This window comes from Corvus hawaiiensis, chromosome 23 (assembly GCF_020740725.1).
Source record: "Corvus hawaiiensis isolate bCorHaw1 chromosome 23, bCorHaw1.pri.cur, whole genome shotgun sequence".
Lineage (NCBI taxonomy): Eukaryota > Metazoa > Chordata > Aves > Passeriformes > Corvidae > Corvus > Corvus hawaiiensis.
In genome coordinates, this window is record NC_063235.1 from 7,249,617 (window position 1) to 7,361,428 (window position 111,812).

At 52.8% G+C, this 111,812-nt stretch overlaps 4 protein-coding genes and 1 long non-coding RNA gene across 10 annotated transcripts; all 5 read left to right on the forward strand.

Annotated features, from left to right (window-relative positions):
* Nucleotides 1-9,473: 9,473 nt before the first annotated feature.
* On the forward strand, nucleotides 9,474-22,779 carry LOC125337313. Its single transcript, XR_007208011.1, has 3 exons — nucleotides 9,474-21,279; nucleotides 22,249-22,399; nucleotides 22,489-22,779. It is a non-coding gene; the product is annotated as an uncharacterized LOC125337313 (long non-coding RNA).
* Nucleotides 22,780-28,409: 5,630 nt separating this feature from the next.
* ARID1A (AT-rich interaction domain 1A) lies at nucleotides 28,410-83,551 on the forward strand. Of its 2 annotated transcripts, none has more exons than XM_048326875.1 (20): nucleotides 28,410-29,779; nucleotides 50,043-50,255; nucleotides 50,914-51,372; nucleotides 52,397-52,510; nucleotides 66,610-66,850; nucleotides 67,182-67,271; nucleotides 67,936-68,103; nucleotides 68,797-69,112; nucleotides 70,419-70,564; nucleotides 70,646-70,755; nucleotides 71,369-71,575; nucleotides 72,051-72,258; nucleotides 75,796-75,928; nucleotides 76,249-76,421; nucleotides 76,578-76,728; nucleotides 76,855-76,986; nucleotides 77,066-77,162; nucleotides 78,863-79,727; nucleotides 80,030-80,160; nucleotides 80,595-83,551. In XM_048326875.1, the coding sequence occupies exons 1-20, from the start codon at nucleotides 28,685-28,687 to the stop codon at nucleotides 82,317-82,319; spliced, it is 6,774 nt and encodes a 2,257-aa protein (XP_048182832.1). In that variant the 5' UTR covers nucleotides 28,410-28,684; the 3' UTR covers nucleotides 82,320-83,551. The 2 variants fall into 2 exon arrangements, with proteins under 2 accessions (XP_048182832.1, XP_048182831.1); XM_048326874.1 differs by having other exon boundaries at nucleotides 28,411-29,779; nucleotides 71,366-71,575.
* A 2,094-nt stretch (nucleotides 83,552-85,645) lies between these two features.
* Nucleotides 85,646-91,447, forward strand: PIGV (phosphatidylinositol glycan anchor biosynthesis class V). 3 transcript variants are annotated; one of them, XM_048327356.1, is made up of 5 exons: nucleotides 85,646-85,804; nucleotides 88,622-88,775; nucleotides 89,398-90,299; nucleotides 90,387-90,543; nucleotides 90,631-91,447. In XM_048327356.1, the coding sequence occupies exons 2-5, from the start codon at nucleotides 88,689-88,691 to the stop codon at nucleotides 90,925-90,927; spliced, it is 1,443 nt and encodes a 480-aa protein (XP_048183313.1). In that variant the 5' UTR covers nucleotides 85,646-85,804; nucleotides 88,622-88,688; the 3' UTR covers nucleotides 90,928-91,447. The 3 variants fall into 3 exon arrangements, with proteins under 3 accessions (XP_048183313.1, XP_048183311.1, XP_048183312.1); XM_048327354.1 differs by having other exon boundaries at nucleotides 85,653-85,804; nucleotides 89,398-90,543; XM_048327355.1 differs by lacking the exon at nucleotides 85,646-85,804 and adding an exon at nucleotides 85,878-86,359 and having other exon boundaries at nucleotides 89,398-90,543.
* Nucleotides 91,448-91,627: 180 nt separating this feature from the next.
* ZDHHC18 (zinc finger DHHC-type palmitoyltransferase 18) lies at nucleotides 91,628-103,887 on the forward strand. Of its 3 annotated transcripts, XR_007208049.1 has the most exons (10): nucleotides 91,628-91,919; nucleotides 94,483-94,643; nucleotides 96,026-96,175; nucleotides 96,896-97,033; nucleotides 97,471-97,519; nucleotides 97,851-97,953; nucleotides 99,106-99,215; nucleotides 100,438-100,537; nucleotides 102,297-102,388; nucleotides 103,194-103,887. XR_007208049.1 is itself a non-coding variant. In XM_048327163.1 (9 exons), the coding sequence occupies exons 1-9, from the start codon at nucleotides 91,660-91,662 to the stop codon at nucleotides 102,336-102,338; spliced, it is 1,113 nt and encodes a 370-aa protein (XP_048183120.1). In that variant the 5' UTR covers nucleotides 91,628-91,659; the 3' UTR covers nucleotides 102,339-103,887. The 3 variants fall into 3 exon arrangements, 2 of the variants coding, with proteins under 2 accessions (XP_048183120.1, XP_048183121.1); XM_048327163.1 differs by having other exon boundaries at nucleotides 102,297-103,887; XM_048327164.1 differs by lacking the exons at nucleotides 102,297-102,388; nucleotides 103,194-103,887 and having other exon boundaries at nucleotides 100,438-101,951.
* Nucleotides 103,888-106,503: 2,616 nt separating this feature from the next.
* On the forward strand, nucleotides 106,504-107,903 carry SFN (stratifin). The gene has a single exon (XM_048327165.1). It carries the CDS (start codon nucleotides 106,677-106,679, stop codon nucleotides 107,415-107,417), a length of 741 nt encoding a protein of 246 aa, XP_048183122.1. The 5' UTR covers nucleotides 106,504-106,676; the 3' UTR covers nucleotides 107,418-107,903.
* The last annotated feature ends 3,909 nt before the right edge of the window (nucleotides 107,904-111,812 follow it).

The following is a 111,812-nucleotide window of genomic DNA, read 5'->3' on the forward strand; positions in this document are numbered from 1 at the left end:
TTCTATCCGACCATCTGCCTCTGTCACCAGCTCCCTTTCCTGAAGAGCACATTGTACCTGCAGAACCAGGTGTGCAGGAATAGAAATAATTTACTTTCCATGAATATCGTCCAGGGAAGCTGTGGCTGCCCCATGCCTGGAGGTGTCCAAGGCCAGGTTGGACAGGGCTTGGAGCAGCTGGGTTTAGCGGAAGGTGTCCTTGCCCATGGCGGAGCGTGGGACTGAGTGGGCTTTAAGAGCCTTCCAACCCGAACCCTTCTGGGATTCAATTAAAAAAAGAGCTGTTGGCTGGCTCTGTGTGTGTTTTGGTGGATCCACACAATCACTGCTGGGCAGGGCAGGAAACCCAGGGAAGCTGTTCCGCTACAAACTGACCTTGATCTCACTGGCTTGAGGAGAAACTATCAAGGAGAAAACCTCCATCTGCACCTGCTGACCCCTCCAATCTTTACTGCTGTTCTGAAGGCAGATTGTGAGCCCCTTTAATAAGCTGCTGGCAATCAGCCCCTTTTTAATGAGGCAGATCCCCAGTTTCAAGGCCCTGGATCACTCAGTGCTCGCTTCCTGCTCCATGAATTGTGAGCACACCACGAGCAGCCACTATCAAAGTAATCCCGGAGTCCCTTTTCCTGCCCTGTTTAAAGACGGGGTAGGGAGTCCTGTGATGTTTCATTAAAGCTGGCTTTTCTCCTCGTGGCAGAGCAGATTTAATCAGACCTGCCTCCTAGTTCCAGCTGCTGGGTTGGAGCGCTCTGATCTGTGCACTGGGTGCACGTCTAATTATGGAGGCAATTCCCATGGATACCGAGAAGAATTGCCTGTGCTGGCAAAAAATTATCCCAGCTGGGAAAATGGGGAAGGAGAATGTGTTGAAATATTCAGGAAGAGATTTCAAAAGTTTGTGGAAATGTAAATGAAAAACATTTCTGGTTCTTACACCACAATGTGCAAATCTTGATTATTTTAAAACTAAGATATGGTTTGGTTTGTAAGAGATTATCCCAAATTGCTCTTCTGTCATGCTACTGGAGGATTCACCAGCACCACAAAACTGTATTTTCCCCCTCCTTGTTACCTGCATCCACTCGGGAATACTTTGCAACCTTTGCTTCTCACCTGTACAGCAGCAGAGGTGTGTTTGGAGAAAAAGTCCAACAGTTTGTTTCCATCAGGGCACACCCTGGGCGAGGCAGAGCGAGGGCTGGTAATTCTGGTTCCTTCTGCAGTGCCGGGTGGGACCTGGGTGAGTTCCTCCCCTTTATGCCTCATCCTTCTGAAATGCATGAATTTAAATAACTTATTTCTGTATAAATTAGTGTTTGAAAGGTCTGCTAAAGACAAAAGAGCACTCCCTGGTAAAAGGAGAGGGGGAAATACCTGGGCAAGCACTGCTCAGATGTAGAAAATTAAACAAATATGATTTTAAATGATTTTGTAATTGTTCAGCTGCAAGGCCTGGTGTTCAAACTGAATGGGAAAAACCAGATTTCCTAATTTAACTACGCAAATTCAAAAGTCTTTTTGAGGGTGATTTTTTTTCTTTGGGTTTGTTTGGAGATTTTTAGGAACATTCTAATCAACTCCACAATGGTTGTAACTTGTATTTATTTCACTAATTTCTCTCCAGCAGGGCCTCAGACACTTTCCATGATGTTGCTGGCTAATGTAAACACATAGAATAAGGAAAGCTGTGGTACTATTAGGGTGGATTTCCATCTCTTTCCCATCCAGGGCACCTGCTCCCCTTTCCCTCCCCTCCTCCCAGTCTTCCCAGCTGTCTGTCTGTCTCATTTATGTCAATTAGAGATTCAATGCTGCCTGATTTAATTGGCCTGACTTTCTCCTCTAACAGAAACCCGAGTGCAGGCCAGGCAGGCAGCAGCTCCTCCACTCTCCGCTGGGGCTGGAGTCAGGAGGGCTGGGGCTTGTTTGCAGCACAGAGCACAATAACCTGTTTGTTACCCTCGACAGGGAGAGGTTGGTGACCTCCTAACAGGGATGGGACTCGGGCAATGATGTCATTGGAAAGCCTGGGGGGATTTCAGAGCGCTCCAGGAATCTGTGTGACCAGTCCCTCACTTCGGGTCGGCTTTTAGTGGAGAGGTGGAGATCCCTGGAAGTGTCCAAGGCCAGGCTGGATGGGGCTTGGAGCAACCTGGGATAGTGGAAGGTGTCCCTGCCCACGGCAAGGGGTGGAATGAGATGAGCTTTAAATTCCTTCCAACCCAAACCAGCCTTTCTATGATTCTATGATTTGCTGCGTTGCCTCCTGCCAGGAGGTGACTCTGTGTGCCCTGAGGTCAGAGACTGACAAAACTTCCCCAGGCTTTGGCCACAGAGGGCTCATCTTTCTGCTTGGGCTTAACCACGAGTGAGGCTGACCACAACCCAGCTTTCACAGAGTTTATGTGAGGGCCTGACCCTGTGCCCCCTCTGGGCAGCAAACCTGGAAGCAAACCAGCCCTGACAAAATCTTTGCCAACCCTCTGCTCCCCCTCCCACAGCCCAATCCCAGGAACCAGCTCTGACCTACTTCTTCTCCCCGACTCCTCGCTCACGTCTCCCTCACAAATTACACAGCCGTCCTTCCCTCCCGGCAGAAATGTGAGTTTCCCAAGGAGCTGGCCCGCGGAGGCGTCAATATTGAACAGCAACAGTACCATCTAGTGACTTGGGCTTCCCAGGAGCATCACTTAGCCGGGAAGAGGGAATCTGTGAATTAGGGAGGCCAAGAAGGTCCCAGATTTGCAAACGAGATCCCATCTCTCGGTTCATTTGGATTAAGGAAACAAATCGTGCTGATATTCCAACAGTCTCGGGATTTTTTTATCAGAGCGCTGTGCGACGCTTCCTCGGGAGCCGGTCCCGTTTCCAGCCTCCTGACTGACTCCCCGCTGAACCCGGCCCTGCCCCACGCTCCCTCTGCTGGCAACCAGCTCCTTGATTTCACACGTTCCCAGCTCCTCGCCCGCACAGCACCAAATCCCGGCAAAGCTATCAGAGCAAATTGAGGGCTGTGGTGAGTTCTCACTCCCGATAAATGTGCACGTTCTCGCTCTGATGAGCCACTAGTGAAATCCTGAATTGGATGCGTGAAATAAATAGATACAATTCAATTTAATCAATCAAAAATAGGCCCAAAGCTGAGCGTAAAGGGCCTGCTCTGCACAGATCTGAAATTACACACTCGGCAGCTGAAGGGAGGAAATCAAATTAGAGCATTTCTTTCCCCATCAAAGGACATTAGTCCCGATCCAGGTCCGTTACGCTCATGGTGTGCAGAGTTATCCCTGCCAGAATTCCAGCTGACCGAGGCATCGTGTGGCAGCACCGGGTTAGTGATGGGCTATGGTGTGTTCTGTGTTTGAGGTGACAACTTCTCCCAGCTGTTCTGCAGCACACGTCCATGTCACCTCTTTCCCAGTGAAAAAAGACCATTGTCAGATGTACAAAATGCACCGAACTGGGGAGAGGTGACACGAAAGCCACACTGCAGAACCTCAGAGCTCAAACGTTGTGAAATGCCACCGGTACCACAGGAGAAATTGCTTTGCTGGCTAATCAAACACATCCCCTCCTTGCTGCCAATAGTGCAGCACTGCCCTGAGTCCACTCAGCCTTGCTCATGGGCTGATGAGTGCCTGACAATTTTCTGGTCTCAAATTAAACAGAAAACTAAATTAGCAAATTAATTGTTTGCCGTGTTTTTCCTTAGTCCCCATCAGCTGCCTCAGGTCCTGCAGCCAATCCAGAGCCCCTCTCTGCAGTTCCCAGTAGAAGGTGGAGCCCTGCACTGGGTCCTGCTATCTACCAAGTGTCAGTCATGTTAATTTTAAATTACTTTTGTACAGCTTGGTGTCAAAACGATTAAAGCATGAAAAGAAAAACTGAACTAGAGAGAGGAAAGAGGGGGGAGAGAGAGAGAGAATGAATAATTTGCCTTGCATTTACAGCAAGGACACTTGGATTTCCTTAATTCTTCAACTCTGAGAAGCCTGAAACTTCTATTTCTTCAGCTGTCACCTGCTTGGGACTATACCCAAGGGGGTGCTCTGGATCACAGAACCCCAGAGCCACAGAGTGGTCTGAGTGTGAAGGGACCTTAAAGCCCATCCCATCCCACCCCTGCCATGGGCAGGGACACCTTCCAGGCTGCTCCAGCCCCAGTGTCCAACCTGGCCTTGGGCACTGCCAGGGATTCAGGGGCAGCCCCAGCTGCTCTGGGCACCCTGTGCCAGGGCCTCCCTGCCCTCTGAGCAAAGAATTTCTTCCTAATGAGGATCCTACAAGGATCTGGGATCTAGTTATCACCTCCTTCGTGGTCTACAGGGAGGTGATAACTGCTCACAGCACAATGCCAGGATTTCATCTCAGTTTCCTTCCAGGAAAGGCTTTTTTCCATGCTGCACTCCCCAAATGCTGCAATCACCAATACAGACAAACCCACCCACCCACGTACAGACCTTTTCTCCCCTTCCCAGTGCTCCACTCCCAACTGGGTTTACTCCATGACTCGCACGTACTGTGCTAGATAATTACACACTCAGAAAATACAGAAATGCCTAATCAGATACAGCCTTAAATGCACAAGAATTAGGGTTGTAGGACTGCAGCGTAGCATCCCTGGAGCTCTCTGCATCTGGCTCACACAACCAGCCCACGTGCACTGTGAAAATGTTGGGTTTGGGGCACAGACTGCTTTTATCTCCCTTATTAACTCCATCCATGAATTCTTTGTCGTGCCAGCTACTGAATGGTGTCATCAGTGGTCTTTGAAATACCATTCTAAATCTGTTGAGGCCAGGAGAACAGCAAAAAGATTTGTAAGAGGGCAACTCAACAGCACCAGAAAACGTAAATCAAGCTTGGCCACTTCTGTTGATATTTATGCTGTATCTGGCTTATCCACCAATGCATCTTCCATTCATTAAAAAGGGTATAAATATGGGAATTATTGTGGCATGAGGGATGTGCAATGAGGCGCTTTGGTAGATGATCACTAACAGGGTGACAAGAGCTGTTTGGGAAATGAAAGAGGCGCAAGCCCCCAGTGTAAAGTATCCTACAGGGTGTGTCTGAGCTTGAACTGATTTGTCAAAAGCAAAGAAAACAATTTAACTAATGGGTCTTTGCTGAAAAACAAGCCTGATGCCTTGGAAATTTCTGTGCCGTCCTGTGCTCTCTCCGTGGCAGCCATGGAGAGGAGACACCTCTGTCTTCCATCTGCATTTTACTCCTTTGGCCTTAGGACTAACTCAGCCTTGCAGGATCCCGAACAGGTCATGTGGAGGGCTGAGGAGTGTGTTTGAAACATCCACCTCCTCCAAAAGCACCTGCCTAACTCCTCCAGCGTGTTTGCTTTGGCTGGATAATCTCTGAGGAATCTCCACCCCGCTACGTGGGAGCTGTGACTGGGCAGCAGCATTGCCGGGGCTTCCACCTGAGCACAGAGGCAAAGGAAGGTTTCTGTCCTTAACACTGGGATTCCCTTCTCATGACAACGTTTCCTCAGCCTCTGATTCACAAATACATCCTTTAAACTACTTTTTTTTCCTTTCCTAATTGGGAAGGTCCTGTAAACTTCCCTCATCCTCTGCCAGACACCTGGCAGGAGGCTGGGAAGCTGAAAAGCAGAGTCTCCTGCAGTGCCTTTCAGTGTTATTTCAGTGATATCACTTCAGATGCAGTGAGTTCCAAGTACTCCGGCCCCATAACCTCAGCTTTCCCTGGTTAAAATGTGCTCAGCTTTATAAAACTAACACCTTTTTTACTGGAGTCTGCTAGTCTGGATTCAGCAGAATGTCTGCTTGGGATTGAGTTACTTGAAGAATTTTAAAAATAAGAAACTTTGTCAGCCAGAACGTTAAAAACACAGGTGTAAATAGTACCCTGGATGTGGTAATTACTTAAAGCCCAACTGCAAACCAAGCAGGACTGCCCTTCCACCTGGCACTGGGGAGCCAACAAAACTGGGAAGCCGGACAGGGATTTGTATTGGATCTCTTATCAACGAATCACTCCCAACTGCAAAATCTTTATGTACCAGCCATTAAATGGTTTCAAATTCTAAATAGTCTGCCAGGCAGGCAATTAACACCATTAATTGAACAAAATTCATCCAGAATAATTGATTTGGACTTAATTGCAAGACCCAAGATTTCTCAAGGTGTATCTTTACCTTTCGCAGCCGCTCTGAGGATCCCAGTGTTGGGCACATTGTCTCTCACAGTTCTTAGGAATCACTACAAACACTTGAGCAGGGAGTATTAAAGTGGTCAGTCTTGGGAGTGGCTGCCATAAAAACTAGAGGATGAACAACTTGCTCAGACAAGAGCACACTGAAAGAACATGTAGGAATACACCAATTTTTTTTTCCTCAATTCCTGAAATCAGGGAGCTGTGGGCTTTTTTTCTCTCCAACACTCGAATTTCCTGCAGTCCAAGAATTTCAGTTGGTTTAATGTGTTGGGGTTTTTTCAGGCTTTTGATAATTCTCCCACGATAGTCTAAAGTATCCACCAGGCAACATCAAGCTTTTCAATTCAGGCTGTGGAATCAGCTCTTTGTTGGGGGACACTTTATCCCCTTGAAGTATCCAGGATGATTTATTCTTATGGGACATGTAAACAAAATGACATTTTCCCATCCCCTGTTCTCTAAACACAGGATTTCAGTTACTCCAAGCCCACCAGCATCACAGTGTGGTGAGCGATCAGGTTTTCCATAGCAGCCGTTTATTGAGACCTGCCTTTTTTATTGATGGATCTGGAAACAATCCAACTCAGCCCAAATTTTTTGAAGGAGTTGTTTTAATTTATTCCAGAGAAAGCTGTCTGTGTGTAAAGCCACCGATCTGCTGATGAGTAATCGAAGAGCTTTTGTGTTTTAATATTTTGATGTTTAAGGGAAGCAGCGCGAAGCTGACAGAATAAATCCATGTATTTGCAAGCTGTTCTGCACTGACTGGGGTACAAAGAGCAAATGAATAAAAGTACAACAAAGAGCAAGTAACTAAAAGATATTTGCACAGCTCATCCTTAACTGAGCGGTGCTGGAGGAGTCTAAAGCCAAGGGATGATTCCTGGTCCAAGAGCTGGAGGCTGCCCTTTCCAGTAGACCCTGAACTACAGAATTTAGAGCTAAAACCCAAGGAGACGGGACTTCAAAGAGATCCTCCCCCCTCAATTTACATTTGGGGTTTAGGTTTGTAAATGAAGCCACGTAGGGATTTAGGAACGGTGTTAAGGAAATGGAAGCATAGGAAAGGTGCTGGGCATCTAGAATCAGGAAATTTCTATGGAAATGTTTGGCTGCTAACAGGATTTACGGGTATCTCCTTGCTCTAATGGATCTTTCTCTTCCACATAATTTCATTACATGTTGCCTGCCTTTCCTGAGTAGTCCCAGCATCCCTGAAACTTGTGGATTCAGCGGAGGAATGGGCTTTTGGCATCAAAGAGTTGCATTGTAACACCAGAGAGGATCAACAGCTCCACATTTAAAGGGTGGCAAACTGGGAACCGGCCGAGCTGGAGAGAGGAGCTGGTACAAGGCACCAATCTGGAGAAGGCAGAGGAAGTGAGAGGCCTTTAACTGCAGGGCAGGATTGCCCCAGCCCATATCTAATGAACCACACGGTATTTACTGCCCGTGTTTGTGTATCACACGCGTTTATCAGCACACTCGCTTCACCCTCCTGTTTTTTCCATCTTTTATTTTTTTTTCTGTGGCTTGTATACGTTAGGCATTTGTACTGTTGTGCTGTTAAATAATTCAAGTATTAAAGTGCAGACCCCAAAGCCCTCTTGGCTTGGAGACATTCTCCAGCTGAGTCTAATGGGAAGGAGTTTTACCCTCTACTGAAGTTGTTTGGAAGTGAGGTGAACAGGAGCACGTCCACATGTGGGGAAAAGGATAACTTAGTGCATCCAGAGCCAGGAAAGGTTGGACTCGATGATCTCCGAGGTCTTTTCCAACCTAACTGATTCTGTAGAAGCACCACAGGTGTGCGAGCTGGCCTGGATGCCTCAGTTTTTTCACCCAGGCAATGTGAGCCCTTCCCCAGCCTTGGAGGCGGCCGGGCTCCCCCGCAGCCTCGGCAGGCAGAGGGCAGCAAAGGAGCCTTTTCACGTTTTTTCTTTCTTTTTTTTTTTTTTCCCTCTCTCTCTTTCTTTTTTTTCTTTTTTTTTCTTTTTTTTTTTTTTTTTTTTTTTTTTTTTTTTGTTCTCAGCCCGTTGCAGTCGGAGCTTTCCAGCCCGATTGTGCTAAAACGCTTCTGTTACCAGCGTTTTGCATTTACCAGCCCGGCCTCCCCCCCCCCGCGCCGCCTCAGCCCGCTCCCAGCCCCCCGGATCCAGGGATCGCCCCCATCCCAAGGAACTCGGGGAGAAAGGGGCTCTTTCGGGGGGGGGTCTCTTCCCTCTGGCCCCCCGGCCATGCAGGGCTCTTTCCCCCCACCCCACCCCTCACTTTTGGGGATAGAGGGGCGCTCCCAGCTTGTGAGGGAAAAAGGGGAGTCTGCCCTTCCACACCCCGGGTTGTAAGGGGAAAAGGGGAGTCTGCTCTTCCACACCCCAGGATGTGAGGGGAAAAGGGGAGTCTGCTCTTCCACACTCCAGGATGTGAGGGGAAAATGAGGTTCAGCACTTCCAGACCTCAGGTTGTGAGGGGAAAAGGGGAATCTGCTCTTCCAGACCCCGTGTTCTGAGGGGGAAAAGAGGAATCTGCCCTTTCACCCTCCGGATTGTGAAGGGGAAAGGGGTTCAGCCCCCACTCACCCTCCACCCCGCACGGCGGTTACGAGTGAGTTTATGCCTTACTTCTCCCTGCTCCATCTGCACAGGAAGAAGGGGTGGGGGTCGGTCTGAGGGGTGTCAGCGGGCTCGGGGGGTGTCCGGGCACAGGGAGGGGGCTGTGCCCTGCCCCCCTCTCCCCTCCACCCCCCATTCCCGGCCTGGGACTCTTTCGCTCCCGCCCCCCCTCGCTCCTAAGCGGGAGTTTCCAGGAAGCGCTGAGGAGAGCCGCAGGACCGCACAGCCTCTCGCTCAGCGCGCTCCTTCCGCCGAGGCCGTGGCAGGAACGCCAAGTAGTCCCAACCGCCTCCTCTCCCTCACTCGGCAAAAGGCTCCGTCCCGCGGTTCCTTAGCCGGGACATTGTTATAGGAACAGGGCGAGAGAAGCGTTTCCCTTCCCGCATTCCCCCCGCGGCTTCGGGCGGGATAATCGGGATGAAGCGATGGGGGTGGGGGAGGTGAAAAAGCCCCAGCGCCGGCTGCAGCGGAGGGATCCGGAGGCGCGGAGGAGTGAGGAGGCGCGGGGAGCGGGGGGTGAGCGGGAAAACGCGGCGCGGAGCCGGGAACAGCGCCCCCCTCCCCCTGCGGCGGGGGCGGGAACAGCTGCTGGGGGGGGGGGGGGCGCCGTGAGGGGGTCGCTGAGGGGGGACGGGACCCCCGCGCCAAAGTTTGGGGAAACTTTCCTCTGGTTTAGGGCCGGGGTCGCGCCTCAGCCCCGCGCTCCTGCTGCGGGCACGGAGCGCCCTCAGAGCGGCCGCGGGGCCGCCTGTGCCCCCCTTCCCTCTGTGAGCGCACCTGGGCTCTCCCTCCCTCGCTCGCTCCCTCCCCGCGGCCGCCGAGCCGCGCTCCCTGCGCCCCACAGATAAGGCCGGGGCTCGCCCCACCCCGCGGGGCACCCGGGGCTCGCCGTGCTGGATAAGCGGAGCCGCCACGTTGGAAGAAGTTTGCCCCGTGTCCCCCCCCTCCACACCTCGCCCGCGGGTGTTGTGACTTCGCACAGGACCCCACAAATCCCAGCACATGCTGCCGGTAGCCCCGCGGGGAGCTGCGAGCCCGGCCGTGCCCCCCCGGCCCTGTCCTTCTGCCAGTGACACTCGTGTCCTGCTGTTAACCCTGTGGAGAGGGGACAAAAGCTAAACTAGGATCCTGCGCTGCTTCCCCCCCCCCATCCCGCTGCCGGCTCCATGAGCTTCACATCCTCCTGCTAAGGCTGGAACGAACAAGAACAAGAGCTGCTGATGGTTGTAAGGCCTCGCTCGGTTCTCCCCACCCCCTCCGCCAGCACCATCCCCCACTGCAGCTCCCATGGACTCGTATCCCTCCCATTAACGCTGGAAGGGGAGGACAGGAGCTCTGATGGGTTTTTCTCAGGCTTTACTCTGTTTTCTCCCCCCACACACCGACCAGCACGAGCTCCACAGCCCTGCAGAAGTGCAGAGCTGGCTCTGCTACCATATCCATGAATGCCCCTTCCCTCTGAGCTCCAAGGAAAAAGGAAAAAAACCACCCTGATTCCCCTCGTTTTGCTTATTCATTATAAGCGGTTGGCAGTGTGCTGCTAAAAACGTGCGATCTCTTGTTTCAGAAGCATCTGTGCTTTAAGAATAAGGTTTTGTCTTCTTGAATGTGGCTTTTCGTAATAATCTCTTGAAGTGCTCCATTTTTGTCCTTAAAGTTCTATTTTATTACCTCTTCTGGATCAGCGAAGGTCGGTTTAACCCTTTAGAGATGAACATCAGCAGCCACTTTAGGAAAATGTTGCCCTTCTATTTGTTAATTCATGGTTACAATAATATTTTATGGAGGATTTTTTTCCCCAGCCCAGTCCTTCTGCATGCTGAAGGAAGTGTGTGCTTCAGCACTGATTAAAGTCATGTATGAGTTAATGAGAAGCTTGCAGAGTATGTGAAGCAAGAGAAAATCTTTAACCAGCTCTGCTGTTCCTTCTACATACCACAAACTTGCACGCTGTAACCAGAAGGTGGATTGAATATGTGTGAAATGCTGCAGTAGGAGACTCATAAATCGCATCACAGGTGGATGCTCACTCAATTAATATGTTATCATTTCAAAATACCTTGAAGTTAGGTGGGTTTGTTGATTTTTCTTTTTTTTTAAGTGTTTTGAGACTTCCCATTTCCACATACATAGAAATGGATGAAAGATGCTATAAGCTTACAAAGTATCATTTTGTGGATGGATTTTTAAATTTTGAACAGTCTGTGTTCCCCTGTTCTCACTGCTTCCCGGGTTAATGGATTGGTAACACAGGAGGGACTCTGAGGTGCTGGAGGAACCAGCAGTGGTGTCAGCATTCCAGTTGTGGGACTTCTAATTTAAGAAATGTATTGTCATAAGGAGTAAGATCACGGCTGAATCCTGCTTGCATTTAGGTCCAAATACAAAATACGCTTTGGAAGGAGTCCCCAGGGAGCACTGAGAGTAATTAAGTAAAAATAAAACCTTTCACTTCAGCCCCCCCCCCCGCCCTTCCCCTTGTAACACAGACAAGTCAGTGCAATTCTGGTTTCATTCCACCATTTTCATTATGTGTCCTGATATTTCTTAATTTTGTATTGCAGCTGAAATACTCGGGTGACTTATAATTTCAGTGATTTGGGGGTATTTCTAGACCATACTTTTAAAGAAGTCATCTCGCTGTGTCCCAGAAGGAGCCATTGAGCAGCCGTTCTCATAAACAGCACTGAACTTCTTGCAGCCTTGCCTTTCCAAACACCTTTTTTTCCCCCTGTAATTTTCATCCTTAACTGTTGAATTTCCTTTTCTTTACATTAAGTAAATATTTATTAGTACCACTTGGATTTTTTTCATCTTTTTAGAAGAACAGAGCCTTGTCACTGAGACAATCCTTTCGTGTTGAGGAGGTGACATAAAAAAGGAGTGAAGGAGAGTTGTCTTGTGCTGGGAAATGCCATTTTTGGAAAACAATACTATAGGAAATGGAAATGAAAAATACATTTTGTGCTGGTGGGAACTTGTAATGAGGCTAAGAGAGGATTTGATGTCTCAGAAAAGCAATGATTACAAGGGGAAAAGCGGGACTTTATCATCCATTCGTAGAAGTTCTCCAGCTGAATATCCTTCTGGGGAGCTGAAATTTGGCTCAAGTCTGTTTATGAACATCTGTTGAATGGAATTTTAAAAAGGCACAGATTATAATCTTAGTTTCTCCTCTCTGTTTAAAATGATAAAGCAAAATCAATGTATCTGCAAGTCCATTTTGGGTTTTGTTTTGTTAATAACGAGCTGCATGAATGTTCAGTAGTCTCTACTGCTGATTATTGGGCTCTCTATGTGTTCCCATACATTTTTCTCTAGCATATAAAATACTGCCTCTACCCCTTTCTGTAGCTGTCTAATTCCACTTGAACACTCGTAGAAAGCATTCAAGTTTTTGTCGGGGTTTTTTTTGTGACAGGAGGCTCTTGGATGTTGGCATCTGTGACATTTTTCGCACCGGGAGCACAGCGCTGTGTTTGAAGGGAGATGCTGAGAGCTGTTGGGTATTCCCAGAACTGCAGCCGTTTGCTTCGATTCACATCCTGCCCACCTGTACTCTGCCAGGGCTGTAAATGCAACCACTTTGTGTCCCCTGGCTCAGGATAGCCCCACTTCAGCTTCTATTTCTGCAGCATTTGTGACCTCCTCTTATTCAGGGAGGACTTCACTGTAATTTTCCCTCCTATTATTTTGCCTCTTTTCACAGCCTGATGTTTTTTTGCTGTTGTTTTCTATTCCAAGCGAGGATGCTGTGAGTGCTTCAGCTCAAAATTTAGGTCATCTCCAATGGAAGAAGGGAGACCTAAAAAGTAAAAATAAGATTTCAATGTGCCTTTAAAAGTGACAACTCTTTGGGAAAAAATGTACAAGCTCACCTGTATTTTGTGGCAGGACAGGAATGGAGGGAGCCTTTCCCAATTCCAGAATGAAAGCTGAGTCTCTCTTTGTGAGTGTGATTTCTTTTCCATGTGCTTTCCTGGTCTTTCATTTTCACACCTGATTTGAGCTTTAATCACTCAAATTATTCATAGACTTGCCCTGGAAAAAGAAGAGAGTGACCTCTTCCCATCTGGAGTAGATGGATTCACCACCAACAATTGTAAATGGATGACTTAATAATGGGGTTTGCACTCAAAATTTTTAATTCTGTGATTTCATTGTGTTTCAGGAGTTCTGCATGTGGTCTTTTCTGAACTGATAAATTGGAGTTGTACCACAGAGATTTATTTCTTGCAGTTTATCTCTTAGCATTGGGCTCCTGTCTACAAAGAGCTGATGATCCCCTGAGCTGCTGAAGTGCCAAAGCACCTTGCCCAGGACCAGGCCTGTGAGTTGTTTTTTTTTTTTTGTCTGTAATTATATCCAATGTCTTCCATGACAAGGAACCTCAAGACAGTTTATGAAATCGACAGCCACAAAAGCACTGCCCATTGGGGGTTATGTGATTACAATTTAGTTGTCCCTCAGCCTGAGGGTGCCTGAGGGGACAGAGCCAACTGCTCCTCAGTTCCTGTGAGTGGCTGGAATTAGCCACTGGAATTGATAGATATCTGTTGCTCTTGCTTTCCTGTTAAAGGTGGCTTAATTTAAATTATGAAGGAACTTTTGAATCCATTTTGTTTGGTTTCTGCTCTTCCTAGCAGCTCTCTGCAGTTTTATATGTATTAAAAGTGCTAAGCTTCCTCTGGCCTAGATGTACAATAAATACCTTAGTCAATGCAGTTAAGTCCAGTTTCCTCTATTCACTCAGAAGAGATTTGTTCCTTATCTGAATTGTTCCTCCATTCAGAAGGAGAGAAGCCTCGCGCAGCCAGAGCTCACTTCATAAATCACCCAGACAAATGGAGCTTGGGGCAGAAGAAGATACAAAATGGGAATAGTTGTGATTTAGGCTCCATGAGGTTTTTGGATTTCTGCTATGGGAATGTGCTTACCAACTATTTGAAATACAAATGTTTAGAATAGTCACCATTTTCCAGTTATTCCTTCAACTGGACTTGCAGTTATCAGCTGGGCCCTGCACCTCAAGGGTGCCTCCCTTCACCCTTAAACATCCTCTGGTATTTGGTGGCTTCTTTTTAACAGTATTGGTCTGGAATTGATAACTTTTTTTTATCAGAAGGTTAGAAAGAGCTCCTTGGTCTTCACCCAGGCTCTGCTCTGATCCACAGATACGGCACAGTCCACTCACTAATTTCTTTGGCTCTGTCATGGCAGAGGTGGCTCCCAGCCAGGAATCAGTGCCATCACAGCAGCTCGGAGGACCTGGAGTGCAGGTTCTGGACCAAACGATGGTAACATCTCCCAATCCCAGAGTCACCCTGTTTCTGCTGCTCCCAACTCTTCTGATGACACCAAGCTTCTCTTTGCTTGGTCTTCTGCCTAACTTAAACAATTCATCTCATTTGTGTTCAATACAAGGTTATTTTCTACTATTAGCTCCTTTATAATGTTTTCATTGCTTACAGTTCTGAAAGTTGGTATCTTTTCAATTCCAAGAGTGTTTGATAAATACATTTGTTGGCACCTGTCCTTGTTTCCCTCTGCTCCTCCCATATTCATTCTAAGGACCCTTCACAACAATCTCACCTCCCTGAGTTATGAGTGGTCGCTCCCTCTACCAGATTAGAGCTTCCTGTTGGTGTTGTGTCATTTCTGAGCAAGGAAAGGCTGATACCTTTGAGCTCAGTGGTTGCTTCTTCTCCTCAGCTCTCCCAGGGGTCTTGCAGGCGCTTTCAGTTCTGCCTCACATCTTTGATTTGGTGAGGTTCCCTGCTATTTACATTTCTTCACATATATCCTCTTCATACCATCTGCTACCTTATGTTTTGCTCGTCTCTGAAATGTAGTGACCATATTTCACGCAACGTTGTTCTACATGATTTTCTTAAAATTTAATTAAAAGGTTCTGAAAGAACAAAGCAAATTAGAATCCACCCATTTTGTGCAGACACTTTAAGTGAATGGGAAACAACTCAATAAAGACCTTCAAATGCCTTGAATGAATTTGTGACTGAAATTCTGTGCACTGTTTATCCAAAGGGTCTATTATTAAATTAATTAGGAGAGTTTTATTTCTGACAAAAGTTAAGGCTGTTATTAAAGAACAGCATCTTCTCTAGAAACTCTCTTTGGAATTCAGCAGTTCTCCTGAGTACTGTTTACTCTGGAGTGAGTGTGTGGCTGTGCCTTGTTAGATAAAAGCTGCAGCACTAAAACTGTTTTACTGAACTTAGCTCCTGACCTGCCTTCTGAGGCCACAGCTACAAAGGGATGATACATCAATCTAGTTTGTTTGATCTAATTACAGCTGTTTAACCATCCTGAGCACAAGTGCACTCACCCCACTTTGTTATGCTGATTTCAGGTATTTTCACTCTTAATCGGGTGCACGGTTCTTGGTTCTTTCTTGTATTAATTTACCTCTCAAGATATTCTGGGCAGTTATCCCACAGAGAGGTGTTCTGCTACTCCGCTGTATGTTATTTTTCACAATGTGTTGACAGGGAATTCTCAGTAATTTAGGGATTCTGTGGGTCGACCTGACAAATGGCTACTCCTTTTCTCCTGACATCCATTGGTTTTTTGCCTGTGCAACTTCTTTTCTGAAAGGCTGCAAGGTTGCATGAAGAAGAAAGTGGTAAATCCATGAAAACATGCCTTAACATGGAGAAGCCCATTGCCACCTGTGGGAGAGCGGATTTCTGATTACTTCTAACTGAAAACTCTGGGGTTTGTGTCAAGAATATTGTCATGGGATCTGCTTTTAATGTATATATATGATCTTTTATGCTTAGCTCAAGAAATTACCTGGAGTTTCCCCCATACACAGTCTGTGAATCAAACAAGGGTTATGGAGCTTCAAAGAATAAACATGGTCTATCTCCTCTTCTGCTTCCAGTGCCCGTGAACTTTGGATTGCTGACCTGTCCTCTAACAAAATGGACTATTGGTATCTTATGCCCTCTATTCTACCATGAGCTCTCTCCTTTTTATTTTCCCTCTCTTTTTTTTTTTTTTTCTTTTCTAATTGATTAAGCAAATCCAGCATTTCAGTTTGTTCTTGAGGGTTAGATTTCCTCAGCCTCCCAGCATTCTTGTTGCTCTCTCCATGCTCTTCCAGTTGCTTTGCATCTGGTTTTATTTTCTTATGTGGAACCTGAAAGAGGACAGAATATTCCAGCTGAGATCACACTGAGTTCAGCAGGAGAATTGTCAGGGGTGTCCTACGTAAAGCAGCCTTATTAAATATTTCTGTGATGTATTGTCTTTACTGTGCTGACTCAAATTCAGTTTGTGATCTGTTACAACCACTGCTTGCCCAGATCCTCCCCTCCTCATCCATGCTCCTGTCTTGGTCCTTGGCTGCGAAAAAACTCCTCTGAAAATGCCATGCCTGGAAACAAGGGGATGACAAAGATCTGAGGAGGCTTTCCAAGTGCACTGTTCTCGTGAACTCCAAGTGTGTCAGCTTGCTGATGGAAGAGGAATTGTGAAATAATGTGTGTTCACAATATTGGATGGAAATGATAACATGTTTTGTCTTATTATCACTCTGAAAGTCTCAATGTCCTAGAAGTTCTGAGTTGGAATAGGAACGGTTGTTTGCAAATGGGAGAGAACATAGTTATAGTGCCTGAGTCTTAGATTATCATTTTCTTACTAAATGTTTCACTCTCCCAGTAACAAGGCAAGCAGAATAATTAGCTAATGCACCTTTAAAGAATTAATAGAGTTGCTAGAGGTGAGATGAGCCAAAAATTAAATCTGGAAGGCATTTGAAGAAAACAACAACAGATAAGTTCTGGGGCTCTCATTTGGTCCAAAACATTGATGACATGAAGATACAATTCATGGCTGTGAGGTGTCCTCTGGTGAGAACACTGAGAAAAAGAAAAAGGTAAAGAAAAAAAGGAGGAAAACACCCAAACTGAAGATGCTTTTTGGCTCCATGCTTGTGTGTGTCATTGTTTATAGGAAGAGGTGGCAGACCCAAGGAAGCTCGCAGCAGTGGGATGGAAAAATCTCCAGTGGGCAGGCGAGTAAGACAGAAGATCCCCAGAAGGGCAGCCCTGGTTTGCTGCTATTTTGCTAAAGCAGATATGTTTTGTTTGGAGCGGGGAAGAGATGTGAGATGAAAGAAATGGGTGATACATGTTCCTGGTGGTTCCTTGTGATGGAAACAGAACGACTTTAGGACAAACAGACCTATGATGTGGTCTTCTGGGGGGTGCAGTCCTCTGGGATTTTGGAAAGCTGCTCCCTTGGAAATCTCTCTCTTTGAAGAGTTCCCTGCAGAGCAGAGGAGCCCTCCCTGCTGAGGGGACAGTGACAGTGACAGTGACAGTGTGTGCAGGCTCGGCCACACAAGGATCAGTGCTGAGTCCTCCAAGCACTGGCTGACACAGGGAATGTGCTGAGCTGGTGTGTGCTCCAGGCCCACATTAATTCACTCTCTGTTCCGTGGTTCTTCACGCTCCTGTGACCCGGATGAATTTACCAGGGAGCTGAGCAGGGTGTTCAGTTTTCCTGTCTGCCGTTCTTACACTTTTGCCCACCCAAATCCAGTTCTTTGCACCATGATGCAAGCTCTAATTATAAATCGAGTCATACAACCTGCCTTCTCAAACTCTTGTCTCATTCAGAGTTTTCTTTTATCCTTGTTATTTGATGTTTGCTTCCATATTTTATTTATTGCATATAATTCAAGTGCTGCAGTAAATACAGAATTACTAGTTGTAATGGATTTTTTGTTACACTTATCACTACGGTGTCTGAATACTTTTTAACCACCATAAATGTATCTTCACAATATTACAGAGATGTTCTTCTCATTTCACAGATTAAAAGTGGGGAAAATAATGACAAAACTGTCAAAGTTGTCCACTGGGTCTGTGTTCCCCAGAGGAAAGAAGGATTCTAGTTTTAATAATGATAATAATAATAATAATTTTCTAATAATAATAATATTTATAATAATAATAATCCTATTCTAGCAACCATTTAAATTGTACTCAGGCCTTTAGATATGTATTTGTTGCCAGCATAACCCTCGAGTTCAAATACTGTCTTCAAGCCACAGTCTGTGTATACAAACTCACCCTATCACCCCTCTCTTTGTTGGAATTTGCTGAAAGGAAGCTTCACTCTTCTCTCCTGGCAGATTCCTTGCTCTTGTAACCAGCTCAGGGAGCTTTTTCTATGATTATTCCAGTTTTCACATGTCATTCTTGAATAGAAACGGTATCCAAAATTCTGTAAGAGAGCCGTTGCCATAACATCTGGATATGCCTTACCTGGTCTTCAGATGCCATTTGTCATCTTCATTTCTGTGACTAAATAACACTTGTGAGTCTTCATCCGGCCCTGCTAACTGTGGTGAATTCCCAGTTTACAAGAGTTTTGGCTGTCAGTCCCTGTGTGAACAGCCTTGTGATTTGCATTAATCTTATTACTGCATTCCACCAGCCCATTCCTCAGGATTCCTGTGCTGTTCCAGAACCTCATCCAGTTCTTCATTTAGGATATTCCAGTCTTCTGCACTGATGCCTTTGGATGTTGTCAGTAACTACCTGTATTAACACTCCTTTTCCAGTTCCTTGCACTTGTGTCACTTGAAACCCATCAATGGCACCCGTTCTGAGACCAAAGCTGCAGGAGCTTTCAAAGCACTTGCTCTCTAGCCCAAAACTTCCCATTTCAGCACAATCCAGCACTGGATTTTTAGTCATATTTTACCCACAAACTTCTCTTGCACTGACCTTCGTATTTTCCAATTTAACTGGTATTTTTGCATGATGCACCAGACCAAACACTTCACTGATTTTGGGATGGGTGAGATCTACTGTGTCTTCTTTTACTCAGAAAAATTTGCTGCCTTGTCAAAGAAAGACGTCAGCTTTGTCTGGCATGAGTGCAACTTTTGTTGCATTTCATCTCTTTACTTTCCTCTACTTTTTTTCCCCCTCCTGAGAAAAAATAATTTAAGTTTTGCATCTCACTGAGGTCGGGCTAATTAGTCTTTCATTGTCTGGACATTACTTTCACAGTCTTTGGCTTGATTTTGGGGTGGGTTTTTCCCTTTCTCCCCATAATTGGATGTGAAATTTAGATTATTTTTGTACCTCTAGAAGTGGTGGAAATAAATTTACTCATTTGCATCACAGCTCAGCTGTAGTGCTTCATGTTTTGGTTGGATTTTGTTTGTTGGTGGCTGTTTTGATTTGGTATTTTTTTTTTATTTTTAAAGAAACTTGCTGCATTGTGGCTATTAAACTGGGAAAAGTAATGAATTTTGAAGTATTTGCAAAGTTCTTTAAATCATAATGATAATGAGAAGTTTCTTGAGCAATGACAGCTGAATCCTGGGCTCCGTTATCCTGTGGGATGTTGATAAGTGCCAGGGGCTCGTTGCAGCCCGTGGCTCATCACTGCCCTGCAGAAGTTCTGCTCCTCGTGCTGCCTCAGCATTATTTACTGCTCTCAGCCCTGTGTTTAAACAGAAAATGAAGCGTGTTGGGCACTCTGCACACATGTATGAGGCAGTCCTGAACAAAATACACTCTAAAAATAGACAGGGTAAGTGAAACAATAGGAAGACAGTGATTCTAGAGGGTCAGGATTGTGTGGGGAGGGCTGCAGTGCCCTCAGCAAACCCAGGGCACAGGAAAACCCGAGGTCAGTAACTATGTTTCCTGAAGCTGGGAAAAGTAATATTTTTAAATGCTTTGTTTCATAATACAGTTAATTGCACGTTTCTCTGACAGCTCTAATGACTGTGACTCTTTCTGATCACGTTTCACTCAGGATCTAATTCTAAAGATCGGGATGCAAGCAACAACCGTTATATGTTTGGATTTGGAGTGGGGGTTTTTGTTGTTTTGCCAGATACACTCAATATTTTTATAAATAATTGAAAAATATGTCTTTTTTACGATTCTTCAGTATGTCTGGAGCTCCGTTTTACAGAAGCAGCTCTGGCCAATGCCTTTGTTTTAGTGAACATGTGTGTGATATCCCAGCCTCTACCAGCAGTGCTGTTGCTGAGGTGTGATCACGGGCCTCTCTCAAGACAGAGATAACTGATAGATAAAAATGACCTCATTTCACAGTCCCACAGCTGAACTCTAAAAGTTCCAGCAAAGCTGATCAGAATGTGTTTGAATTTTTGTTTCTGAGTAAATGTCACCGAGGTCCCTACTTGTGACATTCAGAAGGTGACTTTTAGGCCATTTGAGCTCAACTGGGTGGAGGCCTGGAGCAGAAAATCAGTCCCATCCCCACACATGGACCCTGTGTGTGTAGGAAGTCCCAACACTCCCTGGGGGGGCTCATTACAGAATTCAGATTGGGAAATACACATCTATGGGAGACTGATGAAAGGTAGATAGGGACAATTTCTGTTCGACCCTTTCTTGGCCAGTGTTTGCAAGCTGCTCAACACCTTGTTTTTGTGGAATATTGAGATTGTTTTGGATTATTCATTTTTTCACCAGTTATTTGTGCCTGCCTTTGTACAGCTGGAGTGAAGGGACGTTACTAAGTGTTCTCCCCATAGCATGAATATTTAATAGTTTGTGTGTTCCTTCTCTGTGTCGTGTGTGTGCCTATATAATACCAACAAAATCTCTTAAAGTCAGTTTTTGCAAGAGATTTTCAAAGCACATCATGTAACTGAGTCACAGTGCTGAGTAAACCACGCTATTGTAGAATTTCACCTAAAATCTGAATTTGCCAAATGGTGGTATTTTGCAAATAAGCACAGATTCTGCTAACTTCCCCTGGAGATTTTATTCCAGTCTCATCCAATTTCCCAGTGTGGACAAACTGGTGTGTCTTAGAAAAAAAGAGAAAATGTTTAGCCTATTGAAAAGAGGATTTTCTTTGTTTCTCAGATGTGCAGATACTCATGTTCTGGAGCTCAGAGCTGCTCTGAGTGTGCTGGGCGGATCCTGCAAAGTGCTGAGTGCATGGCTAACTTTAAGGGAGTAGATCCTTAGAATCACCAGGGCTGCTGATGTTTAAAATTACGAAGAGACTTAAGTACTCTGATGGCCCCCGGCCAGTGGCTTTCACATCTCCTAGCACTGAGCCCTAAGGAGACGCAGTGATCAGCTGCAGCTCAATTTCCTTCTCCCGTTTTAAATATAAGGTTTAAAGCCCAAATTCTGGCAGCTGTTTAATTAAAGATACTCGTTTTAACTGTGAGGAATGTGATATGCAGCGGCGCTACGCCTGCTTCCTTTCTTTCTTCCTCTCCTGGCATCCCAGCTCACTCCTCTACAGCGTTTAGTGCAGGGCTTGCAGTTTTCACTGCTGCTCCGTTCCTGCTTTATCCTCTTCCATCTTTTCCATCTGCTTTATTCTGTTTGGAAAATGGCAATGTAGAATGTGTTTGGTGTAACCTTAATCCTGACCAGCATCTGGGCTCCGTTTGAAAAAAAAAAAAGCATCTACTGCAAGCAAGGTTTCTGTATATGTTTCCCCACTTCACTAAAACAAAGTTGGGGGGCGGGGGGGCATAACCAAAACTAACCATTGCAAAATTATATTTATTTTAATTGACCTGTTAATTAATACGTGGGGTTTAATGTGCTTTCCTGCCTACACGAACAAACCGTGGGGTTTGTGCTCTCACCTCTGTGCCGGTGGGGGTCGAGTCAGAGGTAAACCGGATTTGGACCATTTTGGGAAAGGAGAGAGAGGGGGGAGGGGGGCGGTTATTTACATCTGATTTTAGCAGCCTAGCTGCTCCTTACTCCCAATATGTAAAAGTTAACGCCACTATAAAACATGGGATGCGCTGAAATTCCTGCCTGATGCTTCCTGACGTTTCCCTGTTAAACTTTCCCAGGCCCGCAAAGGTCTCGGTGCGGGGCGGCTCCCTGGGACACGCCGGGGAGGGGCAGGACGGGCCCCGGGCAGGACGGGGACCGCCGGTGCCCCCCGCTGACCCCCGACCCCCGGCCCGGGCAGGGCAGGGCCGAGCCGCCCGTCAGGTCGGTGGGGCTGGGGCCGCTCCCGGGGGCTCCTCCGGGCCGGCCGTGGGGCTCGGGCAGCGCTGCCCGCGGAACTGCGGCGGGGCCGGGGGGCACCGGCACCGGGCACGGCTCGGGGACCGCGTCCCCCGCGGAGCTCAGGGCGCTGCCAACACGGAGCCAGCTCCGATGCGGGGGTGGCACCGCTCCCACCAGGCCAGGACGGCGCTTCCCGGCCCCGCTGCGCTTCCCGGGGGGCCCGGCCCCGAGCCCCGAGCCCCCTTTTCCATTCCTGCTGCTGTTGGATTTTCCCGAGCCGCATCAGCCCCGCGCTCCCAGCCCGGGGCTCTTGAACTTCAGTCCCCGGCAGCCACAGAGGTCGCTTCTGAGCTCCACGCGAAGCCCTTTTTTTTCATTATTTATTTATTTATTTATTTATTTATTTTCCCCCAACTCAGGCTCTCCCTCCCTCACGGCCGGAGTGGAAAAGCACGTTTAAATCCCGAACTCGGCTTTCCCACGTGGTGTCTCGCTGAGCTGCTGTCACAGCCACGCCGCGCTCTCACAGGACACCAGAGCTTCTCCCCTGCCCTGCCAGGAAGGTACAAGGTGATGAACATTTTTAATCAAACCATATTTTCGGGACACCTCACTAAACTCCAAACTTGTGCTGAAAAATTCGCTCTCCTTGTGATCAGGCTCTTGTGTTTTGATTCCACCTGGACCGCGTGTACAAATAATGAGGGGATTAAAGTTCTGCTCCCCCTTCCTGGGTGCCCTCTAAAGGGATGGATGTTTGTCAGCGATTTGGGGGTTAATTCAGGCAAGTTTATTTCACATTCTGGGTCTGCACACACGCAAAGAGCACGAGTGGTTTGGGGTGAAGGGTTAGCAGCGTGTACAGGGGGACAAAACCAATTGTGGATATTAATATGGGATGTACTGGATGTGTGTCTAAGCATTAAATCGAGGGGGGGGGACTGGGTTTTAGGTGACTTTTCACCCCATTCAGAGACCACGGTCACAATGCACCCTGTTTCAACACTCACTGGGGAGAAAGGGAGACAGAGGGGAGGCAGGGCAGTACCCCGAGTTGCATCTGGTCTTCAGACCTCGCTGTAATCTCTAAGGGAGGCTGTCCCCAACCTTTAATTATTCAGTTTAAACAGGCCTAGAGCACGCCACATCTTTAAGGCCTTTTCCCTGATGTCTCTAGGAGGCAGCCTTCATCGAGCGAGGAAAGCAAATCTTGGCAAAAAGAGCACCGAAGGATGTGAACCCCTTGGAAAATTCCACTTCCTGCCCAGCACTGCGTGTCCTTGGGTCTCTCACTCATTCCCATGCACTTAACGAGGGATTTCTGCCTCAGGCTACCACACCAACTTTCTAAATAAATGCCGCGCACACCCGAGCTCGGTGCTCTGCAGTTAATCTCAGCCCAGCACCAGCTCCCTCTCCTCTCTTCCTACTTCCCTCCATTTTATTTCTCCGCTGGTTTTTCTCTTCAGCAGACTCCAACTCTCTCTCCTGCTGAACTTGCCGGGAACAAAAGGCTCCGTTCCCGATCCAGCCCGCAGTTGCCGTGAGAAACTTCCTCGCCAGCGCTGTCTGTCGCTCCGCTCTCCCTCCCTCGCTCCCTCCCTGCCTCGGGAAAATGGCAGTGCAAGAGCTTGATGAAAAGGGGGAAAAAACCTTCTTTCTCAGCGCCTGCCTCTCCCGCAGCAACCCCCCTCCCCAGTCGTGACGCCTGAACTCAAACTTCTCTAGAAATACACTTTAGGAGGGTAGATATTCACGAGAGGGGACCAGTGGGGTATTTTTTACACCCCACTGAAAAGAGGCGCCGAGGTGGGGGAAAGGCTTTTTCCAGGCAGGAGAACCTGCTGCTGACCCCTCCCGCACGGCATCGCCGGGTCCCAAGGATTTTGAACACAATAAGTTTTCCTTCAGTGGGAAAATCCGGGCCCAGAGTTCAGATCTTTCTCTTTTTGCAGCTTTAAAAGCCTTTTTTTTCCCCCTTTTTTTTAACTCTTCACAGTGGGGTTCGCAGCAGAACGCGGTCTCTCTGCCAGCCCACCCGAGAGCTCCCAAATCTGGTGGGATTCAGGGAAAACAGACGGTTGGCTCCGGATCCAGTGCAGGGGTTTTTGCAAACTCCGGTCCGCGTTTTGATTTTCTTTTTTACCCTTTTTTTTTTTTTTTTTAAGTAGATTTACTCTTCCTTCCCCGAGCGCACCGGAGCGCCGCTGTCCGAGGGCAGCCGGGGTGCACCCCCGGATATAGAATAAACGGGGGTTCGTCTTTCCCTGCACTTCATTATTGTTTTCCTCCCCTTCCCGATATCCCCCAGTTTTCCCTGGAATTACTAAATTCCATCTCCAGCCTTATTTTCACTGCAGGGTGAGAGCTGCTCTTCTCGCTCAGGCCCGAATCCGCACACATGTGCCCCCAAAACTTGCGCTGTCCCACTTTTCCCCCCGCTCGGGTGGCTCGGGGGCGGGCCGGGGGCGTGGGGCGTGGGACACGCGTGGCACCAGCCCCGGCTGCCCCCGGCCCGCGGGGGTCGCGCAGGATGCGCGGGGGCTGCGCTCCCGCGTCCCTTCCCCTCCGCAAACTCCGCTTCGCTTTTTCCTCCTCCTCGCCAGTGCTGCTAAAATAATGCATTTCCTCGAGTCAGGCCGAGTCCACTTTCCTGCCTTAAAATGCACCCAAAGTTTCGCAGCTCGCTGTCAGATGTCACCAGCGGGCTCTCGCGGGGCGGCCGAGCCGGGGGCTCGCTCCCTGCCCGGGGGAAACCTGGCGTGGGAAGCAGCAAAACCCCTGGAAAATCCACGCCTGCCTTTGAGCTGCTGCATTCAGTGAAGGGACAGAGTTACCTTCGGCTGGCACTCACAGCGCAGAGCCATTGTGTCTCCCCAGAAAGGGAGATTATACAATATTTTAGCATTATTTTGAAGTGGGTAAATGAGCGTTGTCTCACATGATGCCCAGCAAACAAATATTTCAAATAATATCAATCTTAGTGGTGATGGAGCCACGAGGAGAGCGCTTAACCCAGATACAACAGCAGCTAAAACACTGCAAGGAATAGGCTGGGCAAATATAAACATATTGACAGGAAATGTGATTTTCTTTAGCAAGAACCCTGTAAGAGAAGCTGAGGTACAGCCAATAACCCTCCTGACTCCATTCCATCTTTTGCAGGGCACCCCATGAGTTATAATAGATGGGTCTCTTGTTCTCGGGTCCGGCGTGCACATCTCAGCACTCTCGGTGCAATGGAAGAGCATCCTTCCCCACACAGCCACATCCATTCCTCCCCAGCTCCCTTCGCTCTGCCTTGGTTGCGCTTGTTCAGACTTTATCACGGGAGCTGCAGCCGATTCCGGCAGCCGGGATCCAGTCCGTGTTTGTAGCCAGGGAAAGGCTGGGATAATGATAACTTGTGTGTGTGCGAGCTGAGCCGAGGCAGCGCTGACTTTAGTCCGGTTTCCATGTCAACGATTCAGTCCATATTTGCCATCACACAGTTGGCAGAGCCCGATTTTTTTTTTTTTTCGTGGAGGGGGGAGACACTACTCCTGTTTCTAGTACTCTAATCTAGACCAGGTTTCCTAAACTGCCTTAGTGCTGGGTTAAATGGCACGGCCACCTTCATGAAGGAGACTTCCAGTCAGGAGGAGCCGGCGCGGTGGCGGTGGCCTGCAGTGCCATGTGAGCGCTGGTTTCCCAGCCTATCTGAGAGCCAGGAGCCGGGCCGGGCTGAGGGAAGCGTGCCCAGCACTCGGGGACATGGAGAAGGGAGCACGGCCGCCGCTGCCGAGCAGGGATGGCTCCGGCCGAGAAAAGTGTGGATGTGCCGCAGGGAAAAGTCGCTGCCGGTCCCGATGGATGGCCGCTACATCCCGGGACGGCGGGACTGGCGGGAGGATTTTCAGCTCTTAGGTGGCAATGTTGTTAAGAACTGTGCTGTCATCTGCTTCCCAGTCCTCATGGCTGGGAATTCACTGAATGCCTCAGTATTGAGTAAAGTGCCAGGGCCTCATTGATGAGGCGTATTCCAAAATCTGCTGCAGCTTTCACAAACATTTGGTAAAGTGAGTGTCTCCTCATTGTGTGGGTGGCTGGGGAATCCAGGCTGCTTTTCACATTACTATCAACACCGGGTTTCATAGTCTGACATAGCGCTCCTTGAAGGGGGTTCCAAAAGACGGACACAGGTAGAGAGATGTGAGCACGGGATCTTTGCCTGGATGCGCCCAAGCTGCTTCCCTGGCTCCTGAAGTGAAGTGGTTAAACTTTTGGTGATGCTCAGTGAGATGGTGGGGCTTTGCTCCCTGAAGTAGATGTAGCTTTGGGGTTGGGCAGGTGGGTGCTTGGGTTGGTTCTGGGATTAAATGGCAGAATTCTCTCCGGTTTGTGCTTTTTAAAGTTTAGTGCAAATGAAACACCCAAGGAACAGTGTTTTGGTGCTGTGGGGCACCATGGACATTAACAGAACCACTGGATTTCACTTTTGAGAGTCCAGCCTGATACTGGAGGAAAGTTTTCCCCCTCTTCGTCTTTGTCTTTCCAGAACCCAGGATTTCATCAAATAACTCTTCTGAAGAGATGATGTAGATCAATTTTTGTTCTAGCACATTCCACAATTTCCAAACACTTCTGAAGAAGAATATCTTGGTGTTTTTCCTTCCCTGTGGTCCACACACATACCTCACTAAAGCCACAGAGCCTCCCATGTGAGATTCTAGCATTGTACTGGGGCTCCAACCCTCGTGAAAGCCTTGAGCGCCATCACAATACCAGTATCATCATTTATTACCCATTTTTCCCTAATAGTTTATTTACAGCTGTGGAGAAGGACCGACCAGCCAATCTGCTGGATGGGATCTGCTCTGTGTTGCACCGTCAACTCTGCTTTGTTTGAAGCCTGAGGGGCAGTTTGTTGCTCTAGAAAACATTTAGAATTTTGCTATTTATCACCATATCCCGCCTTCCCTCCCACTTTCCAGCTTTGGAATAACCCCCTTTGTTCCACCACCTGCACTCTAGATGGCAAATATTTTATATTATAAGTTTTATAATAGGTGTGAGGGCTGAGTTGCTGTCAGTAGACACTGACACCTTCACTTGATCCCCAGCAGGCACACGGTGCTGGCAGGGACCCAGTCCCGCTGCCCAAGGCTTTGCCTCCTGCGCTGGACTCGCGTTTGCCCAGTGCCACCAGTTCCAGCGGGATTCCTTGTGGTGTGTCCCGCTGGCTCCTGGGCTGGGGCCGAGCCCTGTTTGTTGTCACTGCACAGGGGTTACTTCTGCCGCATTATCTGTTCTGCGGTGATGTTCTAAAATGGCAGTCTCAGACCTCAGAGTCTCTTTTGACTCCCCACCCACTGTTTTCTGATGTTTTCTCTTGTCTTAAAGTTGTATTTACTTCAACCTCACTTCTTCAAGTATTTCCATATTCCAGAGGAACACCAGTATGTGGGACCCAGGCCTAACCCATACCATGCCTGCAATTTTTACCAGACATCCATGTCCCAGTTTCTACGAACTAGGTGTTTATAACCCCAATAACTGATCTTTTTGTCCCTCCCACGGCCCGCTGCAGCCCTGCACCATCTGAAGGAAAACAGGCAGGTTCAGACCCTGGCACAGGTCAGGCTGTGACCAGGACAGCGCTCCAGGTACATTGCTCTCCTCCCTCCTCCCGCTCTGCCAAGGCCTCCGGGATGGAGGAGGTGGGAATCTGGGTCTGAAAGGGTTGCAGAAGAGCATGGCCTAATTCCCAGTTCACCTCTTGACAGCCGGGGAGCTCCAGCACGGCGTTAGGCTCTGATTGCCAGCGCATCCTGTCCCATTGCCCAACGTGTTGTGTCTAGACGCGCTCAGGTGGTTTTGGATCTGGGAATTCCTGGTTCCGTGCCCACCGCCCTCGCCTTGGCAGGAGCGGGGAGCCGGACTTTCTTGGATTGTCCGCGCGTGCAGTCACAGCCCTGGCGCGCCGCCAACGCCTTTTCCAGAGGGACACGGCCAAGCGGAGAGGAAATGACAACCGCTAACAGTTCGCAGAGGGCTTAATTCTAAATGGAATTTCTAGGGACAAAGAAGAGGCGCTTCGGTAACCCACGGGCAGAAACCCCAGGGCCGGCGGCCGCCGAGCGGCCAGCACGCCCCCGGAGGGCTCCGGCCGCGGGACATCGCCCGCTGGCCCCGGGGATCGCCCCGGGCGGCTGCGGCCGCGGCGGGGGAGCGCTGCCCCCCGGCCCCCGGCTCCGCCGATCCGCCGCGGGTTTTGCGGGCGGCAGCTCCGCGCCGGCGGCGGCCGGGGCCGGCCCGCTCCTCCTTTGTGACGGGGGGGAGGCTCCGCTCCGGGCCGGGCTGCGCTCCGCTCCGGGTTTGGCAGGCGGCCGCGGCGCTGGGTAAAATGGCAGCGCTGAGCCTCGTGTCGGACTGAGCCCGCTCGGCCGAGCAGAGTCGGAGCTCGCCCAGCCCGGCCCCGCCGCCGCTCGGCCCCGCTCCGGAGACGGCGCCCGCCCGCCCGCCGTGTCCCCCCTCCCTCCCTCCCGCCTCTCCCGCACCGGGAGCCCCGTCCCGGGTCCCCCCCCACCCCCCCTTTCCTCCTCCTTCCCCCCCACTCCCTCCTCCTCCCCTTTCTCCGCCGGCTGCAACCGAGGAGGTACAGCGGGGCCAGGCCCCGGGAAGCCCAGCCCAGCGGAGCCCTCCCCGCCTCGCCGAGCAGGCCGGGGGGGAATGAGCCCCCGCTGCCCTGAAGAGCCGCCCGCCGCCGCCTGAGCGGGGAGAGCAGAGCAGCGAGGCCTCACGCCGGCCGGCCAGGCAGGGAGCAGCTCGGGGGGACCGGTCCGGGGGGGTGGCCGGGTGGGGAGGGGGGGGATCATGGCTGCTCAGGTCGCCCCCGCCGCCGCCAGCAGCCTGGGCGCCCCGGCTCCATCCGAGCTGAAGAAAGCGGAGGCGCAGCAGCGGGATTGTCCCCCGGAGGAGGCGGGGGGTGAGGCGGCGGCGGCGGAGCGCGGCGAGAAGCAGGCGGAGAGCGAGGGCCCGTCGGGGAAGGAGCTGCAGGACGGGGCCGAGAGCAACGGAGGGGGCGCAGGGGCCGAGTCCGACCTGAAGAGCTCGAACGGGAACCCGGGCCCCAGGCCCGCCGCCGCCGCCACCCTGAACAATAACCTCCCGGAGCCGCCCGGTGGCGGCGGCGGCGGCAGCGACGGGGTGGGGGCGCCGCAGCCGCCGCCGCCGCAGCAGCAGCAGCCGCCCCCTTCCCACCCGGCCGCCTTGCCCCCGCCAGCCTACGGCTTCGGGCAGCCCTACGGCCGGGGCGCCGCCGCTGCCTTCCACCAACATGGCGGACAACAAAGCCCTGGCATGGCAGCGCTGCAGAGCGGGGGCCTGGAGCAGAACTACCCGGGGCCGGCGGGAGCCCCCGCGGGGCCGCCCCCTCCGCAGAACTCGCACGGCGCCGGGGCCGAGCACGGCTTCCCCAACCACCAGTACAACTCCTACTACGCGGCCGGGCGCAGCGCCGGCTCCTACCCGCCTCCCCCCCAGGCCTACGCCCTGGGCTCCCCCCGGGGCTCCGCGCCGCCGGCCGCCAAGTCCCCCGCGGCCGCCGCCGCCGCCGCCGCCTTCCAACAGCAGCAGCAGCGCTTCGGGGTCATGGGTCCCTCGGCCGCCGGCGGCGCGGGAGGAGGGGGCACCACCCCGCAGCCCACGGCCACCCCCACCCTGAACCAGCTCCTCACCTCCCCCAGCTCCGCCCGCGCCTACCAGGGGTACCCCGGGGGCGACTATAGCGCCGGGCCGCAGGACGGGGCGGCCGCCGCCAAGGGCGCCGCCGACATGGTCTCGCAGTACGGCGGGGGCAGCGGCCAGGGCTGGGCAGCGGCCGGCGGGGCCCCGCCGAGGAGCCACCACGCGCCCATGAGCCCCGGGAGCAGCGGCGGCGGGGGACAGAGCCTCGGCAGGAGCCAGCAGGTACCGGCCGGGCCGCGCGGGGCGGGCGGGCGGGGGGGGGGGAAGGTCCGGGCACGGGGCCGGGCGGGGGGCGCGGGGCTCGGGGTGGCGGCGGCGGCTCTCCCGCGGGTTCCCCCCGCCGGGCCGGCGCTGCCGGGCGCTGCCATTGTCTGTGCTGCTCGCTCGCTCTAAAATGGCTGCCTCGCCGCCTTCCCTTCCTCCTCCTCCCCGGCCTTTGTGCGGGGCTCCCAGGCCGCCGCCGCCGGGCTCCCCGCCGCCCCGGGGGGCTCTGCCGGGGGGCCGCGGGTCGGGGCGGGCGGCGAGGGCCCGGCCGGGCCGGGCGCGGGGGCCGGGGCGGCGAAGGGCGCGCCCGGGACAAACGCGTGGCCCCGGCAGCGCCGCCGCCTTCCCGCGACCCCCGGCGCCCCCCCGGGGGGGTCCCGCGGCGGGGTCCGGCGGAGCGGGCAGGGCTGCGAGGGGCCGGCGGGGCCGCGGGGCCCGCGGGGCGGGCGGAGGGGCCGCGGGCCGGGGCGGGAGCGCTGGCGGGGAGCTGGGCGATGGGAGCAGCGAGTGCGGATCGCTTGGGTTTGGGATTTGAATTATGGAGGTAAAATCCTTCTGTCAAAGCCAGGAGACAGTTGGTCTTAGGTTGACATCCCATCTGTGATCTGATTGGCTCCCCATCCCCTGCTCTTGGCCATTTATAATTGCCTCTGATGTAATGGTACAACCATCCTGATGAGCTCATAAACTTCCACACTCGCCTCCTCCGCCAGCCCCGGGACGGGGCAGCCCCGCGCCCCTCTCCGCATCCCCCCGGCGTGACCTTGAGCCCCGCATCCCTCTGCCCCGTGCCCCGGACAGAACGGGAGGCGAGGGCACTTTGTTTGTACCTTGGGTTTATTTTCCTTGTGATGTTGGGTTCAGCCTGGAATAGAGTCTGTGTTGTCGGAACGGTGGCAGGGCTGCTTCGCACAATGGGCTTGCTGTTTATTTTGGTTATGTGACTTTCCCCTTGGTATAAATGATTTCTTTGATGGGTCTGAGGATGCATTTGTTCCTGCCTGGTTTTGGCCCTTTTCAAAACTGGGGCTGTTTGGGTTCTTTATTAGATGGGAGCATGTGGGGGGTTCTGGGGTGTCTTACAGGCTGAAGAAGGAAAAAAATCCCCAAACAACCAAACAATCAGAACCTAACTTGTGGCCAAAATGCTGAAATTGGTCAGTTACCAAGAATTACCAATTTACAGTCAACAGAACTGTGATACAGGACAGGAGCCTCCAGCTGTGTGTCTTAGGGCACGTTTTGACTTATTTTGAGTGAGAACTGATGTTTCCTTCCCCCCCATAAATACAGGCACTTCCTAAAGACGTTCAGGTGCTGGTTGTGGTCGGGCTCAGCAATGTCACAACTCTTCGCTCTTCTGAGGAGTGAAACTAGGAACAGCAAGCCTAAGGATTGTCTTTATTGTTGTACGTGTAGAATTCCCTCTTTACTGGAATAGGAATGGCCGGGAAACGTGCAGAGGAGAAAGCAGTACAGCATCAGACATTTTAGATGCAGGGAGAAGACGTGCTGGTATCTTTATCTGAAAGCCTTGATTAAAACCAGGTTCCTTTCTGTGCTCAGACTTGCATCTCCAAGGCCTGTGGTGTCCTCGTGCAGGACTAAACTTCCCTTTTCATTCTGTGTACCTTGCCCCAACTTCAGGCCGGGGTTGGAGACATTTGATACCACGTAGGGTGACCTGCAGCCTCCAGGGCTTCCCTTCTTGCTCAGGAGTTCTGCACTGATCTGAAAACTTCTCAACTGTTTGTGCCTTGATTACCGAAGGCACCCTCTGCTGCAGCACCTGGAATGGCTGGATTGGCTTTTCTGTCAGGTTGGAATTCTGCTCTCCCAGAGAGCAGATCCGCTCTGCTGGGGCCATCAAACGTCCAGTGGTGGCTGCTAGTGAGTGTTGGAGCATCCTGAGGGAAGGTTTCAGCTACTTGGGAATATGTTCCTGTGTTCCATGGATGCAAGTACAAAGTGCTTACTTTGTATTTCCTGAGAAATCTCAATTTAGATAAAATGTGTACTAAAAGATGGAGTCAGGTTGAACTTCTCAGGTGTTTCCCTGCAGTTCACTTCTGTCAGTGCGCTGGTACAAATTTGTAAAAGGAGCTTATTTTGTCTTGGAAAATGAATTTCACTTAATTCCACGAGCTGCTGACACAGTGAATTAAGAATACCTGAGTAAGTAGTCCCATAAACTGGAATTATTAATGAATAGTTGTTCTGAGAATTAGTTGGACTTGAGGAAGGACAAACATTGAATGTAAAAGGTAAACCAGCAACTCCTTCATCCCAAAACCCAAGTGACTTTCCCCCAGTCCTTTTTGTGCCAAGGATTATTGGACTTAAACTGACAATTCCTTTTTTCTGCCGGAAAAAGAAAAGAGCAGACGTATCTAATGAAAAAAGCTTCCACGTGTCATCTGTGCTGCCCACAAGTAAATATTGATTAGTAATAATACTCCAGCCCTGAATTACAGCCTCCTGTGCTGTGTACTTCTAAATTCCCTGGATTAGGAGAATTTAAAGCTTTGTGTCTTCTCTTTGTCTTGCACAGTGATGAGCAGAGCGGGTACTTCCCACCCAACTCCTGAGAAACTCTGGGAGAGCAGAGCAGAGGGCGACTCACCTGAGAGAAACCTCCCAGGGAACATCTCCTGGTGCAGGCCGGGAGAAGAGGATGTGGGAAGAGCACACTTGGGTATCCTGGGAGTCACGGGACCTGAGTTTGGGGATGAGGAGCAGGATGAGGAGCCTTTGACCCCTGGTACTCTTCAGGAATTCTGAGTGATGCCATCACGAGGGTTTCGTCACTTTGCTCATCAGGAAAGGCCACGTAATTTCTGGCGTGAAAGTTGTTTGGGTGGAATGTTCCCTGCAGTGAGAGGAGTCTGTAGTCACACCACAGAGTTACACAGGGGTGGCTCCTGTGTGTAACCCTGATGGACGCTTCACCCCCAGCCGGTCCGAGGGAGGAGGTGCTGAGTGGGGAGCCCGGGGAAGACAAGGATGCTCTGTGGTTTTGGGGACTTTGCGTTTTTCCCAGATGATCTTTCTAGCTGGCGAACACAGAGCAGGATCAGGAGATCAGGATGGCTGATTTGTGGTGTGTGGGATGAGAAATCCATGGTTTGCTGTGGGAATGGCTTGTAAGAAGCTAGGCCAGGGATCCTGGATTTCAGTTTTTCCAGCTCTCCCATGGATTTGTTTCCACCTGCTTCCCCTCGGAGCATGTAGCAGCTCTTAGTAATACACCAGTTTTCCCAGGGCCTTGGGATTTAAAGGAAACTGCTTGGGAGAAAGGACTTCCCTGCCTTTAATAGATGGGCATTTCTCAGGCTTTGGCTACAACAAAGCGTCTCCTGTAATGGGAGACCTCTTTGGATCACATTAAGCATTGACATCTTGGATAACCTCCCCATAGGTGCCCCGGCATCTCAAGGCCTCTGTTCTAAGTTCAGTGAAAGCAGTTTAAAAATTATATGTTAATTAAAAAAAAAGCTTTTGGGCCTGTTGCCATACAATAGCTATTTTTTGTTGACTTTGATTCCGACTTTAGTAGCGAGTGAGGCATGAAAAACGTTGTTGGAAATATGGTTTTTAAGCTAAATTGGCACCAAAAGGCACTGTGCTGCCAGTGAGCTGTGATGCCTTGGAATGGGAAATTGGGACCTGGCTCCTCTTGGCTCGTGGTTTTTCCTTGCTTTGGATTGTAATGTCAGGAGCCCTCGAGTTGTGCGTTGTGCACTGGAGCTTTCCAACAAAAAGGAGAGTGGTGCATCTCCTTTCTCTGAATGAGCGATTTTAGGACTTGGCTGTCTTAGAAAAAGCAGGAAAATTGTGCTACTTGGATTTTGTTGGTAAAATCTTGTTAATTCTGGTGTGGACACTGGAGGTTTTGCTGCTTCATCTTTTTTAAACAGTCTGAAGTAAGCCAGGAGTTGCCTGATTCTCTTAAAATCTCTCATTTTCTGCACTACCATCTCCCTGATGCCCAGTTTGGAGGTGTCCAGTGTTTCCAGGCAGGATGTGTGTGGGATACAGGACAGTAAAACTCAATCCTCACTCTCAGCTGGGGCTTTTACTTTTCCCTGCCCTTATCACCACCAGTTTACTGGGAAACCTGGGACAAACCTCTTCAGTGTTGTGGTGACGTGAGGTCAGCAAGGCTTGCCTACAGTTTTTAATGAAGTTTAATTAAATTGCCCTGTGAATCCTTATTTGTTTTCTGGGCTAGGGGAGGGTTTCTCCCTATGGTGTCTCTCTTGTAGCCATGTTGTTGGTTGCAAGACAGAACTTTGGTTTGTGAAAGGTTTTATGTTTGACTTTCGGGCCTTTTTTGGGGGGCTAGAATAGTTAGTAGTTTCCTGAATCTGTCCAGTTTTATTCCTTTTACCTGCTACAACTTCTGTGTCCTGTTTCTGAAAACAGGAAAACTTTCTGTTTTCCCTCAACAAGCAGGCAGAACTTCTTCTCTGCTCTTAAATAATATTAGAAACTGGGGTGGGGGGAGGCAGGACAGTCAGATGCTCTGTTACAAAGCTCTTTGTACAGGCTTGGTGTGTTCATAGTGCTTTGGGTCTTTTCTGTTGTCTCATTTGAGGGCTCTGGTCAGTGATTCCTGTGTTACAGACGTATCACATGTTCCATGAGGGCTGTATTAAAAATCCCAGCAGCTTTCCTTCAGAGAGAAAATAATGTCTAAAATTAGGCTTAATAGTGCAGCTGTTGGTTTTATCTGTTACCTCATACATAACTTTTCCACCTCTTTTCTCCCTTACTCTTTTCAAAGGAACGCCACCAACTGGAAGTCCAGCTTTTACCCTCTGCATCTGTGCTCTGGATAATTAAAATATTAGAGGAGAAAATGCCCTTTCCAGTTCTTACGCTGTGTATTTAAAATTCTTGGGCTAGTGAGTCTGATTTCTTTGAATTGTGACTCCTGTGTGATGGATTGCTCTGGGGAAAAGCTTGCCAGCAGTGCCATTGCCCAATTCCTGCCAGGAATGCTGGAAACTCTCAAGGAGCAGCAGCAGCAAATGTGGTTTGGGGGGGATGGAAAAGATAAGCTTGTCAATATTTATCCTCTTGCTTTTTCCCTCTGGAATGGTCCTTAAACCATCAGTAAGGGTGGAAAACAGTATTTCCCCTTTTGTTCTGGTGGGAGAGAAAGGAAGGATACTTTCCTGCTGGGAAAAAAATGTTTTTGAGAAGTCCTACAAAAGTTTTTTTTTTTTGTTGTGTGCTGACTGCAGAAAGTTCAGTCTTTAATTTATACACGGGCAGTGGGAAAACTGGACTGGATGTCTGTTAGCCAGAGCCATAAATCTCCAGCTGGAAGTGAGTGACAGGTGGGATGGGAAGAAAAAAAGCTGTTTTTTTGGCACATTGGAACAGAACTGCTTGGGCTGTGTCTGGGTCCCTCCTGCCCGCCAGCTCCAGGGCGGCACCAGGGGAGCTGCTGCCTGCTTGGTTCCACTGGAAGAGGAGGGGAGTTCCTCTCCTGGAGATAAACCATGTGTCCTTTTTTGGGGCTCAGGAGGACCACCCTGTGCCCATCATTCGAGTCCAGGAAAATTCCAGTCCCAAACTGAACATCCTCTCTGCCGTCTGGAGATGCTGCTTAGGGCTCTTTAGGGCTGAAGCTCTGTCGGAGCTGGGTTTCAGGCAGCCTTTTGTTTCTCCCTCTTAAGCAGAGGTGGAACGTGGGGTCTGAATTCCCACAGTGACTGTTCCTCAGCAGCTGAGATGCTGCTGTGGGAACTTTGGGAAGAGCTGAGGCGCCTGGGCTGGGAAGGGTGGGGAGTGGAATCTGGATCCTCTGAGGCTCATCCTGTGTGTGACACCAGCTTCCCTCCCTGGCTTCAGCTGAACGGGTCGAGACCCTTTTGACGGAGCTCTGTGCTTAAAGCAGCGCCCAGGCCTGGAACAGGAGGAGCTGCTTCTCCCAGGACTGAGCTCCTGTACGTATTTTACCAGTTCATGTCCTGATCAGACATGGATTAATCATGGATTGGCACATGGGTGACGGAGGGGTTCCCATTCCTGACTCTTCATGCACCTGCACTCCCAGTGTTGTAGCTCAGCAGTTCAGTCCTGCAGCTTGAGCAGTTCTGGGGGTTTTTGCTCTACATCAAGAAGAGCATTTCCAGGTTTGCCACAGTGTCTTTCTGGAGTATTTCTGAGTTGTAAGTGACAGCTCAGTGAGTATTTACACAACGTGGGCATGAGTTCTCTGTAGTGAACTGTAAAGGATGCTGCATAATGACAGGTAAACTTAATAAAAGTTGCTTTGGAACTTCTCAGCAAATATTTTTTTTGCTCAAGATGTTCAGAGTAAAATGTAGCTGGAGTCTAACTTCTAATCATGTTCTTTTTATTTTTCTGGGAGAAAAAAGGGACAAAAGCGTGTAGGATCAAATAAAGGGATTGGTTAATTCAGTTAATATGGCAAAGAAATATCTTTATGAGAGGGTGAGAGAGTGGAGATAGTGTGTTTGTCTTAATTCCTATGAAATTCCGGTGAAAAATCAGTTTGTGTAAATACCTCCAAAAAAACTGCTGCTCCATTACAGTTGTTGGCATTTCATGTGATAACCAGCATGTCATTATTTCCTTAAGCCAGCTCTGGTAATTGAAACACTCTCAAGGACAAATTCAATTGCTATTAACTTTTCTTTCTTTTTCTTTTTTTTTTTTTTTTGAGTAACTTCCTCTCTCTCCTGGATAATTAACGTTAAGCCTAAATTGGTCCAAGAAGCTCCGGGTTAGACGCAGGCAGTCGTTTTTGGGAGCCCTGATGCAGCTGGTGGAGCAGAGCCTGCTCCTTGTGCTGGTTTTGTGGGTGCTTGGCCATGTGGGGAGCCAGAGGGGACCAAAGGTGATTTTGTTTTGGTGGGATGTGATGGGGATGTCCTGGATGTGGCTGGGAGGAGGCAGCGTTTCAGCGGCTGAGGCCAAAGGTGGCCCTTCCTGCCGCTTACGACTTTCCATCCTGAGAGATTCTGAGACTCTTTTCTCAAGGAGAAATTCTTGAAGTTGGGAGGGCTCTGGAATTTCCCCCCCGGGGAGGATGAATGGGTTAAAGAAGTACTTTCCCCCCCTCCACTCACTTGTGAAATTTCATTCAGGTTTGACTAAGAGAAACCCTGAAAATTACCATTTCCCTTCTGATGTCAGCACGTCCTGGCACCCTGCCTGTGAACAACCAGCAGGAATGTTTGAAAACCTGGGCCCAGGCCACAGCTCCAGCTGCACCTCGGGCCAGCCGGGGGCTCTGGGAGCGAGCAGGGGGTTTGTACCTGCTCACCCAGCACTGTGGACATGAGGCACAGGAGAGGGGAGGGACGTGCTCTGGAAATGGCCATTCTGGTTTGGGTTTCAGCGTTGAATTTGATCATTTTGGTGAGGAGAACGTGCAGTGTGGGCTGTGCTGCCTGGCAGATCTCGCTGTCGGTTCCTTGCCTGCGTTTTCTGTTTGGTGATGATGTTCTCTGTGTTGAACAGAGATCTGGAGGTGAGTTGGGAAGGTCACCAAGCCCCCGTGTCCTGCTCCAGGGCAGGGTCAGCTACACCTGGGCACAGGCCACACAAACACGGGGGAGCTGCCTCCGTGTCTCAGCGCTTGGCTGCCTGGAGCACTGGACATTAGGGGAAATAGTCCAACTCAAATCATGTTAATTGAATGTCTCTTGTCCTGGTCTCTCCAGGTGTGGAGAGCAGAGGCAAAAGTGCACAGTAACCCGCTCTTAAATGCGTGGCTTTGTGCCTGGCCCCTGTTTCCTTGAGATAAAATCCCTGGTTACGTTGCAAAATGTCTCTCTTTGCTTCCAGGTTGCTGTGGGAATTGTGTTGGAGGGGTTGGACTGTCCTGCTTTGCCACCTGAACTCTGCCAGGGTCCCGGGCTCACTCTGCTCTCTGTGGGATCCTTCCTGGAGGCTTGTTTGGAGCTTTGTACTTCAGAACAGTCTGGTGATGGATTTAAAGTCCAAATGAGTGTAGGACTATGCACCCTGTGCAAGTTTAGGAGGAGAGTCTGGTACTCATTAACTCTGTGTAAATAATTAAACCAGTGCCAGGCTGGAGGTGGTCTCCCCTCAGCCCTTGTGGAAGGCTTTGAACAAAAGTTCTTACCTCCGTGCAGGAGATCCATTGGAACGGTGAAAGTGAATTAGTTAAAACTTGATTTTCTTTTCTCTTTAGATTATCTTTGACTTTGGGGCTTGCATGGCTAATCAAGGAAAAGACTTCCCATTCAAGGCCAGTTTACCGAGTGTGATCATGTGTTCCAGAAACTGCCTTTTTTATGTGCTGTGGCTGCACGTGTTGTCTCGATGTTCTCAGGAGTCCTGCACTCCTGCCCCTCGGACTGCGTGGGTGGGGGGTTTTATTTTTTTATTATAAAAAACCCCAAACTCATTTACTTACTGTTCTGTTGGGCACTTGTGGTGATTGCAGTGCTTTGGACCTCCTGGGAAGGACTCGGGGCAGCTGCTGCGTACGGCCGAGTTGAACATTAGTTATTTTTTTTTAATTATACGTGGATAATTGGACAGTGTTTTGATAGGAGGCATTTAAGTATCAAAGTGTCTCAAAGTCTTTCGGTTATTGTGGCAGACCAGCGAGGCTTGAACAAGGAGTTTTCCATGTTTTGGAAGCCTTTCCCTGGCTCTGCACCCTGCAAGTGGCAGAGAGGCGCTCAAAACTGTAGCTCAGAATCCAGGTTAATGCCCTCACTGCCTGATCAGAACTTCTCTCTGGGCATGGGGTTACACCTAGAACAGTTTTCACAGGATCACAGCTTGGAAGGGGTCTCTGGAGATGTCCCAGTTCAACCCCCTGCCCAGGCAGGGTCGCCCAGAGCAGGTGACACAGGGTGGGTTTGGGATGTCCCCACAGAGGGAGACTCCAGCCCTCCCTGGGCAGCTGTTCCAGGGCTCTGCCCCCCTCATGTTGGGGTGGAACTCGTGTTTTATTTTATGGCCATTGCTCCTTGTCCTGTCACTGGCACCATCCCCTTGACAGTTTTCTCTGGTTTAAGGAAAAGTTGTCTTGATGGAAATGTGGTTTCCAGCAGCCTGTGGGGAGAATGTGGCTCCCCTAGAGCAGGGCACATTGGTGGGGGAGGGACTTTCGGGGAGAGTGAGAGTGTTGGCATAAAACCCACTCTTACTCAGCTCATGCTCCAGAGAAGCAAGAACCCTGACTGGCTGCTGTCTGCTCTTGGATGTTCAGGAGACACTGACAGACTGATCCTATCCCAAATTATCCTGTCTGCCTGTACTTGAAAGATATTTCTGAACCCCTTCCCTGTCCTTCCTGCTCAGTTCACAGGCCATGATGGCATTGCAAAAAGCTGCTTTCCACGTTAATTGTGATTGATTACCTTGCAATCTGGGACAAGATTTCCTTTGAAAAGCTATATGCTGATTTGGTGTCAGGAATTAAAATCAGATGAAGTGATTAGTGTTGTATGAAACATCCCAGAGCAATCGAGTGCTCCTTGGTTTTCAGCTGTGTTCTGGCCCTTAACCCTTCCCTGCCTTCTCCTTGGAGTGAGGTGCTAAATCTGCTGCCCCACGCTCAGGTGAATAACTCAGCCAGGGTGTTGTACCAGGAGAGCCAGCTGTAATTTGCTGATGAGCCTCAGAGCATGGATTTACTGGCTTTAGTGATGAATGTGGAGTGTGTTGGAAGTGCACTGTGCCAAGGCCACGGCGCTGCTCCCGCGGAGTGGGGAGAAGGAGTTAAGGTGAGCTTTACGTCTGATCACTCTGTAAATGGCAATAAACTGCTCAGAGTTGTCACTGCTGTCAAGGTGCAGTCATGTCTCATCTTCCTTTCCTCGTATGAGTTGTCTTACAGTTTCTTGTTATACCTGTTCCTGGAACCAGTGAAGACTTTGCAGCGTTGGCTGTTCCTCCTCCCCCCATGGCATTGGCACAGTTGGGAGTTCTTGTATCTTCTCCCCAGCTGCCAGCACACGCTCCTCTTAACTCGCTAAGCAACTCCCCACGTTGTTCGTTCTGCCTGGAAAGAAATCTGGATTTTTCTGGACGGAGATGAAATAAAAGCCCAAGGACAGATATGAGTGTGGGGCAACAGACTCAGGCTTCAGAAATCACTGTGAGCAAGGCCTGGTGGGCTTTTTAGAAAAGGTAATTAGTATTTTTAAGTGACAAGGACCTTGCGTCACTCAGGATGTCTGTAGTGAACCTGAATCACGGCGGCCTTGGCTTGGTGAAGGCTCCAGGAGTGTCTTCCCTGCTGTCTGGAGCTGCCTTGGCTGCAGCTCCGAGTTTCTTGCCCACGTAGACTTTCCATCTCCCCCAGCCCCCTCTTCCCAAGGCAGGCACGACAGCCCTGCTTTGCTGGATGCAAATAGCTCGTCTGGGTGTAAATACTGGAGATTGGTTGTGGCTTTGCTGTAGAGTTGCCGAGCCCGTCCTCAGTAAATGCAGATGGTAACTTGTCATTACTGCAATTTTAAATATTTTTGGTTCCGTGGAACTGAAGGGGAGGCTTGAAGGTTGAATTTTAAGGCTAAAATAAGAGAAGGCTCAATAAAATCCGTAAAAATAGCACCCAAATTTGTCAGCTGCTGTAATGACAAGGGAAATAAAGTAACTTTTCTGTTTCCTATTAGCAAAACAAAGCTTTGCTACCTTGTTTTTTGCTGGATACAAAACACAGCAGGGTCAGGAGGGATGAGAGGGGGTTTGGGATTTACTAGGTTGCTTCCTAACGAGGTGACGCTGGGGCTGGTGCCGGTGCCACGCACAGTGTGCAGTGACAGCTCCTGTATCTGAGGGACTCCTGGAGTAACCAGTGATGCTTATCCTAAGCTCCTGGCTGGGATAGGGCTGTGTCTTGGGGCTCTTAGAGCTGCCTGACCCACGTTACCCCATCCCAAGGCAGGGGTGATGTCCACTGTGGAGCTGTGAGTTTGAATCCGAGCTGTGGGAGGCGAGGATGTGATGGAGCACAGGGGTTTGTGTTGGCATAACCTGGGATTGCCTTTCTTCCACAGATTCATCCCCAACCTCAGACTTCTTGGTTGATTTTGATCTTCCATAATGCACAGTTTTAGATAAATTCAGTCATTCTGCAGGAGCAGGGGAGAGGCTGTGTAATGCTGAGACATGGCTCGGAGCAGCTGCAGGCCCCCACACGCAGCTCCTGTGGAAACCCTGGATGAGAGGGAGCTCTGGGATGAGGCACCTCCGAGAGCTGCAGCTCTCCAAGGACGAGTGTGGCCGTGTCCTCCTCCCTCGTGGTGCTGTGTGTGGTAGGAGAGGTGGGGCTGTGGGGATCTGGGGTCATTCAGAGCCCCGAGCTGATCCCGGGGGCTCCCCGGGAATGCCGATCCCAGCATGGGAAGGGGTCATGGGAGTTTGCCTGTCCAGTTGAGTCTGTTCAGCCACTGTTTATTCTGGTGTAAAATGAGATGAATTTGCAAAGTGATGAGATATTCAAATACAGAGCTTTCAGACAGTGGGTAGAAACCTGTGTTGCTGCATTTTACAGATGAAGATTTACCGGGAACGTGTTCTTAGAAAGGAACTCAGGAGGCTGTGCTGGAGGTGTCTTATCAACTCCGGAGTGTGCACGAGCACCCTCAGATTTCTGTGCAGAAAAGGCTTTTAATGAATTGATAAAACAACCTTTATTCTAGAAAGTAAACTCCAGTGAGCCCTTGCATTGGCTCCTCCTTCAGACGTCCGATTTTGGAAAACATCCCTTGTGTTCAGTAGCAAAAGACATCTGTCCGTGAGATCAGCAGGGCTTGTTTTAAAGGAAGCAGGGGTTACAGGGAATTAGCTGGATGACTGAAGTCTGCCACAGGTTGCATTGTCTGAATGTATTTATGGGGCATCTGGAGCCCTTTCAGGTTTTCAGCGCTGTTTGGAGCAAATATTTTGGGACTCGCTGGTGATGTGGAACAGCTGCTCTCGTACTCCTTGGAGTGAGATCACTTAAGCAGTGGTGACACTGAGTGTAATTCTGCTCCTCCATCCTAGCCCTTCCTCCTCCTGCTTTTTTTATGGCTTGCTCTTGGCCCAGTCCCATTCCTGTGGTACAACACGAGCTCAGTTGCTCCTTCCAGTGTGGAACGGGCTGGAACGGGAGTGCTGTAATGAGACATTTGAGCGTCTTTTTGTTGACTTGCCTCCAGTTCATTAGAGCAGAAGTAGGAGGTTGGCTAAACTTAAAGCCTGATTTAATATTCAGGAAGGAAGTTTCTTTCCATCTTAAAAGGAGCAGCACCTCATTACAACGATCACATGTTCCTTGGGATCATCTCCCATGGAGCTCAGGCGCAGTTTTCTTCACATCTTGGTGTTGCTTGGATTTTTGGGAGGAGTCAGCAGCGGCACTTGGGGAATCCTGGGGCGAGCTGGTTGGATAATGTGCTTGTAAAGTGAATTGAAGTCTGAGAGTGAGGGATAGATAGCTAGTTACCTAGTTCTTTGTATAGAAGGAAATTTTAAATGTAAGTAGGAATTATTGGAAAAATTATAGAAATCATACAGGGATCTCACAGTGTGAATAACAAACTGCATCATCTGACCTTGACTGCCCGGGAAATGCCTGAAAATTTCACTGGTCATCAGCTATTGTACAGGAATCTTAATCCTTTGTTAATTTTGACTGCATTTAAGTCAGTAAATGGTGTTTGTCAGAATGTCCTGCCATGGTGTAAGTAGTTGAGATGGAGGGAAAGGGAATGAGTCCTCTGGTTGTTGCCTGATTTTCAGGTGGTGGGGGATCCCTTGTGCTGTTTCCACAGGGATGTGCTCTGAGCCTGCAGACAGGAGAGGTGTCCCTGAGGAACCATCGTGGTGCTTGTTGCAGGCTTGGCACCTTCCCACCCTCCAGTTTTTAATAAAATAAAAAATAACACCAGCTCTGCTGTACTTGGGCATGAACACTGTGCTGCTGTCGGGTTATTTCCAGTGAGGCTTTGAGGGGTGACTCTCATTTCACTTCCCCACCACATCGCCTTCTGCTGATTGACTTCTTTCAGGAATAAGATGTTCCATAATGATACATCCTGTAATCAAAACTCTGGTCAGTTTTAATCAATTAGAAGAATATTAGTAAGAGCTGCGCTTTGGAAAGTCCTCTGAGATGTGTGGACTGGGCTCTTGCTGAGAAACGTTAATGGGTAATTACTGGATTGTGTTTAGCAGGGAGATACAGGTCACAGGATGGCTGCTGGGAGAAACTCACTCGTCTTCCTTCCACTGGTACAACTCAGGATCTGGATTGACAGCAGATCTCCCCAAAGAAAGTGATGTAATAAATGATCAAGGAGGGGATAAACATTGAGCAGGGCAGATTTTAGGCTTGCAGGAGCTCCAGATAGAAGCAGGTGACTGAAGTAATGCAGAAAGAGTCCTGTTCTCCTTCTGTGTTGGTGTCATGAGCTTGTTCCGAGGTTGGGGCGTTAGCAGAGGTTTAGAGGAATAGAAAGTGTCTTGGGTCAAACTCTGACCTACTGGAAAAAATCAGAAGAAAAACCAATCTCTTTCTGGTTGCAGAACTGAAACTGTGGAGCAGAGGTCATTTGTTTTGGCAGCCAGACTTTAATCTGCATCGGCCATTGATAATGAGATGATGATACATCACCTCCTGGTTACGTGTCCAAATCCAAGTTAGATTCTGGGATTTGTGGGGGGGAGGGGAGGAGTTTTATTTTTCTGTAGCTTATGTGAAAATGGATTTGTCCTGCACGTTTCCAAGGAGTGAGCATTTGTAACCGTGTACTGTATTCCAGAAGTGAGGTTTTGGCACTCCAAGCTTATGGGTGTGAGTCAGAGCACCCCCGCCTGCTTCCTGAATGGAGTGGGGTTCCCAAAGTGATGGGGCTGCCCTGGGGGGAAGGCAAGGAGAGTCCCTGGTGGCACCTGAGCAGGGCCAGCATGGGCTCGGTGTTCTGCCCTGATTGTGCTGAGAGACTGAAGGAAGTCGATGGATTTCTCAAGTTTTAAAAGGGAGGGGAAAAGAAAAAAAGGAACTGTGCATTTCTGTGATGATGTTGTCAGAGACTTGTTGTTTAAACTGTCCTGGTGAGGTGGTGGATACACCTCATGGAGTGTTTATCACCATGGGGTTTTCAAGGTGTTTCCTTCTGGGGGCATCTTCATGTCCTGCAGGAGGGTCTTTATTTTAACTTCAGCTTCCCCTGAACCTCCTCTGTCCCTCTTTAAAAGCAGACCACCATGGGAAGAGAGGCATCGGAGCGTGACCCGGGCTATAAAAGGCAGCGAGTTCAGGCTGGGGTGTTGACCTCGGCACAGCCGGTTACACCTTAAATAGATCAGATGAAAGAGTTCCCCACTGGAGGGTGAGCAGTGTTTGCTCCTGAATGAGGGCAGTTGTTGCTTTGTGATCATTCTTCCAGTTGTGCAGGAGTGGGAGTCGCCCGTGTGTGGAGTTTTGGGAGACACAGATGCGTGTGAGAGTGCGTGATGTGCAAACGCGAGTGACCGGCTCAGACTGGGTTTGCTGGAGCCTCTCGTGTTGCCCATTGGGTGCTGCTGTGTCCCCAGTCCCCATTAGTTCCGCTTTTGGTGGTGTTGTGGATCAGCCACGGTTGTGGTGTTGTCACAGCAGAGGAGCTGCTGCTCTCAGCTGTGGAATCACTACAGCCTGGCTGGTTTTGGTGGATCCCCAGGGCCTCATGCCAGCTTTGGGCAATGCCTCCCTATGTTCGTGAGCCCTGTGTTTTGTGAGCTGGTACCATCACACCCAACATCACATGGGAAATGGGGTTTGTCGTGCTCAGGGCTTTGGTGCCTTGGTGCTGCAGGCAGCACAACTCTCACAGTGCCCTTGGAACATGGAAATAGGGCAGGGGTTTGGTTTAGGACAAAGGCTTAAAGGTGGGAGGTTGAATCCCTGGTCCCTCTTCGCAAGACCCATGTGCTTCACTCCAGTGAGATCCCCTGGGGATCCAGGCTGGCGGAGGTGAGCAGTTTGTCCCTGAGCCTGTGGGATGTGTTAACCACCATTGGTACTGCTCAGCGTCGTCTCAGCCTGGCCACTTCCACCTCACTGCGGTGGCCCCCGTTCTCCGGCCAAACTGAGGTGGCCGGGGAGCAGCTGCCACCTCCCTCTGGGTTCTCCAGGCTCCTCTTTGTACCAGTGCTCAGCAGCCAGACAATGGTTGGTGCTGCCGGGGTCCTTCCCATCTGTTCCCGGCCCTTTCTGGGATTCCCGGCGCGGGTCCAAGCCCTCGCAGGCGGCGGCTCCATGGCCAGGGATTCCGAGCACAACCTTCCTGGCAGGAGTGGCGTGGCTTTGCTTTTATGCAGATTAGCCATGTGCTTCTCACTTCAAGGCGTTCCACAGGAAAAGACGTTTCCTGTGTTTGGTTCTGGGTGGGCGGCTCCGGCTCGGGGCTGAGCTGGGCTTGGGAGAGGGATTACGGAGTGCGGCCCCCCCGTCCCCTTCCACCTCCAGCGCTACGTCACCACAACACAACCACACGCGCTCATACTGTTGGTGTCATTCATTCAGTGCCAAGATTGCTTTAAAAAATTCCCTTGGCCCCAGTTCAAACAGGAGTACAGCTGGGATGTGTTAGATTTTAGGCAGTCTGCCCTCAATTTGAGATGAGTTATAAATAGCAGTGCCGACTTCCTTAACTACCACTCTCTGAGGTAAAATGCAGGTTAATGACTGTGGGAATCAATTAGGGCTTCTCTCGGTTAAACAGCCAGGAATGCTTTTTATTATTTTTTTATCACAAAAAACGGACAATAAAGCTGGTCAGGAAAAGATTTCAAAGCCAAGGTGAGAGCTTAGGGCTTTTTTCGTATTTTTTCGGCCTTCTTATTTTTGGGGGGTTCAGGGGGGGGCAGCTGAAGAAACCAGTTGTGGCCAACACCCACATTTGCCAATAATTGAATGACGCTGATTTGAAACTGGAGAGTTCAGTGAATGACTCTCCTTCCTTTTCTTCCTCTGGCCTAATAAAATACAAATATGTAATAAGGTAATGGGGAAGGTCAGAATTCCATTTTTCTGTACAGCAGTGGAGGGTTTGGCTCTTGCTTCCGAAGTGGGATTTGCCTCTTCCCTTTACTCATTTTCCTGACAGGACCAATAGCAAGTCCCCTCCAATTTAACCAAGCTATTCATTCAAGAGGCCAAATTTCTCTTCCACCGGACAAAATCTGAAAAGAATTGTTCTTGGAATCCTCTTGTCTGCTTAAAGCTTTTTTTGTTTCTTACGGAAAACCCCGGTGTTGTTTGGAAGAAGAGCTGGTTTCACTGCACTGCCTCATTATAGGGGCCTGACACCCTTCACATCACGCAGAGTGATTTGAAGAGCTTTTGAACTCGGCAATTTAAGCTCACTCTGGGCTTGCTGTTACAAACTCTTAGTCTAGAAATATCTTAAATTACCCCAAAAGCTCCGCAGTTTCTCTGGAGCACGGGCTTATGGTCACTCTCTTTACACACCAAACCAAGCAACTTTGTTTTTGGAAGTTTGACTGGTGGCAGGACAATGTTTTGCCGAGTTTTGGTACTTACTGGTGTTACACAACAGCAGAGATAGTGGGATTGGGGGAGAATAGAAGCAATTTCTGTGAATGCAGGGAGGTGTAAGCAGGGGGTCTGGACTTCAGTGATCAAGGAGCAACACTTTCTCTCAATTATGTCTCTCTGTGGCAGGGCCTTTGCTTTTGAAGTGTAATCACAGTAATCTACTCCTGTGGTTTCCTATTGAAAGGATTTCCCATGTATCAGCCCAGAGAAGAATTTCCAGCCTTTTGCAGTCGGGGTTTGGTATTTCCTTATTTATCCTGACATGTTCTTGCTTCCTCCCAGCGTGCCCATCTCGTGTGACACGGGTGTGCAAAGGGGCTGTGCAGCCTCTGCTCCTCCCAACATCCTCACATGAGCCCTTGGATCAATCCCTGCATTTCATCTTTGTTCTTTTCTTGAGGCATGTGGAGTTAAACTCCCTGAAAGGGTTTTGAGGCAGCAGATTCAAGGAAGTTTCCTGATGGTTGACTCTTTGAGCCAGAGGAACAATACCAAGTCCAGAGCAGTTAAAGCCCCATCAGCAACAGAGATGTGTGGGATATTCTGAATTAATGGATATTTTGAAGGAGGAAACAACACATTGCAGCATTTGAGATGTACGTGGCAACCCCGGGGAGCACAAATTAGCCTTGCTACGAGTCAGGAGTGTGTGTCTGAAATAGTTCCTTCATTAGGGGTTAACTGGTGTTTACATTTCTCCTGGTGATAGAATTTTATCCATAAGGCTGCAATTTAGATGCTCTTGGTGTTTGTTTTTAGCACCCTCTCTGTGCTAGGGCCTGGTGGAAGGGTGGCAGTTTGAGGCACGCCGTGTCCTCCTACGCTGAGCAGTCAAGGTGACTTGGTCACATCCTGGAAAGATGTTTGGGGTTTGTGTTTTGGGTTTTTCTCTTTTCGCTCGCTCTCTTTTTTTTTCCTTTTTTTTTTTTCTTTTTTTTTTTTAAATGGCTGCATAAACAGTTCCAAATGTTTCTTGGAAGTTTTTTAGTAGTTGTCATGCTTCCTGTAGGAGTCACGGAAAAGTGAATCTTCACCTTGTTTTCTCCTCCCTCAAGAGATGGTTGGTGTTGTGGGTGACCACAGACAAGAAAATCAGTGCAGGAGTGGCAGCATGTGGTGTGAGTGTATTTAGAAAAAAATAAAGAAAATAAAAAGAATGTATTTGAGAAGCTACCCTCGGTAGAGGGCTGCAAAGGTGAGTTACAACCAGGAGGAAGCAAGTAACGAACGGAAAAGATGCTGAAATATTCAGTCAGTAACCCCAAAGTTGCACTTTGTCAGGTGGAAGGAAGGATGTGAGTGCTTGGGGGTGGTGAGAGCAGGCTGAAGTCAAAAGCCAGGGGCTGGCAAAGCTCCTGGTGGCCCTGATTTTACATACCAAAGGAGATAATGTGGGCAGCGAGAAGATGTCAGTAATGCAAGGGGATACCCACAAGGCAAGACTTGGGAAGCATCAGGGACAATTGCTGGGAAGATGTAAACACAATTTGCATCCTTTAGTGTGTATGGGAGCCCCACATGGGTGCTCCATTCAGGACTGAGGCCCTGCAGCTCTGAGGGTTCCACCAGAGCCTTCAAAGATCTCTTTTTTCTGCCCCCACGAATGGAAACTCCTTTTCCGAGCTGGCACAGGCCCCGTGTGGGTGCCTGGTGTGGGCTCCGGGCACGGCGTTGCCAGGGCAGGGATCTGGGGCTGCCTTGGAGTCCTGCAGCCTCTGCCCGTGCTACTCCCCAGCAGCAGCATCTGTGATAGCTTGAACATAAAACGTGGAGTAAAACTTGTTCAGAATTGGTTTGGTGTGAGCATGGACGAGAATGGGAACATCCAGCACAGCTGAGCGTGGGGAGGGTGTCCAAAATCCGCCTCTGCAGGGAGAGTCACTCCGGTGCCATGCGCGGGGTCGGCTGGGAACAGCTTCCACAGGATGGCAAACGCCGTGCTGGCAGAGGGCTTGGCTTTCCCCAGCCTGCCAGAGCTCCAGGAGCTTCTGGGCAACGCTCTCAGGCACAGGATGTGACTCGAGGTGCCCTGTGCAGGGCTAAGAGTTGGACCTGATGGTCCCTGTGGGTCCCTTCCAGCTTGGCAGATTCCATGGGTGCCCTGAGCTGGGGTAGAGCAGAGCACCTGGACTTTGTTCTCCATTGGCTTGTGCCGTATTGACACAAATTTCTCTCAGAGAGCCCTGTTCAGCCAGCAGCCTCTCCCTTTCCCAGCAGTGGGGCTTTTCCTGCCATCTCCATTCAATCCCAGCCTCTGGTGCTCCAGCAGAGCCCCACGAGCTGCCTGTGGTGTCCCTGTGCTCGGTGCTGGCTCGGGGTTGAGCCTCCCTGGCAGCCACACTCCACAGACAGCTGGGCACACAAATGTGTGCTGGGGCTCCAAGCTGTGCTGGCTGCTGGGGAAAGCTTTTCTCAAGTGCAGCATACTGCAAGAACTTCTTCCCCCCCCACCCCGAGAGGGTGGATTCTGCAAACATCAGTGGAATCCTGCTCTGGTCTCCGGGATTCTGTGGGGTTTCCAGCCTGAGCTGTGTGTGATGTGTGCTTGTGCAGACCTGTAGTGCCACTCCTCAAGCACCTGAGCTCAGCAAGAGAGGGTGGATCTGTACAAACACCACCCCAGGGCTGGTGGCAGGAAGGGATGGTGTAATAGAGAGTCCATTGTCATGGTGATCTGTGGAAAACATCTAATTGGGATTAGTTAGGTCACCAGGAGCTCAGGGAAGGATTCCCATTCAGTCCAAGGGATGGAGGTTAAGGACTGTGCTGGGATTCATTTAGAGGTCACCACACCAGAACAGCCCTTTCTTTAGTGGGGGAATAACTGCCAAGGTGAAAAAGCCCTGGTTTGAGGTTTAGTGTTGAGGTTTATAGTGTTTTCAGGAAATTCGATTGACTATTCCTAAATCTTGGCTCCAGGCAGCGGTAGCACAGATAAAGAAGTCCAAGGAAAGTTGCATTTATTCACTCATCTCATTGTCTCTGCTCTAAAGCTCAGGGACCTGACTTTCGAGGTTGACAAATTTTTTTACGTGCATCTGAATAAATTTGATTTAGAAACTCTTTATTCTCCAAAAGGCAGCAGACACAAAGCACATGTAAAAAAAAAATATTCAAAAATGAAAACGCAGTCTTGAAGACTGTGGATGTCGGCAGCGCTGCCCAGTGTTACTGCGTCAATGTGCATTAATTGAAATGCATAAGTGTAAATTAACAGCCTGTAGTGTTTTGGGAGACCTTGTTATACGTGAAAGAAGCAGTGTTTCTTGTGAATATTTAAATTTTCAGCCTAAATTTACCTTGTTGTGGAATATCTGGACATTAAAATACTACCTACAGTGGGGAAAAGCCACTTACACTGATAATTGATCTGTCTTGATGATCCTTCCCCCCTTCCTCCTGTCCTACCACAGGAGAGATGTCAGCATTAAATGACTCCCATTGGGCTTGTTCTTGGTGGAATGGTGGGTTTGGGAGGGCAGCAGGAATCCTGCTGTGTTTCCAAGTGTAACCTGGGGTCCGTCACCTGGGAAGAGGCAGATGAGCTTCTCCTTGGTGCCGACTTGTTGGAGTTTTCTCCGGGGGTTTTTGGGAAGCTCCGATGTTGAAAGGAGCAGTTCCTGTGTGTCTGTGGATGTGCCTCACGTGTCCCGTGTTGCCTTGCAGCCGTCGAGCCCGATGGATCAGATGGGGAAGATGAGGCCTCAGCCCTACGGAGGGAACAACCCCTACACGCAACAGCAGGGACCTCAGGCGGGGCCACAGCAAGGACACGGCTACCCCGGCCAGCCCTATGGGCCACAGACCCCCCAGAGATACCCCATGGGAATGCAGAGCAGGACGCAAAGTACGATGGGCAGCATCTCCTACGCACAGCAGGTACAGCTTCCAGAGCTCCGTAGGCTGTTACAGCAGGGACAGGGGAGAGGCGCAGCCCTGAGTCCCTCCAGCCAGGCTGGAATTGGTTGTTTACGTAAAATGGCATTTCTTCAGGCTGTGTTTTGTACCACACCTGCATCCAGGTGGGATTGATACCCTGTGGAATCTTTGTCTCCGAGAGAGGCAGTGGCAGAGCAGTGACTCCAACAAGGGAAAAATAAATAGCAGGGGAGGGAGATCCTCTTTCTGCTGTGCTGTGTTAGAGACACAGCTGTTCTTTGCACAAGAAATGACTCCAGGTCAGTTTTGGCTCATTACATGATCCAAGTGGCGCCTGCTGGACTGTTTGCAGGATTCAAAAAGCAATTTTTTTTTTTTGTTGGAGCAAGCAGTCTTTCCTTTCAATGTTACTTTTGTTGAAGGGTGGTCAGATAGGGATCCCTAAAAACTTAGCTATGATGCCTGTTAAAACTTGGTTACTGCCAAGAATAATGTCACACACGAGTGACTTCTGCTGTTGTTTGGGAAGTATCTAGGTAGTGGCATTTCCAGCACATTACTGCTCTGCACAGGTTTCTGAATTTCTGCTTCTTGAGCAGAATCTGTGTGAGTGAGAAACACCTTTGTGACGGGCGCAACTCCATCTCTCCCTCTGCAGATGCCTCCGTACGGGCAGCAGGGCCCCAGCGCGTATGGGCAGCAGAGCCAGACTCCCTACTACAACCAGCAGAGCCCTCATCCGCAGCAGCAGCAGCCTCCCTACTCGCAGCAGCCTCCATCCCAGACCCCTCACTCTCAGCCTTCGTATCAGCAGCAGCAGCAGCCTCAGTCGCAGGCGCCGCAGCTGCCCGCCTCGCAGCCGGCGTACTCGCAGCAGCAGTCGCAGCCGCCCCATCAGCAGTCGCCCAGCCCGTACCCCCAGCAGCAGCCCTCGGCGCAGCAGCACGCCCAGAGCCAGCCCCCCTACTCGCAGCAGCAGTCCCAGTCGCCGTACCAGCAGCAGCAGGCGCAGCCCGCAGCGCCCTCGGCCCTGTCCCAGCCCTCCTCGTCGTACCCCCCGGCGCAGCCGCCGCAGCAGCCCTCGGCCTACTCCCAGCAACGCTTCCCCCCGCCTCAGGTAGGCTGCCTCCTGCTCTGCTTCCTTCTCAAAGCCCTTTCCAAAAAATATTGGGGCACATCTTCTGTTTCGTGCGTTGAAATCAGTTGAACTGCACGCAGCAAAGTGGGTGGGACAAAATGGTCAAACCTGGGGACTTCTCCTGTGGCTCGCAGATGTGGTAACCAGCAAAGCCGGGCTAATACTGCAGCTTTAAAGGCTATCATTGAGAAAATGCTGCTGGCTGGCAATTCAGGAGGAGTTTCTTTAAGGAAAGGCTGGTCAGGCGTTGGTAGGGGCTGCCCAGGGGGGTTTGGAGTCCCCAGCCCTGGAGGTGTCCAAGGAAGGACTGGACGTGGCACTCAGGGCTCTGGGCTGGTGACAAAAGATGGGGATTGGACACAGGTTGGACTTGATGGCCTTGGAGGCTTTTTCCAATCTCAGTGATTCTTTATCAGTGTAGAGGATTCCATAATGGAATGGTTTTCATGCTGCTCTCTAGGGGTTCTCCAGGTGCTCCCAGAGGTCCTTGGTTTAGCACAGTTTGCAGAGCCACACGTGGAGGGTAAGGGAAGAGTTTGCTCTTAAGTGTAAAACTTGGCTTTGGGGAGGAGAAACAAAGCTGGCTGGGAGCTTTCAGCAAACGCTGCAACGCATCCAGGGCAGCTTTTGAGAAGTGGAAAGTTTTACTTGACTTGCCTCGTTTGTGTAACGAGGTACTTGGAGCGAGGGTGAGATGGTGAAGGTGATGAAGCAGAGCGGGCAGATCCAGGACAGGCTGCGATCTCTGGGATCTGCGATAAGGGAAAGCTGAGAATGGCTGTTCTGTCATGGCCTGAGACCTGTACTCCCAGCTCCGAGCAGCAGCTGGGCAGTGTTTGTGTGTGCTGGCTTTGAGTCCTGGCTCTCACCTCCTGTTTTGGGCAAATGTCACCAAGGGGACATAAATCTTCCACAATGTGAGAACATCCCAGAGTCATTCCAACAGAGGCTTCATTGTATTCCCATTTGTGATTTTTTTTGTGTGTGTTTCTTGATGTTTCAGGAGTTATCTCAAGACTCATTTGGGTCCCAGGCATCCTCTGCTCCCTCAATGGCTTCCAGTAAAGGGCAAGAAGACATGAACTTGAATCTTCAGTCCAGACCTTCCAGCCTGCCGGTGAGTGGGGCCTGGGCCGAGGGCAATCAGGAGCACAGCAGGAGAAATGAGCACTGGTAGTATTCCACGTGGAAATGGGAATGGTGGAGGCTGCCTGTGCTTTTTACTAAGTCATTAGCTTCTGGCTTCCCACTGGAGATTGAATGTAATTTACAAAAGTAATGGATTTGAGAGGAAAGTTTAACCCTGAGTGCTCTGGTCTGCAGGTTCTACCTAGAGCAGTTCATTCTGTGAGCTCTCTGTGTGCCATGTCTGAGGTACCTGACTGCTGTCAGAACAGGCCCTGACCTCCAGGGAAAATCCTCATTTTTGCCTTATTTTCCTGTTCCTTGTCCAACTGTGACACTGGTGGTTGGCACTGGAGCACCACTGCCTTTCTGTCTCATTGGATCCTTATGCTGCTGATTTAAGCTTCTCAGATCCAGTCTGACTGAACAGTTGATGGAAAAGACAAATTGATTGGTACCTGGAGTGAGGAAGATCAGTCCCATGTAGCTCCTTCCTTGGCAGATGGAGAATTATATTTTCTTTGGCATCCTAAATCTGCTTGCTGGATGTGCAGTGACCAGTTGGGGATGAGGTTAGTGCCCAGTGTTCCAGCAGGTGTTGGGCCAGAGTAGTTTAATTTTGTGTTCAAACATCAAGAAAGCAGAAAAAGATTGAAAGTTTAGGTTAGTTTGCGCAAGCTGGTCTGTGCCTCTGGCTTGGAAGAAAAGTTTGGAGCTGCTGAGTTCTGATTTTGCTGGTAACTTTTGTTCTAACCAGTAGGAAGTGAGTGAGCTTTTATTTTTTTCTTTAGCCACTGGCTAAGTCAGTGCTGGGAGCTGCAGCTGGATTGGCCAGAGGAGTGAGCTGTGTGTAGAACTGAGTTATTTTTGCTCCCAGCAATGAGAACAGCTTTGTTATGAGCCCCTTGAAATAATGCCTTCGGATCGTGGGTACAAATTGTCACCCAAAATACAAAGTGATTCTGGTTCTGACCACCTAATGGGAGTAGTTGTGGGTTGTTGCTTTTTTCTTTCCTCCTCTTTTTTTTTTTTTTTTTTTTTTTTTTCCCCTTTTGGACCCTGATTACAAAGATTTAATTTGTTCTGAGGCCTGGGGAAGAAAAAATCTTTTTAAATAGCATGTTTCTTTCCACTCTGCCTCTCCACAAGTTCTTCCATGTGACCCATCTTCTGGCAAGCAGCACAGGAGAAGTGAAGCCACTGAAGTAATTGAAGAAATTGCTGCAGCTCAGAACGGTGGGAAGTCCTTTCAGAGGCACTGCTGATGGAGCCTTCCTGAATCCTACTGATCCCTCTGACTCGGATTATAGGCATTAGTAACTAGGCTTTGCAGAAGTGGCTCCTTCTCAGCACCAAGTGGGAGTTTGTTTTATACCTTGTGGTTAAATATATTTGGCCCTTTTCAAGTTGTCCCTTCTCCCGAAGGGAGTCTAAGAAAAGAAATCCATCTCAGCTGCAAGAGTGGAGGAACCTAGAAACAAGGGAATATCTGGTTTTCCTGGCTTTACCACCAAATAATTTGCATTTAAGAAATCAAGCAGTCTTTAGCTTACCCAACCCTGGTGTGGTTTTGGCCTTTTCTCTTCCTTAGCAGGCAAAAAATTAAAAAAAGGAGACTCCCTTGCACCTCTTTCATAATTCCTTGTTGTCTCGTTGGGATCCTGTAGGGCAAGAGCAGCACCAGCTGAGAAAGGCCTCAGACAGGGATGCTGTGGGGTGTTGAAAGGCAGGATCTTTGGGATGCTGGCAGCCAACTTCTTGTTTCAGTTTGCAGTGATCAATCTCCTGCACGGAGTTTGGCCTGGGGATGCTCAGGAACACAAGAGCTCCATGGAAGGGCACTATCAATTTCTTTTTATCTTCCTGATATTGCTCAGTCTGTCTAGTTGAGAAAGTTTTATCCTGCTCAGGAGGATTCCCAGATCCCTGTTTTGCCATTATGGATGACTTAGAGGAGCAGAGTTTGTTTGTGGGCTTTTAATTTTGTTACGGAGTCCTGAGCCCTTTCCCAAGCCTGGGTGGTGGTGGGTGGGTGGAATAGCTCACTGGGTATCCTGGAATTGGGGCAAAGCATGCCATGCATCATCTTCAATTAAACACAGATCAGCCCCAGCAGGAAAAGGAGATTCCTGCTTTTTAGGTTCTTGAGAGGTGTTAAATTTGTGTACTCGGTCCTGGGCCTTTACACGTTGATGTTGTGCATCAGTGTTCATGTTGGAATTCGAAGCAATAAAGGGGGAATATTTCTTTGGCTGATCCATCACCCTTTCAGGAGCTGCTGATCTCCTGGCAGGGACACTGTCAAGTTGTTCAGCTCCTGTGGCTTTTTTGGGATCTGCCTGAGGAATGTCCTATGGATCGTTCTGGGTGGGGCCTTCAGGATCCCTTTCCAGTCAGGATTGTTGTGTCATTAACTGAACTTTTCTCCTGAGCTAACCGGGGCTCCCTGGTGCCTTTTAAAGAGCTCTGCATCCCTGTGAGTGTCCTGGCTGCTCTCCCTTCCTGTAGCAGGCAAGGTGAGGAATTTCTCTGTAAAATTCACTGCTTCCCAAGGGAATCTACATCACGATTGCAGCCAAACTAAACTTAGATTGCAATTGCACAGGAGAAGTGAAGTGTAGTCTTTTGTGTCTGGGTGTAATAGAGGAATAGTAATCCTTGGGATAAATCTGTTTCTCCCAGGAGATTCCCAAGTTTCTTCTCCTTAGCAAAATTTCTTCCTGGAGAGTCGTATCCAGTTTATTCAGTGCCTTTAACTTTTGAGTCTTGGATTTTGAGGCTGAAGGAGTCAAAAATTTCCAGGTAATAACTTCCTTCTGTGCAGCCATGGAAGCTGCTGGTAGCAGCTCTGGGGGAAGCAAATTGGTTGTTGGAACATCCATTTGGGTGTGGATTGCAGATCAGCTCTGCTGCAGAGTTCTTTGGAGTTCAGGGTTTGTTGGGAGGGATTTTCTCCATTATGGAACATGGGACAGGTTTTACCTTGTCCCAGTCTCTGTCTCATGGGCTGCCTTGAAGGAGTTCCTGATGTCTTTGGGGTGGATGTGGAGCATGAGGCAGTGGCTCCCACCAGGCTGTTCATCCCTCCCCAGCCACAGAAGCTGGCATCTCTGCTGTTTGAGCTTCCAGGTTGGCCCCAAAAGGCATTTATAAACAGGAGGATGGATTCTGGCAGGGTTTTGGAGGTCCTGACACAGCAAGGTTATGTTTGAATTTTTGTGGCAGCAAACTGGGCAGTTGGGGCAAAAGCTTTGGAATTCCCACCCCAGAATGTCCTTAGTTTGGTCAGTGTACAGTGAGCCTGAGGGAGAAACTCCCTCCCTGTTCTGGGCAGTTTATTTTCATCTTGTTGTAGAGTGGGAATAGTTTTAACCTCAGTATTTTGCTATTTTGCACTATTGGGAAACTATTTTGTTTATTCAGTGATGTCTCACTTTGGTTCATCTCTGAATTTTGATCTGAAAAGTGTCTTATCAATGGCAGAAAGGATTACAACCAGCTGAAAACGTTCCTGATCCATGTTTAACTTCTGGTTGTGGATTCTGGCCTTGGGTCTTTGCAGTGTGGATTTAAGAAACTTTGGTTTTGTTGGGTGGGGAGAGGAATGAGGCTGCAGAGCTTTGGCAGAAGAATCTTGTCAGTGAATGTCCCCAGCAGCTGTGGGGTGGTTTTGGTTTGATTATCTCTCCCTGAGTCAAGCAGTTACTGCGTTTGGACACTGGAGGTTGTCAGGAAGCACTGCTTGGATTTTCCATTCTTTCCAACTGGTCATTTCAGCTGCTCTGGGAGTGCTTGAAGTGGAATAAAGTTGAGCTCTGTCAGCTGCGTCCCCTGACCTGGAAATAATCAATGCAACAGGCTGAAATGCAGCAAAAAACTGTCAGAGCTGCCATGGAGGGAGGGGAGGCAGCCTGTTTCCTTAAAATTTCACTTTAAAATGAATAATTTTGACAACTTTTTCAGGGGGCAGGGAAAAAGAACCTTTTATAGTTGAATCTGCTGGTCACTTCAAACCTTTTTTTTTTTTTTTTTCCCCCTCTCCTTTTTTCTCTTTCCATATGGGACTTCCTGCTTCTGTTTGGTTTGTATTTGGCCTTTTGAGCTTGTCTTATTGCTTGCCTTAGGAGAGGGATTAGCAGTGTGTGCATTTCAAAGCAGGGCAGCACAGTGGATATGCAGATAAAGCCACCAGCACCCCGAGGCTTCCCCCAGGAGCACCTGAAGCACTGGCAGTGCAGATCCCTGCATTCCAGTTTGTGCCGATCCGAAGGTTTTTATCCCAAGCTGTGGTGGTAGCGGGAGTTAGAAATGTGTTGTTCCTTGTTCAGTGCTCCTCTGCCCGAGGTTTTCTTGTTGTGTGACTGTGCCCACCATCTCTGCATGGTTCCTTGAGAAGGTTGTGCCTTTTTTTTCCCAAGTGTTTATATTTTGTTAACTGTGCAGAGTGTGGAATGCTGCTCAGAGCCACCCTGACCTTCCAGCCGCTCCGCTGACACCTTTCACACCTCGGACCTGCCCCAGGGCAGCTTTGCTGTGTGTCCATGTGGCAATTCTCTCCTCCCACCCCTTTCTCAGGGTTTGAAGGGAGCTAATCCCACCCTGTGCCGGGGGGAACTCCCCACCCCGGGAGCTCGTCCCCTTCTCCGCACCGAGCATCCATCCCCTGGGAGCCGCTGCCGGAGCCGCGGGAGCTGCGCTGTGCTCGATGCCGGGCTCGTTTCCTGTTTCTATTCTGGTCGAGAGCAGCTCAGCTCAGCTTCCTGCCTGCGCCTCGCTCACATTCCCCAAACCCCAGCCCTTCCCTCGCCTCGCAGCGCTGCCAGGGCCAGACCCCGCAGGAAGCGGAGCCGAGGACCCAGCGCGGGGCCGGAGCTCCCCCAGCCCAGGACGGGCTCTGGTTCGTTCAGGCCCAGCCACGGTGGTGAGGCAGGTCAGTGCTGGAGCAGGAAATTGCTGCAGGGTGACCAGTTCTGGTCTGGGATCCCGGGCAGTGCTCCGTGCTCTGCCACACGTGTCCCTGCGCTGCCGCAGGATCCAGAGCCGCTCCTGCGCCAGAGCTGCCGTGGAGGGCGACCCTCTGCTCTCCGAGCAGCTCGTGGGGTAGGGCAGGGAAATCAGGCTTTCACTTCCTTTTTGCTGCTGACTTGGCGCCATTGGAGACCCTTTAAAAGGTGTGGAAGCCTCTTGTGAGTCTGATGTTGGATGTTTGATCCTCCTCCTCTGCCCTTTCCTTCGCAGCTGAGCCCTGCCAGAGGGTGAACCCACCGTGCTGGGAGGGAGGGGCTCTGTTGGTGTGACCTTCCTCTGCTTCGTGGAGCAGTTGCAGGGATAACTGAGGGTGTTTAACCCTGTGGTGCTTTAAACACCACCACACCTGAACTCTCTCTCCACAGGAATCATTACCCTCTTACTGTGCTTCTGGCACGCTGGATTGACTTGTCTTGGAGACATGTGGGATCATAAATGCCATGGGGAAAACTCCTTCCACATGGTGCCCACGTGTGGGGCATGGCAGGGGCCCAAGGCTCAGCTGCTCCCATGGGCTGGGATGGGTCCACATGCCGGGATCCCAAACCAGTCCTGGTAATGGGAGGAGCTGTATGATTGGCTTTTATTACGATTTTGAATCTGTAAAGTAGAAGCCTCTATTTAAGGAAATAAAAAAAAAGATTTAATTTCCTGAACTGACAAGAAGTGACATCTCCAGGAATGGACTGTTCTGGCGCCCTGACCCCGAGGGCAGCACCGGGCCCACGTCAGCGCCTGGCCTGGGCCAGGTTTCCATGGATATGTTACCATTTCCCGTGCCTGCTCACCACTCTGAGCCAGGAGAGAGGAGCAGTTCCTTGATTCTCTCCAAAGGTGTCTCCAGTCTCCCCATCCCACCCGGAGCAGCACCCCCAGGCCTGGGGTGGCACTGCAGACAGCTCTGGATGGAAATGGTTTCTCTGGAGATGCCCCAGTGCCAAGGGGCCGTCGCTGCCTTCCCACAGGTACCACGGAGTTTGGGAAGGAGCTGCCAGATCCTACAATCAGCCCAGGATCACAAAATGGGTTGGGTTGGAAGGGACCCTAAAGATCATCCAGTTCCACCCCCCTGCCATGGCCAGGGACACCTTCCAGGGAAAGGACCACGGGATTCACCACGCTTGCAAATGCCTGAGACCTTAGAAATCTTGTTCCATCCTAAAATCTTTCTCCTGCTTTTTTAGAAAATGGTCCCGTCACTGTTAATTGTTTCAGAGGCTGATGAGAATACTGAAAGCTGATTTATCTTAAAATCCAAAGTACTGTCTGAGCAGGGGCCTTTTTATTTTTGTAATAATTTCAGCCTCCTGCCTTTGCTGCTTCCCTTTGCCCACCCTGGCTGGCGTGGTTGGCACGGTGGCACAATCACATGCTGGGATGACTAAATGCTTTGGAGTCTCGTTGTGTGGAACATGAGCCTGGAAAGCGCCTTCCAGAGAAGCTGGGGAATGGGAATATCCTCCTGGCTGGCAGTGGAAGGGGGACTTCCTGCCTCCTCCATGATTCTGTGTTTTGTGTGAGCTGGAATTTGTCTTCAGACTTGGATGAGGAGACCTAAAGTCCTGCAGAAGGAAAACAAAAGCTCTTTGAATAAACAGGTCTGTCAGCTGGGGCCTGCACTCATTTCCCTCCTGCAGCTGCCTTTTCCAAAACCAGCCTTTCCCATTGACGGGATCGACTTGTAGATCCCTGCATCCCCACAACGTCAGAAATCCCGTGAGAGCATCCTCTGGTGCTGCTGCCGTGTTGCTTTGTCCTGTGCCCAGGATCCTCCTGCCTCTTTCCTGCAGCTCGTTTTGGGGTCAGTGTTGCTGTAGGAGCTGGAGGTTTCACCTTTCGTGTGGCAGCACTGCTGGATGGACGGGACAGCTTCTGGGACAGCTGGAGTGACACCGCTCTGTCCGGGAAAATTCCGCAGTTCCCTGCTGCCTTGGATGTTTGATGTTGTACCAATGTTTATCTAAAGCTGGGAGTATTTTTCATCAGATGAGCAGCCCCCAAAGGGTTAAATGGAAACTCTTGTGTGGGGTTTGGCTTTTGCATCTCCCAGGGTCCTGCGGAGGAGCCCAGCACTCTCCGGGCGGGAATGCTGCCCTTCCACATGGCGGGTTCTCCCTCCAGCGACATCTTGTTCTGTGGATGAATCATGTTACTCCTTCTCTACTTTGTGCTGCAACTACAGCTCTGAATCTCTGCTCTCCAAAGACTGAGGAGATGAGATTTGTTCGTCTGCTCCATGCTTGGAGGGGGAGGAAAGTCCCCTCGCCCTCCCTTTTTTTTTAAATTTATTTTATTTTATTTTATTTTACTTTGTTTTATTTTATTTGGAGGGGGAAGAGAAGGAGGGGTGGCACAGGGTAGGAGCAGGAGATGTGATTAAAGCTCCTGCCGAGGAGATCTGTGGGAGTGGAGTATCGACCTCTGAAAAATCAATGGCTGCTGCGGTAGCAGCGCCGGCTGTTCCGCAAGGCTCCCGGTGCAGGAATGTGGCAGAGCCAGCAGCACTTCCCTCTGTCCTCCTCCCTGCTCCATTCTGTGCCTGCTCTCTGCCAGCCGACCAGACTCACCTAGATTTACTGAGCTGGATTAGAACAGCAGCTTATTTTTGCAATCAGAGTAAAATTTCTCGTGTGGCACCGAGCCCCTCCTCCTGCCAGCCTCCTCTCCGAAGGCTCCCTTCCCTGCAGTGCAGCTCGAGCCAGCAGCTTCTCCCAGTTTGTCTGGAGCCAGCCTGGAAGAATGAGCTTTTCAGCTTCTTTTTTGAGCAAGGAAACTGCACGAATCTCTCTGGCATGTTCCAGTCCCCATCTTAGGTTTGTAATTGTCAGCGCTGCTGCCTGAGAGGAGCTAAAACTCCTTGGAAGGGAAGGGAATATGGACTCTGTAGCAGAGGCTGAAGCCTTGCTGCTGTTACCTCACTGGTGTTTGTTTTAGTGGGCAGGTGTTTTCCCCTTGAAGTAGTAAAGTCTGGCACTTCCTTCCTCTCCCTAAGGACTGCGGGGATGAGTGAGTGGCACGTGAGGACTCCCAGGTCCTTATGGCACACTCAGTTTGGTACCAGGATCTTGATGTTTTTTCTCTTGCTGAACTCAAGAACTGTCTGATTTCTAGTTGCCCGCACGTCATCATCATGCTCAGATCAGAGGTTGAGCTTCCAGGGATGTATCTGAGGGGCCAATCCCAGTGACTTCATTGCAAATAAATCCCTTTGTTCCTTCTGACTGCTGGTCTTATCCCGTTTGGAAGGAGGACCTAAGAGAAGGGGGAAGGCCATGAATTCACAGAGCTTTTCCTAAAGCATGGAAATGCAGTGTGCAGCCCGTGCTGGTGTGACAGTGAGCTTCCTTCTGAGCATTCCCAGTTTCTTACGCCAGGAAAAAGTTATCCTTCCTTGTTGAACTAAAACCGGGCTCCTCAGCTCCTCGGAGAGTGGTGGGCAAGAGCCACGTGGCAGTGGAGGAAGCCGAGCCTGGCCAGGGGTCACCGACTCGTGTTGCTGGGCTTTGGATGTATTTGATTCGTCTTCAGTCATCCTGGGAATGTGGATGGACGTATTTCCCACACAAATACGAGCATAAAATCAGGGGCAGGTAAACTGGCAGCTTCAAAATCCGTGGTTTTAGTTTCTCTCCCACTCCTCCCAAAGTATGACGGGACAGAGCACTCAGGGACAGAGGGTGACCAGGGTCTTCCACTTGCAGGGTCTCCAGAAAGGTTCTGGACATGGTGAGAGGTTTTATGGGAAAGACACGCTGCACGTGTCCTTCCTCCTCCCCTTTGTGTCTTGTCCAGCCCATCCTCACACCAGGAATGCTCCAGAAGGTGCTTTTGGTGCTGGAAAGATGGACTCGCGTTCCTCTCCACAGTAACTGGTGGTAGAAGAGCAGAGCAAGGGGAATGATGGTCATCCCTGGTCCGAGTTGTGTGTTTTTGGGATAGGACAGGACTTGGAAGATCTCTGTTCTGACTCTTGATTTGTCAGCTTTGGAGACACTGGATGATAAATCTCTCTGGATGAAAAGTAGCAACTGGGTTTCCACTGGAGCTGAACTTGGTCCTAAGCTCCAGCTTCTGGTTTCTGCTGGGGGAGCAACCTGCAAGGGGCACAGCAGGAAGGCACTGGGGCTGCAGGGCCTCCAGAGCCTTCTGTCACTGTGGGCGTGCTTGAATGGAGCATGGGGAAGTCTCCAGGAGAGAGTGTTTTGTGGAGCATGAGATGCAGGATTCAGTTGTCTGTGCTGCCAAAGGAGGAACAAGTCTATCCATGTCCCTAAAATAGCAGGGAGATCCTGCCAGTCAGCTGTGTGATTGTTGTGATGGAGAGGATTGAGGTATTTTGGGTGTGGAAATAAAGGGGAAGAAAAGGACAAGCTTGTGATTTTTAAATGTTGGTAGTTCTTGAGTAAGTGGAAAAGCAACTGCACAGAAAAAGGAGCTTGTAATAGAAAGTGAGTATTTCAATTAGAAGGAAGGAAGAGGCTTTTTCCCTTTCAGAAAGAACTGGAGAGTAAATTTAGCCATTGTTCTCTGGTCTTGCTTGTGAGCATCTTATGGAAACAACTGGCCTTACAGAATTTATAAGCTCCACCGCATGCTCATCTCAGACCATAATTTCCTTGAGTACTGTCTGGTGACCCGATCGTGCGGAGATCATTCCCTCTTCCCACGTGGAAGGACCGAGGCTGGGGATGGGCAGGGGAGGCTGCAGTCCCTGCTCAGAAATTCCATTTGCTTTCTGGTCAGTCTTCCTGCTCTTCCAGATCAGGGGGAGGGGCCGACACCGAGCCTTGAGTCTCTCTGCTCCTCTGGGATTTTGTTACCTTGATCTTAAGTATTTCTCGTTGTTTCATCTCTCTTGTTTGTTTAACAAATGAGCTGTGTCAGAGAGAGGGGTGGTGGTTCCTGCTGCCAGATAAAAGAATCCCGGCTGCTTCCAGCACAAGCCACTCGGCTCCTTGTGCTGGTCATGCCAGGACTTGCAACCCTTTCCCTGCGAGGGATGAACTCCCCTGCCCCCTCCTCTGGGTACCAAATCGTGTGAGTTCAGGCATGGTTTTGTTGTGGTGTGAAAAGGAGGCGTTGGGGCCGAGTCCCTGTTTGTCAGCAGCACCGACAGCCCCGCGCTGGCACCGGCCAGGCTCGGGCATCCAATCGCAGCTGGAACCGCTCTCGTTCCAGGGTCCCCGTGGGCTTCCGCTATCAGGTCACATCCCAAAATAACACTGGGCAGTATTTCAAGTGAAGAAACTCAGGCTTTGGGGCTGCAGCCAGCCTGGAGTGTGAGATTCTGTGTGAAATAGTTGGAATCCCTCCAGCGTTTTTGATCTGCATGGCAGATGAGCAATAAAATGCATAAAAAACACATTGGAAACACGTGAGGAAATTCTCCAGACCCTGACGTTTCCTTGAGTTGGCAGAGTTGCTGCTGCCGAGCCTCACCTCCTGTCTTGGCTCCCTGGCTGTGCTGGCGGGAGCAGGGAAGGGGAGAGCCCTTCTCCCGCTGCTGCCGTGGCTTTCCAGGTCTCCTCCTGATGCTCCGTGGGAGGCAAATAAAACCTCCCAGGCCCTCTGCTCTTGGGCTTCGTCCAGAACCCACTGACGGCAGCAGGTCTCCATTATTTCCAGGAGGTTTTATTGTTTTTAAAGGCTTCTCTGCTACGGCTGCCCTGAAAACAACCTGTAGGGAGATGCAGGGATTTCCTTTTCCCCTGGTTTGGGGGTATCAGAGCTGGAGGTGTCCTTTAGGTTTAATTAACCCACGGTGCCTTGGTGCTTGACGTCTCGAGAGAGAATTTGATGGGAGGAAACCAGCTCCCCACTGGTGAGCTGCTGGGGCTCACCCATTCCAGTCCGTGTTTTCTCCTTCCCCTTGCAGGAGTTTCCCTTCTGAGCAGCTCAGTCCTGCTGAATAACACACTCAGAAAATGCTGCTGTGCTGGCAGAACCCTTCTTTGCTGGGAAATGACTTTATTGCTGGAATTCATAAAATTTACGTATCTTTGGAGGTGAAAGTCGCTTCAGGAGTTACTTGATTTTCATGGTCCTGTTTCAACTCATGTCCCAACAGCCAGGAAAGGGGGATGTGTAGTTCACTTTTAACTCATTTAAACTGATAATCTGGGAGCCTGATTAACAGCTAAAGCGCTGCTCTTCCTCTGGGGGTCCCTCACGTTGTGTCAGCAATGCAGAGGGGCCCCGCTCACAGCGGCAAAGCCACCCATACCCACCTGCTTAATTAAACCTGGATGTTTTTAAGTGACTTGGGTACCAAAGCCTGGATCCACAGGCAAGATTGAAGACATGAGCTCTGGAGATTGTTACCTAGTTCTTAGGAGTTAATTTATTAGGAGAATATTAGAACTATTACCTAGTTCTTAGGAGTTAATTTTCAAACTGTTTTTAACATTACTTTGTTTTATGTCTCGCAGATATTTTCGTGTCTGGCACTACCAAGCCTTGCCCTCTTAGGCTGCCCAGTTCATGTAGAATATTGCCCAGGCCATGGGGCAGTGACCTCTGCACATCCCGAGGTCCCTCCATCCAAAACCTTCTCTCTTGCCCTTGGAGAAGCGCTTACCCCCAGATAAAGGAAGGAAGCTCACATTTCACCCTGCACACTTTGTCTGTAGCTGTTCTTTCATGCCAGTGTTTGTCTCAGGTGCACATTTTTAATGTGGGTTTTTTTTTTTCCTTTGAGCCTGAAAGCCCCTCATCTCTGCAGCCCAGGCACTGCCCCTCTGCTCTCCAGGTTTAACTGCTCTGGAATTCTGTACCACAGAAGCTCCTGGTGGTGTGGATTTTAAAGCTGGAAATGGGTTTGGCCTCCAACTTCATTTCAGCGATGAGGAAAAACAGTGTTTGGATGCACTTGGTGATTCAAACTGAAACTACCTTCATATATTGAAGGGACATGCCAGTATTTCCGTCCAGTTGTAGGCTGGACTGAACTGGTTCCTGGCTGGACATTCTGATCCCTTAATTGGCTCTGGGGGGAGTCTCTTTGTGTGTCTTGTATCAGTGGCTGCAGTTGGGTGCAGTAAGTCTCAAGGAGAGGAGTGTTTTGCTCTTGATTGTTTATGTTGGTTGATGTTTTTTAATGCAAAATGTTGGAAATAATGTCTCTTTACTCCCACTTCAGATGGTTTCCGCAGTAGGAATGTGGGATTTGTCAAAGTTGTCCAGGGAAAAACACCCAAATAGCTGCAGAGAGGAGCAATGCTTTTGATGTTACAATGGGAAAGTAGTGAAAATTGTGAGAGATCTCAGACACTATTTTTAGGCTTTTTCTGCAGTTTTTTAGCTTTCATTGAAATAAAACAAAGCTTTTTTTTTTCCCCCCCCCTCAGGAAGATAATACTTGAGCAGTAAGCAAATATACCTCAGAGACTGTGGTGCAGGAAATGAGCTCTTCAACAGGAGCAGTAATGGAAGGGGAGGGAGGACAGGCTCTGCACTAAATCATCCCACCAAGTGTCTGGGCTCTGCAGCTCCAATGTGACATTTGCCAGCATTTGTTAGAAGCATTTTGATCAAATTCCATTAAAACAGAGGCAATTGGCCTACTGTAGCAGCTGAACGTGGTGCTGATGCCCAGCTCTGCCCTCTGTCCTCCTGAATGCCCCTGTCCCACGGGGGTGATGAGGTGGTTGGGTGTCACCTGTGTTGGCTTTTATTCCTCCATGACTCCACTTCTTCTCCATGACTTCTGCTCCCTGGATGTGCTGTCAGAGCCTTTCCACATCCCCTAGCAGGCAGGTGTTAGGAGTGAGGGCTCCTGCTTCCCAAGGCTGATGAGTTGCAGTATCTGGTGTCCCAGGTCCTTCTGCACTGCCAGAGCTGGGAAAACATTCCCTGAACTGCTGCTGAACCAGGAATTGTGCCGTCAGTGTAAATGAAACCAGGGTGTCCAGGTGATTTATCAGCTGGCTTGGCCTTTCTCCATGGGGTTTAAATGAGGTTGGCGCTGCTCGTGCTGCTCCGCTGAATTCTGTGCAGGGAAAATGACCTGGGATTCCCTCAGGGCTCACCCAGAACCCTTCTGATTCAGAGCTGATTGCTCTGGAAGACTTAGGAAGAGTGAGTGAAGTCCTGGTAAGCTTTGGCCTCCACTTCTTCACCTGCTGTGATCCTTTGAACCTCTGGCAGAGATTTTATCTAATCCCTGGAATAGTTACAACTTCCCAGCTTTCTGTTCAAATACGCTGCCACTTCCTCTGGCTTGGGCTCTCCCTGACTCATTCACTGCAGGCCAAGCCTGAACAGCTGATGCACCTTGTTATCAACCAGCCGGCACAATTGGGCACGTTGGATCTGCACATCAACTCCTTGGAATTATCCCCATTTTCACACTTGCCAGCTGGTTTTTGATGCTGTCGCTTTGCTGCTGTGGCAATTGGAGGTTTCAGCTCTCTTAGGCTTTTTGTGCTTTTCTTCTCCAAGGTGAATACATGCAGGAGGAAGGGTGTTTTCTAGCCTTGCCTTCGAGAAAAGCCAAACTTTACAGGTTGATGCAGTAACTGCTAATTTTTGCTGTCTTTGAAGAAAGGGAAGTGGGAACCCTGAAGAGTATTTTATGGTTTTCTTTTAAATCTCTGTTTAGTTTGTTTTTATCCATCTCAAGTGAGTAGTTTCCCAGCTCATAGGAGGTTTATGAATTAATTATGGTGAGGCAGGAGTTTTCTGTCTTTCAGAGGCTGAGCCACGTTTCCCTTCCAAGCCACGATCACATGGACTGTCTCCTGTGTTTGCAGTTTTACGTCTGCTGTTGATGCATTCTTTAACTTCCCACCTCCAAACTGAATTAAAAGGAGCAAGTAGGAGAATTAGCCAGTTGTTTGGGCCATCAGCAAACCAGCTCAGGAGCTCCTGGGTTCAGACTGGCAGCAGGATAAGACACGTCTGGCAGTTGCCTCAGTCTGCAGCAGCCTTTGGTACCAAGAGTAAACAGAGTTCACTGACTCCTGTGTGCAACATGCCCAGGGACAAATGCTCTTTCTGAGTGGTGTGGGAGGGAGCAGCCTCACAGCTCTGCGTCTTTGGCTGATGTGTTTCTGTGCCCTGCAGGACCTGTCTGGTTCCATAGATGACCTGCCCATGGGGACCGAAGGAGCCCTGAGCCCTGGAGTAAGCACATCAGGGATTTCCAGCAGCCAAGGAGAGCAGAGTAACCCAGCTCAGTCTCCTTTCTCGCCACATACCTCTCCTCACCTGCCAGGCATCAGAGGACCCTCCCCCTCCCCAGTTGGATCTCCAGCCAGCGTTGCTCAGTCCCGCTCCGGTCCCCTCTCACCTGCTGCAGTCCCAGGTAACCCCACACCTCCCGGGCTCTGCCAGGGCTGGACTGGGGTGCCCGGTGGGGAGGAACTGCCCAGTGTCAGCACTGTGTGGTTACTGAGGCCCTGTGAGCCCGTTTGTTTGGGAGAGATGTCTGCAGCTTTCCAGGGATGGGTGGGATGCTGGTAAACCAGCAGTGCCATTGTCCACGCTGCCCGATGTGACCACTTGCTGTTGTTGTTCCTCGCTGTGGCCAGCATCCCCTTGGCCTGGGGTTGTTTGGGGTTCTGGGATGTGATTCTGCTGCCTGCTGGCTCTGTGGCGAGCAGCTGGTGAGGATCTCTCTCCTTTTTGTGGCACAGGCAATCAGATGCCTCCCCGCCCACCCAGTGGCCAGTCAGACACAATCCTGCACCCCTCCATGAACCAGTCGAGCATCGCGCAGGACCGAGGTGGGTCACGCCAGCTGGATGTGGTTATTTAAATTACCTGGCCTGGGGATACGGCTTCTGTGGGAGAGAGCACTGAAAGGCTGCCCCAGGATTACAGGCTGAAGTGTTGAGGCACCTTGCAGTAAATTCAGCTGCTGGTGGCTGTTTGTCCTCTAAATGTTCCATCCAAGCTGGTGCTTTGGCTTGTAAGATGTTTTCTCTGTCTTCTTAACGTGCTTTCCTGTGCATGTTCTTGCCCATGACTTTAAGCTTCAAAACAGGGGGTGCTCACAACAATATTGTGTGCCTTTCCCCTCTGAGAGAGTAAGATTTTGGGGGGAAAAATGCATGTAAAATTTCAGCTCTCCTGGCTGAAGGTATGGAGTTGTCACCCTGAGAAAACAAACAAGCAAACAAAAACCAAGAACAAGAAGCCCCAAGGATTTGCAGAGCTGTACTGGCTTCTGCTGTGACACTAAGGAGGTTTTTTTCCTTGGCTTAAACAGGAAATTGGATCTGTTATCTGCTCAGATAACACTGGCTCCTTAATGCAACCACTAAAATGTGTCCAGGCTGTTGCTGGAGGATTTTGTCCGTGCTGGGGGTTGTTGTTTCCTGGAACACGTGTGTGCAGTGGCTGCTCTGGATGCTTCGCACTAACGATGTGCTCACTCCTGGTGTGCAGGGTACATGCAGAGGAACCCCCAGATGCCCCAGTACAGCTCCCCCCAGCCCGGCTCAGCCTTATCCCCCCGGCAGTCCTCGGGAGCACAGATGCACGCCGGCATGGGGCCCTACCAGCAGAACTCCATGGGAAGCTACGGACCCCAGGGCGGGCAGTACGGACCTCAAGGTGGGAACTGAGCCAGCAAAGGCCTCTCTCTATCCTGATATGTCTTGTTGGGGGCCCAGGCTGCCCAGAGAAGATGTGGCTGCCCCATCCCTGGAAGTGTTCAAGGCCGGGTTGGAGCGACCTGGGGTGGTGGAAGGTGTCCCTGCCCATGGGATGATCTTCAAGGTCCCTTCCAAACCATTCCGTGATAAATGTTTTGATTTGTCCCCTCTTAATGTGTGGGTGATACCAACCAGAGCTTTGCTTCTGTTGAGGCTGATGGAATGTGTTGCTTTCAGGGATAGTTGTACTTCTAAAAGTAGGATTCTTCCTCCTTATTTAGAAGTAAGCAGGTTGTGCATCCCATGTAAGAGTGACAAAGGGATGGCTCTCTTCGGAGAGGACGATGATGAAGTGTTGCCTGTTTTGGGAAGGGTTGATGTGGGATTTTCCATCCTCTCCTGGGCCATTTAGCTCTCCGTGCTGGGTTGAGGTTTGGGAGAGTTTCAGGCAGCTTCTGAATCGATGTTGTTACTTGGCTGTGTCAAAACACATTTTACGTGGCTTATATCCAAGTACTTTGACTTTGTGTTGAGGTGTGAACACTCCCCCTCATCTCTGTTAGTGATCTTTAAATATTTGCTGATAGAAGATTTTTATGGTGATTCATAAACTTAACTGGTTCAATGATGTTGTCTTCCCCTCTTTCCCCAGGAGGTTACCCCAGGCAGCCAAACTACAACGCCATGTCCAACGCCAACTACCCCAGCCCAGGCATGGGGAGCAGCATGAACCCCATGGGGGCCGGGAGCCAGATGCACGGGCAGAGCGGAGTGCCCCCGTACAGCGGCATCCCCCCGGGCAGGATGGGCCACGCCGCCATGGGCAACCGGCCCTACGGCCCCAACATGGCCAACATGCCCCCCCAGGTGGGCAGCGGGATGTGCCCCCCGCCCGCCGGCATGAACCGCAAGGCGCAGGAGGCCGCGGCCGCCGCCATGCACGCTGCTGCCAACTCCATCCAGAACAGGTAGGGAGGCAGAGGCCCTGCCCGCTGCCACAGGGCTGCGTGGAGTAACCCGTGCTCGGGGAGATGCTCAGAGGGGCTTCCGGGAAGGTTTGTCCTTCTTGGAGGTTTGGTTCTCAAAGGAAGCGAGTGAAGGCTGGAGGAGCTGGGTGTTGGGATGCTCAGAGCAGCTGTGGCTGCTCCATCCCTGGAAGAGTCTGAGGCCAGGTTGGATGGGGCTTGGAGCAACCTGGGATAGTGGAAAGCGTCCCTGCCCATGGCAGGAGTACAACAGGGGATGATCTTTAGGGTCTGTCCAACCCAAAGCATTCCAGGATTCTCTGCATCATTTATGACATACTTAGGGAATTTTTAAATCTTCATCGGTGAAATTATTTAACTCTGAGATCCCTTCAGTTGTTTTTGCATTTTGCTTTCTGGTCTTCTCTGTTCCCTGGGTGACTTGGAGATGCTGCCCCGGTGCTGCAGCCCCTAAATCCAGCAGCCACCCAGCTGTGTGTGTGATCCAAGGCATTGCTTGTCCAGTGTGAGGAACTTCTTCCTTTTAGGGCCTTGATGAGCAGCTGTGGGAAAGGAGCTGGAATTCAGCTCTGAACTCTGCACTATTTTCTGTGGTTGTTTTTTCCTTTATTGCCCATTTCAGAAGAGGTGTGTGTGGCCTACCAGAATGCCGTGGGAGCCATGAACGTGCTCATAAGTTGGGTTCCCCCAGAACTGGTGGATATATTTGTTGTCTGACTGGACACTGTGCTCTTTATCCTCACCCAAGGGCTGCTCCTGCAACCTCCTGCTTTTACCTGTGGCTGCCAAGGGGTCCAGTTCTCAAACCCCAATAAAGGCACCCGTGCCTGTCCCTTTGAGGAAGAAGTTTGAGCCACAGCTGTGTGGGAGGTTTGCAATACATGGGAAATAATGCTTCCAACCCAGGGCATTCCATGATTCTAAACCCTGCATTCTCACTTCACTGCCCAGGGCTGCAGAGTCTGCAGGTTAAAGGCAATTTGACAACTGAAATGAGGCTCAGTTTGTGGATGTAGGAGAACAAGGTGAAGGGTGAAAATGTTCACAACTCAACTCCCACTTTCCAGAGGGTTTGCATCCCCTTTTCTCTTGAGAATGTGACTTGGGCTCTGGGTACTGAGCTCTACAAGAGCACCTGATCTCTGTTCTTCTCTTGGAAAAATGATTTGGGGCAAGCCACTTCTGCATGTCCTTTTTAGGTTTCTTTAGCAAAGCTGCTTCCTCAGAAGGCAAGATCCTAATGCTTAATATGTGGAGTAAGTGTCTGTTTCCTCCTTGCCTCCTCTAGGCCTCCTGGTTATCCCAATATGAATCAGGGGGGAATGATGGGCACTGGACCTCCTTATGGGCAGGGAATTAACAGCATGGCTGGCATGATAAACCCCCAGGGCCCACCCTACCCCATGGGGGGGAACATGGCCAACAACTCTGCAGGTAAGCCAGAGCTTTAGGATTTTATTGATTGCATTGCACTGGAAGGAAAATCAGTGTTAAAAGATTCCTTTAACTTCCCAGGGATGGCAGCAAGCCCTGAAATGATGGGACTCGGGGATGTCAAATTAACACCTGCAACTAAAATGAACAACAAGGCAGATGGGACGCCCAAAGCAGAATCCAAGTCAAAGGTAAAATGTTTGGGGTTTTGTTTTTATTGATTCCCATCCTCTTCAGCATCCAGGGAAATAAAGCCATGTGTTGTATATTCACTTGGATTGAACAGTGTGAGAAATGGAGGGGAGTGTTTCCCAGTCCTATGGGAGTCATGGATTTCGTTTGGAAAACAAATTCAGTATTAGGAATTATCACCTGCCACAGTGAAACTGCCAAAAGCAGCGTAAACAAACCTGAGTTTGTTGGTGGAGTGGGCCTGGAGCGAGTCAGCTCTCAGCTGGGACGTGGTAACTAAAGTGCTGCAGTTGTTTCACAAACAAACCTCTTACTAATCCTGTATTAAAGCCAGAAGAGGGAGGCAAACAAGTTCTTCAGGGAGTGTTTTTCTTTGCATTGCTGCTACCAGTTTCAAAAGAACCACCAAAAAAGCAGTTTCTGAGCCCGTGGTCTCCTCCTTTGCTACCTGAAGGAAAACAAATGCTCTGCAGGTTTGATCCCTGTGCCAGCAGCAAGAAGATCCAGGAGATCTCTCACTTCTGCTCCTGTGTTCTGGCATCTGCCTCCTCGGACGTGGAGGAGCTGCTGTTGTGCCGCTCAGTCCTGATCTCTCTTTCCTTCTCCTAGAAGTCCAGTTCCTCTACTACAACCAACGAGAAGATCACCAAGCTGTACGAGCTGGGTGGGGAGCCCGAGAGGAAGCTGTGGGTGGATCGTTACCTGGCCTTTACCGAGGAGAAGGCCATGGGCATGACCAACCTGCCGGCCGTGGGCAGGAAGCCCCTGGACCTGTACAGGCTCTACATCTCTGTCAAGGAGATCGGGGGATTGACTCAGGTCAGTGGCCCCAGCCGGGGACAGAGCTGCCCACAGCACAAAAGTCAGCTTTGTGGTCAGATGTAAGCCATGAATTTCCATTTAGCCCCGTTTTATTTCTGTTTTATTTCTGTAAATAAAACCCAGCGCCCTTTAAGTGAGCCAGATGTCTGCTCTCCCTTTGTCTGGGTGAGAACAGTCTGTGGCCAGATCCAATTCAAGCCCTTTTTCTCTGCTTTGTCCAGTGCAAAGATTGGTGACACTGTCTTTGTCTTTGCATCTGGCTGTCAGCTGACCTCGTGACTAATTTGATTTGCAGTCTGTCCCTGTAAGTCTGAAAAGTTTTCTGTAGGTGAAGAAGGGACTTCAGTAGTTTCGGGGTAGCTTTGCTTAGCCCTCACTGCATCCTTTGTGTGAGCTGGGAAGGGTTGATTTCTCCTCTTGGAGGAGGTACAGTCGGGATTTGGAGTTTAGAGCCTCTTGTTTGGTTGTGCAGGTCAACAAAAACAAGAAGTGGCGTGAGCTGGCCACCAACCTGAACGTGGGCACGTCGAGCAGCGCAGCCAGCTCCCTGAAGAAGCAGTACATCCAGTGTCTCTACGCCTTCGAGTGCAAGATCGAGAGGGGCGAGGACCCCCCTCCAGACATCTTTGCAGCTGCTGATTCAAAGAAGTCCCAGACCAAGATCCAACCTCCATCTCCAGGTGAGTCCAGACCCTGCTTTGAGGTGTGCAGTGGATGTGTGAGCTGGAGGCTCTCTGGCACTGCACACCCCATGTGCTGAGAGCCAGGCTGGTCCGAGCTGCCATAAAAGCCCCACCTGTTCCCTGCTTGTGTAGAACAAAAATACTTTGGAAATGTGGGAGTGGGCAAGACTGGGAGTAACCTGAGCCTCCTGGGATAGTTCAGCTTTTGTGTGTCCAACCTCTGAACTAAGCTTGAGAAAAAGGAAAACCTAAAAATACACACACACACACACACCTCTCTGCTTGCTGCTGCATCTCTGCCTGGTGAGAGTCTGGTGGAGAGAGAGCTCTGGAGTTTCCCTGCAAGGTGATTCCAACAGCAGCCCTTGTTGCTGCTCCTTTTTGGGAACCCACTGCAAAAGCTGTGCTGGTTTGAACTATGCCAGTGATACCTGTTGGGAGAAAAGGCTGAATGTGGGTGTGCACTCCTCTTCCCCAGGAATTCCTGCTCTCAGCCCTCAGCAGGAGCCAGGGAGGACCTTCTGAGGCTTTGTGCACAGAGCACTGGAGGCCTACGACAAGTTGGGTGCTTTAGGAATCAAGGCCTTTAAAACAAACCTTCGTTGTTGTTTCAGATTTGATGGGATGCTCCTGTTTCTGAATATTTAAGCATAATGCTCAATTCAGATTTGTTAAACAAAAAAAGAAAAGACATCCAGGCCAGCCATGCACGTCGTACTCTTTGGTCTTTGCAAAGTCTGATCCTTTCTGTCTCATTTGCATTGAGTTCATTGCTTGAATTGCTGCTGAATTTGCCAACTCTTCTTTAAGCTTGAGTTTTCCAGTTTGTCTTATAACTAAAAAACTTCAGATGCTTTTTCTGGTCAGGAGCCTGCTCATGTAGGTGAAATAAAAACTTGGTCTGCTTTGAAGTTCCTATAATGTTTGCAAAAAAATGCCTTTTTGGTTCTGAAACCTGGCACCATCTTTGTCTGGCTCCTGAGGAGTGGAATAATGAACCTCTTTTGAGTGCAGTGCAGTTGTGTCCCAGCCCTGCCGAACCCTCCAGTGACAGTGGGCTTGTCCCAGTGCTCTGTTGGGCACCACATTTCTCTCTCCTTTCAGCTACAGGGGTTTTTTTAAAGAACTAAATCATGTCTTAGGTCAGGAAACCTGTCCCAGTGGAGCTTCAGCCCTGGTGTGTTGTGCAAGATAAAGGAACTTCTGTGCCATTAGACTGAACCTCTGTCCAAGGCGGTGTCTGAGTTCTGCTTGATCTAGGCCACAAATCCAGCCCCACTTTCTCTCCAAAACCTCTTTCTTGCCCCCCTGAGGCAGTGCAACAAACATGTTGAGAGCATTTGGGGTTTATTTGGAGAGAGCTGAGACTTTTCGGAAGCCGCTTCAGGCTTGCTGTAGCTCTAGGTGTGTGTCAGAGTGGATTAGGGGCTGCATCAGTTTTTGTTTTGTTTTAGCTCATGTGGTATTTGTGAAGGGCCTGGCGCTGCCATCTGGGCTGAGCTCCTGCTTCAGCACATCAGCAGAAGGAATTTTCAGGGCTCATATCCCAAACTCTGCACGTTTGGGTCCTGCTGTGAGAGGGCTGTGCTGTATTTCCAGTTTAAACCCTTCTCTCAACTCGCCTTGCTCCAGACTCCCACAACTGGGAATGTGCAGAGGCAGCACTGAAGCCTGGCTGGTGGCTCTGATCCTTTATGCTGAATCACTCAGCGTGTCCCTGCTCCTCTTTCACTTTCCTTTTCTTCCTCTCTGTGCTCCCCTGGATCAGCAGGGCCTGGGGTTGTGGGGCAGGACAGAAATTCCTCTGTCAGCCCTAGGGCAGTGTAGAGTCCTGGTGGATGCTGCTCTTCCAGGGCCCAGTGTCCTCCAGGCCCCACACAGTCCCATCCCCCAAGGAATCACCTGGATGAGAATCAATTCCCTGTTTGGAAGCCTGTGGACAGCAGTGGGACATTTTGAATCATTTCATCATTTGACTGAAGGGCTCTGCTCTCCCACAGACGTGGTTTGCCCTCCTTGCAGACTTCACAACCTGTTGGCCTTGGCTTGCTCTTCATTCCAGCCTGTTCTGCCAAATTAACTCCTGCAGAACTTTGGGAATGGTGAGGACTGCACCGTGCCATTCTCCATTAACCACTTCCTGAGGCTGCAGAGGTGGAGCTCCTGCTGCCAGAGCTCTTCCATGCAGTGTCCATCACACCCCTCAAAACACCGAGTGTTCCAGAGATCTTGGCCAGGGGGAACTGGGAATTCCCTCAGGGGCACTCGGAGTTCCCTGAGAGCCTCGCAGGTTCCCTCTCCTCTCGCAGAGTCCCCGGGGAGGCGCCTTGAGTTTGAATTCCCAGAGCGTGGAACTGGCCCCGCGCCAGCTCCGTGTGAATTTGTGAGTGGGAGGGACGGCGGGAGGTGGGGACAAACACCAAATGGCAGCGACGCAGGGAATGTCTCGGGGCCTCTTCCTGCCGCTGCCAGCAGTGAATTCCTGGGGGAAGCAGCGGGGCTGGGCTGCCTGGGAGGGTCTGTGAATGAAACTCCCCCGGAGCTCCCGCTGCCCTTCCTCCTCCCGAGACCTCCCCGGGCCAGAGGGAGTCGCAGAGCAGAGGACAGGGTGCCAGGAAGGTGGGGTGTAAACAAACATGCCCTGGACGTGACCTCGGAGGATTTTAATGAATAGCTGAAATGACTCATCAAGCAGCAGGGCTGAAGCTGAGGGATATCGGGTGCTGGGGACGGGAACTAATGGAAACATTAATTAAAGAGTTCAGCTCTTGCCAGCTGCGAGGAGCGGCTGAACCTGAGCTGACACTGTCACAGCGATCCCGGGCCAGGGGAGAGCTCCTGGAGCTGCTGGCACAGCTGGATTACACACGGGGGCTTTGGCCAAAGCTCAGCGGAGCAGAAAGCAGCGTCCAGAGGCTGGGACTTGCAGGAAACCTGCTGGACGGGTTTTGTCCTCCAGTGAAAGATCCGGCATCGCTGGCATTCCCTGTTCCAGGAATCCTTGGGAGTGGTGCTTGAATTACCCTGCGTGAATGCACTGCTCTGGAAGGGCAGAGCAGGCAGAGGAGCCTCGTTCAGAGCTACTTGGTGGCTTCAGCTGAGGTTTCCATCACTGGGGAGATCCTGAGACTCCCAGGACAGGGTTCAGATCCCCACCCTCGTGGCTGGAAGGGATGTGAAGGTGACAGGCGCAGCAGTGGTTGTCACTTGGCAGGAAGCCCCGTGTTCCTGCCACGTGGTGCACTCCAGAGCATCAGCCTCCGATAGGGTAACTTGGGAAGCACCGCAGAGTGCCGTGGTGTGGAAAAGGGAACGAGGTTCAGATGAGCAGAGACACAACCTCTCAGCTTTAAGTTCTTCTGGGGAACCTGGCCCAGCCTGCCGTTGAACTGTTGAGCTCCTTGTGCTTTTTGGAGCATATTTCATCTGTCTCTCCCTCAAAGGACTCTCTGTTCTCGAGGCTGATGTTCTGGGAGGTTCAGCGTTGCATCCCTTGGGTGCAAAGCTGCTCAGCCCACGCTCCTCCTCTTGCAGCGGGTTCAGGCTCCATGCAGGGCCCTCAGACACCTCAGTCCACCAGCAGCTCCATGGCAGAAGGAGGAGACTTGAAGCCACCAACTCCAGCGTCGACGCCACACAGTCAGATGCCCCCTTTGCCAGGCATCAGGTATGGAACCACTGCTGGGGTGGGGTCACCTCTGGGTCATTGCTGCAGATGCTGGGGACTTGGGTGCCTGTTTTGGTGGGACTCCATCGCTTTGCTCCTTCCTTCGTGGCTCACAGCAACATTGTGTGTGAATATTCTTCAGTTTGGGGGTTGGGTCTGAGGACGGCGTTGTGGAAGGCAAGTTCCTCTTGACCCTGGAGGAGCAGGACTGTGGCCCTTGGAGGGGATGGCAACACCTGAGAGGGAGCATGTGAGGAAGAGCATCCTGAGGAGCATTGTGGACCTCTGTAATGTCGTCTTTGTGGGTTTTTCTGTAACAGGAGTAACTCCGTGGGCCTTCAGGATGCCTTTGCAGATGGCAGTGATCCTACGTTCCAGAAACGGAACTCCATGACTCCAAATCCAGGGTACCAGCCCAGCATGAATACCTCTGACATGATGGGTCGCATGTCTTACGAGCCAAATAAAGATCCTTACAGCAGTATGAGGAAAGGTGAGGGATCATCTGCTCCTGGAGTCCTCATCCCTGTCTGGCTGTGTGCTGGAACGTGCTGCAGGACACGCCCTGCTCACCCCTCCTCCCCAGAACATCAGAAGTCTTTTCCTAAGGCAGAGCTGGGTGTGTTCACTGGTTCTTTCTCTCTTCCAGCTCCAGGAAGCGATCCCTTCATGTCCTCAGGGCAGGGCCCCAACAGTGGGATGGGTGACCCTTACAACCGTGCTGCCGGCCCCGGGATGGGGAACATGGCCATGGGCCAGCGGCAGCACTACTCCTACGGAGCCCCCTACGACAGGGTCAGGTGGGTGCTGCCCCGGGGAGCCCTCAGGGATGGTCACGTCTCCTCGCTGCCACGACTCCGCCGATCACCCTTTTCCACTGAGGGATCCTAAGTGGACCTGGGGTTTTTTTCTCCGTTTCCTCACAGGACGGAGCCCGGGATGGGACCTGAGGGCAACCTGGGCAGCGGAACCCCGCAGCCCAGCATCCTGCCCTCCACGCCCGAGTCGGGGATGTACTCGCCCAGCCGCTACCCCCAGCAGCAGCAGCAGCAGCAGAGGTCTGTGCCAGGGGCTGCTGTCCCCACCGAGGGCTCTGGGCCTGTGACAGTGACACTAACACATCTCTCTCTTCTCCAGACATGATTCCTATGGCAATCAATTCTCCACTCAAGGCACATCCTCGGGCAGCCCCTTCCCCAGCCAGCAAACCACCATGTATCAGCAGCAGCAGCAGGTGGGTGATCCCAGAGCTCCTGATTTGCCCAACTGAGAGTTGTATCTGTGCCATTTGTGAAGAGAGGAAGATGGAAACTCTGGGCTGTACATTTGCATTATGAATGTGAAGAATTAGGTACCTCGTCACAGAATCACACAGTGGCTTGGGTGAAGAGACCTTAAAGCCCATCCAGTGCTATGGGCAGGGCAGGGACACCTTCCACTGTCCAGGGTGCTCCAGGCCTGTCCAACCTGATCTTATACAGGAGACTTCTTTTCCCATTTGCAAACAGTTTAAAGAAGTTTTAAGCAATGTTCTCAGTGCTGTGTTAACAAAACAGTGTTCTGAGAAGGGAGGTTGTGTGGTTTGCACACTATGCTCAGACAGCAGAAGATCAGGAAGCTTGACTGGGCTTCTCTGTCCCGCTGGAACTTTCTGAATCCCATCCTGTTTCTGTAACACTTTTGGTCTAAGTGTTGACTTTCTTTGGAGTAAGTCCTGGATCTTTCAGGAGAGCTGTTTCGGGTGGATTGTTCTGCATAAACCAGGGGATTTTTTTGGTCTTTCCCTTTCTCATCCTGCAGCCAGAGGCTTCAGACTCCGTTGCCCTGCTGCCTCCTCCTCCTCGCTGTTCCCAAACCCATCAGGTTTGTTTCAGGACAGTTTGAATGAACGCGTATCCCTTTCCATAATTCTCACGTATGACTTGCTCTTTGTATCCATGCCAGGACCCATAATGTTTTCCTGATAATTTTAAGTCCTATGGTTTAGGAGAGTGTAGAGAGGGCACTCAGTGAGCTGCGCTAAGAATAATTCCAACTGCTCTGCAGTTTGGCTCTGCAACCAGAGCCACGGGGCTCAGAGCCAAGAGTTCGAGTTACTCTGGAACTTGTCATCTTTGAAGCCCTAGAGCTCCATCTGAAGCCAGTCATGACCGTGGAGTGTCTGAATAGCCTCCACAGCAGCTACAGCTCAGACCTTGGAGGCAAGAGAGATCCTGGATTTTAATTTGGTCTCAGCAATTGGCTGTTTTCTCTGTTTGCACTTAAAAGAATCAGGGGTGAGAAGCCTTCTTGCTCCTTTCGGCGACGTGTTTTGAAATCCACAGGAAAGGAAGACGCAAAAAGTACAACAGTTTTTAATGCATTTTGTCTGATGCTTCAGCAGAAACCTGTGAAATGTGAGAGAAATGGGGTCTGATAAAATTCCTGGATGTGGAAGGAAGCAAGTGCCAGTGTCTGGTCTGGTTTGTGGTGAATGCAGAGCAGAGCTGAGAGAGGGAAGTCCTTTCTGTGGGCAGACTCCTGCCCCCAAGGCATCCCTGTAGAATCCACAGGGAAACTCCCCAGGCAGCCGCAAGGAATTGGCCTTGGCTGGTGAAATGGAACCACTGCTCCAACTTTCACATCGGATACGGCCAGCAAGGAGACAGAGCCTCTCCCTGGCCGTGCCGTGGGGCAGATCCTCTGGCTCTGGGGACTCTGCCCAGAGGTTTGGCTTGTCTGTTTCGTGGAATTGTTGGGGTTGGAAAAGACCTCTGGGATCAATGAGTCCAACGTGTGACCAATCCCAGAGCGAAGCACCAAGTGCCATGTTCGGGCACTTCTTGGATAACTCCAGCGATGGTGATTCCACCACCTCCCTGTGCAGCCCCTTCCAGCGAAACAATCCTGAATTCCCACTCAGCTCACCGTGTCCTTGCCTTTCTCTCCCCGCAGAACTACAAGCGGCCGATGGACGGCAGCTACGGCCTCCCGGCCAAGCGGCACGAGGGGGAGCTGTACAACGTTCCCTACAGCTCGGGGCAGGGCCAGCCCCAGCAGCAGCTGCCCCCGGCCCAGCCGCAGCAGCCCAGCCAGCAGCCGCCGGCGCAGCCCTCGCCGCAGCAGGACCTGTACAACCAGTACGGCAGCACCTACCCCGCCGAGCGCCGCGCCGGCCAGAGCCAGTTCCCCTTCCAGTTCGGCAGGGACCGGGTCTCGGCTCCCCCCGGCTCCGGCGCCCAGCAGAACATCCCCCCCCAGATGATGGGGGGGCCCATCCAGCCGGCCCCGGAGGGTCCCCAGCAAGGGGCCCTGTGGCAGGGCCGGAACGAGCTGGGCTACGGCAGTTACCCCAACCGGCAGAGCTCGGGCGCGGCGCCCCAGGGCCCCGCCTACCACGGGGTCACTCGAACAGATGAAATCCTGCATTCAGACCAGAGGGTCAACCACGAGGGACCATGGCCTTCCCATGGGAACCGGCAACCTCCCTACGGCCCCTCCGCCCCCGTGCCCCCCATGACCAGGCCCCCCCAGTCCAACTACCAGACCCCCCCCAGCATGCAGAATCACATTCCTCAGGTATCCAGCCCAGCACCTCTGCCCAGACCTCTGGAGAACCGCACTTCTCCCAGTAAATCTCCGTTCCTGCACTCGGGGATGAAGATGCAGAAGGCAGGGCCGCCCGTGCCTGCCTCACACATCACACCAGCAGCTGTCCAGCCCCCCATGATCCGACGGGACATCACCTTCCCGCCGGGCTCGGTAGAAGCCACGCAACCTGTGCTGAAGCAGAGGAGGCGGCTGACAGCAAAAGATATCGGTAAGAGGAACCTCCTACCTTTCTGCTGGAGCCTTCTGAGGGATTGGTGCTGCCTTGGCCCTTTGGCACAGTCCTGCCAAGCAGAAAGGCTCTGCTGGCTTTGAAAAAAACTGGCATTTTTGCAGGTTAATTGTGTTCTGAGCCCCCGTTCTGGCATTGCCTACGGGCAGGTTGGTGGCGGACACAGCCTGTACGTCATCTTAACCAGGCTCTGCTCTTCACGGGTCCAAAAAGCAGTATCAAGTGTCTCCTTTTTGTTTTGAAACTCCAGGAGCTGGAAGTATCATGTGTTTATGTTACAGGAACTCCTGAAGCCTGGAGAGTGATGATGTCTCTGAAGTCGGGGCTGCTGGCTGAAAGTACGTGGGCCTTAGATACCATAAACATCCTGCTCTATGATGACAACAGCATAATGACCTTCAACCTCAGCCAGGTGGGTGCAGATGCTCTCTGGGACAGGTCTTTGAAGTGCTGGTGCTGCAGGGGTTTCTGTCAGCGAGGTGGCAACGAGCAGCTCCTGCAGCCTCCCTGTACCTGGAGCGTGGGGTGTGGGCAGCTGTGAGCGGTCACTCCCTGGCCTGAGTGATCTCTGTGTGTGCAAAGGCCCTCCCTGGGAGTTAACGGGGGGAGATACAACCGAGAGCACAGGGTGTGTGCAGGGGGGGCGGTTTGGGTACTGACAGCCAGTGTCTGCTTCTGTCCCTTTTCTCAGAGGACAAAAACCTCTCTTCTGCACCATTTATTGCCAGCATGGGAAGAACCATTAATTGCCAGCACTGGTTAAACTCTCTGCCCTGCGTGCGTTGGCCTGAGTTGTTTTCTGATCGCTGTTCCTTCCTCCCCTCCTGTTTTTCTCCTCCCCTGTAGCTGCCAGGCTTGCTGGAACTCTTGGTGGAATATTTCCGGCGCTGCCTGATCGAGATCTTTGGAATCCTGAAGGAATACGAGGTAGGAGACCCAGGGCAAAGAACACTATTAGATCCTGAAAGGTTCTGCAAATCTTCAGCTTCCTCCCCTGAAGAAGGGGAGGAGGACGATGAGCCACGGAACCTGAACTGTGAGGAGGAAGAGGAGGATGAGGAAGAGGAGGAGGCTGCGTTTTCGAGCAAGGACAAAGTACCTCTAGAGAGCAGCGAGGAAAAGCTCGTGAGTAAATTTGACAAGCTTCCAGTGAAGGTGGTGCAGAAGAACGACCCCTTCGTGGTGGATTACTCGGACAAGCTGGGGCGGGTGCAGGAGTTCGACAGCGGGCTCCTGCACTGGCGCATCGGCGGCGGGGACACCACGGAGCACATCCAGACACACTTCGAGAGCAAGACCGAGCTGCCCTTGCCTCACAAACGAGCTTCCTGCTCCTCTGCCTTGAGGAAACGTTCAGCAGCCGAGAGCAACCCCAGCACCAGGGAAGGGGAGGCTCCTCTGCCCGACGGCTCCTCGGAGAAGAGGATAACTGCCACCATGGACGACATGCTCTCGGCACGCCCGGGCTCCCTGGCAGGGGAAGAGGAAGAGGTCAAAGCTTTGGAAACGGCGAAGGAGAGCAGCAAGTTTCCCTTTGTCATCAGTCCAGCTCAGAGCCACAGAAATATAAAAATCCTGGAGGATGAACCCCACAGTAAGGACGAGACGCCGCTCTGCACCCTCCTGGACTGGCAGGACTCTCTGGCCAAGCGCTGCATCTGCGTCTCCAACATCATCAGGAGTTTATCGTTTGTGCCGGGCAATGACTTTGAAATGTCCAAGCACCCCGGGCTGCTGCTGATTCTAGGGAAACTGATCCTCCTACACCACAAGCATCCAGAACGCAAACAGGCCCCCCTGACCTACGAGAAAGAGGAGGAGCAGGACCAAGGGGTGAGCTGCAACAAGGTGGAGTGGTGGTGGGACTGTTTGGAGATGCTGCGTGAAAACACACTGGTCACGTTGGCCAACATTTCTGGGCAGCTGGACCTCTCCCCTTACCCGGAAAGCATCTGTTTGCCTATCCTGGATGGACTCCTCCACTGGGCAGTGTGTCCCTCAGCAGAGGCCCAGGATCCCTTTCCGACACTGGGACCCAACGCTGTCCTCTCCCCTCAGAGACTGGTTTTGGAAACACTCAGCAAACTCAGCATCCAGGACAACAACGTGGATTTGATCCTCGCCACGCCCCCGTTCAGCCGCTTGGAGAAGCTGTACAGCACCATGGTGCGGTTCCTCAGTGACAGAAAGAACCCGGTGTGCCGGGAGATGGCCGTGGTGCTGCTGGCCAACCTGGCGCAGGGGGACAGCCTGGCCGCCAGAGCCATCGCCGTGCAGAAGGGCAGCATCGGCAACCTGCTGGGCTTCCTGGAGGACAGCCTGGCCGCCACGCAGTTCCAGCAGAGCCAGGCGGGGCTGATGCACATGCAGAGCCCGCCCTTCGAGGCCACCAGCGTGGACATGATGCGCCGCGCCGCCCGTGCGCTGCTGGCCCTGGCCAAGGTGGACGAGAACCACTCGGAGTTCACCTTGTACGAGTCGCGGCTCTTGGACATCTCCGTGTCGCCTTTGATGAACTCTTTGGTTTCACAAGTTATTTGTGATGTACTGTTTTTAATTGGCCAGTCATGACAGCTGTGGGATCCGAGCCCCCGTGTGCGTGTGCGTGAGTGGAGAACTTAGAAACTGACTGTTGCCCTTTATTTATGCAAAACCACCTCAGAATCCACTGTCTGCCCTGCGCTGTCCTGCTTCTCCCTCGGGGAAAGATGTCCCCGGCCCCTCTCCCCCTTCCCTGCCCTTCAAATTTGTCCTGAATCCCTTATTAAAGGAGACAAAGTTCTGTCTACATAGAAGACTTTTTTTATTTTAACCAAAGTTACTGTCGTTTACAGTGAGTTTGGGGAAAGACGACTTGCCGTGTTATCCCATTGACAGGCACCACTTTCATAACTGTTTTTAATGGTAAACTCTGAAGGACAAAAAGTGACTGCTGAACGCTGTGTGGTTTATCGTTGTACATTCACAATCTTGCAGGAACCAAGAAGTTACCAGTTGTGAACAGACCTTGTCCAAGGGAGGCCTGTGCAGTAGCGTGTAGAACTCCATGTACTGTACACCTTAAACTGTAAACATACTGTAATAATGTCTCACATGGATAAAAAAAAAAGAAAAAAACGCTGGATCAGCAGCAAGCTGTAGTTTTTAAAAATGTTTTTAGTTAATGTTGAGGAGAAAAAAAGGCTTTTCCCCCAAAGTATAATGTGTGAACCTACAACACCCTGACCTCTTTCTCTCTTCCTCCTTGATTGTATGAATAACCCTGAGATCACCTCTTAGAACTGGTTTTAACCTTTAGCTGCAGCCCAGCGCTGCCACGTGTGTATATATATATGACGTTGTACATTGCACATACCCTGAGACTCCTGCAGTTTTGTCCCCCTCCCCACCCCTTTATAGTATGACGAGTTAACGAGTTGATGACCTGCAAAAGCGAGACACAATTATTTAATCTCTTGCCAGACATCCCTCCCTGGAGGATGCTGTACAGGTCTCTGTGTATAAAGTCATTGCTGTCTCAGCAGCCAATCAACTTATAGTTTATTTTTTCCTGTTTTTGTTTTCTTTCTAATCGAGGTGTGAAAAAGTTCTAGGTTCAGTTGAAGTTCCTGATGAAGAAACACAATTGAGATTTTTCAGTGATGAATTCTGCATATTTGTATTTCAGACGATGTAGCTAAAAACTTGATGTAAATTCCTCCCTTTTTTCCTTTTTTGGCTTAATGAATATCATTTATTCAGTATGAAATCTTTATACTATATGTTCCACGTGTTAAGAATAAATGTACATTAAATCTTGGTAAGATGTTTGTAAGGGTTTTTCTTATTGGCAGGACAGGGAGGGCAGCTCAGCTCCTCCTCCCAGGCCTCAGGGCTCCTGCAAGGTGCAGCAGTGTCAGGTGCTGCCAAGGCCTGCCTTGCTAAGATCGGATGCTGCCTGGTCTGGCTCCGCTTTCCCCGGTGGAATTTTTCCTTAAGAGCTGCCCAGGCTCGGGGATCTGCAGCAGGAGCTGAAGCTGTGGCCCCCAGGGAGGAGGGAAGGGAGGCAGTTCCTCCCAGCTCTGTAAAATGGAAAATTTTCACTGCCCTCACATTTTTCACATTTTCTTGGGAGCGTGGCGTGGACTCTCGACTTCCTCCCCTCCTTTCCAGCAGACAGAGCTCCCGGCCCCTCAGCAAACAGCGAACATCCTTTGGATGAGGATCTGCACGTGTTCAGGGCTTTGGAAGTGGGTATTTCACTGAGCCTGAGGCTTTGTCCTCAGTGGATACTGCAAGTAGGGTAGCTAGAACTGCTCTGAGCTCATTAAAGAAAAAGCAGCTTTTTTTAAAGGCAAACGTCATTTTCATTCAAAAATTCCCCTTGTTTTATCTTCCCAGTCTGCTCCTCGGGAGCTCTCAGTTCCCAGAGCCTTCGCTCCTCAAACTTCAGATTCCTGGGAGTAATTGTGCCAAAATCAAAGAGCCTTTTTCCTGAAAAGTCTTGTCTATCAGCAGGAATGGTGGGAGCTCTTCCTGGCAGGAGAGTCCTTCAAATGGATTGCTTAAAAGACAGGAATGGTGCGGGGCTTCCTTGGCTTTAAAATACGCTGGGAGCCAGGTGTGAGATCAGGGCTCTGCTGGACTTTGCTGTTCTGCCACACTCCGTCGATGCAAACCCAGCTTCCTGATAATTCAGTTCTGTATTCCAGGAGTTTTGTTTAACCTGATGAAACGGATGCTGAAGTTTCACTTCTTTTCCTGGACAGAAAGGAGCCATCAGCGAGGTGGAAGCAGGTAACGTGAGCAGCTCGTGTGTGCTTGTGTGGTGGTGGATTTAATCTGGAGTGAATGCCGTGTTGGGGAGGGAAAGGAGAGTCAGGAGTGCTCCTGAAGACCCATTTCACCAGTATTTATACACCCAGCTGAGCCGAGGGGAGTAATTCTGCTCCCCTGCACTTGTGTGGCACAGCCACGGCCACCGTGCGCTTCTGAAACGGTGAAATTCAAGGGCAGAGACGAGCAATGAGTGGAATGAGAACGGTGTTCCCAGTATGGCACTGGGAGTGTTCGGGGAGCCACGCCTGCCCTCCGACCCTGCCTGCCTGCAGCTCAGATCCTTGATGCTTTGGGCCTGATTTGTACCCAAATCCTTCCATTCCTACAGGAATTCCTTGAAACACCTTTTTGACCCCCATCACTCTGCCGTTCCCCATTTTTTTTCCAGCGGAGAAAACGTGAGTTCTTCCAAGCCTGATGCCTGGTTAAAAGCAGTCAGGGAGTCTCCTTAAGGCCGCAGCAGCCCGTGATGGTTTCTCCTTCATCCCAGGCTGGATCCGGGCAGGCCCAGACCCTGACAGTTTTTAATCACGGATCTGGCTGGGGGTGAAGCCAAGTTTTCTCCAACGGAAGAGAGGTGGGAGGCAGAGAGAGGCGTTTAACGAACTCCTCTAGGAAAGGAAGGATTTGGGTCCAAAGCATGAAGGATTTTGCATTCTGGCCGCTCTGCCAGGCGAGGCTTGGGAAAGAGGGAAGTCCATGGATGTGGGGGCTGGGGGTAGCCGGGCCCAGCCTGTGCCCCAGAGGGCGCAGCTCCCGCGGGCCCAATGCCCTGCTCAGGTCGGTGTGCTGCTCGCTACTGGCGGGGCAGAGCCCTGGGCCCCGCACGGAGCTGTCCCTGGCCCGGTCCCTGGTCCCTGGTCCCGGTCCCGGCCCGGCCGCGTCCCCGCCCGCCCTCAGCAAAGATGGCGCCGCCCGCCCCTTCCCCCCGCGCGCACACGCGCGCGCCGCCGCCACGTGACGCCGGAAGGGGCGCGCCCGGAAGTTGCGCGCGCGCGCGTGGCGGGGGGGGGGGGGGAGCGGGCGGCGCGAGGGATCCGGCGCGCGAGGGAGCCGCGCGCTCAGGTGGGGGGGGGGGGCGGGGCCGCTCCTCCGTCCCTCCCTCCGCAAGGGGGCGCTGCGGCACCGGGACCGGCACCGGGATCGGGACGGGGATCGGGATCGGGACCGGGACCGGGACCGGGATCGGGGTGTCCCCGCCGCCTTCGGCCCCGGCGCTGGGCGGCAGGAGCCGCACGGTGAGGCCTGGCGGGAGCCAGCGGCAGAGGGCCCGTGTGTCGGGCGCGGGGCCGGGCTGGGGTCGTGAGGGGTTTGTGTCCCCCGCCAGCGCTGTGAGGCCTCGCTGGCGGCACGGGCGATAACGGGGGGGTTTGGAGACGGCCCCGGGACAGCCCCGTGTGCTCAGGGCCCGACTGTTCCGTGTGCCCTCCTGTGTCCGGGCACTCCCAAACACACAGGTCGTAGCTGTCCTTAATCCTGGAAGCAGCCCCACCGTGCACTTCAGCCACCATCCAGCCTCTGCCGAGGCCTCTGCAAGTCACCAGCTTGTCTTGTTTTCGAGGGGAGAGCTCTGCGTCCCCTTCCTGCCCGTGCGGGTTTGGCCATCAGAGAACAGCCACGGCAACAGCCCTGGGGGAGTCCCGGGTCCGGCGGCTCCGCGGGCGAGCGGTGCAGAGCAGGACTTGTCCCGTCCCTGTGGGATGCGGAGCTGCAGCCGAGCCTCGAGCGGAGCGGGCACAGTTGGGTTCTGAACCAGAGCAGATTTAGTTCACCCCTGTGAGCTGCTGCAACAGGTAAAAACACTCCCGTTTGCGTTCAGATACGAGGGAAGCACTGCTGGAGCTGCAGGCTCCGGATGGAACCGGGCAGGAGAGATGGCCGAGAGCTCCCAGGCCCACAGAAACAGCACCAGGCAAACAGGATTTCCAAAATCCTGCTGTATTCCTTTGGCATCCTGGTTAGAAGGGGTTTTAAAACACGTCTGGAGCGTCTCTTGAATCTCACAGCAGGTTGGAGGGGTACCAGGAGGTGCCCAGACTGTGCTGGGATGCAGGCTGGAGCAGGATTCCTTACCCCCGGCAGAAGCTGGCTGCCGGCCGTGCGGAGGAAATGCCTCTGTGGCGAGCGGCTGCTGCCACCGGCTGGTCCCCGGCCCGCACTGCGGCTGCACGGACCCGCCGGATCCCGGCTCCCGTCCTCATTCACCCAGCCTCTGCTCTGTCCCTATTCACATCCCTCTTTCAGCGCTGCTTCCAAACCGTGATTCACATCTGAGAGCAAAGGGAAGCGCAGAACCCAGAGAGGAAAACATCTTTAATTAAGATTTTGCATCTTTTTCTGCTGGAATATTTTTAGCACACTTCTGCCTCTCCCTCTCCTTTTTGTGCTTGTGCAGGTGCTCTTTCCCACAGGATTTTTGGGGCAGAGCCATTCCCGATGCTGCGTTCTCTATCCAAACGGGGCTTGTGGGCTGCAGCTCTTTTGTAGGCTTTGCTCTGTTACAAGGTGTGCTGCGTCGTGACAGGAACAGGCTTTTTAAAGCTGCGTGCTTTGAGTTCTCTTGGCACATTCAGGCGAGGCTTTTTCTGTGCTTTTTGAAAAAACTATATTTAAAGTGCCGGGACAATTTTTGCCGCTGTGCTTTAATAGGATTTGCAGCTGTGAATGTGCTTTAAAAGAGTTTACAGCTGGGTTGAAGTGTCCCCTCGCTTAAAATAACGTCACAGCTTCGTGATGCAGGAGAATGTGCCTCCCACCAGTTGCTTTGTGAGTGCTGGGGAGCACAAGGGGAATAGGAGCAACCCTAAAACTTTTATTTGTGGTTAAATAGGAAGCATAACCCTGTGGTTGGAGATTGGAGCTGTCAGTGAGCCAGTTTGGATCTTGGCTTTTGCCTTGCTGAGGATTTGCTCTCTGCCCTCTCATGCAGTTTCAACCTGGCAGGTTTTTTTCTCCACAATGGCAATAGGGAAAGCTCAGTGATTTTAGCTTGTGGAGTGATCGATTTGGGGGTCTCTGTGTGTTATAAAGTGCTGGAGCAGAGAGAAGGGCAGGATGTGGTGTCACTGGCACCCAGCGAGAGCTCTGGGCTGTGCGTTTCTCAAACTGAAAAGCAGTTGGTGGCCGGGAAACCAACGGAAGAAATGTTTTATCTTAAAAAGCTGCACAGCAGATCCTGCCCGCTTCCCGTGGCTCGGGGCCAGGGATTCAGAGCTGGGCCACCACGGCACCCAGGACATGCAGAAACTAAACTGGGGAGGCTCCACAAAGAGGTTTGAATCCCTCAGGTGAGGTTTGCAGGGAGGAGGTGGACGGGAGCCACCTCAGCATGTGCAGTGTGCTCGGCAGGCAGGTGCCAGGAGCTTTGCCAAAATACTGGGAAATTGCAGGTGGTGAGGGTGGAGTGGGGCAGAGTTTGCGTCCTGGAGGTGCTGCCTGTGCTGGGGGAAGCTGTGTGCCTGAGTTCCACCTTGCTCTGGCAGAGCTGGTGCCATGAGCCAGCTGAGTAAATCCATTCTGGGCTTCCCGGGGCAAACATGGAGCAGGAGAGAGGAGGGAGCTCCTGGCAGCACCACCAGCCCCACTCAGCAGCTGCTGACATGGGGGTTACGCTCAGAGTCCACATGAATTCTGTCTCTGTTCCAAAAACAAGAGGCTTAAATCCCATTCATTGCACTGGAGCTGGATGTGTGTGAGGATGCCTGGCGCAGCCCTGGCTCCAGCTGCTGGTGTTCCTGCTGAGGCAGCCGAGGAGCCTGTCTGCTCCAGGGATTTACTCGGGCCCGGTGAGGAACAGGGTCAGAGAACACACTATAACCTCTCTCCCTCAGTGTCTTGGCCAAGGTTAAGAAGTCAGGGATTTCTTCTTTAATAGGAACAATATCAAAGAGGTCTCTGCGTCATCTCCCAGATCCATGATCTTTTCCATACGCGACTTTCCTGTTCACAGAGATTTGCACCCTTTGAAGTGCCTGACTGCAAACAAAGGCGCAACATTCACAGATGAGGCTGAAGCCAGAAATGCCTTTCTTTGTCCTCTCTGTTTACCAACCCAGGTTTCCCAAACTGGAGGGAGAATTCCCCTGGCATCGGTGACCTACTGAGGCGATTCCTGAGCACGGGATGGAGCTGTGGAGCAGGGAGGACCCCCAGCTCCGAGAGGTCGTGTGGTTCGCCGGGCGCTGCCGGGCCCTGGCACTGCTGCTGCAGGCAAGTCTGTCCTCCAGACAGAGAGGCTTTGCTGGGGTTTGCTGCTCCCAGGCTTCTTCCTTCAGTACCCCCTGAGATCCATGAGCTGGTTCTGCACAATGGGGAAATCATCCTCTCCTCTGGAGAGTCAACAGACCATCTGCAGCCACGGGTTTTACTTACAGGTTGCTGTTAACTAAAGTTGCATAAATGTCCTTGTAACTTGCTGTGTTTTCACGCCGCTGCTGCAAGAGGCTGGTTTGGCTCAAAGTGTGTTTATCCACAGAAAAGGAACAATGATCTCCTCCTGCACGCTCCTCCCAAGTCTTATTTCCAGAGATATTCTGCACTGAGCATGGGAGAGCTTGGTCATGACAGCCAGCACAGAGCCCAGTCATAGCCATGAGCAGCTTTCCCTGGCCAGTTCCTCAGGGCTTCGTGCTGGATCTGTCCCAGAGCATTATTCTGTTCAGATGTAAATACCCCAAAAGGTTGTGTTTGCACCTTTTCAGAACCTCATGGCCATCTGAGGGGGTCTGGCTTCAGTGCCACCCTTACCCCTTGTTTGAACCCCAGGAGTTCTGCCCGGTTCTCTCAGTACCAGAGCACCTCTGCCAGCCTTCATCCCTCTCTTGTCTTCCAGGCTGTGTTTAACCTGCTGATCCCGGATCACTCTGCCGACGCCTTCTCCCCGCCGCGGCTGGGTGCGCCGGGCCCGTGGGACGCGCTGCTGGAGCGGCTGCTGGGCGGGCTGGGCCGCTGGGACGCCGAGCATTTCCTGTTCATCGCCGAGCGCGGGTACCTGTTCGAGCACAACTGCGCCTTCCTGCCGCTGTTCCCGCTGAGCCTGCGGGCCCTGGCGTGCCTGTGGCCCCCGCAGCTGCGGCCCCGCAGCCGCCTGCTGCTCTCGGCCGCGCTGCTGAACTCGCTGCTGTCCGTGCTGGCGGCCGCTGCCCTGTACGCGCTGGGCCGGGCGGTGCTGCGGCGGCGCGGCGAGGCCTTCCTGGCGGCCTTGCTCTTCTCCCTCAGCCCTGCCAGCGTGTTCATGGCAGCTGCCTACTCGGAAAGCATGTTTGCCTTCCTGGCCTTCAGTGCCATGTGGCAGCTGGAGAAGGGGCAGAGCTGGCTCAGTGGGCTGCTCTTCTCCCTGGCTTCTGGGGCCCGTGCCAACGGGCTGATTAACGCTGGCTTCTTCCTCTACTCCCGCAGCAAGGGCTTTGCCCTCCAGCTGCAGGTGGGATCAGCATCCGTAAGGAAGCTCCCTCTGGTGTGGAAGCAGGTGCTTAGCCTGGCATCTTCAGCAGCCCTGATGTGTGCCGGGATTTCTCTGCCTTTTGCTTTGTTTCAATACTATGCCTACGTGAGGTTCTGCAGCCCTGGCACGGGCCTGGGTCAGACCGTTCCCGAGCCACTGCTGCAGCTGGCACGGGACAAGGGCTACCGTGTGGCAGGCATGGATGGGGCTAAACCCCCTTGGTGCTCCCAGCGCTTCCCTGTGGTCTATTCCTATATCCAAGACACTTACTGGAACGTGGGCTTTCTAAGGTACTTTGAGCTCAGACAGCTCCCAAATTTCTTGCTTGCTCTGCCTGTCACCCTTCTGGGCTCATGGGCTGCCTGGACCTATGTCAGCACAAACCCCCGGCACTGCCTGACTCTTGGTCTAGAGAGGAGTAAGAGTGAAGAGAAGGGAAAGCCAAGAGATGGATTTTGTGGCCCTGCTGCCTTCGTGTACGTGGTCCATGCCACGGCTCTGCTGGCATTTGGATTCTCTTGCATGCACGTGCAGGTAGGACACAGGAGGGATTCCTTGTGGGGCTGGGGCAGTGACAGTCACAGCAGTTTGGGTGATTTCTCCTCTGCCTGTTGCCTTCAGGTGCTGACCCGGTTCCTTGGCTCCTCGTCTCCCATCCTGTACTGGTTCCCTGCTCACCTGCTTCAGGAACACGAACCTTTACTCTGGAGCACAGGGACTGACAATCCAACCTCTGTGAAGCCTCTTCTCAGAACATCTCCCGGTTCCTGTGGGAAGGGGACTCCGGACAACCTCGTCGTGAGGCTGCTGCTGAACTGGCGTTTGATCACGCCCCTCAGCAAGAGCATCCTGGGATTCTTCCTGTGCTACTGGCTGCTGGGACTGATCCTGCACTGCAACTTCTTCCCATGGACGTAGTGGGCTGTGCTGGCACAGACTGGCCGTGGGACAGGAGCTCTGGTCAGAACTGAAACTAACCTGCTCTAAAAGCCTGACGAGGCTGTGATGACGCTGTTGTTGCAGTTACAAAGGTGTTACTCCTCCGTTACCATGTCCCAGACGGGATGTTCTCCCTGGTGTTATGCTGCAGCATCCTGCCCCGCTCTGCTGTCATTGCTGACAGCCAAAATTCCCGTCACCTGCCCGGGATGGGGAATGCTCCTCGGTTCCTGCATCTCCTGGGGGAGGCTGTAGCAGGCACTGATTTATAGCAGGATCTGTGTGAGGGATTTGGGGATTCCCTGGGATGTGTTGTGGGCACAGCAGTTGGCCAGGGAGGGTGCATCTGCCCTGAGCTGCTCAGACTACTCTGATTCCTTTCCCGTGGTGCCGGCTACGGTTCCAGGCTCCGAGCCAGGCTGGGCAGGGGGCACGGAGGGGGTGGCGGGCGCTGTGTGGGCACATGCACGACCCCAATAAACACGTGAAAGTTACCGGAGAGGCGGCTCAGCCCGCTCTGCCGCGCCGGGATCGGGGCAGGGATCGGGATCGCGGTTGGGATCGGGGCCGGGGTTCGGTCTCGCTGCCGGTGGGGCGGCGGGGCCGGCAGGGGGCGCTGTGCCGCGGGGCGGGGCCGGGATCGGGGCGGGGCCGGCGGGGCCGGGCCGGGGTTCGGGGCCGGGCCGGGGCTCCGGGCGCCGCGGCGGGGCCATGAAGGACTGCGAGTACCGGCAGATCCCGCCCGGGGCGGCGGCGACGCCGGGCCCGGGCCCGGGCGGGTCGCCGCCCCCCGCGGCCGCCGTTCCCCCGCGGGCCGGAGCGGCGCGGCGGCCCCGCAGGAAGTGGGAGGTGTTCCCGGGCCGCAACCGCTTCTACTGCGGCGGCCGCCTCATGCTGGCGCGGCACAGCGGCGTCTTCGCCCTCACGCTCGGCCTCATCCTGGCCACCAGCGGCCTCTTCTTCGCCTTCGAGTGAGTCTGGGGCCGGCGGGGCTCGGGCCCCCCTCCGCCGCGGCACCGGGACCCCAGAGCCGTGCGGGGTCTGTGCCTCGGGTCCTCCCCTTGGGGCTCCGAGCAGCGCCTGTCCCTCTCCTTAAGCCCCTCCTTTTGGGGGAGCCGGGGTTAGCTGGCAACCCACGCTGGCCCCCGTGCTGGGAGGGGGTGGGCTGGGGGACATCTTCCCCCCGTGGGATTCCCGGTGTTCCTCCCTTCTCCCCGCTGCCCCCCGAGCCCTTTCCCACGGTACAGGCCCCAGACCCCCTTTGCAGGCAGTCACTGCCCCATCACCTGTCCCCAGGTGTGTTTATGAGGGGCAGGGGTTGTTCTGCACCTTGTTTGCTCTGTCTGGCCCCAGGAAGGGGTTTAACATGCCCCCAGGATGCCCCCCCGGCCTCTAAATGCAGCCGCCAAGTCTCCCCTCTTGCTCCCAAGAAGAGAATTGGCCCAGAATCGCAGCCGGGAAACCCCCAAGGCTCGTGGGCTTTGTCCACCACTGGGATCTAGGAACAGTGTTTCTTCTAAATGGTGACACGCCTCGGGGTCCCACGTCCAGGGTCTGCACTGGAGCTCGGCCCCCCCTGTGCAGCGGAGTCTGGGGAGGAGGGAGCGGCATCTCCCCAGGCCCCTTTCCTTTGGAAAGCTGGTCCAGGGAAGCTCCCTGCTCCTGCAGCCTGAGAGAGGGGAGAGCCAGGAGCATCCCGTTGTGTCCTGAGCTGCCCTGGGGAGCTGGGGAAGGATCACTGTGGGTTCCTGACACCTCGGAGGGTTCTGATGTCCTGCTTCTGTTTCTGTCCCGGGAGGGATGGGAGCCGCTTTTCCCTGGAGCGGGGGGCCACGCCTGCCTTTGGATCACGGCGTTATCCCTGCAAGTGTCGGAGTAAAGCTGCCCGAGCCTGCTGGTGGGGAGATGAAAGTATTTGATCGGATTAGAGGTTCTGAGAAGTCAGATGAGCTGAAAAGGACAGGCAGCTGTGGGAAGCAGACACAGCATCCCGATGGAAAAACCCCTTTCTCAGCATCATCCACGCCCTGACAGCTCTCTCTGCCCGGGCTGGGGCTGACGGGCAGCTCAGCACAGTAACGGCTTTGTGTGGCCAGGCAGAGAACCCAGGACATCTGCTCTGCCTCCCTTCTTGCCGAGTCACTCTCTCGAGTTTGAAGATGCCCTGGGGCTCTCCAAGTTGTTATTTTAGCAGGATGCCTCTGTTGCACAGGCTGCAGTTTGCTGGTTGACAGCAAATGCATCTTGCCTGTGTCTGCACTTCATGGTTTCTGTGGGAAAACCTGGCACAGGGTGCCCAGAGCAGATTTGGCTACCCCTGGATCCCTGGAAGTGTCCAAGGCCAGGTTGGACATTGGGGCTTGGAGCAACCTGGGATACTGGAAGGTGTCCCTGCCCATGGCAGGGGTGGAATGAGATGGGCTTTAAGGTCCTTTCCATCCCAAACCATTTGGGGATTCTATGATTTATGTGATTTCTTGTTCCCTGGCGGGGCAGAGTGGGCTCTGGAGGTTCTCCCAGGAAAGAGGTGACAACAAGCTCACGTCTCTACTTTCACAGACCTTTCTGTTGGTGACTGAGGGGCTCAGGCTTGGACTGAAGGGGTTTTGTTGCTCGGTGGCTGCTTTGTTCTGGACAGCTGAGCTGGAGAGGTGAAACAAAAGTTGCTTAATCCTCTCAGAGTGCTGCAGAGCCTGAGCACTGCCTGCAGCTGTCACGGCTGGGGCAGCCTGTCCTGTGCTGATCAGTCCTCTGCAGGAGTGGACAGTGGCTCTGTGTGTGCAGGGCTGTGTCCTCTGCTGTCCTCAGCTGCCACCTGCGGGTACCGGAGCTGCCCTGGTGTGGGGTGTGATCACACCGGTCCCCGTCTATGGAAAAACAGCCCCAGGTCAGCTGCTGAGGTGCCTGGTGGCTTTGTCACAGCACCCGGTGCTGGGAGGTGTCCTCAGCCAAACATCTGGCATGCCCTGAAGGGCACAGAGTCATCCAGAGGCAGCAAAGCTGTTGAATCAAAGCCAAGTCCATGCGCTGGACCCAATGGGATCCTGGTCACGGCGATTCTGATCCCTGCACAGCACGGGGTGTTGTTCCTGTGTTCTTGGTGCTGCTGTTGTAGAGGTGACCAGGCTTTGGGGCAGCTGGTGGGTTTTCGAGATGTGGTTCTGGGACTGCAGAAGATCAAAGAGGTTGTGTGCAGGGCCCTGGGTGTGTCTTGGTGCCTCAGACCCCCTCTTCCCAGTTCCACTCCAGTGTTTTAGGGGCTGGCTCTTGCTGTTCATAGACTCAGAATATCCTGGGCTGGAAGGGACCCACAAGGATCATCGAGTCCAACTCCTGGCTCTGAACAAGACACCCCCAAAAAGGTTGATAACCCCCAAAGGTTGATGCCTCCAAAAAGGTTGTTGACCCACAAGGCTCCACAAAGCAACAGTGCTTGAGCTCGCTACTCCATGGCAGTTTGTGGTGTGATGTCCCAGCTGACAGTGGGCCTGTGCAATGATTGATAACAATTCCATTTCATTTATCTTTCAACAGCTGCCCCTTCCTTGCCAGTCACCTGACCCTGGCCATCCCCATCATCGCCGCCGTCCTCTTCTTCTTTGTCATCAGCTGCCTGCTCCAGACGAGCTTCAGAGACCCAGGAATCCTGCCCAGAGCCACCCCCAGTGAGGCTGCAGACCTGGAAAAGCGAATTGGTGAGAGCTCTGACCCCTCTCCTGTGTTTGGTTCTGTGCATGGCTCTGTGTGTGTGTCTGTGCACCTTTCAGGCTCAGTGAGCCCCGTTTTTTTGGGTCTTGGCTCCTTAAGGTTTGTCCAGGGGGGAGAAGAATCCAGAGTATCAGACTGTGAGGCTTGACAGTGTTCACCAGTCGTGGTGAGAGGTGCAACAAGCTCCTCTGGCACAGCAGGCAGTGCCTCAGAGAGGATCTGCAGAGCAGCTCAGGTGCTTTTTGTTCCTGTTCAGTCCCAGCACTTTCCCAGGCAGCAGAGTTGAAGGATAATTAATGCTTTTTGATACTGTGATTTGCCATTGAGCCTGCTGTGCTGCAGGGTGTTCTTTAGAGTAGGTTAATGTTTGTCCTCTTCTAAAAACTGCTCTGTCACGCTGGTTTGGGGACAGCCAAGGAGATGTTTGCATCCAGGAGCTGTGGACCTCGTTGATGTGGCAGGTTGTAATAAATGCTTTAGTGGAGCTGATGGGAGACAGCTTGAATCTGTCCCACGGAAGACAGATGCAAGGCAGTAATTCTACATCTGACTTTAAAAATGGTTTTTAAATATCCCCAGAGTGGTGATCCATGTTTCTATTTATAAGGGCCTAAAGCAGTAATCTGGCTGCAGATGCTGCCTGATGTGCCAGCTGTTACTGTTAATATAATCCACTTTTTATCCTCTTAACATGCTCACGGTTGCATCACTATTTTCAAAGAATTCCTCACAGTTGGAAAGGTACTTTTTAGGGAGTGACTTAAAGGAATAACCCCCAAAACTGCCGACGTGACACAGTGGGTTCCCAGCTTTTGCTGTGCACGGGAACAGTCTCCAGTCCCCAGGGAATAATGCAGTGCCAGCACACACGGATGTAACTTGCAGTGTCCCTAAAAATCCTCCGTTTAAACCTGGAGGAGGAGGAATCCCTGGAGGCTGTGGGGTGACAGGCAGTGGCAGGGATGCTCCTGCCAGGGCCACCCAGGTTCCTGTCACAGCAGAGGCAGAGCAACACGTGCATTGACAGCCTGTGTTGCTGTTGTGACCCGCTGGACACGCAGAGATGAGCTGCTGTTCCTGGGCTGCTGCTTTACACTCATTATTTATAAATTACTTGACGTTCCCACAGCGCTGGGCACTTACTGCTTCCTCTTGGCATCCCAGCAGCGTTGCCACTGAACAAAGACAGGCCATAAATAATGCTGCGAGGAGCTGACTGGAGCTCTTGGCTGCCCACCCTGCAACAAATCCTGTCTTGTCTTCTGTTCAAGCCAGGAGAGCATGTGCCAGCCCCTGCTCCGGCTAGGAGGCAGCTGGGGGTGACACAGGGGTGACACAGGGGTGTGAGTGCCCCTCCTTGTCCTTGCAGACAGCGTGGGCAGCTCCACGTACCGTCCCCCGGCCCGCACCATGGAGGTGGTGATCAACAAGTACGTGGTGAAGCTCAAGTACTGCTACACCTGCAAGATGTTCCGGCCCCCGCGCACCTCCCACTGCAGCGTCTGCGACAACTGCGTCGGTGAGGGGGCACGGGGCTGGGTGTGAGGGGAAATGTGGTCAGTAATAGGATATCCTGAGCTGGAAGGGGCCCACAGGGATCATTGATCCAGCTCTTGGCCCTGCACAGACACCCCAACAATCCCACCCTGGGCATCCCTGGCAGCGCTGCCCAAACGCTCCTGGAGCTCTGGCAGCCTCGGGGCCGTGCCCATTCCCTGGGGAGCCTGGGCAGTGCCCAGCAGCCTCTGGGGGAAGAAGTTTTTCCCAATATCCAGCCTGACCCTCTCTTGACACAGCTCCAGCCATTCCCTCAGGTCCTGTCACTGATCCTGTCACTTGTGTTCCTGGACAGATTGCTTTTTGCTTCTCCTGAAGGATTATAAAAGAAGATACTGGGTGGGCTGTCTCCTTTGCATTTAAATTCAAAGCAGCACCAGTGCAGTGGCTCAGGGCAAGGGGCAGCACATCCAAGACTCCATGGCTCTCTTTTCCCCAGTTATGGGAGGAGGGTTCTGGAAAATGCAGTTCCACAAGCACGAGGTTTGCAGCGGGCTCCTCGTTGTGTGTGGCCTGGCTGTCCCCAGGCTGGTACAGACACCACGGAAACTCTGTGCCTCTGGACTCGAGGTGGAGGGGGAAGATGGGTTTGCAGCTCCTCATTCTGGGAGGCTGAGCAGAGTCTGCTCCGTGTTGGGTGCGAGGTGGCAGGAGCCCCCCTCACCACGAGCCTTCGTTCCAGAGAGATTCGATCACCACTGCCCCTGGGTGGGCAACTGCGTGGGGAAGCGCAACTACCGCTACTTCTACGCCTTCATCCTGTCCCTGTCCTTCCTCACCGCCTTCATCTTCGCCTGTGTCGTCACCCACCTCACCCTGCGTAAGTCCCCGGCCTGGAGGGGCTGTGGTGCTCCCAGCACAGCTCTGGGTCACTGCTCCTGTGGGACACAGCACGGCAAGGGTCTGGGTGGGTCACACCAGGTGAGCGATTAAAGGGTCCCAGACATGAAGGAGCCTCTGATCCAGCTGCATCTCGCTGCAGAGGGACTTTGGGGGCTGGGGATGGGATTTTCTTGCCCAGAGCAGATGAGCTGGTGGTGCATCCACCCTTCCCCTGGCAGGGAAGGTGACTTTCCCACCACCCCCAAAGCTCCCGGAGCCGTATCCGTGCACTGACGTTTCTGCAGCGTTCCAGACTGCAGATGTTCCTCAGGCACATCCTCAGACACATCCACACGGCCCACGGGGGTGGAGTTCTGGCTGGAGGGGCAGGGCTGCCTGCTGGCATGCCGTTCCTTGTTGTATTTTGCTTTGCAGGCTCTCAGAGGGATGGGTTCCTGGCCACTCTGAAGACAACCCCTGCGAGATATCCTTCTGCTGGCAGCAGCTGCTCGGGGTGCCCAGCACCACTAATCACTAACAGAGAGGGGCCAGGAGCTCTTTGCAGGTCACCCTGGTGTCCTTTCCTCAAATTAATTTAGCTCCCTGGCTACCTGGGACTAAGGGTGGGTGACAAAGTTGTTTCCCAGTTCGCAAGTTGAGGTGAAAAGGGAAGAGCTGGAGCAGGCTGTGCCTTGGTGGATCCCTGCGGACCAGCTCAGGGAACGGGAAGCTTGCCCAAACCTCACCAAACAGTCCTCTGCCTCTCCTTGCAGGATGATTTTGTTCCTTGAGACTTCCTTGACTTTTGTTTTCACTGTGCTGGAGCTGGTGATTTGTTTTTTCTCAGTCTGGTCTATTCTGGGCCTCTCAGGTTTTCACACTTATTTAGTCGCCTCCAACCTGACGACGAATGAAGATGTAAGTACCTGGGTGCTTGTCCTGCTGCCAGGCTGTCCATGGCCCATCCTGAGCAGGTTTTCAGGGAACTCTTGGCTTCCTCAGTGCAGTGTTTCACTGCCTGTGATAGCCCAGTGCAGAGCAAACTGCCTGTGCCCACGGCTGCACTTCCAGGTGGCTGAGTTAGAACCATCACGTGTGTGTTTTTTCCAGTCTGTTTGTGGCCTTGCTTAAAATTAGGAGTTCTGAGATTAAAAAGCCCAGAGGTGTATTTGGGTGTGAGCTTGGTGATCTGAATTCAGCATCCCGTGTAACCACGGGTTTCCTCTGGGACCCTGGGCCAGTCCCTTTGTGTCTGGCAGTTCCTCATCTCTAATAAGCAAATGATGCACAGACATCTGATGAGATTTACCTTCAAATCTGGGGTGTGCACAGACTCCAAAGACCAAATGAGTGCCCCGAGTGGGGCAGATTGTATGGAGAAGCAGGATCTGTCTGATCCTTGGAATCAAAATTCACCCTTCAGGCCAGAAGTACCTGTAATCCTTGCTGGGATCTTCCAGCACTGCAGAAGGCATGTTTGCATCCCTTTTCTTTTTTGCCTTTTCCCCTTTCCCCTCCACCTTACATCCAGAGGTGTGGCAGAACTGCTCAGGGCTGTGTGAGTGAAGCTCAGTTTGTACCCCAGCACTGAGACCACCAGTGGCCCGTTGCCTCTCTGGCCTGGTTGCCCATGGCTCCAGCCTTCTGCTGCAGCTGGGGAGAGGAAGTAAAACAAGAGGAGGAAATGTGCTGGTAAATGCTGGTAATGGTTCAGTGCAGCCCAGGCCAGGTGTGGCAGCTGCCCACCCGCCTGTGCCACACGTGGTTTCAAAAGCAGAGCCCGGGCAGCTGCTGGGCTGGGGACAGAGGAGCCTCTGGGCTGGGAATCCCCTCGCTGTTTGTTCAGCCTGAGGGACCCAGGAGGGACCACGAGCTGCTCTGATGGGCTGCCAGCCTCGGAGAGCACGAGGGGAGGAGGAGGACTGGTGTGTGGTGACAGTGGTGGCAGTGACACATTGCTGTGCAGCACCTGGGGGCTCCCAACCTCCCACCCCTGCAGCAAGGATCCATTACCGTGTCACTGCCTGCTCTCGCATCCTTCCCCTCCTAACCTGTGTCCATCCCTTTCAGATCAAAGGGTCCTGGTCAAACAAGAGGGGCTCGGAGTTTGCCAATCCCTACAGCCATAAAAGCATCCTCACAAACTGCTGTGCAGTGCTGTGTGGACCATTCCATCCCAGGTAAGAGACCTCCAGGCACTGGGAATTGCATCCTGCTGTGGGAGGGGGGCCTTGGGAAGGACAGATCTGTCGTGGTCCACGTCAGCACAAACACATGTGCTCTGATGGTGAGGAGGAGAGCTTCCCACTCTGCAGAGAAAGGCTGGAGATGGATGAGTAGGAGATGAGCTGTGTTGGAACGTGATGAGTTTGGAGCACTTGTAGTTGTTTAACGGAACTTGGAGATAAGACAAACCCTGCAGTTGGATGAGGGGAAGAACAGCACCAAAGGATTTGGCAGCAGATGGTCAATACCAGTACAGGCACTTCTGGTCCCCGTGGCCAGGGTTGGAATGAGGTGATCTTTGAGGTCCCTTTCACCCCAAACCATTCCACGATTCTGTGATTCTTGGCACATTTTTGCTCCTGTACTCTGAGGCTTGAGCCTCGTGGCAAACAGCTAAGGGAGATCCACACCAGGCAGGGCAGAGACCCTCAGGGCTTCACCAGCACTGAGGTCTCCAGGGATGCTCGGTATCCCCTGCCAAAGGCTCTTCCCTGGCTGCGAGTGTCCCTGAGCACAGGACAGCTGCAGCTTCGTCACAAGGTGGTGCAGTTGGCCAGAGTCAGGCCCTGCTCTGCTCCTCGCTGGAGCTCAGCACCTGCCTTGGAGCTCCCAGCCTGTCCTGGGAATGTGGGGATCCCAGGAGGATCCAGTTTGGAGTCGTGAAGCAGCTCGGTGGTGCTAACTTGGTGTAACAGCAGCAGAGTAAAGCGTGGTTTGTATTTTATATCTGACCCTGCTCCCTGAAGTGTCCCCAGGCTTTTTGTTGGGTTCAGAGGTGCCAAAATGCGGTGCTGCCATTCCAAGCTGGTCAATCTGTGCATTCAGGGAGCCAGGCTGGGAGGCTGTGGGGAGAACAGTGTTTTATTCCAGTTTGTTCCTCTTTAATGTTGGTTTCATGTTGTGAAGCCCTTTGGCCAGTTCCCCTTTGAGTCTGTGGTGGCCCAGAGCTCCCTGTGGCTCGGGCTGGCCTGTGGCTTGTTAAGACAGGTGGGCGGCTCATGGGATGGGCCTGTGGCTCATGGGACGGGCCTGTGGCTCTTGCTGGGCAGGAGCCCCGTGCTCCAGCATCCTGCCTGTGCTGTGCTCAGCAGCTCCCAGGAGAGCCTTCCCTGTGGCCTGTGAGCTCCCAGTTCCAGTCTTCGTTCCCTGAACTCCTTTTCCCTTCCTGTTTTCCAGTTTGATAGACAGAAGAGGATTTATCCAGCCAGATATCGGGACCCCGTCCAGTCCCAAGAGCGAAATCCCTTCCTTTGGAGCCAAAACTGACACCAGCATGGTAGGAGGCATTCCCTAGCAGTGCTGTGATGTTCCCAGTGCCTGCTGTGCCTGCACCTTGCTCCAGCCAGTTCCTTCCCCTGTCACGTCCCCGGCCTCAGGAGGGACAGCCCTGGGACCCAGAGCTGCCAAGGACTCGAGCCATGTGTTGCCTTCTTTTTTTACATTTATTTATTACTTTTTGTTTATTTGTTTCACTGTGACGTGGCCTGTCAGGGGGTTTGCCTGAAAGAGCCCGACAGCTCATGGGACCCTTGGACTGGTGCTGGAAGCAGGGGGATCCCTGGGGAGCCCCCAGGCCCCTGAGCTCCAGGGGATCTCTGTGAATCCTGCCGGGAATCATGAGGTGGGCCAAGGTGGGAGGTGGGCACTGTGTCCCTGTTGTCTGCATGAACACATCCTGCTCCCTGTGCCCACCTGGAAGGGCTGCTCTGTCTCTCAGGCTGGAGCAGCTTCCCCTCTCCAGAAGCTGCTGTGCCTTGGTCAGTTGGGCTGTCCAGCTGGGAGGACTCTGGCTCCCAGCAGAGCTGGGGCAGGTGAGGCTGTCCTGGGTGATCCCTGCTGGTCCCGTTTCTGGCTGGTTGCTGGGGGGGGCTGTGTTTTGGCCCTGCCAGTTGGTCAGACACGTTCTGCAGCAAGGACACGAGTCGGGGGCCCCTCCTCTAATGGGGAAGAAGAAACACTCTGTGCTCTGTGACTCTCCTGAGATGCAGGTCACAGCTACAGGGGTCAGGTTTGGGAACTGGAGCTTCCCTGGGTTGTGCCCGGACTTCGGGAGACCAAAAGGCAACGGAAAAGTGTGTGAATTCCTGAGGGTCACACCCTTCCCAGGTGGAGTTTCACAGAGGAAGCAGCGAGAGGGTGCTGGTCTCCAATAAGCTCATGGTGTGCTCTTGGTTTGGGTCTCTGAACAGCAGAGTGTCCCCAGGGCTGTCCCCAGTGCCCTGGGAGCCATTCCAGCTGCTCACCCATGAGCACCCAGGCAGCCAGCTCTGTGTCCCTGGGGCGAAGGGAGAGTCACAAACCTTGTAGCAATACTTGAATCATGTTATTAAAAGCTGCTGGATATTTTTGCACAATTTGTAGGACTTTTTTCTACGTAGAACGTTTTCTGTCCTGCGCAGGGAGCGTTGTGCACGTTGGCACCAGGGCAGAGGCTCACAGTGCCGAGCTGCTGTCAGGTTTCCTTGGATCAGACAGACCAGTTTCAACCTCGGGCAGGGGCAGCAGGTTTTGGGGGGCAGCCCAGCCCCCCTGAGTTCACCAGCATCATGCTTTGTACTCTGTGAGTGCCTGTGCCAGGGGGATGGCAGAGGAGCAGTGAGGAGGGGGTTACCAGGGGCCAGACTCCTTCCTGTTTTTATTTAAACCAGTTTCCTTTGTTACTCAATAAAATTCTATTTTTAAAGAGTTAACTGCTTGGATGATTATTTTCCTCCTTGAAGACAGAAGAGGGCGGGTGTGTCCTGGTGTTGGGCATCTCTCAGGTGCCAGCTGGACTCTGTTAGGCTCAGGCCTCACCTGGAAGCTCCTGGAAGCTCCTGCCACGAGGGATGAGCAGAGGCTGGTGCTGCTGTGACTCTTGCTGGAGTGAAGGGATTTTGCTGTCCCACATTTCCAGGCTGGGCAGGGGCTCGTCCCCTCCCCACTGTTGTCACCTCAGTGTCCTTTCCCCAGCTGAGATCTGTGCTCCCTGTCTGTGCCAGCCCCTCGGGCCCCGTGCCAGGTGTGAGGTGCATAACCTCTGGTGTCTTCCCCAGGAGGATGCCTGCCAGGACTTTGCCATTTCCTGCACAGCCTGACGGGATTTGCCCTTCCTCGGATGTTTGCCCCGATTTCTGAGGGTTGCCTGGTAAGAAAGTGCTTTCTTCTCCCTGTCACCCACTCGAGCCATCCATCTCATCTCCACTGCATGACAGCTCCGTCCTCGGAGCCCATCGCCCCCAGCTGTGCTGACATCCGTGTGCCCCATCCATCCCACCAGGATCCCACCGGCACGGGGGCAGGGTCCCAGGGCTGGGAGGGTGAGGGGGCACCTGAAGGCTTTGCCAGAACAGGATGGGTTTGGTTTCCCCCGGCTCTGTGCTGGGCTTGGCATGGGCTGGAGCCACCCGGTCTGCATGGGGACACGTGTGGGACCCGGGTGGGAGCCGTGTGGCCAGGGATGGCAGAGGGTTCTGGAGCCTGGGGCTGGCTGGAGCACAGCCTGCAGTGGCCATGTGAGGAGACCCCGGCCAAGGCAGAGATTCGGTGTTGGAGGGAGCTGTGGCCTGGACAGGGCTGGCCCCTGTACCCCCATTCCTGACCCGTTCTGTGGCTCAGGTGACCCCTCTGGCCCCTCTGCCCATTTTCCTCTCTGCAACACCTGGTTCCTCCTCCTGTGGCCGAGGTAAGTTCCTTCAGGGCATGTCGGTGACCTGTGTCACCCGTGGGCTGTGGAGCTGCCCCTCTGCCCCCCCCCTGCAGCACCCCATGAGCTCCTTGAGCCTCGGGGCAGGGATGGAGCCCCTTCCTCCCTTTGTCCCAGCGTGTTCCCGCTCTGCCAGCGAGCCTGGGTGCTCCGCCCTGCTCCCGCTGCTCCTCACTCCTCTGTTTCTGGCACTAACGCTCTCCTTCTCTTCCTCCCCTCTCCTCTTCCTCGCTCTGGGTGGATCCAGTGCCACGAGCCCCAGCAGCCTCTGCCTCTCGTGGAGATCCCACGGGAGCCGAGCCCACAGCCATGACCACCTCGAGTGCCTCCGCTCGCCAGGGCTGCGCCTTCCTCCCTCCCCCAGAGCGGGGGGAAGCGGCCGCGGCACGGAAAAGCTTTTCCAGCCCCCTCCGGGAGCCGGGACAGGCGTCCCGCGGGCTCGGAGCTCGAAGCCATACAGCCACCCCAACAACGAGTGCAATAACCGGAGTTCCTGCTGTCTCCCGCCGCTGGACGGACCCCGAGGCCGCCGGTGGCTCCCCGTGGCCACCGGCTGGACACTCAGTGACGGTGTCTGCCCGCCATAGATGCTGGAATGTCGTGGTTGGCATTCCAATGGGATTTTGGAAGGAGCAGGATCACTCCAGAGCGTTTACAGCCAAGCCAGGGGCACCACACAACCCCCCCCCAGCCCCTCCGAGCCGTGTCCGTGCGCCGGAGGACTCTCCCCATGGGAATTCATTCCTGGTCAGTTTATCCCTGCAGCCCCCCGGGCCAGCTCCCCCCTGCCAGCCTCATCTCAGCACGGCTCTGGTTTTAGGGGAAGGGGTTCCAGCCCCGCAGCACCTTGAGCAGCCAGGCCTGCCCCAGCCGTGTAGGATTCACCATGTATTTATGCCTTTTACTTTTGTAACAAAATGAAAGTTTCTCCTATTTACGCTGGTGTCTGGCTCTGCTCCGCTGGTGGAGGGGAACGGCTCCTGCCTGGGCAGGCCCGAGCAGGGAGCCAAGGGAAGACACTGAGGGCTGGCACCGCTTTGCCATCGGCCGTGTGGCCATGGGGATGGGAGCCAGGAGCTTCCCACACTGGGCTGTGGCACAGTTTGGGGCCGGTCTCAGCCATCCGTGGCTCTGCACCCGCCTGTGCAGGGGGAAGGGCCAAGCCAGGCTGGGAAGGAGCAATGGGCAGTGCCCGCAGGACCCGGGGCGTTGTGAGCACCCCTTGGAAAAATGCGTTGTCCGCTGATGTTTTGGGAGCTTGGCAGCGTCCCCACGGCCAGGGGGAGCAGCAGGGCTGGGCAGGGTGGTCAGACGGGCTCTGAGCATCCTTCCAGTGCCGCTGGGAACAGCCACGAGCATCCTCTGCCTCCTGCCAGCGCCCAGCCCACGCCTGCCCTCGGCTCAGGGGCTGGAGACGTGCGCTGGCCTGGGCAGCGTCCCCAGGGCTGGGGTTAACTGGGTGCCCCTCTTCCCGGGGTGATCACAGAACCACAAAATGGTTTGGGATGCACCTTCTGGTGCTGCCCTTTGGCATTCGGGGCACCCACGGGTGCTCTGTGGGGTGATGGTGCAGCCGAGCTCACCCACAGTCCCTGCGCTGGGATCTGGGGCTCTGCCCTTCACCCGCCGCTGGTTTTCCACAGAACTGGTGGAGCAGAGCGTCCCTGCAGCCTCCTCTCAGCTCGGCACTGCCAAAACTTGGCAGCAGCTCAGCACCTTTGGCAGGGGCTGCCACAGCCGCCAGATCCAAGGCCAAGCCATCCACACCCCACAGGTGTCCTTGCTGGGGAAGGGGATCCCACCGGGGTCTCCCCACGGGAGCCAGCACCAGGTTAAAGAGCCCAAGTGCAGGGTGGGGCAGGATCATCCTGGTCAGGCTCTGAATCCTTCCCCAGGGCTGGGGACTGCAGACCCCAAACCCAAACTATGGCTTTGCTGCCCGAAGGAGTGCGAGCTCAGATTAACCCACCCAGGGATTCCCACCTCTGGTTTTCCAAGAGAAGAAAGTGGATTTTGGCAGGCTGGGTACATTGGGGTGCCCCTTTGGCCCCAATCCCTCTGTGGGGGCTGTGTTTTGTGCCCAGTGGAAGTTCTTGGAGGGTCTCTATGGGTCTGCCGGGCAGAGGGTGGGACACAGGCCGTGGTCTCCTACTCACCCGTTCCTTTGGGAAGCGCCTTTTCCCGACTCAGCGGGGCGGAACTTGCTCCCACGGGATCAGCTCACCTGGGGAAGGAGCTCCAATTGCTGCACGTGGCACTCGGGGGGGGGCACGGAGGGGCTGTGGGGGGGTTGGGGGAGCTGGGCACCCTCACGCCGCTGCCACGGGAGCCCCTCGATGGCACCCGGGAACCCCAACCCCACCACGGGCCGGGGGCTTGGCCGGGAAGGGGTGAACAGCCCTGAATCCCTTTCTGGGCTGCAGAGGGAGAGATGTGAAGACTGGGGGTGTTTTCCTGGGCTTGAAGTGGTTGGGGAAAGTGTCCTCATGTCCTTCCCGCGCCCTCCATCCGCAGCACGGGCCGCTGCGGGAGCTGAGCGAGGCGCGGGGGGATCGCGGGGCGCTCCCGGCCGGGTGTGGGCAGGGAGGAAAAAAGCAGCGAGTCAGGCTCATTGAAAGAGCCACAACGCTCCTTTTCGCCTTGGCCCGGAGCCGCCCGCCCCGCCCTGCCCTTCCCGCACACTCCCGCACGGAGATAAGGCCGGGACTGGGCCGGGAGCGGGGCCGGGGCTGCGCCAGCGCCCGGCGTGTGGCAACAGGCTCGGGAGTGAAACTCAGCGCAAGGCGCAGCACAGATCCCTATCGGGGCACTGCGCCGCCGCCGCGGCCCACGGCCAGCCGGGAACAGCCTAAAAATTCCAAAAAGCGAACCCTAAAACTCTTCATTTACAGCTTGAGAGATGGGAAGCGTCCCCGGTGGGATGGGGAAGGGCAGCCCCGGGATGGACGCGGGCAGCGGAGCGGGGCGGGGGCCGGGGTCTCCCCTCTCTCCTCCCACCGCGGGGTGCTTGGGGGGCTCCAGGCGGTCCCACTCGGGGCGGCTCAAAGGCCAGGGCTGATCGTGCCCCGCTCCTCGGGACGGTCCTTCCCGCGGCGCCTGGGAGAGGTGCGGAGCCGCTGCCTCGGTTTCCCCACCTGTGGGAATAAATACCTGCCCGTCAAGCCCTCGCAATTACCGGCGAGTTAATCACCATGTTAAAAACGACAGCGATATGACTTTTTCAGGGGGGGAGGAACCCGTTTTTACGAGCGGCCACACCCCGCGGCCCATTTCTCCGGGGGGGTGGGAAGAGCGGAGCGCTGCCGTGTGTCCCCGTCCCCTCCAAAGGACAGCGCAGCGCCTGTCGCCCTTCCAAGCCCTCTCAGCAGCGGGATGGGCGTTCCCTGGGTGCCGGGGTGGGCGTTGGCTCTGGGGAGACCCTCGGGGCATCCGCGGGTGCTGCACCCACGGGGAGGGCAGGGCGTTGGCCGCCCCCCTCGCCCCCTCCCCAGCGCCCGCCGCCCGCGGGCGATGATTCACCGCGATTTTCCTTTTAAGGCCGCGCTCGGCGGGGAGGAAGCAGAGGAGGAGGAGGAGGACACTCCTTGGACCTGGCTGGCTCCTCCTGCTCTCGCTCGAGGCTCCGACGCCCAGCCAAAAGCGAATCCCGGCGGCAGCGCTCGGCAGAGGCTCCGACGGCTCCCGGTCCCGCTGCTCGCCCAAGCGTCCGCCCCGCGCCCGCGCCCCAGCCATGGCAAGAAACCACCAGGTGCAGAAGGCCAAGCTGGCCGAGCAGGCTGAGCGCTACGAGGACATGGCAGACTTCATGAAGGCGGTGGTGGAGTACGGGGACGAGCTGTCCAACGAGGAGCGCAACCTCCTCTCGGTCGCCTACAAGAACGTGGTGGGCTGCCAGCGCTCGGCCTGGAGGGTCATCTCCAGCATCGAGCACAAAACCGAAGAGGGCGACGACAAAGCGCAGCTGGTGAATGAGTACCGGGAGAAGGTGGAGCAGGAGCTGAACAGCGTCTGCAACAGCGTCCTGGGCTTGCTGGACAAGTATCTCATCAAGAAGGAGGGCGATCCTGAGAGCAGGGTCTTCTACCTGAAGATGAAGGGCGACTACTTCCGATACCTGGCCGAGGTGGCCGCCGGGGACGACCGCAAGTCGGCAATAGAGAAGGCCCAGAAAGCCTACCGAGAGGCCATGGACATCAGCAAAAAGGAGATGCAGCCCACGAACCCCATCCGCCTGGGGCTGGCCCTCAACTTCTCCGTGTTCCACTACGAGATCGCCAACGCCCCCGAGCAGGCCATCTCCCTGGCCAAGACCACCTTTGACGAGGCCATGGGCGACCTGCACACGCTCAGCGAAGACTCCTACAAGGACAGCACCCTCATCATGCAGCTGCTCAGGGACAACCTCACGCTATGGACAGCCGAGTGCGCCGGCGAAGACGGCGGCGAGGCTGGCGAAGAGCCCAAGAACTGAACGTCCCCAGCCGAGCCGGGGACCGGCCCCCACCTGCCCCCGCTCCAGACCTTTCGGCATCTCTTCATAGGTTTTTTTTTTTGTTGTTGTTGTTTTTTTCTTTTTTTTCGGTTGGTTGGTTTTGGGGGGGAGGAGTCTCAGCTCCTCCACGGTCCCCCCAGCCTGGATACCAGGAGTGGGGGTGGTTTTGGCAGGGCCCCTCCCTCCCTCTCCCCCATCCTCTGCTCTGGGGAGGGGGAAAAGAGGGAGAGGGGGTACCTCCATCCCGGAGAGCTGCCAGCCCCCAACTATTTAACTTTTTTTTGTGGGGGGTGTCCAGTCTGGCTCGTGCCAGCTCCAAACCCCCTGTCCCGGAGGGCTGGAGCAGAGACAGGAGGAGGTGAGGGGCTGGGATGGGGCGAGGGGGGTCCGGGCAGTCCCCCCGTCCTGGGAGGGGGTCGTGTGTTGCCAAAGCCTCTGTGCATCTCCAATAAACCTTCTCCTGCACCTCTGCTCTCGTCTGCCTCGTCTCTCCCTGCACACGTGTCCGGGCAGCTCCCACCGCCGCCGGGCGCCCGCATCCCATCCCATCCCATCCCATCCCATCCCAGTGGGACAGGGAGCAGCCGGGTCCCCCAGCACTGGCTGCTCTCGGTGCCCCCAGCCCCACAGCAGGGTCTCGGGGTGAACTGCGGCCTGTGGGAGGGCTTGGGGAGCTGTGCATCCATGGGACAAGGGTTTTGGCAGCCCCACGCAGGGCTGGCTGCTCCAGGAGGTGCTCCAAGGTCCCTGACCCCACTGTGGAGTGTCCCACCCCCTTGGTACAAACCCACAGTTCCCCAAAACCTGCCACTGACTCCCCTGTGTGGGTGCCCAGCTCCTCCCCCACGGCTCCCCTGAGTCCAAGGAGGAAAATCCACTGAAGCTGCACCAGCAGCGGCACAGGGGCAGCCCTGCGGTGTCGGTGGGGTGGGGACATCCCTCTCGAGGTCCCGACGCGCTGGGACAGGTGAAAGCTCAGCACTTCTGGCCCTGGCACGAGGCCACGGCGAAGGGCCCAGCTCCCTCCCCCTTCCCCCCCCCACCGGCGCGTTTCAACACGAAAAATAATTACAATAAAATACAGTCACGGCACCCTGGGCTATGAGCTCACCAGAGCCAGCAGGGCTGGGCAGGAGCCAGCCTTTGATGGGAAGCACCGGGGTGCCGGGAGGAAACGCGCCGTGACTCAGGACGTGCTGCCCGGCTCGGCAGGAGCCCCAGAGCCAGGACATGGGGGACGCGCCGGTGCCGAGCCCTGGCGGTGCCCAGTCCCAGCCTGTGGAGTGCCAGGGACTCCTGGGCTCTGGGGAAAGTGAGGCACGAGCAGGGAAGTGACCCCGTGGCGCGTGCAGGAACCGTGGGGTACCCAGGGAGCCAGGGACCAGCCTGGGCTGTGATGAGCTTTGCCAGGGCTCTGCTGCGGGAGGTTGGGCTGCACAAACCAGAACCTGCTCACCCCTGGAGCGGATCCCAGCAGAGGGGATGAACCCCTGTGAACCCCCCTGGCCCTCGCCCACCCCCAGCCCCTCCCCAGCCCCATCACAACATCGCCTGGTGCTGCCTTGGCCCCCAAGGCCCGGGACAGCGGCTCCTCGGGGGTCCCCAGTGGTGTCAGGGCTGGAGCTGGGGAGAGCCCACTGAGGGACCCCAAAGCTCGGCCTCCACCTGGCCCCGAGCGCTCCCAGCCTGGGAACAGCCCCAGACCTGTAATTACCCAAAGCGGGGCGGCCGACGGGAAAAACGAGCCAAGGGCTCGTGCTGGCCCCTGACCCGATGGCCTGGAGACACCTGGACTGGTTAAACTGGAGGGTGGGGGGTGGGAGCTGCAGGTGCTGGTGCCCAGGAAGGGTTAACTGGGGGTGTCTGTCCATCCCTGGGGCTGCGGGTTCTCCCTGGCTTCCCAGGAGTTAACTGATTTCAACAGCTGCCGAAATTGCAGCGTGGCTGGGCCGTGTAGGAGGATGGTGCTCCCCGGCTCCCAGCCGGTCCGGCAACTTTCCCAGCCTGGGAAGGAGGCCCTGGATCCTCCTGTGAGAGGGTTGTGCTGCTGGGGAGTTCTCTGGGGTCCTTCTGTCCCCCTGCTCTACACAGGATGCTGGGACCCAGCTGGAAAGACCAGGGAGACACCAGGACCTTGATCCCCATCCTGGTCCTTGCCCAGTGGCTGTGGAATGCTCTCAGCACCTCGGAAAGGGCATCCAGAAAAAACTCTCAAATGTATGAGTTTTAGTGTCCTAAACACCATTAGAGCAAAGGGACTGGATGCCCCAGGGCCAGGGAGTGTCCCCCACCCTGCAGTCACTCTCCCAGGGGCTGGTAGCCATGGGGAAAAGGCCACCAGAACAGGTCTCTGAGGGCCAGCAGGGATGTTCTGCTGCCTGCAAAAGGCTCTGCCCATCCTGAGTGGGAGCTGCGGGAGCCACAGCCAGGCCTGTCCTTGTCACCAGCTCTCCCAGCCTCCTCCCAGGGTTTTGTGCCCGGGACTGGGGCTGGGGCTGGCTGGTCCTGGCTGAGGCACCACCAGTCTGGGCACCCAGACACGGGGTGTCCATCGCCCCTGGCCTCGGGGCAGCCTCCTGCCAGGCTGGCACCAGCATCTGCTCTGGGGCCTTTGGGGTTTTTGGAGAGGTTTTTTACCCCCCTTAGAGAGCACCACTTGGGGAAACTCAGCTTTTGAGCAGGAGTTCCGTGATGGAGCCGCAAATTAGGGCTGGAACCCAGGAGGGGACCCAGCAAAGCCCAGCTCCGTGGCTGTGATTGATGCTCAAATCCCTCCATCCCCACAACAGTTCAGTCCAGGTCCAGTCCCACGGTCAGGGTGGGCTCAGCAGGTAGGACCAGCTCGGCAGAGCGCCGCGCCCCCTCCCAGGGATGTGCCTCGGTTGGGGTGACTCATCCTGGCCCTTGGCCCCGGCCGATTGCTCAAGGCAGCGATAGGAGCCAAAGTGTCACCTCCCTCAGCCCCGGGAGCCTGGCCGTGTCCCCTCCCAGCCTGAGGATGTGAGGAGGCAGGAGCAGGCTGGATTTCACACCTGGATTTCACACCAGGCTCCAGCCTTGCCTCCTCCTGGTCACCCTGAGCAGGAGCAGGATGGTCCCCACTGGGCTGGGGGTCCCAGCTCAGCCCCTGCTTCGTCTGTAGGAAGTTCCTTGGTGCAAAACTGCTGCAGTTTTGGGGCTGAAGCTCTCTGAGACCTCAGCATTTCTTGGCTTGAGCACAGCAGAGGATCCGTGGCCTGAGCTGAGTGGTTTCCATCCCCCTTGATTCCCATTTTCCTCAGCACTTGCAAGGCTGAGGCTGCAGATATCCAGGGCATTCAAATAAAAAAGCCCGAAAGCCACAAAAGCTTTGATGGTTCTTGCATAACTCAGCCTGACCTGACCATACCCTTTTAAGCCACCAAATCTCTCAAAGCCATGACAAAGCCACTATAAAATTAATATTTTTATGATCCCATCTCCCACCCCTTCACAGCAACTGCAGAGCTCCAAAGTGATGGGGACAAGGCCACGAGCCACAGGGTGAGGATGGAATTTCAGCTCAGTTATGGTTAGATTGGCTTCCAGAGCTTCAGCACTGAAATGCAGCCGCTGGGTTCCAGCCAGGAATACCCAGGGAAATTCCTGGGCTCACGGGAAGAGCTGAGGCACTGGCAGCACACAGGGGTTTGACCTTGATATCTAAAATCTGAGTTTCATTGGGAAGGGGTCTGGTTTATGTCTTTGTCCTCTCCCTGAGCTCCATCTTGTCTCCAGATCCTGGCCAGAGAGTTGGGAGATGTGGGAAAAATTCATTTTAATTCCTTGCCCAGCTGCCCAAGACTGTTCACATTTAGATGCATCGAGGATCCGGTCTCCAATCCCTCTGCCAGGGGCCAAACCATCCTGTGAGAAAATCCTGTTGTATTTTATGCAAGATCTTGGGCAAGAGGCGATGCTGAGTCTGCAGAGAGCTGGGATCGGGAGTCGTGCCCGCTCCCATCCCGTGTGGAGCTGCCGGGAGGCACTCGGAGACTCCCTGATGTGGACACCTCACTTGTCACCCCCCTGCCTGGAGCAGGGAGCAGAGCAAGTGGCACACGAGGCTCAGAGCTGCTGCCGCCCCTGGGAGCTGCAGCAGGACAGCGAGAGGGAATTCCATGGGCAGGAGGGGAAGCCCCAGGATTTGGGACGTGGAGAAAGCAAGCCCAGAAAAAGGAAGGTGGATGAGGACACACCGGGCTGCTCCTGGGAAAGGCCCGACATGCAAACCATGGGCTGAGTCACACAGGGGCTTTCTTAACCAAAAGCCTCCAAGAGCCGAGCTGGCATTTTGCGCGCTGGGCTCCGTGCGGCCCCGCTCCAGCCTCCGGATCGCTCCTGGATCACCGGGAG

Bases quoted from the DNA above. Each gene is read 5' to 3' on its own strand.
- ARID1A (XM_048326874.1), top strand. From the start codon at position 28,685: ATGGCTGCTCAGGTCGCCCCCGCCGCCGCCAGCAGCCTGGGCGCCCCG. The intron at 52,511-66,609 runs GTGAGTGGGGCC...TGTGCCCTGCAG, and splicing joins CCAGACCTTCCAGCCTGCCG to GACCTGTCTGGTTCCATAGA. The intron at 77,163-78,862 runs GTGGGTGATCCC...CTCTCCCCGCAG, and splicing joins TGTATCAGCAGCAGCAGCAG to AACTACAAGCGGCCGATGGA.
- PIGV (XM_048327354.1), top strand. From the start codon at position 88,689: ATGGAGCTGTGGAGCAGGGAGGACCCCCAGCTCCGAGAGGTCGTGTGG. The intron at 88,776-89,397 runs GCAAGTCTGTCC...CTTGTCTTCCAG, and splicing joins CCCTGGCACTGCTGCTGCAG to GCTGTGTTTAACCTGCTGAT. The intron at 90,544-90,630 runs GTAGGACACAGG...TGTTGCCTTCAG, and splicing joins TCTCTTGCATGCACGTGCAG to GTGCTGACCCGGTTCCTTGG.
- ZDHHC18 (XM_048327163.1), top strand. From the start codon at position 91,660: ATGAAGGACTGCGAGTACCGGCAGATCCCGCCCGGGGCGGCGGCGACG. The intron at 99,216-100,437 runs GTAAGAGACCTC...CCTGTTTTCCAG, and splicing joins TGTGGACCATTCCATCCCAG to TTTGATAGACAGAAGAGGAT. The intron at 100,538-102,296 runs GTAGGAGGCATT...TGTCTTCCCCAG, and splicing joins CCAAAACTGACACCAGCATG to GAGGATGCCTGCCAGGACTT.
- SFN (XM_048327165.1), top strand. From the start codon at position 106,677: ATGGCAAGAAACCACCAGGTGCAGAAGGCCAAGCTGGCCGAGCAGGCT.